The sequence below is a fragment of the Malania oleifera genome, chromosome 3 (assembly GCF_029873635.1).
Source record: "Malania oleifera isolate guangnan ecotype guangnan chromosome 3, ASM2987363v1, whole genome shotgun sequence".
NCBI classification, from domain to species: domain Eukaryota; kingdom Viridiplantae; phylum Streptophyta; class Magnoliopsida; order Santalales; family Ximeniaceae; genus Malania; species Malania oleifera.
The window spans coordinates 28571276-28700810 of NC_080419.1; the positions used below are offsets into that span (position 1 = coordinate 28571276).

At 36.4% G+C, this 129535-nt stretch overlaps 4 protein-coding genes across 4 annotated transcripts; 1 reads left to right on the top strand and 3 right to left on the bottom strand.

Annotated features, from left to right (window-relative positions):
- Window positions 1-2840: 2840 nt before the first annotated feature.
- On the top strand, window positions 2841-4932 carry LOC131150326 (uncharacterized). The gene is made up of 3 exons (XM_058100965.1): window positions 2841-2984; window positions 3078-3266; window positions 3816-4932. The coding sequence occupies exon 3, from the start codon at window positions 3880-3882 to the stop codon at window positions 4657-4659; it is 780 nt and encodes a 259-aa protein (XP_057956948.1). The 5' UTR covers window positions 2841-2984; window positions 3078-3266; window positions 3816-3879; the 3' UTR covers window positions 4660-4932.
- Window positions 4933-10156: 5224 nt separating this feature from the next.
- LOC131150327 (uncharacterized) lies at window positions 10157-61044 on the bottom strand. Its single transcript, XM_058100966.1, has 25 exons — window positions 60777-61044; window positions 60475-60582; window positions 54568-54930; window positions 53068-53222; window positions 52331-52570; window positions 50390-50499; window positions 50216-50293; window positions 50018-50124; window positions 48953-49047; window positions 48757-48872; window positions 48482-48585; window positions 48326-48403; window positions 48048-48126; window positions 47626-47794; window positions 36004-36074; window positions 16201-16281; window positions 16049-16119; window positions 15584-15680; window positions 15431-15490; window positions 14874-14928; window positions 14357-14763; window positions 12307-14238; window positions 11201-11773; window positions 11035-11093; window positions 10157-10630 (listed from the first exon to the last, which is right to left on the bottom strand). The coding sequence occupies exons 3-25, from the start codon at window positions 54915-54917 to the stop codon at window positions 10435-10437; spliced, it is 5283 nt and encodes a 1760-aa protein (XP_057956949.1). The 5' UTR covers window positions 54918-54930; window positions 60475-60582; window positions 60777-61044; the 3' UTR covers window positions 10157-10434.
- Window positions 61045-110049: 49005 nt separating this feature from the next.
- Window positions 110050-110592, bottom strand: LOC131151232 (uncharacterized). Its single transcript, XM_058102484.1, has 2 exons — window positions 110248-110592; window positions 110050-110193 (listed from the first exon to the last, which is right to left on the bottom strand). The coding sequence occupies exons 1-2, from the start codon at window positions 110590-110592 to the stop codon at window positions 110050-110052; spliced, it is 489 nt and encodes a 162-aa protein (XP_057958467.1).
- Window positions 110593-110619: 27 nt separating this feature from the next.
- On the bottom strand, window positions 110620-116224 carry LOC131151233 (zinc finger BED domain-containing protein RICESLEEPER 2-like). Its single transcript, XM_058102485.1, has 2 exons — window positions 115767-116224; window positions 110620-110704 (listed from the first exon to the last, which is right to left on the bottom strand). The coding sequence occupies exons 1-2, from the start codon at window positions 116222-116224 to the stop codon at window positions 110620-110622; spliced, it is 543 nt and encodes a 180-aa protein (XP_057958468.1).
- Window positions 116225-129535: the final 13311 nt, after the last annotated feature.

Sequence of the window (129535 nt, forward strand, 5' to 3'; positions counted from 1 at the left end):
TTTATGACTATCTCGTTAACTTAAGTTGTAACGACCCAAAGAATAATGGTATTTAAATAATAAAGAAGAAGAGAAATGGAAACAGTAACAAAAGGAGGCAGTCGACTTCGTCAACGAGGGTACAACATGACCTCGTCGACGAGGGCGAGCTTCGTCGACGAGAAAATACCGAGAGAGGAATTTGGGCTACTCTGAATTTCGTCGACAAAGGGTAAGGTTTGTTGACAAAATTCCTTAAGGACTCGTCGACGAGATGACGTGGCTCGTCGACAAATCCTGCAGTATAAATAGCCCTAAACTGATTTTAATCGCAGAAATTCGCCGCAGTCTCTCTCTCTCTCTCTACCCCTACGACTTCTCTCTTCGATTTCGGCCCTGTCAGTCACCGGATCGACGATCTGAGGCCACCACGACGTTCCTGGTGGAGTTCTCTTCAAGTCTGTCAGAACAAATCGTTGGTGAAACGAAGTTGGAATTCATCCCAAATCCAAGTAAGATTTTTTATTCAGTTTTTGGCCTTCTGGCAGTTGTAGGAAATGATGTAGGCTAAGAAATATTGATATTCTGTTCTGGAAAATATGGTTTTCAGGGTGTTGAGTGGAGAACCCTGCGGGTGTAGGACCTATTATAGTAGGGGGAGATTTTAGCGAAAATCAGGTAAGAGAAATATGCTATGCTAGGCAATTTTACCATGTTTCAGTATAAATTATACGTTTTTATCAGATGATTATTCACGATAGAAATTTATACAGTTTATTATTTATGTATAATATGTTTAAAATTTTTGTGTGGCTTGAGAATATGGGTATAGTAAAGAAACATGTTTTACAGTATTTTCAGGATATGATGTACAGAATATATAGCCAGTGGTTATGTTTTATAGTAATTAAATAATACCATGATTATACAGTTTTCAGTACTATGATTATACAGTACTAAAGTGTTGTTCTTCGAGTATTAGGTTTCGGGGTTTCCGTGCCATTATTTTGAACCGTTTAAGTTCGGGGTTCGGAAAGCTAGGGCTTGAGTTCCGAGTTGTTTCAGACTCCGATTCACACGCAAGTAAGGGGGTTATGTTAATACAGTGATTTATATAATATGAATTGATTAAAATGTTGAAATAACTTTTAGATATCGAGTTACGACGGTTTTAGGGTTTCTGGGCCTCGGTTCGGTAAACTGGCTTTATTTTCAAAACCAACCGGTCAAATTCAAATGTTATATTTTTAGAATATTGTACTTGCCATTCTGGACTTTTCACTGGTTGAAAATGTTGTTTTCGTTGTTTAAAACCCATATTGTGATATTAATTGTTTATATTTACTTTCGGGTTGTTTTTGAATGTGGAAAACTATGTGACAAGTATTGATGTTGTGAAATACTGGAACTGTTATCAAAATGTAGCAAGTTTATTTGACGGATACGGATCGGATATCACGTAATGATATGTTTTGTGAAATGATTTTAGAAGAGTGGTTAAATTGCTTAATTTCATGATATGCTTTAGGAACCCTGGAGATTGATAGTGTAGGCACGAATCCATTCCTAGTGAGGGCACCATACTTTTGATCTATATGAACTCAAGCTGCATTGAGACAGTAGGGGCGGTCTTAGTGTGAGTTTGCCTGTTGATTGTGTACCCAAGCTATATTGAGACAGTAGGGGTGGTTAACCCCAATTGTGGGGATTTATACATGGTATAGAGTTTCAGGGCGTGTCCTATCTTGCATATCTGTACATTTATGTAATTGTTGTTATATACTATAGGGTTGTTCATATAATGAAAATGGGCTACGTATTTTACAATTATGGAAACGATGATTATATATGTTTATGTTTTTGTTAAACACTTAAAGCATGCTGGCCACACACTTTTATTAGGTTAATCATCCCTTTTTGAGAGGTGTCTCACCTTATCATACAAATTGTCTTTTCAGTTCCTTATCGAGATTGAGATTAGCAAGGACTGGGGAAGGGTAGCGATCTGTTTTTGAGTGAGCGTCTCCACGAGCTCGATTTTGTAGGTTATGTTATAGGTTTTCAGAACTTGTCAAATGTTGTAAGACTTGAGGATGCGTCGAGTATCATACAGTATTGTATATGGATGTTGGAATAACTGTATGTATCTATCAAGCAGTTAGAACTCTGGTAATAGTTTGATGGATGTTTATGTTTTTTGTTGGGTATATATCTATTGAGAAGTATATCAGGTACACAGACATCACTATAGTAACACCCAGGCCGTAAGTTAGGATTGGGGCATTACATATTTATTTTAGTTAATAAAAAACTATTAGATTTAATTTAGGGATAATTCATAATTAATTATGTATCGTTCATAGAACGAATGTGTAGGAGGTGCTGATATCTCCTCCTCACATAACTAAACTCCCGATCCCAACTCTCGTAAAAGTAGACTAAGACTACTGGTTACTTGGTCTACGATTAACCTAGAGACCAATTAACGGGTAACAATTAGATGAACTAATCACACATAGATAAATAATAGGTTAGTGGCGACTCTATTAAAATTAGAATATTATTATTTTTCGTCATTCCATACCCGAAACGGGAGGTTGCGACACCTCCTATTCAGTAAAATATATCAAATAGTAAATTTTATTAAATTATAGTGAGTAGTCTTTTCGTTCAATGAAAATGCTTATCGAAGGATGTAATTTTTTTAAAAATACTCTTTTATGTAAGCTCGTGATCTTAGTAATTTTCAAACTTTAAAGAGATAAGAGAGTTGATCACGTAAATTTTGTTCTTCTTTGAAGTTTTTTCGATCTCTACGTCAATGGGCTAGTTGACCACGTGGGATCCTTTTATTGTGGGTTTCGTTGCCTACGCGGAGGAACGGTTCCCTCGCGTTTAAGTGCTCGTCAATTTAAGAAAATCACCTCCGTTGCCCTTACTTCTCTCTCTCTCTCTCTCTCTCTCTCTCTCTATCCCTTGAGGCGGTAGCCCTAGATCCAGCCCAGGTACGTCGACGCTATCATTCTTCTTCTTCTGCTTCTTCAGATCTTTCTTTGTCTCTCTCCCGTCCTCTCTCTTCTCACAGTCTGAGTGTTCAGCTTGCTTGCAGGAAGTGTTGCTTGGGCGCGAAGTCACGAAACTCGTATTCTTTCATCATCATCATTACTTCTCCTCCTCCTCCTCCTCCTCCTCCTCCTCCTCCTTATTTTATTCTGATTGTCCTCCTCGTTCTCTCGCTCTCTCGCTCTAATTCGATTTGCAGGAGCCGTAGATCCACAATATTAAAGGTACGCTTTTTTCCTCATCTCCGTCCTTTTTCTTCTCTTTCTTTTGATTCGTTTGAAATTTTGGTGTGGTTAATTTTGTGCTGTTTTAAGAAATACTGGAACTTCTTCATGAACAATTGGATGCTTTTTAAAAAAGTATATATATATTTGCTGTTAATATGTGGATTATTTTCTGTTGACCTGTGTTTCTTTTTCTGTTTTTCCAAATGTGTCTCCTGGTTTTGTTTTTAGAAAAATTTCAAAAGATGAATGAAATTACCAGTTAATTTCAATTCTAGGTTTCAGAAACAAAACGAATGATAATGGAAACATTAGAAAAACGAAAGCTAAAAAAACATGAAGTTGGCAACGCTGTTAAAAGAACCCCTATGGACGTTTATTGTAGTTTCAGTTTGAATTATATTATTGCTGGTTAGAAGATGAGTAAAGTTGAAACCTCGCTGTCTCTTCTGTTTGCTAGAAATTGAAATAATTGTTTCAATCAGATGTTTTGTGATTATTTGGCTGAGAAAGTGAATCATGACTGGCAATATGTGTTCTTGAATGCAGGATTGTGGCAGTCTGTTCTAGCCAAGCTTGCATACATTGATTTAATTACTTTGCACTTATAAAAATGTCAAGTAAGAAAGAAGAGAAAGCTCAGGCTGCAGCTGATAGGATCAAGGCTGCAGCCTTGACAGCTGCAAAAGGTCTTAGTCGTGCTCAGGCTGAAAGAGCAGCAGCAGCTGCTGCCAGAAATGTCAATGCATATGGGCAGAAGGAAGAAGGGCCTAGCAGATGGCAGGAGAGGAAGGAAGCAAAGCGACAAATGTATTTGATGAGTACTGAAAAGCAAGTAAAATTGGGTGAAAGAAAAGATCTTAAGCCCTCTATGTCAACCATTGGTGGCACATCTGCACAATGTCAAAAGTGTTTCCAAACTGGGCACTGGACATATGAGTGCAAGAATGAACGGGTTTACATCTCACGCCCCTCTCGAACTCAGCAGCTCAAAAATCCCAAATTGAGGATGAAACTCTCAATTTCATATGATTTGGACAATCCTGATGCAGTGGAGGCTGGGAAGGCTGAAAAACATGCTAAAAAAAGTAAAAGAAAGCATCGATCGGATTCTGGTTCTGGTAGTGACAGTGAGGCATCAGTATTTGAGACTAGTGTATCTTCATCGGGAACAGATTCTTCCTCAGTGGAGACTAGTTTGAGTTACAGTTCATCATCTGATTCAGAGGGAGAGAGGAGGAGGAGAAGGAAGAAGAAGAAGAAGCAAAAGAAGAGCAGGCGCCGTAGATACAGTTCAACTTCTGAGTCCTCTGATTCAGACTCTGCATCTGAATCTGATTCTGATGATAGGAGCAGCCGGAGGAAGAGCAGAAGGCACAGCAGAAGGCGTTAAAGAAAAAAGTTGATGAGCAAAGTGTTTCTAGTGGTATAGTATTTCTTTTTTCGTGTTTTGAGCGAGGTACCTCCGCAAGCTCCGTACAAGTCTTCATTGAGTTTACTCAGTGTCCAGTTGTGGAGATTACTATGAGAAGGTCTTGGACATGTTGCCAATTGGCCTTTCACAATAAAGAGATGTTATATTTTCATTCCCTTTTTCTACCAGTTATGTTTTGAATGTAATAATCAATATATACTTTAGCTTTTTATATTAATCTTATTTCTGACATATTATCTGATTTTCTTTATGTTGTATGGAACTTAATTTGTGTTTCCACATTTGATTGCTTAGATGCTTACAGATCTGGTTCACCTTTCAATTGCGACGTTTAATAACTTTTTCTGGAAATATTGCTTTTGTCTAACATGTCTTAGTTCTATATTAAAAGTGTGAACTCCCAAGGAACATTGATTGTGTTTTGCAGATGTGAATGTTTTTTTCATCCTTCTTATTTTGTGAATGAAAGAACAGATGAACTGGGTTTTTGGGTTTTCCGTTTTTTATTTCTGTCTTCAGTTTGAGAAGCTTCCGCTACCTTCTGCTCTCTTCCACTATGTAGCATGCAAAGGACATAGCTGTGAATATCTTCCCTTTGATTTGGCAGAAGAAGTGACTATGTTTGAGGTTTATTGGGGTGGTATTGCTGGTTTGAGATATGAGCATGTGTTAGGACTTTTTATAGGTAACAACAGGGAATTGGACTTCGATTGACATGGACAATAAAGGTTCACTGAAGGCAGGTTTGGTCATCGATTACAGTGGACAAGGTGCATACCTGAAAAGAGCAGTTTGCCACAATCCCTGATAAGTCCACAATCCCTGAAAGGTGGCACGATGTATGACCTGTTGGGACTTGGGAAATGAGTGCCGTAGTGAGGTATGAGTACTTGTGTGAATGCTGCAAATTTGATAACTCCATCTCTCTATACCTATGCTTGTTCATATTTCTCTAATTCTTCTTCCTCCCCCACACCCCCCCCCCCCCCGCGGCCCTTTTTTTATTTTTTGTTGCTCCATATCTTTCTTATCTTGTTGCAATTAATTAATGCATTTTGTGCAATATTATGCAGAGCATATTGCAGTCAAAATTGAAATTTGTGGCTAGAATTTTTGTGGCCAATAATGAGGTGGCACAGGCACTGTGAGTTTCTATTTTCTTCTCATCAATGTTGGACTTTTGCAGTGTTTATGACACTGGCTGCTCTGCTTGATTTTATTTGACTGATCCTTTTGCATCTTTAGCTGGCCTTTCTATCTATGGTGATTGTATAGTTGTGGATAATCTTGTTGCTTGATTGAGCATTTTGCTTGTTTTTTTCATCACATTAAGATACATAGTTGTTTACAAGAACAATAAATTAATCTAATGCTATTTCCCCCTTCTTTTTCCTAAGATGGATTTGAGTTAAAATTTCTAAAAGTTGCTTGTGTTCATGGAGTAAAATGCTATATATAGTTACTTTAGCTAATGTAATTTCTTACCTCAATGGGTCAGCTAAAGTAATATGAAAATCCAGAAATTTGTTTATTGAGTGGAAATTATTATGGCCAATGCGTGCATTGATTTTTTTTTTGCGTGGCTAATATATTTAGTTTTGTTTTTGATAGAGCATAGGATTAAATTGTTGGGAATTTGTTCTAAACAAGTAAAAAAATTTATGCTGACTGCACGTCTGGAGTGATGATTGGCGTGTAGATAGTGTTGACATCTATTCTTCGTAGAACCATGGTTCATTGAATAAAGAAACAAAACTGTGAGTACCAAAGAAAAAATAAATAAAAAAAATGAGCAAAAGATGCTCCTGATTATTGCGCTCCTCGTCTATATTTTAAGCAGAGACCTGGACTGATTCAAAATAAATAAACAATAGATGAGTTTAATCCATAAGCTGATGTGACCACAAAGGTCCGTACTAGTCTCCTATCATTTTGAATACCAAAGGTTTATCCCTAAACAACTCCAAAGAATTCCCAAATACAGCTAAATACCTGATACATATGGATACAAAGATTTATAGAAAGCCCATAGGCTATGTCTTAGAAATGAAGAGTAAAAGAACTTCAATGTATCAGTTATTTTGTAGAACCTGCATTCCTGCTATAAATTAATCAGTCTGTTGATGTAGAAAATGAAGAGACGTCAAATGTAACAAGGACCTTATTTATTTATTATGTCACATCCACATTGCCCACTTGAATGCTTCCTCAGCCATGTACATGCACATTTTATGCACGCAAGGGTTGACTTTTCTTACATGCTGTGGGAATGGTTATGGTTCAGCAAGTTGCACCACTGAGCTATAAAACTAAAATGCTATCAAGTTTAAGGGGATTATTTAGGCATGTCATAAGTCCAACCAACCATGTCCAAGAAGACTACTTGTGAATTTCAATTGTCTTAAGCTCTTAATATGTTCAATTGTGAATTGGAAGTGTCCTGAGCTATTAACATAAGTTGGTATTAGTGGCTTTCCTGTAGCTTGGTTGTATTGAAGATGGTGCAAAAGTCTCACCTCTATTTCATGGAAAGATACAATCTTTTCCATCTTCAGTTCCTTCCAACGTGAGGTCCAGTCATGTTGGTCTTCACCTGAGTCTTAGCTGATCACTGCACTTCTACTTCTGTGGACACGATGATTATGCAATATCCAGGAACCTGCTGGCTTGGGTTCAATCTTGCAGTTTTGCTTGTTACCAGTATTAGCTATTTGTGCCTTCTCTGAACTGCCAAAGGCTTTCGCTTCTATTGTGAACGGAAGTTTTCTCTCTTTTAGGGCATCAATTAATTAAGTGCTGATGAGGTAGCTAGCCCAGTGTCCTATGCTTGGGGGTGACCTTTCTGGCAGGTATATAGCCACTGGCTCATACAAAATGTTTTAAATGATCTTTTTGTCTGTTTTTCTTAAATTTTATTTTAATATTAACCTTTTATTTTCGGCCAACGATTCTAATATCTAGATTGGTTTATATTTGCATTTGAAATGCTTCCTCTATTAGAAAGAAAGCTATCCCTGTAAGTGCCTGTTTTGTGGTATGTCAATCAGATGCCTGGACCATTTAAGCAGTAATGTTTATGGGAACAGATGTTTGAAGAAGCATTCAGCACACATAATCTCTTTAATACTTCTCTAAAAGGAGGAAATAGCACTTGAATTTTTCTTAATGCAGTATGTTCCCAAATAGTCTGACTGCACTTGCTGGTGAAGTTATGTTGAAGGATTCAAGAAAGGAAATTCTGCAACTAATTAAACGTTTTCAATAAACTTCTAAACAAAGCATCAGTTGCTGTACCCCTTTACCAACTTATCATTTGTTGTTATGAAGATGTTTTGTCATTTGAGTCTTATTTTCAGTCTTTCCATGATATAGCTTTTTTTCCTGCACTGGATGGTCAATTTGTTTCCATACGTGAAGCTTTGATATTGTAGTAAAACAAAATTTAAAAAAATGATTCTGGTTGTTATTTGTGTCTTTGTTCACTCGTCACTAAATATGCAGGGTCAAATCCCTAAGGGTGACGAAGTTTGGAGCTGCACCTGAATAATAAAATAACTTGAGCTCGAGACGTGGGGTTGGGTTTGATAAAAGTTTTGGGATTTAGTTGATATTGCATTCGGAGCATGGATTTTGGGTTTTGGATTTTGATTTTGGTGATTTTAGATAAATTTTATTGTAATTTTATATTACATCTTATTCGAATTCAATACAAATTTAAATCCAAGATGATTCCAAATATAGAGCGCGAGTGTTTTTGGCTTTAGCTTGGTAGACAGAATCTCTGTTTTGACTATTTAATTATTTTTTGGTGGGCTTCCCTTTCATGTTTCCTTCCTAATTAAAAGTGAACAAATTTGTTTGCAGTCTTATGTAAAGGCAACAGCTTTGCTTTCCCTAGTAAGCGGCTCTACAAAGGCCTCTTCAGTGCATGCCATTTCATTAATATGAATGTATGCTTTAGTTGGTTTATTCTTCAAGTAGTTACATATTAATTCACTCCGTCTAGGAATTTTTTCTTCCGTAGTTTTGTCGTGTCATCTTCTTCTTGATGGGTTTTTCCTGGCAATTCGAGTCGTAAAATTAAGAAACTTACCTCATGTTTGGGAGTTTGGATTTCACACCTTACAATTGAATTTATGTGGATTTCAAAATTACAACTTATCCAGGTTGGTGGGCAGAAAATCATCATCGTTGAGGATGTTGTTTGGGTTGGTTTGATTAAGAGATGGAATGAGTAGAGTTGATGGTTTAGCTTGTTTAGAGGTATAGCGAAAAGGAAAAAGTACAAAAGAACATGTGAGGTTTTTGCTAAGCATAATAACATATTATGTTAACATTGAAAGCACTAATAATAGTGTCGTTCAAGTTAAGTACATAAAGATTAGTAGATTTGTCATTAAAAAATCAATAGTATGAATGTAACAATATGATGCAACATATATAATAAGTATTTTAAAATTTTTAATTTTGTATTGATTACACAATTTAAACAAGATTCTAAAAGTTATAAAAAATATATATTTTTTTTGTTGTTAAATATGAATACTTTCAACCATATTAAATCATAAATGCAAAATATGTCCATTGACTTCCTAAAGGACCAAAATATCATATTCATAAACATCACTTCAGTAGAAGTAAAATAAAAATATATAAAAATTAGAACACCAAAATTTACCAATCTCATAACAATTCATCTTATGCATTTTTACATATATGCATTAATGGTGTTATGGATTGGATCCGATGGACTAGAAGCTAAATAGACAAATTGACCCACGGTCAAGTTATGCAAAATGGAAATATCAACTCATCCCTAAACCATTAGAAATTTATGGGTTGAGTTTGATTGATGGGGTTGAGTGAGTTAAAGCAGGTTGCTGAACAACCCAATCCCTTTTTCTTTTTTCTTTTTTTCCAATTTCCTCGTCCATTTTTCTTTTTATTGTTACAAATTTACAAAACGTTTCGTCTTGGTGTTCATTTTTCAATTAAAAAAAACAGCAGACCTGCTTTTTTTGTTTTTTTCAAAGTGTCATAGGAACTGATATGAGGATTTCTAAGTATCATTTTACGATGTCCGCAGGTCTTCAAAGAGGGAGAGGCAGGAAAGAAGGTATGATGCTGTTTTGTGGTTGCCGCAACCGAAGTTGAAAGGAGTGTGAAGAGCTACAGTCTCTCAATGGCAATTTGAAAAATGATAAATAGCATTACTTCAACAAAGACACAAACTAATATGGCAAGCAAGATACCACACCAGAGACATCCCAGAGCGACGGCTATGCTTTCCTTCTCTTCTGTTTAACATTTGTTAACAAATGTACAAACATTAAGGTTTTACATTAAGTTTGACATGTCATTAAAAAAATAATAGAATCAAAAGACCATTTATAGTAATAAGCCTTGCGTAGTCTGTGCCCTGCAAGAAACTGCTTGATTGAACAAAATCACAACATCAAAATGTCAACCTTTTCTTTTATCAATTATTAAATGATAATGTTTTCAAGTGTTCTGTCTATACACAAATGAATTTTCTGGCGGAAGATTTCTCCCTAGCCCTCTAAAAAGAATCCCCAAAAGATTAACCAATTACCAAAATTGGATAAATGGGAGGTAAATGAAAAAAAAAAAAAACTCTTCAATAACTGAAAAAAAAATATCTACAGGAAAACCGATGGACTTGCTTCAACCTCATAACTAAATGATTTTTCTACAAAACTGTATCTAAAAGACCTATAAAGATGACAGTGTTCGTGTGAACCATTCTGATAGGCGTCTCATTTTCGCTGAAAGCTCTGCATTTTTCCCAAAGTATAATTCAGCATTTGCCAGCATCACTTCCACATCATGCTTCACCGCCTCCAAACTTCGGTAGTAGTAGTTCTCTAACCTTAACTGGATCACTTCTAGAGACAAGGGAACTGGAAACCTGCAAAGTCACATGCATACAAATGCAACCAAATTCATGCTACACTCATCTACCATATTCATTTTTTTATTCTTTTTTCTAAAAAGTTGGAAGTAAATCCCTAATCCTGCATTTGGTTCACAGAATGTCTATTCCTAGGAGTTAATTATAGAAAAAATTATGTTGATACCATAAAACAAATAAAAAATGTGAGTTTTTTTTTTTTTTAATGAGTGTATAATAAGGAATAAACAAAAAATAACTATTTCTACTACAATGAGAATGTCTATTCCTTTCTTATTACATGACGAGCCATTAAATGACTTTAAAAACTGTAAATGTTCCTAAATATCGACATACCCATTCATATGTACCAGAAACAAACAAAAACTAAATAGAAGTACCCAGCAAAGCAAAGGATATACCTGTTCAGGAAATTTGACTTCTGTGAAACTTGTTTCAATTTTTGAACCCCATAGTAATCCTGAAAAGTTTGTTCAGGATAACACAAGTAAGAATTCTTGGTCATATTCCATATCCATCACCCACTGCTTCCTTTAAATATATGTTAAAATTTTAACAAATAATTACCTGAACTTTATACCCTGATCGTTCTATTTTGGAAAAAGAAACCAGCAGCTTATTTCTGCTATCGTCATCAATACGTGGTGGCTCCCACAGAGTATCAGAGTCAAAAAGTTCCCAAGGACTATGTCGATGTGTTTCTGTTGGATCACTCTTGTACTGAATAACATATCTTTCCCACGGGCTGTCAGGAAACTCCGGAGACTTGTGATTCACAGCCAGGATTCGGCCATCCCACCAACTGCCATCTTCCTCACCCTCATTCTTCCACCACACTTGGCATCTATCCCTGAATCTCCAATTCCTCTGGATAGCAGCATCGTATCGAGTTCTTTCCACAAGAAAGTCTGGGAAACTAGTCACCTCTGGCAGAGTAAGCTTGAAAGTTCTATGGAACACACTAGAAGTAGGATCTATGAATTGAAGTGTCATTTTACAGCAGCTCTCCCCAGACCCTGGAAGTGTGGAATACTCAAGGCCTTCAACTTTACAAAATTCCACAGCCTGTACGTTTTCCTTCATTGACCTCCAAGGGCCTACCTCTGATGAGCGACTAAAACTTAGATACTCTTGATGACCCTGAAATATAGCAAAAGCTCATGTAAACAATTGAATAAGATATCATACACAAACCAAAAGAAAAGGTCATTTTGATTGAGGATCTAAAAACGAGTTTCAGTGTTATGTTTGGAAAGGAAAACAAGTGACTGTATCATATGTTTTTTATGCTCAAAAATGCATTGGTTAATAGTTCTTGAAATGTTCCAGAAATGAAAATGATGAAACTGCGTTGATCCAAGTGGGAATTTGTTACAATAACCAATAATGATATCAATTATTATTAGTATTAATAATAATATTAAAAACTGGGTTATACCCTATTCGTGGTCTTTTTCTCAAAACACCTTAAAATCATTTCCTCAATACCTGTATTTTTTCAGATAAACTTCTGAAATTAGTATTCTGAAAACACTGAACTAAACACAAATTTTGTGTTTTCATCGTATCCCTTGTTTACGGATACAGAGAACTGTATACCTTAACCGAACAGACCCTAAAGAATCCATAAAAGATAAGAAAAAATAATTTGTCAAATAATTATTTGTGCTGACCTGTCTCAAATATACAACTTCGTCCCCCTTCTGGGGAATATATCGAGAGCCTTCCTCGTGCATCGATAACATCAACCATGACAACTTTCTTGCGGACTGATGTGACTTCTTTCTATCTGGTGGACTAGGGTCACGAATACAATAACTGCCTCTCCTATTTCTCGTGGACCTTAATCCAGATGTGATGACTGAATTTGATCTCCACTCTTCACCGGGGAGTTGATCACACCTATTGATTGAAAATTTCTCGACACTTCTTGACATATCTGCTGACCCATGGCCCTCCAGCTTCAGATTACTGCTCAGAACACTTGGGTCACGTATAGTGGTTTTAAGCGCTGAACGGGTCCTGCGAGCCCCATCAGTTGCCGTATTACAGAAGTTTATTCCTCCATTGAGATTATGGTTGCTTGCATTTAAACTACTTTCTTCGAAGCCACCACTGTCCTCTTCTAGATTAGTTCTGGTCCTATGGGTCTTTGACCTTCTATATACAGCATTGTACATCTTACCATTTAAATGTGAATCTAGATCTTTGGGATCATGCATTACACACTCTGGACTATTAACCATCTGAGCCTCCGGATTTTGCAATCCATTCTGAATTCCAAGACCAGAATTGGGTCTGCTGATGCCAGCATATCCATCAGGCACTTCAGAAATTAGGTTCTGCTCCATTTCAGCAGGACTTCCAGATAATGTATCGCATCCACCATTCCTCCAATCTTCCACTGAAGAATTAATTTTCATCCTGGAAGGACTCCCAGCTTCCTTTGAAATCTTTCTTGATTTTATCCTCAACTTTGTTGGGATGGACATGGGGTTCTCTTTTACTTCAGGAGGGTGCTCAGAAACACTATTATAGTTGACAGAAGCCAGATTTGTCTCATTGGCACCTGTCTGCAACTGTATAGGAGATTTGTCATGATCCTGGCATTCTTTTGAAGCAAAGTTCTCTTCACCATTTATTGCAGCATCAAATCCCTCAGAGGTATTTTCTTCATAATGCCGCACTTCTACATGATCCTTTTTGTACATGTTATCTTCATTATATTGGATTTCGGAATGCATGGAAACTGTACCAAGCTCAGTTTTAAGACATACATTACCATTATTCTCGACCTCAACAAGACCATCAAGGCGTGTGCTAGATCCAACACAGGCACCTGATGACATAGCTTCCCCCAATCTCAAACGTTTGGACGTGCGGGCCCTGGCCCCTCCCCACCTGATTTTCCCATCCTTGTATCCTTCAGATAGGTTTAAAGGATCTTCAACCCTATCATATTGCCCTTTCTCACTTCTTTCAATTCTACCACCATTTGCATCAGCAGCAAGGAATTCTGGATCCTCCAAGCTTAAAGAGTTCCTTTGCACTTCAGCGACTTCCTCTGGAGCTTTAGATGATGAGCCTGCCACGTCGACCTGATTGTTACAATTGAGCATTGTGCTCTCTAGCGGCACATGCTTTTTCAAATCACGAATTGGAAATTTGAGGACCAATCTCCTCCTGCTTCCAGCATTCACATGAGATGCAGGGCATTCATTAGGTTTGAACACATCCTCAGACTCATCCAATGATACTTCCTTGCCTTTGGTATGCTTGAATTGCTCGTTTCGTAGAAATCTATCAGACTCATCACTCCCAATGTTTGACTCTTGCAGCGAAGATTCACTGTCTGATAAATCACCTTCTGAGCCATCTTCATCTTCTCCATCTGTAGATGTTCCTGTGATTCTAGAAAACAGGGTGAGAGCATTGCGTGCAGCTGCTCTTTGAGGTCTCAATGACTTAGATGCAGAAGACTTCCGCCGTGAAACTTTCCGCCCATTTCTTGATTTCTTAGTTCTTGTACTTCTAACTGAATTGCCATCACACTCGTCCAAATTCCTCCTCTTAATACGCCTCCCAGAAGAAGTCATGATCTCATTCTGTTTTTTTTTTTTTTCCGGTCAGATGGGTGAGAGAGAGACACAGAATCTCAAATCTTGCAGACAAGAAAATGAACCCCCAAAAATTAAAAATAAAAATAAAAATAAAATAACTTACTTCAGCTTTCAGTTTTTTCCTTTTTGATCTACGGAGGCCATCTTTATGACTCTTCTCAATCTCGCTGTCTTCTTCACTGCACTCTGGGTCACCCGAGGAATTGCAGCTTAAGCTTCCTTGATCTCCACCAGTAGAATACTCCTCAGTCACATTGTACTCAGAATCTGTATCGTCAGTTTGCACTTCAATTTCTGGTTCCCAATCCATAGCATCTATAAACTCTGGTATTGGATCCAACAATATATCCAAGTCCGCCAAAGGCGGCATGTGATAATCTTGGTCAAGAGTGATGTCTGTCCCAACAGCAAAGCGTACAGAAGGAGGGCGCCACTCGATTCCATTACCCAGGGCCCCTAATCTCCGTTGCTGGTACATGGTCTGATAAGGTTCTGGGTACGGGATCATGCCTAGCATTTTTAAAAGATAACCAGAATGTAAATAAAAAAAACATCAAATAGTTGGTGCTTTTAAGAGTGCGGATTCTATTTTACAGTCGGTTCAAGGTGTAAATATAAACCTGAATCACAGAGGAGATCTTGCATGTTCCTTCGATATGGTGCAAGCTGGGTTTCCTGGATCAAAATTTCCCTTCCTTTCAAATTTAGAAAGTCACAAATATAATCTAATACATCTTTTCCTAAATGTTCAAATCAAATGGTCAACAAACGTCATCTATAATAGATCTAAGCACAATTTTGAAGTTAGATTTCAGTCACAAGCTCACAATAAATCACAGGTATGTATATTTTGGCCATTTAAGTAAAAACGTTGACCAGTAACAGCAGATGTCTTTTCCTTTCTGCGTTCCTGTCTGTGGGAGATATTTAACACTTGGGAGTAAATCCAAGGTTTCAATTTCCAACATATTGCAAAGCATTATCAGTCCGGTGGTGCAGGGGCTAGGGACACAAAAATAAGATATTATTTTGAATGTGAAGGAACTTGAATTCGCATTTAATTTCAATCATTCCACCATTGGTGAAACCTATTTTCTCTCGCATGCAGAATCAAAGGGTTCACTTAGTGCCCCACTTCATGCGTCTAACTACATCACTTGAAAATTAGTCAACCAACCTGGTCAAGAGCATTTCCATTTGTATCTTGAATAAGGGGGCGATAATCACCAAGGAAGAACTGTTTAAAGAAACATATGCAAAATAAGAAACATAAATAGTGAAATCAGATTAATTGGGGGGGAAAAAACCATCATTTACTATTTTCTAATACCTGATCATATTTAGCATCATTTTGGGACTCGCCTTGGCCAGTGCTTAATATATAAAGCTGACCAACATCATCCGAAAGTATAATTGATGTCCCATCCCTAATTACATAGAGTCAACTCTTTAAAAAGTATTTTAAAAAATAAAAATTGGCCAAAGCAGAAAAGAATCAAAGCTTGTCAGTACAAAAATACTCTCACAATTGTAATAAGCATGTCCAAGCACTGGTAAGAAGTAGATGTATCAAGATATGGGAATATCAATTGTAACAGAAAATACTAAAAACCCAAGAGAATTTTAAAACAAGAAAGAATCCCAAGAATCAAAATATTATAAAACTAAGAACAAATGCTAAGAGAAATGAACAATCATTACATTTTGAAAGTAAAAAAGAAATAAATCAATTAGCTGATGCAAACAATGCAATAATAACAGATACAACAAAAAGCATTCCCTTGAATCAACTTACGATGAAAACTTTCCATCAACTAGCTTGAAACGTCCAATTTCATATATCCGGATTGGTGTGCCTTCCCAGATCTAAAAGCACAAAATATGAGTGCATCAATAAAAAAGGAAAAGTTGCAGGGAGTTCAAAGAGATTGGCAGAATGAAACTCACATCCCAAACTATAGTTTTCCCATCATATCCAGCACTCATTGCTATCCGAGGGTTGAAAGGATGAACATCCAGAACATATGTCTAACGAGAATACAAGTAGCATAATCAGAAACAAAAATTCTCCACTGCATAAATAACTTATCTAAATAAAAGACAGCTCAAACAAATATACCTTAAAAATAGAAAAAACAATGACACCAAATATGCAACGAAAAAATGTACCAGGGGTATGAGAATATATGGGATCTCTGAAACTTACCGAAATCTACCACTGACACACCCTTACGGCCTTACTCCTTCATTTGACCATGTTAGCCTGATACATATTCTTAACTAAATTCTAAAAAAAAAAAAACATGCAACGATTTGTTCTGTGTCATCTATGTTATGTATTTGCTTTACTCTTCACATGCAGTTGGCTACTCATGAGTCATGACCTGAATGGCACAAGCAGTCTAGGATAGTAAGATGGAAGCGGTTGTCAGATGGATCACATTGACCCAATTTGGAGACCAATCTCAAAGAATAGGATGAAGGGATTGTTGGGCTCTAACCAAGGAATACTAAGAAGGAACAGTTCGTCCATGCAGGATTTGGAGCACACCAATTGCACGATGTTATATTAAAATGATGTAGGACCCACGTCATTGGGACTGACATCCAACTACAATTCTCACTTGTGTGGTTCCAATGCTAACATAGCATTTTTCAATTGATGTGTTCCAAATCCTAGATGGAGGAATTACCCCTTGAAAGCAACCCAAATATATTTAGTTTGTTTTCTAGTAGATACACAATTTGGGGTTTTGTTTGTAATAGAAATGTTTTTTTGGGGGTCCATTCGTAATGTCGTGTGTCTTTAAGGGTTTACGTGTAATTTCTCATAATTTATGCTTTATTATAGATAAGCGGTAAAATCCATGTAAGAGTTGGTTTTGGGGAATTTGAATTCAGAAGTGAACGCGTATCTTCCCCCATTATCTCCTAGTCCCTCCTCTCTTCTTCTTTCTTCTTTCTTCCTTCTTCGCCTCACCTCTCCTATATTTCTCTTCCACTCTCTCTCTTTGCCGTAACTCCACAATGCTGTTCTGCATCATTTGGTATCAGAGCTCAACCACGATCTCCAATCTTCCATTTCAACCCCTTATTTCCCCTCTCAATCCCATTCTTCTCTTATGTCCAATTCCAGCCCTTTATTTTCCCTCTGCAGCAACCATATTCCTGCATAATTCCTCTTGATTTTCTTCCCTTTCTCCTCTTTCCTCATCATCCTTCCTCGATTCTACATTGACTCTGTTTGTTAAAGCAGAATATACCCAGAAAATTAGAGTCGCTGCCTTTCCTTTGCGTAGATCACTTTTCAAAGGAATATGTAAGCTAGCAAGAATTTTCAGATGATGGCAGGAAAATAAATAACTTAAAGCCATCTTCTGGTGCCAGAAAGGATGAAAATATTTGGCAATTCAAGTTCAAATGATCTCATGAAATTTTTGGTAAGACAAAATGGATGATAAAAACAGTGACATTACAATTGATGCACAATGAAGAAAACAAGGTGAAAAAAGGGCATCCCGGGGCCACAAGGCTCCCTGTTTTGCGAGGGTAGGGGAAGGGCTGTCATAGTGTATGTAGCCTTATCCCTGCTTTTATGCAGGGAGTCTGTTTCCTCGGACTCGAACTCGTGACCAGCTGATCACAAAGAAGCAACCTTACCATTGATTCAAGACTCACCCTCTGAAGAAAATAAGATAGTTACAGAATTAAGAAGCATAACCAGGGCAGCCAATAAATGTGCCAAGTGACCAATTAACAAATGTCTGCAGTCTGCAAAGACTATAGGTCAAGAAAATGTCGACATGGCAATTGAAGTTAGTTAATATATTATATATACAGTCATCCCCATGACGAAGCTAGAATTTTATGTTTGAAGAACAAAAAACATAATAAAAAGAAAGAAAAACTAAAATATAATGCATGATATTAGTGATAGATGTATGTGAAAGAATATTGAAATAAAACATCTAGAGAACAATTATTTGGCATAAATTGAATTTGTTCTTTGTAGTTTACAACTAGATAAAATGAGCAAATTACGTCAGAAGGCAAAAAGAGAAAAACATAGCAAAAGAAACACACACACACACGCACACACAGATATTAAAATAAGATGAAGACACTAAACAAGAAAGTTCTTTGTTGCCAACAGTTTGCCAATATCTCCATATATAAAACATAGCCATCTGAGCCAGATATTTATTTACCATTAACCCTCAATTTTTCAGTAAGACAGAATAGAGGTGGGGTCTATTTGGACTTTTCACATGTGGTTGATCTTCCATCTGCTTCTCACACGCTTCTTTCTCTCAGTTGTGTCATCCTAATTCCTAACAACCGAACAAAAAAGCACCCCCCCACCCCCCACCTCCCCCAACATTCCCTCTCTCAAGTTCCTCCACTGTACCTTCTTCCTTCCACCTTGTAGCACCTCTCTCCTCTTCAATGTCCATATGCATCTGAAAAACACCTTTTCCTCTCAATCTGTACTTTCTCGCAAGAACACTCTCCATACCTCTATAATTTTTTTCACACAAACCTCCCCTTCTCAAAAGTTTCCCCCATTACATGCACAGATCCAAGACAAAAGCACATCAGGGAATTAATGGCAGAAAACACAAGTGACAATGATAGGAAAGGGTAAGGCTGCATCTGAATACATCCAATAGAGTCAAATAAGTTCATCTCGAGCCCCTGTATTTTCTTAGTTAGCACAAGGTTAATCCAACCTGGACCATGATCCATTCTTAGGGCTTTATTTACCCAACTAAACAGTTGAATAACATTTGGCACCATGTAATTCATATAATCAAGGTTAATAGAATTTTTTTTTAAAAAGATAAAAGGCAGATCACAGATCATTTGAATCTTTTTAAAACATATGTTGACTGCCTCTTTTCAATGTCCCATCTTCATACATTTATGCCGATTGTTTTTTCTTGGCCTATTTTGTATCATATAGCCTTTTTCTTTGATTGATACAGTGAAAATAAAAGGTTTAGTTTTTGAAAACTGCCAAAGATGATGCATTTTCTGTTACTGTAAAACATTGTATTTCTTTCATATAGCTCTTGTACTTAATTTTTTATATTTTTCTTCCCATTCTCATGTTTGCATTACAAAGGATTTCCTTAATTTAGCTTTGGGATGTGTTCTTAAATCTATTTCCATTACACTTTGTTACTTTATGCGAAGGACAGATGCTAGACATATTCTTTCAGAAATTCCTGATGACAAAGGTGTAATTTCCCCTTTTGGGCATTGTGGACTGCAGCTTGTAATCACACTTGACATACGTCATTAGATATACCCACAAAAAAAAAATTATCCTTCTCCTTCCTAATAAAAAAATTATGAGTTTATGTAACATTGAAGAATTATGCAGCTGTCTTGATCATGCTTTTAAATAGCAATAGCGGTAGGGCGCGTTGCAGCGTAACCATTATGGGTGTATCAAGAAGCAAAAGCAACATATGTTACTATTGAATAATTGGGTAAAATGGAAGACCTAAACTCCATGATAGGACTCTCCCTATATTTATAGCACATGTCAAGTACAATCGAAATGACCATAATACCCTTGCTAACTCACACTTATTACTACCGAAACTCTTTAACATATACTAATAATGCTAAATGACTAAATAACCATTAGCACTCCCCCTCAATTTGAAGCATATATATCATATGCACCTAGCTTGTTACAAATGAATTTCACATGAGCACCTCCCAAGGCTTTAGTGAACAAATCAGCAAGCTGAAACTCAAAACTTCACATAAGTAATGAGCTTCTGTACAAGTTTCTCTGAATAAAGTGGCAATCAACTTCAATGTGCTTTATCCGCTCATGGAAGACTGGGTTGGAGGCAATATGAATAGCAGCTCGAATGTCACACATCAACTCCATAGGCTGAGAATGTGGAAAACCTAATTCTTTTAACATGCTCTACAACCAAACAAGTTCACAGGTAGTGTGCGCCATAGCCCTATAATGAGTATACTCTGACTCACCACTCCACCACAGTTCGTTTCTTACTTTTCCAAGACACTAAATTACCAACAATAAAGATAAAATACCTAATTGTGGGTCTTTAGTTGGAAGGTGACCCAGCCAAATCTGCATCTGTATATCCCCGAATATGAGTGTGATCCCAATCCTAATATAAGATACCTCTCCTTGGTGCACCTTTGAGATATCTCAAAATGTGAATTACTGCATCCCAGTGACTTGTTCTCAAGGAATCGAGAAACTAACTCACAACACTTGTTGTGAAGGATATATTTGGTCGAGTGACTGTGAGATAATTCAACTTTCCAACAAGTCTCCGATATCGACCTGAGTCAGGCAACAATTCACCCATATCAAGCACTAACTTACTACTGGGAATCTGGGATCCATGGGTGTATCAAAAAGTTTGGATCCCAACAGCCCCGTCTCATCTTAAAGATCAAAAACATAATTTCTCTATGACAAGGCAATTCCCGTACAAGATCTCAATACTTCTATACCCAAGAAGTACTTCAATGGTCTCAGGCCCTTGGTCTAAAACTTACTCTGTAGGAAAGGCTTTAGGTCTTGGATGCCTCGATCATCATCACCAGTGATCACAATGTCATCCACATACACAATAAGCAAAATCTTTCCAGATGGAGTATGACATAAAATATAGAGTGATCTACTGCACACCGATGGAGGCCAAACTCAAGTACTACGGTAGTAAAACAGCCAAACCATGCTTTTAGAGATTGTTTTAATCCATACAATGATTTCTTAAGTCAACATATTGAGCTTGACTCCCCTAAGCAACAAACCTAGGTGGTTGCTCCATATATACCTCCTCAAGAAGATCACCATGTAGGAAAGCATTCTTCACATCTAACTGATGTAGAGGCCAATGACGACTGGTAGCAAAAGATATGAACAAATGCACTGAGGCAAGTTTAGCAACCGGAGAGAATGTGTCTGAATAAAACCATACACTTAAGTATTGCAAGGTCTTGAATTTCGGTTTCAGCTCAAATTTCAAAGCTCCAAAAGTACTGAAATTTCGACGTAAATTTCAATTTCATTGTCAATTTCGATTTCGATTTGAAAAAATAACTGAAATTAGTAGTAAAGCATAGAATTCTTTGTGAAACTTTGGAAATAGTTAACAAACATAATAATATAAGTTTTCGGACTAATATATAACAAATTAAATACATCTATGTTTTGTGTGAGGTGGAAAAGTTGTAAAATAGTATGTGTATCAAACATATTTGTGGGATAATGTACATTAAGCATATTCAGTTAATATTATTTATAAATCATTTAAATATTATTTATTATACAAATAATGATAATTTAGACATAAATAGTTAAATAAAATGTTATTGTAAGTTTATTTTTTCATATAATTTCAAAAGCACTTGTAATAATCTTTTGTTTCAATAAAATAAATAATATAAATTAAGAGAGAAATTTCACTTCACTCCTAAATCTCTCATTCGAATTCCGACAAAAATTCATTGTATAGTTAAAATTTCGACAAGTTTCGCTAAAATTTCGAGATTTTGATAAATTTTAGATGATTTGTTGAGATTTCGACAGAAATTATGCAAGACAGAAATTGACTGCAATTTTGATTTCAAGGGTGACGGAAATCGAAAATTTCGACAATTTCGTGGAAATTTAAGACCATGAGTATACCTCTTAGAAACAAGGCGGGCCTTCAAATGAGCCATAGAAACATCAGGATTGACTTTCACATGGTACACCCAGTGACAACCAACCACAAACTTATCAGAAGGAAGAGGTACCAAATCCCAAGTATCATTATCATGTAGTTTACGCATCTCTTCAACCATTGCTGTCCTCCACCCAGAATGGGATAGGGCTTCATAAATAGATTTTGGAAGAGCAACAAAAGGTAGAGTACTAACAAAACAGTAATGATAAGGTGACAAGAAATCATAACAAATAAAATTAGCGATCGGATGTTGGGTACAAGTGTGTTTATCTTTTCGAACAGCTATAGGAAGATCAACATCATAGGAAATAAGATCATCCAACAAGGAAACCCGGGGCATAGTAGTAGAAGTTGGGGGAGGCACTCCCCCCCCCCCCCCACCCTAGGTCATCATGTGTATACCTACAAATTGTGATGATCCAAGCGACGAGAAGGACTCAAACTAGATGAAGATGTATGAGGATTGGGCATAGATAATAGGACTAGATCAAGAAGGCAAGGCAAAGGAAGGGACTCATCAAGGTCAATAGAACTCAAAGAATCAAAGTAGTATGGTGTAGATTTTAAAAGGGTGACATCAGCAAAGACAAAGAATTGATGTTAAGTAGGACTATAACATCGATATCTCGTTTGAGTATAGGAATAGCCAAAAAAAATACATTTGATTTCCTGGAGTAAACTAATGGACAAAGGACATACAGCCGAATATACGAGGAAGAAGGGAGAACAAAGGAGCCTTAAGGAAGATAACTGAATATGGGATTTTACCACCAAGGACAAAGGATGGCATTTTATTGATGAGTGAGCAAGCTATGAGCACAACATCACTCCAAAAAACATTGGGGACATTCATTTGATACAATAGGGTATAAGTGACTTCAAGAATATGTTTATTTTTTTGCCCTACAACTCCACTTTGTTGTGGATTGTGGGCACAAAAGGACTAATGGATCATTCCAGAGTTAGTCACATAGGTACTAAATTGGGTACTGAAGTACTCCTTAGCATTATCACTACAAAGTACCTTGACTGGCATATCAAATTGAGTATTTATTTGGGAATAGAAGGCACAAAAGATATCAAACAACTTGGAACGATCTTTCATAACATATAACACCAAGTCATCCTAGAGTAGTCATCAACGAATGTAAAAAAGTACCGAAACCCCAACTTTGATGTGACACGATTAGGACCCCAAATATCTGAATGGACTAGCATGAAAGGACTAAACACCTATTTGTCGACTCGTGAAGCAAAGGGAACATGATGATGTTTGCCCAATTGACAAGACTCACACTCAAGACTAGACACAAAACTCAATGTAGGAACTAGCTATTTCAACTCGTCCAAGGCCAAATGACCAAGGCAACAATGGATTTGAAGTGGTGTAGCTGTGACTGTACAAGCAATGGGTAAAGATGGCGACTTAAAGTAGTAAAGTCCACGAGCCTCGTGTCCTATGCCAATTGTCTTTCTCATCTTCAAATCCTAAATAATCACAGAATCAAGAAAGAATGTGACAAAACAATTTAGTTATTTTTTTAAGCTTACTAATTGACTTACGATTGAAAGGAGATTTAGGAATGTATAAAATAGAAGAAAGAGAGATGGAAGCGTAGGATTTATTGTTCCTATTCCCTCAACAGTAATAATGGATCCATCAGCAAGGGTAACTTGACGTAGATTTCTAGTATACTGGAGTTCAGAAATAAAGTTGTTTGCACCTGTTATATGGTCAGTGGCAGCAAAATCGATAACCCAAGGACTAGTAGGAAGGATACTAGATGACATACAGACTGTAGGATTACCTTTATGGGCAAAAGACGCAATGTGATAACATGCTTGTTGAGATGATTGATGCTGTAGAAACCTTGAATACTCCTCTGATGTAATCACACGGTTCACTCAAACAAGTGACTAACAATGAAAACATACTTTTGCGATTTGCAAACTCCATCCCAACATTCACAAACTCAAACCAATGATCACAAGATTAATTGCTGGAACAATTGGAACAACCACGAACAAGGTGACCCACCATGAACAAGTCACAAATAAATCAGTACTAGGCAGCCACGGCACCAAGAAACTCAGACGCAAACCCAAGAAAGCAACACAGAGCACTAGAACAATTGGAGAGGACAACCACCGAAACTATCACGGACAAATCACCAACAAACTTATATAACACTGCCACAGCCTCACAAAAAACAGCTTATGAGCACTGACACTGCTCCAAGAGAGTCACCAATGACTTACTAACACCGAACAGCAATTAACAAATTACCACAAGTGCATGGTCACAACAAAGATTGGATCTTTGAGCAAAACACATGCCCAACAGCTTGATATTTTGGTATATGGAAGGAATTAGAATATTGAATCAAAAAACAAAGCAAATCCCACTGTTTCAGCCCCAATAAACTCAATAACCATTGATAAACAGCTTCACGATCATTAAATCAAAAAATACAGCAAATCCAACTGTTTCAGACCCAATAAACTCAATAACCATTGATAAACAGCTTCACAAAGCATCGAACAACCTTTCCTTGGGTGCCGCACATGAGCAATTAAAAAATGTGAGATCTTTGGACAAGAAACATCACGAAAAATTCCAATAACATGTTAATAGAGAAATTAGACCATTGCTGGACAAGTTCAGGTCAAAAACATGCCTGAAAGTAGCTTCACGTGCCGGCACATGGGATCGGACCTGGCAGCCTTCAACTGGCACATGAGGGCGCATGGAACACATCCTGGAGATGGGATTTCAGTGGGGGGCAGATCGGCAGTGTCTGTGGGCGACTATGGTGTTGTTTTTGCAAAATATATAGTAGATTTCGTGTTCTTGAACTGCCAGTGTCCCCCAGAAAATTTCCAGCGACTGGTCTGACTTTCGGCTGCTGCTGGCTGTTTCTAGGGCTATAGTGTTGCTGGAAATTCTTCTATGATGGTAGACATGCAGCAGATTTTGGCCTTTAGGCTTCGATTTTTATAGTGATGGGCACAATTAGGGTTTAGGTTTCAGAATCATGCTCTGATACCATGTTGAATAATTGGGTAAAATGGAAAACCTAAACTCAATGATAAGTCTCTCCCTCTATTTATAATATATGTCAAGTACAATAAGAATGACCATAATACCCTTACTAACTCACACTTATTACTAACAATACTCATAACACATAATAATAATAATGCTAAATGACTAAAAAACCATACACAGTTACATACTCTTTACATACTTTGAGCACTTAACCCACCCTAAAAGGATTTTTAAGGTGTTTTGGATCTTAGTTCAACCAACTAAAATTGCTTAGTGAGGATAATAAATACCATATCAGTTTTAAACCGCTAACGACAAAAACACAAACTTCATTATATAGCAGTTGGACCACCATCTACAACCATGATCCTGATAGTTCTTAGGATTAGAAAAATATATTTTAAGCACAAAAATCTGAGGGTTCACCCAGCATCACTATCAAAAGTTATGGAAACCAAAACCAGAAACACACAAACTAAAATCTAAAAGCTAGCAACCTATTTGGTAAATATTTTCAAACTAAAAAATAATACAATTAAAAAAAATAATTGTAATTATTTTACTTAATTATTATATTCAAAACTCATTGTTAGTGCTTCATGAACAATCCTATGATGGTGAAGGTGTCTAAGCGAGATGGGAGGAAGAGTGTTTTTTTTTTCTCATAATTTCAGTACAAACTACAAAGGAGGATGTTTGTAGAACGATGATTGAGGCATTAGAGTGGGATCCATTATCTAGAGATCAGATAGCTTGGTCGGAGAGACCTTTTGAGGAAGAGGAAGTGAGGGCTATTGTCTTTGGGATGGAGGAGGAAAAAGCTCCAGGGCTAGATGGATTCAACTTGGCCTTCTTTGAGATTGTTGGGAGGTGATTAAGGGAGGCTTGCTTAAGGTTTTTAATGAATTTTATTGGAAAGGATTTTGAGCAAGAGTATTAATTCCAAAAAAATTAATTCCACTTTAATAATTTTCATATTGAAGAAAAGCAGATCTATCAAGATCACAAATTATAGACCTATTAGTCTAGCATGTAGAATACTACCTAATAGGTTGAGTGTGGTGCTTGATGAATTCATGAGAGGTAGACAAATTGTGAATGCCATTTTGATTACCAATGAGGTTGTAGAGGGTATTCAGAAGAAAAAGGGGTTCATCTTTAAACTGGATCATGAGAAAGCATTCAATAGTGTTAGTTGGAATTTCTTGGATAAAATTTTTGAGAGGAAGCGGTTTGGAGAAAGATGGCGTCGGTGGATAAGGGGTTATATGTCTATTGTGGGCTATTCGGTTTTAGTGAATGGTGCGCCTCAATTCATGCTTTAAGGCATCAAAGGGCATCAAACAATGTGACCCTCTCTCCCTGTTTTTGTTCATTTTAACAATTGATGTTTTGAGTAGGTTGGTTGATAGGGCAATGAATAGAGGATTGGTGACAGGTCTAGATGTGGGGAGGGAAAGGGTTTTGGTTTCTCACCTTCAATTTGCTGACAACAATATCTTATTTTTAGATGACCATAGGCCTTCTCTTTTGAATATTTTGGGTCTCCATATTTTTGACAGGGTTTATGGACTTAAGATTAACATGGGAAAGAGTTGAATTATTTCTATTAACATGTCTAATGAGCGTGTTAGGAAGCTGTCTTTGGAGATGGGGTGTGGGGTGTTGGATTAGCGGCATTTGCCCTTGTCCTATTTAGGGGTCCCTTTGGGGGGTAACCCTAGATTTGTTAGCTTTTGGGATCCAATTGTGGAGAAGTGGCCAAGCATCTAAAAGGTAAGAAGGGATCTCTTTTTCCTCTTGGGGTAGAATTATTCTTATTTAGGTTTATCTTTCTAGCATCCCCTTGTATTATCTTTCTACATGGGCTTGAGCACTAAGTGGGTCTCCTGGTCTAGTAGAGAACCACATGGCATTGAGGTCTCTTTTTGGCATGATGTGTTGAGTTATCTAGAGGCTCTCAATGTCTCATTTCCAGCCATTTACAACATGGCTTCTGATAAAGGTGCCTGCATAAGTTAGCACCTTCAAACATCAACTTAGGGTTTTTTTGGAATATTCCCTTTCATAGAAATGTTGATTGGGAACTCCACCAGCTCATTATTTCTACAATCATCTTTACAAGATCCAGTTTTAAAACACTCATGACCTTCCTGTTTGGTCCTCGGACAAGAAAGGGGTCTTCACTATTAGATCCTTCTAGAAGAAACTTTTTTTCTCCTAGAGCCAAACAATATTCACTCCCCTTGGTCTCAATTATGGAAGATAGCTGCCCTTACTAAGGTTTTTTACCTGGGAAGAAGCTCATGGTAAAATTGTGACCCCAGACAACTTGCAGAGGAAGGGGTTCTCCATTACCAACCATGGTTATTAAAATCACGATCTGGATCGTAGGGTCGTACAATTCTACAATCCAAATTCACCCAAACGATCCAAGTCACAACAAAAATCAGAATCAAGTAGAATCATGGTAGAATCGTAAAAGAATCGGTAGAATGGTAGAATCGTAAGTAGAATCGTACAGATCCTACTCTATTACCTGGATTGGTTTTTTTTTCCCTTGTTGGGCTTTCAATAATGTGGCCCAATACATGTGTTTATTCACTCAAAGGCCCCAAAAGGTTTATGTCTGGTCCAAAGTCTTCTAAAACTGGGCCAAAATGGCTCCCAGCCTCCCAGCAGTGAACAGAATCAGCAGAATCTGCACCTGACTTTCCTGGAGTTCGACACCTCAGTCCTCTACTCATTGAGATTCAGCAACCAACACCTGAATTTATCTCCCGTTCGACAACCAGAGAGCCCTCCATCTCGTGACTGGTGTTTCATGCGACAAAGGAAAAGAGGAAAGCTTTGTCTCTCATTCCTCTCGCAATTTTCTGCTGTGTTTGGAAAGATAGGAATAGAAGAGCTTTCAAAAATTTAATCTCAATGCTTCAGTTCAGCTAGTGGACTTGTAGTAATTGAATCCAACGTAATTTTTTATTTTTGTGACACCCTTCAGGGTGGCTGATTTCATGCACTTCGGGTTACCATCCCCTTGATGCCCTTTAATATTTACTATCTTTACTTATCACAATATATATATATATATATATATATATATATATATATATATAAGATTTGAGTGGGGATTGCCTGTAAGATTGAGAAAATCATAAGAGATTTCCTGTTGGGAGGGGGGGGGTTAGGGATCATTTTTTGAGCTGGGAAGTTGCGTGTAGGTCTAAAACAAGAGGTGGTTTGGGTCTTGGAAATTTGGTGTCCAAAAAACACTGCTCTCCCAGCTAAATGGACTCTGCACTTTCCCCTATGGGACTCTCCCCTTTTGCATAGAGTTATGCAAAGCAAGTTTGGGTTGTACGAGAATGGGTGGTATACCAATTTGGGATCTAGATGTTCTTCAAAAAGTCCATGAAATGATTTATCCCCTTTCCCCATATTAAGTTCATGTTGGGAACGGGTTATAACATTCATTTTTGGAAAGATCTTTGGTTGGGGAATGTTGTTTTGTCCACCTCTTTTCCTCATCTCTTTTGTTTGAGCTTAGGGTAGAATAGTACCATTTCTTTTTTTGTTGTTGACATGGGAGGGGCCCCTTGACTTCATGGGATTGTCACTTTTAGAGGCCTCTTAATGATTTGGAGTTGAAAGACTTATCCTCTTTATTAGTTTTTTGTTCAATAATCGTCACATTTCTTTGGAAGCAAATGGTCATTCCTGGTCCTAGTATCCTTCAAGGGTGCATTCTTACATATCCTTTCATGAATTTTTGACTGGTTCAGACTCTTCTTTTCCTCTCTACAATTTTATTTGGAAGGCCAAAGTCACCGAAAAATCAAGGCTTTTATCTAGTTGGTTGCACTTAATAGAATCACCACCAATAACTTGTTTCAAGGTAGGAAATTGATGTAGAGAGGCAACCTCCAGATGTTCATCCTTTGTTTTAACTATTCAAAATCTCCATTTTATGCAGTGTGATTTTGCCTAGAGGGTGCAGAATAAGTTATTTGACATTTTTAGGAGAGTGTTGAGTGTGTCCAGAGATGGTGGAGGATTTTTGGTAGTTTCATTTGTCTGTTTTGGAAGTAGAATGGACAGGGGCAGCGCAGGAAATGTGCTTTCTTTTCAGTGATGTGGGGGCTATGGTTGGAACATAATGAGTATTTTTTCAGGGAAGAAGTTGACTTTTTTACTAATTCGGGAGAAGATACATTACGTGGCACCTCTTTGGAGTGTTGATTAAGGCAATTTTAAGAAAATGAGCTTTTTTTGGATATTCATCGTGATTGGAGATATTTTTTGGCTTGATATTGTGACTTTGTGAGCTGGAATTTTTTGTTTGTTTCCCTTTTCTTTCTTGTCATTTTTTTGTCCCAGATTTTGTTAAGGAGATGTCTTATTCACCTAGTTGTATATTCTTAATCTATTAATGAATTTCTTCTTTTGCTAACCCGGGGAAATAAATAAATAAAAACTGCCAGTCTACCAGTTATTCTTATAGTTTCTGTTTTTATTTCTATATATTTTTTAATAATTTGTTATACGCTGTTGCTGATGAACTGCCTTAGTTTGGTTATTGTGTTTTCATATTTTTTAAATTGAAAAATTCAAATAAACAACAATTACAAAAGGTGGCAGCTCATTGTGCCCATTGTGTTTTTTGTGTTAATTAGGGTTCATAAGTTCTTATTATTCTTCTTCTGCTGGAACTCTTTTTACATAAGAGGCACCTGTTTCCCCAAGAGTCAAAACTACGATTATTATGACTAATATTTGTAGATATAGATGATTAGTCAGCATGCTCATCTATAGCATGTATAATTTCCTAAACCCTTCATGTGTGTGATTTCTGATCAAATATTGAAATATTTTTTTAATTTGCAAATGAAACATAGTAAGAAAGAGGAGAGAAAATACAATGTAGGGAAGGACACTGAAATGTGCAGGTGTAGTGTAGATTTTCAGCAACCTTATTATATGTTGTTTTGCATTTTTATTTTAACTTTATGCATGCATCTATCCAACTTTATTGTATTTTCTAGAATTTTTTACCTATAATTTTTGCATTTATTATAATATTTTTCACATATATTTTCTATCAATTGTTAACCCTGATCTTAGTTGGACAATAAATCCTGGACCAATAATTAAACTTTAAGGTAATTTCAATTCTTTCCATTTCTTAATTTGTTGACGTATTACAGGGACAGCCCAAGCAAAGGAACACAGTGTGCACCCAATGCCAAAAGAATTCCTTAAGATTACCTTCATGCACCTCTCCTGAGTCACCTCAAAAGTTGGAAGATAAAAAATTTTGTAAACACCACAAGGGAAAGCAACCTAAGAATAAGGGTTCAGGCATTTGCAAAGAAGATCAATTGATACATTAGTCTGCAGGATTAATTAATTTAAGTTGAAGGTGCTCGAAGGATGAGGAAATCCTGAAACTGCGTGCCAAGGTGGTGAGATTACATATGTCCTCAACATAAAGCTGATTGATCAAAAACCATGTACTTGATATTATTTATTGCTTACCTTTTCTACATTGAAAAGAGAGAGAGAGAGAGAGAGAGAGAGAGAAGCACTGTTATCTAAGAACAAATAAAATGATTATCTTCTGATTAACTGACAATTTTGCTTCTTCAGATTAACTATCCAAGACCTTTAACTTTGTTGAGATTTTCCCCATAAAAACACTAAATTTAGTTTCATTATTAGTTCTGAAAAATTTCGCTGCTTTTATTTTCATGGTATCAGAAAAACATTTTTCCCTTCTAGAAAATTCATTTTTCCTTTTAAATTGATAATAACTCAAAAAATTAAGTCAGGAATGCCAAACTATATTAGAATTCAAGCTACATAAATACTACTTGATTTGTTTATCGAGTTTTCTGCTCATTTTTTGCTTGATTTCTTTAACACATTATTTACCTAGATTATTGTTGAATAATTGGGTAAAATGGAAGACCCAATCACAATGATAGGTCTCTCCCTCTATTTATAATATATATGTCAAAGTACATACCAATGACAATAATACCCTTACTAACTCTCACTTGTTAACATAACACTCACACACTGACAATGCTAAATGATTAAAATAACCACCAACACTCCCCTTCAAGCTGGAGCACATATATCATAAGGTCCTAGCTTGTCATAAATGAATTTAACACAAGCATCCCACAAGGCTTCAGTAAATAAATCAGCAAGCTGCAAATCAGACTTTACATGAATGGTGGTAATAGGCTTCTGCACAGGTTTCTTCCAAAAAAAGTGGTAATTAACTTCAATGTGTTTTGCCCGCTCATGGGAGAATAGGTTGGAGGCAATATGAATGGCAACTTGATTGTCACAGATCAGCTCCATAGACTGAGAATGTGGAAAACCCAGTCCTTCCGACATTTTATTTAGCCAACCAAGTTCAAATGTAGTGTAAGCCATGGCCTATACTCTGACCCAACACTTGACCTGGCCACCACAATTCGTTTCTTACTCCTCCAAGAAACCAAATTTCCACCAACAAAGATACAACACCCAGTCATGGATCTTCTATAAGAAAGCTGACCTGGCCCAATCTACATTAGTATATCCTTGAATGCAAGTGCGACCTCAATCCTGATATAAGAGACCTCTCCTAAGTGCACCATTGAGATACATCAAGATGCGAATTACTGCATCCAATGACTTGTTCTCGGAGAATCAAAAAACTGACTCACAACACTTGTTGCAAAAGATATATCCGGTCGAGTGACCATGAGATAATTCAGGTTTCCAACAACTCTCCAATATCATCCTAGGTTGAGCAACAAATCACTCATATTTGGCACTAGCTTACTGTTAGGATCCATAGGTGTATCAACGGGTTTGGATCCCAACAGTCCAATCCCATCTAAAAGATCAAGAACATACCTCCTTCGTGACAAGATGGTTCCGGTATGAGATAACTCTCTGAAGAATACAAAATGCACTATTTCCCATCTCAAAACTTCTACACCCAAAAAGTACTTCAATGGTCCCAAATCCTTTGTTTGAAACTTATCAGAATTCGAACATGCTGCGTTTTACTGGGAGTCTGCAAGAAATGCTTTAGGCTCTAAATATGATCATCATCACCAATAATCACAATAACATCCACATACACAATAAGTAGAATCCTTCCGGATAGAGTATGACGATAAAATACAAAATGATCAACTTCACATCGTTGAAGGCTAAACTCAAGGACTGCAAGACTAAAGTGACCAAACCATGCCCTCGAAGACTATTTTGAACCATATAGTGACTTCTTGAGTCGACACACTAAGCTCGACTCCCCCTAAGTAACAAACCCAGGTGGTTGCTCCATATAGACCTCCTTCTCAAGATCAACATGTAGGAATGCATTCTTCACGTCTAACTGGTGTAGAGGCCAATGATAGGTGGTGGCTAGGAAGACAAACAAAAATACTAAGCCAAGTTTGAATATAGGGGAGAATATGTCTGAATGGTCCAAGCCATACACCTAAGTATATCCCTTATCAACAAGGGTGGCCTTCAATCGAGCCAAGGAACCATCTAGATTAATCTTCATAGTGTACACCCAACAACAACCAACCACAATCTTATCAAGAGGAAGACATACCAATTCCCAAGTATCATTATCCTATAGAGCATGCATCTCTTCTACCATTGTATTCCTCCACCCAAAATGGGACAGGGCTTCAGAAAGACTTGGGAAGAGCAACAAAAGATAGGGTACTGACAAAATAGTAGTATAAGGGTGACAAGAAATTATAAGAAACAAAATTAGAGATTGGAAGTTGGAAACAAATGCGTTTACCTTTTCAAATAGAAATAGGAGGATCAACCACTCGGGTAAGAGGATCATCTAATGAGTTTCTAATGAGGGAACTAGAGGCATAGAAATGGAAGATGGAGGAGGCTCTCCTACCTTGATTCGCCATGTGAAAACTTGCAAATTATAACTATCCAAGCGATGAGAAGGACTCAAACTAGATGAAGATGTAGCCATGTAGGAAGACTGAATGAAGGAAGTAAGTTAGAATCAAGAATAGGCAAAGGAAGGGATTCATCGAGGTCAACAGAAAACAAGGAATCGGAATAGTACGGTGTAGACTCAAAAAAGGTGACATCAACAGAGACAAAATGGATGTAAAATGGGGCTATAACATCGTTATCCTTTTTTGAGTATAGGAATAACCCAGAAAAATACATTTGATAGCACGAGGATCCAACTTATCCCTTCTTGGATTTAAATAATGAACAAAGGACATACATCCAAATATACGAGAAAGGGAGAACAAAGGAGCCTTAGGGAAGATAATTGAATATGGTATTTTACCACCAAAGACATAAGATGGCATTTTATTGATGAGAGAGCAAGCGAAGCACAGCATCACTTGGATATTCATTTGATACAAAAGGGTTCAAGCTGCTTCAAGAATATGTCTGTTTTTTCGCCCCACAACTCCATTTTGTTGAGAAGTGTGGGCACAAGATGACTGATGGAACATGCTAGCGTTTGTCATATAGGTAGCGAATTGAGTACTGAAGTACTCCTTGGCATTATCACTACAATGCATTCGGACTAGCATATCAAATTGAGTCCTTATTTGAGAATAAAAGGCACCAAAAATATTAAACAACTCAGACCGATCTTTCATTAAATACAATCAAGTCTTTTTGGAATAGTCATCGACAAAAGTAACAGAGTATCGAAACCCCACCTTTTACGTGATGCAACTAGGATACCAAACATCGAAATGGACTAACACAGAAGAACTAATTACTCTTTTATTGACTCGAGGCAAAGGGAAGACAATGATGCTTTCCTAATTGACAAGGCTTACAATTGAGGTTAGACACGGAACTCAGAGTAGGAACTAGCTAGTTTAACTTGTCCAATGATGGATAACCAAGGCAACCATGGATTTGATGTGGTGTGGCAGCAGTACTACAGGCAATAGGAGAAGAGAGCAACTCAAAGTAGTAAAGTCCACCAATCTCACGTCTTGAGCCAATCGTCTTCCTCGTCTTCAAATCCTAAATAAGAACAAACTCGGGAAAGAAGGTTATAGAGCAGTTTAATGACTGATTTTACTAACAGACATAATATTAAAGGGAGATTTAGGAATGCAGAGAACAGAAGAAAAAGAGATAGAGGGAGTAGGATTTACTGTTCCTATTCCCTTAGCAGCAATAGTGGACCCATCAGCACGGGTAACTTGAGGCAGATTTGTAGAATACTGGAAAGTAGAAATGAATTTGGTGACACCAGTCATATGGTCAGTAGCAGCAGAGTCGATAATCCAAGAGCTAGTGGGAGAGATATCAGATGACATACAAGCAGCATGGTTACTTTTCTGAGCAAAAAATGCAATGTGATAAGATGCTTGCTGGGGTGCTTGGTACTGCAGGAACCTTGAATACTTCCTCCTCTGAGACAACTAAAGTATGTCGTTCACTCAAACAAGTAACTGACAAGGGAGACACACTTTTGGGATTTAAGAACTCCGTCCCAACACACATACAACCTCGATAGAGCAGCAGATCAAAAATACACAGCAGACATCTTTTTCGAATTCACCAATTTGATCCCAACATACACAACCTTCGACCACCTATGCAAACCACAAGCTGACAACATACAAATCAAAAAACACAGCGAATACCACTCTTTAAGGCCCAATAAACTCAATAAACATTGACAAACAGGTTCAAGAAGCATCAAACAACTATTCCTTGGATGTCATAAATGAGCAACTAAAAAAGGTGAAATCTTTGGACAAAAAACATCACAAAAAACATTAATAATATGTTTATAGAGGGATTCGAGCACTGCTGGAAGAATTCAAGCCAGAAACATGCCTGAAACTGGCTTCTTGCGCTGGAGCGTCGGGTCGGCCCCGGTAGTCTTCGACCGGCGCATGAGGGCGCATGGGCAAGCTTCTGGAGATGGGATAGTGGGAGAGAGATCGGCAATGTCTGTGAGTGATTAGGATGTTGTTTTCGCAAAATCTATAGTGGATTTTGTGTCCTGAAGTGGCAGTGTTGCCCAGGAATTTTCCGGCAACAGCTCTGGCTTCCAGCAGCTGCAGGCTGCTTTTTAGGAATATACTGTTGCTAGAAATACTTCTACGATGGCAGACATGCAGCGGAGTTTGGGTTTTAGGGCTTCAATTTTGATGGTGGCTGTGACAATTAGGGTTTAGGTCTCAGAATCATGCTCTGACACCATGTTGAACAATTGGGTAAAATGGAAGACATAATCACAACGATAGGTCTCTCCCTCTATTTATAATATATGTCAAAGTACATGCCAATGATCATAATACCCTTAGTAACTCCCACTTGTTAACATAACACTCACACACTAACAATGCTAAATGACTAAGATAACCATCAACAATTATTATTGGTTACAGTTCTACCACATTAAGCCTTCGCATGTCAAACCATGTGTAATTAACTTTTTTTTTTTTTTGGCTTAAAGTTGCTCGTACAACCTTAAGAATCAAAAGGAAAGTAATCCCACATGGGCAGAGTAAGCATTCCTTTTTTGCCAATAGAAATAAAGATATATATATCATCTAAGTACCATTGTATCAACCTGACCATGTGCCCTCCTACTAGCATACAGATAATACTAAAAGCTTTGAAACCACCATAAAATTATTTTACACAAGCTACCCACCTTGGTGTCTTCATAGAGTAAATTTAAGATTTTCAGGACCATCATATAATTTATTTACAGATTCATTAACTATATATATACACACATATATATTATTATTAATAATAAAACTTTATAAGTGGACCCAATGGCTTGCTTGCCAACCACAACCCCACCCCCCACCCCTAATTCGCAATTTGGGACCATACAATGCAAGTCATTTCTACTCTACCATGCAAACTTGAGAAATTTTTTAAAATATAACAGTAGTCAATCAGATATTTTTTTTGACTTACAGATTCACTATGACCAGTCAACGAATGTACCAGGTTACCATCAACGGCATTCCAAACACATATTCTGCAATCTGCAAGTAGAAAACAATGTTGGAATAGAAGTACAAAACTTAGGCCGAATTGCTAGCAAGAATGCAGACAGAGAGCAAATTGCCTCTCAGCCGAGAAAAGTATAGAGAACCTCTGCCATGGCCCAACTTCCAATCTCAAACATGAATATCAGGAATAGCGTCAGATTCACGGACAGTCAAAAATGCATAAAGAATAATATATTATATAAAGTTGTAAAATAAACTAAAATTTTCATCCCAAATCAAAAACAAATAGAGGGAGAAGCAAGCCCCACACCGTACAGCAAAAACAACAACAACCATGGCTTAATCCCCACTTAGGCAAGATGGCTAATTCATTTTCCGCCAATCTTAACCTTGGGTCATTGTCTCTGAAAAAAGTAGGGTTGTTAAATCCTCACTCACAATCTCATTCCAAATTATTGGTTTATCCCTCCCTCTCCTACTGCAACTAACATTAACTAAGCTTACTCCTCTCACTGGTGCATTATTTGGGCCTACTTTGCAAATGTCCAAACCATCTCACATGCCCCTACCTTATCTTCTACTCATGCTGTGCCTAACTTACCATGAATGTGATCATTCCTTAATTTATCTTCAAAGTTATACCACTCATCCATCCTAGCAGTCTCATTTCGGCAACTTATACTTTTTGGATATGTTGTTTCTTAATTTCCCAACATTTTCATCCATATAGCATTGTCGATCTTATCCTATAGAACTTTTTTTATTAATTATGAAGGTATTCTACAATTGAACCAACTTGATCTAACTTTATATATTACCTTATTCAATTTCTCCTTTAACTTGCACAATAGACCTGATCGAAATCTACTAATGCTATTAATTTATAGATCTTCAAGTTTGATATTTTCTTCAATATTCCTCCTACCATGACTAAAATTGCATTTCTTATATTTTGTTTTATTTCTACTTATCTTAAAATCTATAGATTCTAAAGCTTCTCTCCATAATTCTAATTTAGATTATAATGCATGTCCAGTTTCATCAATCAAGAAAATATTATCTACAAATAATATACATCATGAACCTCTTTTTGGATACTACTAATAAATTCATCCATCAATAGTGCAAAAAAAATAGTGCTCAAAGCAAACCTTTTCCTTGATATTTTCACCTATTTTGACTGGAAATTCCCAAAACTCTCCACCTATAGACCTAAGTCCTAACACTAACCATTCCCCTATTGTAAGTATCCCTAATGACATCCATACACCTACTACATACTTCCCTTTTTTTTTTTTGGGAACCATCATAGAACTTCGATACTTGAAATTAACCTTTATAAGCTTTCTCTAGGTCAATAAAAAAACCATGTGCAAGTCCCTCTTTTTTTCCCTAAATTTTTCCATTAATCTTCTTAACTGATACAGCTCCATTAACCATGTTAATTCCAAGCTGACCTTTATTCATTTTTCTTTTGGCTCCATCGAACCAAACATCCTTCCCTCAAGGAACAGCCGCAGAAAATCCCACCACACCATCCAAAAGATTTTGAGAAGCAACATCTTGCTCACTGATCTTCTCCACAGGAGTAGGTAACATCCCATCCCCACACTGAATATTAACACAGAAGTCTCTCACCCAATCCCCCCTCCTCAAATTTGATACATCCCCCAAACCTTCAAGTAGAGGAAAAAGGCATATAAGAAATATTCCCCAGTGCATCAGAGTGGTCAAATGCAACTCACTATCCGTTTCCAAGGTATTCTTGACACCGTTTTCATTTTCTCCATTGTATTTGGGTGGCATCTGCTTGATACCTTTTTCCCTCATTAATAAATTCTCCCTTTGCTGATCAAAAAAAGATATCTACCATTTTTTTCTCCTTTGTAAAAATTATTTCCTCCATTATCTTTGTCACACTTAGTGCAGTTCTGATATTTCTCAACACAATATTTCCAGCATCATCTACTTTCAAAATTTGCCTCCCTGCAAGTTTGAAGCCTTACAATTGCTAACAAACTAATTTTTCTTACCTTTCACCTACTTCCTTGCAGCGCTTGTACACGTTTGAAGCCACAGCAGTCTCGCATCCATCATCTTGTAATTTCCCAAAAATATTCACTGTTTGATGCAAAAAATAGCTTAGACTCTCCCTATTCTTACCTCCAAATGAGTCTGGCCCTAACAACCCCCCCCCCCCCCCCCCCCCCCAAAAAAAAAAAAACCCATCCAGGGGGGCACAAATCTTCAACAAAAGGCTCCCTTCTAAGCCCATTACCATCAGCTAAACAGCCCTGCTCGCTCTTATCCCTTAAGCCTTGATTCTTGCCATAAGCATCTTCTTGGACCTCTCCCCTGCATAAACCCCCAGCTAAAAGAATCCCCCCTGACCCTTATTAGAACAAGGGCCATAGCCTTAGGCTATAAAACCTGCCTCCTGGGCTTTATCAATAACATTTGGACAATTGACCTGTTCAAGAGAGTGTCTCAACTTGGAAGAGAAAGAGCCCTCCATTCTTTCTAGCATGTGTTTCAAGTCCAACTCATTCACACTATTGGCCTGTTAAGAATCTGGCCCAGCTTAGATAATAAAGGGACTCCTTTATCAAATAAGCAGCCCACGTCCAAAACAATCAGCAAGCTCCTCAGCCCAATCATCATTATTTCCCCTCCCAAGAGAAACCTTGGCCTCCTCTTCCACCTTCTCGGCCCCAGATGCAGCCCTAACTGTCTTGACTGTAGGAATCATTGTTTCTCAATGGCTTACAGTTCTGAATGCCCAGGATCCTTTAAATTCAACTCGCTACGACACTGTGCAAACAAATTCCCTTTCCCTGCAACCACACCGTGAATCCACAGCATATTGCTATGTTTACATCAATCACCACCAACATTCTTTACTACCGCCACCATCTGCCTGCAAGAACAACAAGCTCGCTCAACAACTACATCTTTGCCACCAACCTCATGATGAAGACCCCTAGTCGACTAACAAAACTCATTTTCAAAGCTTGGCAACCCATCACCTTCAAAGAAATGAACAGAAACCAAATATCTCCTCTTTCCACCCAAATCAACAACAACAAAGACAAACAACAAAACCAAGCCTTAAGTCCCACTAGGTGGGGTCGGCTATATGAATCATTTTCCGCCAATTTATGCAATCATGGACCATTTCTTTTGACAAATTCAGGGCTATTAAATACTTACTATCTCATTTCAAGTTATTTTAGGTCTACCCTACCCTTTCTACTCCCTCCCCCCCCCCCCCAAAACAGTAACTAACTCACTCTTCTTCACTAGTGCACTATGTGGCCTACGTTGTAGTGTCCAAACCATCTGAGTTGTCCCTCCCTTATCTTATCTTCTATAGGAGCTACACCTAACTTACCACGAATATGTTCATTCCTTAATTTATCTTTCAGTGTTATGCCACTCATCATCAAAGCAATCTCATCTATGCAACCTTTACTATTTAGATATATTGTTTCTTCATCACCCAACATTCTGATCCATATAGCATATCTAGTCTTATAGCCGTCCTATAAAACTTCCCTTTCAATTTTAAGGGTATTCTACAATCACAAAGCACACTTGAAGCACTTCTCAATTTTACCCAACCTTCTTTAACTCTATGCACTACATCATCTTCAATTTCTCCTTCAGCTTGCATAATAAATCCAAGGTATCGAAATCTATAAGTGCTATTTATTTATTTCTTCGTCATCAAGTTTAACTTTATCTCCAATATTCCTCCTACCATTACTAAAATTACATTTCATATATTCTGTCTTATCTTTACTTATCCTAAAGCCTCTAGATTCCAAAGCTTCTCTCCATAATTCTAATTTAGCCTCTACTCTACCCCTAGTTTCATTAATCAATACAATATCATCTGCAAATAACAAACACGATGGAACCTCATTTTGAATGCTCTTAGTCAGTTGGTCCATCACTAAAGCAAAAAGATAAGGGCACAAAGCAGATCCTTGATGTATACCTATGGAGATTGGAAATTCTCTAGTTTCTCCATCTATAATCCTTACACTAGTCATTACTCCATCGTACATATCCTCAATGACATCAGCATACCTACTACATACACCCTTTTTTTCTAAAACCCACCATAGAACTTCCCTGGGTACCCTATCATATGCTTTCTATAAGTCAATAAATACCAGATGCCAGTACCTCTTCTTTTCCCTAAACTTTTCCATTAATCTTCTTAAAATATGTATAGCTTATGCAGTAGATCTCCCAGGCATAAAACCAATTGATTTTCTGAGACCTTTGTTTCTAACCTTAATCTTTGTTCAACTACCCTTTCCCACAGTTTCATCGTATGACTCATAAGTTTAATTCCATGATAGTTATTACAATTTTGAATATCTCCTTTATTTTTGTATATAGGTATTAAAGTGTTTTTCCTCCATTCATCTAGCATTTTCTTAGGTTTTATAATTGTGTTAAATAAATTAGTTAACCACATAATTGTGATACCACCTAAGCATTTCCAAACTTCAATTGGGATATTATCCAGTCCTATAGCTTTTCCATTTTTCATTTTTTTAGCACAAACTTAACTTCATTAACTCTAATTTTGTGAATAAATCTCATATTTTTAGTCTTCTCCTCATTTGTCAAATCTAAGTTTAAGTCTTCTATTTGATTTTCATTAAACAACGTACTAAAGTAACTTCATTATCTTTCTTTTATGTCTTCGTCCTTAACCAAGACAATATCATCCTCACTTTTTATGCATTTTACATTTCCTAAGTCCTTACTCTTCCTTTCTTTAGCTTTAGCAAGTTTAAATATCTTTTTCCCCTTTTGTATCTAATCTATCATACAAACTATTAAATGATCTGTATTTAGCTTCACTAACGGTCTTTTTTGCATATTTTCTCGTCTCTTTACACTTTTCAAAGTTATCCACGTTTTATACCAAATTCTTTTTATCTTTACGGCTTTTTGGACATCTTTATCCCACCACCAACTCTCTTTACTATTCGAGAATCTTCCCCTTGATTCACCTAAAATCACTTTTGCTATCTTTTTAATAGAACTACACAATCTACTCCAAAGAGTATTAGTATCAACCACATCCTCTATAGTCCAATCCCCATCTTCGACCACTTTATCTTTAAATTTTCTTATATTTTCTCCCTTTAGGTTCCACCACCTAGTTCTTTCACATTGGCTTATTTTATCCTTTTTCTTCCATTTTTTAATACATATATCTAACACTAAGACTCTATGTTGTGTGGTTAGGCTTTTCACCTGGAATAACTTTACAATCCTTGCATGATAAACAATCCACCCTCCTAGTTAAAAAAAACAAGCTATTTGACTTCTTTTTTGTCCACTTTTAAAGGTTATTAAGCGTTCTTCCCTCTTCTTAAGAAAGTATTCATTATAATAAAATCATATGACATAGCAAAGTCTAAGATTATCTCCTCAGGCTCATTTTTGTCTCCATATCCATATCCTCTATGTATCCTCTCATAACCTTTATTATCCCTTCCAACGTGTCCATTCAGATCTCCTCCTAAGAATATTTTCTCAACCCCTGGTATGCCTTGTATAATACCATCCATATCTTCCCAAAATTGTCTCTTAAGATTTTCTGCTAACCCTACTTAAGAAGAACAAGCACTAATGATATTTATTATCTCTTGGCCTAATACCATCTTGATTTTTATAATTTTATCCCCTACTCTGTTTACATCAACAACGCTATCTTTTAAATTTTTGTCTACAATAATTCTTATTCCCATTCTCATGTTTTTCTTTTCCAGTGTACAAAAGTTTAAATCCTAATTTATCAATTTCTCTAGCTTTCTCCCCCACCCACTTAGTTTCTTGAAGGCAAATTATATTAATTTTTCTTACCATTGTGTCCACAATTTCCATGCTTATACCCGTAGTGTCCCTAAATTCCAAGTTGCTAATCTAATCCTAGTTTGATGAACTAGCTTCTTTACTTGCCCACGTCCAGAATGATGCGGGAATCCTTGCATATTTGACACTGTACCCGGGCACCAACACAGTGTGTCACTTTGGGGCGACGACCTAGCTCACCCTCGCTCACTTTTCGCTACACCCAGGTGGTACAAGTGCAATGCGTCGCTCGTAGGAGACGCCCCAGCAAATATTCGGTAAGGATTCATATCATATTGATCTGACAAATTTTATGCTGGCTGTCAGCTACCTAATGCAACCCTCCTCCTTTACCTAGGCTTGGGATCGGCCGTGTGTGAAAAAAATTAGGACATTAAAGCATCACAGACGGAGTTCTTTCCACCCAAATCCTAACTCCAAAAACTTTCCACACCTTTGTTGTATGAATCAATCATCCATATATTGCAATTTTGATTTTATTCAAGAATGAACAAATATAGATTCTTCCCTACTTTGCCCAACTTTAGATCTAGGATAAATCGAACATTTGCGCAACTGCACTGACATCATCTATTCAATCCAAAGTGCAACCAATGCAAATGAGCAGGGTATATTTCATGAGAGCAACATCATGAATGATATAAAGACTTCTATTTTACTTGGCCCACATTTCTTTGTTCAATTACCCTTTCCCAAAGTTTCATTGTATAAGTCTAATTCCTCAATAGTTATAGCAATTCTGAATATCCCCTTTATTTTTCTATATATTAAAGTGGTTTACCTCCATTCCTCTTGAATTTTCTTAGCTGTTATACGTGTTAAATAAATCATAATTAACCATATAATTCTGTTATCACCTAGGCAATTCCAAAATTCAATCGGATGTTGTATAAATCCTATAAATTTTCCATTTTTCATACTTGGTTTTATTAACTCTAGGTTCAAGCCATCTACTTGGTTTTCATTCTAAAATAGGCCACTATTCTAGCTCGTACCAGTAGCAACCCACTGATCTTTACAAATCTACCAGGACGTAGCTGATCCTTCCATAGTAATCAAAGGCACAACATGCATGAGGAGCAGAGGGTACATGGAGCCTAAGCGGGAGGCAACATTGTCTGTAAAATGCCCTATATAATAGATCCTTGATTGTAAACACATTAGCATTAGTGTTTGAAATTAAAATATCAAAATATTCAATACTAGAACATAAATGAATACAATAACAAAAATTTTCAATAATATGCATTCGTTCATGCCATAAGTCCCACAAAACAGAAGCAGAAATAGCAGCAGGGAAAAAAAAAATGTAAAAGCAGCAGTAGTGCAGGTCTGACTGAGATTCCAGAAATTCCAGATAACAGAAGCAGAAATTCCAATAAAAAAAATGCTTCTGGAAAAAAAAAAAAAAAAAAACAGCTCAGTTTCCAAATAACATTAAAAAAAAGGAAAAGATATTTTTAGGGGCGGGGGTGGCGGGAGAACATAAGAGGGCTTAGAGCAGCAGAGCAGTTCAGTAGAAGAATGAAGACCAGCAAAGCAGAAATTTCAAAAAAAAAAAAAACAAAAAAACAACCCGCAGCTCTAACTTAGAGCAGCACAGCAAGCCAAAGTAGAAAATGAAAAAGAGGTCAGAGAGCAGCTGAGCATACATGCCAGGAAAAAGTAGCATAAATTCCATTAAAAAAGAAAAAAGGTCATTCCTGAGCCACAAGGCTCCCGGCTTTGCAAGGGTAGGGGGAGGACCGTCACAGTGTACGCAACCTTACCCTCGCATTATGTAAGGCGGCTGTTTCCTTGGATTCAAACCAGTGACCAACCGGTCACAAAGAAGCAACCTTACCATTGATCCAAAGAGGGAAAAAAAAATGAGGAGACCTGGTCAATCAAGATGAAGAAGTGGAAAAGACTTGAGTGGACCTTCAATTAAAGCTTGAGAGTTGGCTTTGGGAATCTAGGGTTGGCTTTAGATAAACAGCATATTATATTCTCTTTTCACTTTTTTTAATAATCACACACAAATCAGATGGCTGAGATTAAAAAAAGAAGGGAAAAAAAATACCAAAAACAAAGTATAATGTATGCATATGTGAGGTGCACCTCAGTGTGTATCTTTAAAGGTTGCCTCACCTTAACCCCCATGAGGCGCAAGACTCATCGCCTCACTGCACCTTGCATGCCTTTGACTACCATGATCCTAAGAAAGCTCTCATATTTCTTTCCAAACACATCAAAAATGGCAAGGGAAATAAGGGTCAAAAACTTTCCTCTTCTATTTAAAGTGGCTCGGATACCGTTTCAAGTGCAAAACTCCTCTCCCACAGAACTGGTAATGGCCCACTACTGCCTGATCAAGGAAAAGGCCATTCACGCATAAAAAACACCTGTTGACAAGGGCAGACCCCTTTCTTCAAGTTATCCCATGCGTTGCCTCCCAAGCAAGAAAAGCAGCCTTTGGAGGCTGCTGGTTTACAGATGTGCATTTTGTTGCTGGTGGGGAGAGTTTTCTGTAAAAGGATCTGACCATGAATCTGCCATTAGGCCCATTAATATCCAGGATCAATTTTGGTTCACTGGTAATGTTCCAGTAATGGAACTTGTACAAACTGCTGTAGAAGTCACTAAGGTGATCAATTTCCCAATCAGCAACATTTCTAATCAAGACAATGTTCCAAAAAGTTTTTTGATCTGAAATCTGAAGATGTTGACTGATGAAGGCCTCCTCTATGCTATCCGCTGCTATTGTCCTACTATTATTTTTATCACTGACCTTTAAATTTTATTATAATTTCTCCCTTTCTATTCCACCACCTAGTTCTCTTGCATTGATCCATGTTATATCTCTTCCATATTTTATGCGTATATCTATCACTAACCTCTATGTTGTGTAGTTAAACCTTCACAATAGGCAACTTTACAATCCTACCTAATAAATAATCTACTCTCCTAGCCACGAAAAATATATTTGACTTTTGTTTTTCCCATTCTTGAAGGTTATTAAGAGTTCATTGCTACAAGAAATATGACATGACAAAGCCAAAGTCTAAAGATAGAACCATTGTCTTCAGTAAGTTCTTAAAAACTGAGCTAATAGATTCACCAAAACAAACTTCTAAATGTTGCCCAAATGGACACCACAAAATACCAAAATGTGGAACATACTAGGAGTATAGACTAACAGATTCATCCTCATCATTGCTAGCTTCAGTCTCTTCCCCTCTCTGACTCCAGAATCTGCTTCCCCATATTCTACAGGTCAGGACCCCAGGAGCCCAGGTTTGATCTGATTTTCCCTGTACACTTCTGAGAGCCTCTGCAGTTTTCTCTGGAAACTGCCCCTTCTTTCTGCATATCTGCAGAATCCCCTGTTTCAGGCCTACTTGTGTGTATCTTAGCTTCTTCAAGGGTTCTAAGTCCTTAAGAGCTCTAAGAGTTTGGGCTTGGGCTGCCCCTTCACCAGCATGAACCTTTGTAGCTCCAATGGGCTTTATCTTGGATCTCTTTTTTCTGCCCACTGAGATGGACTTTCCCTTGTTTAAATAATTTCACGTTGGGCTTCCAAGAATAGACGTTCAAACTTTCTTCACCTCACAATGCACCTACCAGCTCTTTTTTTTTTGGGGGGGGGGGGGGGGGGGGGGGGGGAGGTGTTATTTCAAGTACCTCAACGAAAGAGAGGATGAAGAGCACACCACATTGCTTTCCATATTGGACCATTTCATTCCATTCACTAGGGAGGATGAGAGAGTTGGGAGGTTGACTCCTCGGGATTGATTTCCTCCAAGTCTTTTTCCTGACATCTCCTAAAAGCACCCTCCCCCTCCCCCAATCCTTTTCCTTTGCAGCCAAATCACTTTGAATGCTAAGGTTACCTTGTAGATCCGGACCTTCATCTGGACTGTGACATTTGACAGGCACACGACATGTTACAAATAAGTAGGCCTTACATGTATATCAGCCCGATGTGCTTGATGTGGTGAGCCCAATGAAATGCCCACCTGTTTCTTCACTGCAAGGTGGCAGCGCATCCTCTGGAATGCTCTCTTTTCGTATCTCGTCTTGTTAGTGAATCACAGGGGTTTGGGCTCAAGGAAAAAAAAAAAGATGTGCTCTATGGACTCTTTGGCTCAAGAGGAACGCGAGAACCTTTAAGGGAAGCTCATCTAGCCACATTCATTATGGGATAGAGTCGTTTTCTTGGAATTTTTTGGGTCCATTCTCTTGATTTCTTTTGGGATCCCCATCCAATCTTCAAAGGGATTGGAGAGAAGACCTTCTTTAATCTTTTTGGTATTTGATCACTGTTCACCAATCTATGTGGACACCCTACTCTTAAAAAAAAAAAATCTATGTGGACACCCTGTCCTCAAGACTTATTGTACTCTATTATAATTATTAATATAATTTTTCTCTTATCCAAAAATAATGGAGGTATAGACAATAGTCCCACCAAGCAAGGTCCTACAAGAGACAATTTGAACAGAGACTGAACCTTTGGCATTGATAGCAAGCCCTGACTCAACAATAAGAGGGTGTTACAGGACCCAAACTCAGTTACTCAAGGTCAAATGTTCAAGTAATGAAAACACTCTCCAAGAATGGAAGTAAGATTGTGTACATCTAACCCTTCCCAAACTCTGGAATGCATGAGGGTGTTTTGTACTCAGTATTACATTTGGCATCATTTGCATGAAGTAACCACCTTAAAAACTCGAACCTATCAACCTAGGACTTTGACCATTGTACTAGAAAGTTCACCAGCATGGCATGCCAACCTCCATCTCCAATACAGTAATTTTAAATTTCATACGTCATGTTCCTCTTAAGCACAAATCAGCCGAGATGCATTTTGTGCTGTCACGAACCTTCCTTATTCACAACTAAGGACTAAAAGAAGAAATTTCAAAATATCCTATATTCTACTGCATACAAAGCTTCTTGCAGGGGACAAGATGATCATGCCCTTTGCATTTGAGAGAAATGTATTCCTTATCCAGTATCCACTACTTTCAAGACCTCTACAATCAAAAAGTGACCAGAGAAGGCTCACCATGACAAAAGTCCATACCTATGTCAAACATCAATCCATTAACTTTCAGCTCATATCTTGAACCACCATAGCTAACTACTCACTAGTCAAACAGTCAATAAGAGAACCATGACACTAAAGAATAATAAAGCTGGAAAAACAAAACAAATAGCTACAGGAAAAATCATTCTTATCTGAAAGATACAAAGATCTTCATTAGTGCGAAAAACCTATTGCGTCCTTATTAATGATATATTAATACATATACAACATGAATACATGTTGGTAAAATAAGCTTGTTCTTTTGTTAATAAAACAAACACTATCAAAAAATTTCATAGAGAAGTGTTAGAAAGAAGGAAGATAAGTCATCATCCTAAAATAAAAACCAAACAAAGAGTTGAACTTCATATTTTGGAACTGCCCAATGAAGTTGGAGGACATAGTCAAATTATCTTTTCCTTCCCAGCAGAGTCGGATAAAATTAGTCAATGACTCAATAAAGTTTCAAATATAACAAACTGAAATCAGAGTTTACACATCACATAATTTGTAGAGGACAAAGTTCTCTGAAAAAATAAAAAACAATATTCCATATCCTATAAAAAGCCTATTTATGACAGCCTGTGTTAGTACGTGTGAACAAGCACTTACCCATGAGAGCAGCAAGGACAAAGCGATTGTCAAGGCTCCACACAATCATATTAACACCACGCGGAGTTGGAAGAATTCGCTGGCGCGGACCTCCACGTCGAGGTTGAGTAGGCATTGGTGGAGGTGGGACTTTCAGGTGATATGCTCGCGTCCAACGTCCAACTTTTCCCTAAACCAAAATATATACATACATACTAATTGGCAAGAGAGATACAGACAGAGATAGAGAGGGAAAGAATTGGGATATGGCTCAAATGCAATGAATTGAAAACATTGAACTTCATATGAAAAGGAGAATGCAGATGCTACTCTCACCAGAAAAAGCTAACAGGTAAAAATAATAATAATAATAATAATAGTAATTTTCTATAAAAGCAATAGAAGAAGTAGAAGGTGAAAAGTAACAGCAAAGGAATTCTTACGTGTGATCTACGTGATTTCGGAATCCAAATAATAGCACTACCATCACGAGAACAGGTAACTATGTTGTCATGAGTAAACCTAAAAGCAGACAGATAACATGAATGTCACTTTTATGCAAGAAGCAGGAATGCATGAAACAAGATAAGCTTTGATGTTTTTGCATTGTTGCAAAATGTGCTGGCAGCTATTAAAACATTAAAGAAGAAGAAGAACAACAACAACAACAACAAAACATGACAGGATCATATCTGACTTCAATAAAGAAATCCAGACAAACCAGGAATTCTTAAATTTTGGAAGATTATCTTCCTTTGAGGCATCAGTTATGGAAAACCTAGATGTCACAGCACAACCACTGCATGATGAAGTAGAATCATATATCAGCATGGAAATTTCGTTAAAGAAATCAGACAACAGGCCAAAACAAACTAACCTGAATTGCACATAATTGACATCATTCTCATGGCCAGATAACACATCCATCTCATGATTTGGTTGCTCTGACTCTTCTGTGCTTGATTTGCAAGCACTCCACACCTGTATGCATGTGTATACAAACTTAAACCTAAATTTACAGCTCAACTTCACCCCTGAAAACTCATTACTGACTGCTCAAAGAACACCCACTCAAGGAATATAGAAACAGGATAGATATAAACACATGCATGAAAGATCACTCCAAGTCTAAATGCACATATTCGAGTGTACCCTCGCAAGAGTGTCTGAGCTGCCAGTGACAAATACAGTCCCATTGGCATTAAATGCACAACAGAATATTTGGCAGTTCTGCGGACCAGCACTTGTAGATGGACCAGTGCTCTTTCCTGCAGCCATTCCATACTTCTATATAAGTTCTTGCATAGATCAATGAACAACTAGGAATTAAATAAAAAAAGTAACAAACCAGCGACAGAATCTGAAGGCTTTGGAACATATATCCGTGGAGCAAACTGGGAGTATCGGGCATCCCAGATCCTACACGTTCCATCATCAGATGATCTGCAAAGTTGAAGGAAATGTAATGAGAAATTAAAAACAAAAGAACATGGCAGTAATAATATAGATTTTGTCCAGAGTGTCCATGTCAAAAGCCATCAAAATTCATGTTCTTAACTGGGAAAAAAAAACACATGAAACGAATATATTCTACAAAACTCAGATGTGGAAACTACAATATTCCAAAAAAATAGAACAAAACATTGGAAGAGCCAAGAAATTGTAACATAAGCAAGCAAAACACAAATATTTTAAACAGAAAGAATGGAATACAGAAAATTTTTGAGCTGGATTACTCCAACTAATACGAATTGCTTGCCTCACAGTTTGACATTTTAAAGCAGATGAGACCACATCATAGATACCACACCCTAGAATTACACATGGCAGGCCCCAGTTCCCACTTCAATTTCTCCACTACAGTTGCAAAAGTTCTGTTGCCACTTCGGTGGCCAACAATGGAATTTATTTACCGGGATTGCAAGTACTTAACCAACTTATTTTCATTTGTTAGATTTAAGATTTTTTAAAACATCTTTTACTCTACAAAATCTATGCATTCAGGTAACAAAACCTAGGGATTCTTGATAATTCTTCTGGGGACGTGTTGAGAAGCTAAACTGGTAGAAAAGGATTAAAACCATTTTGACATAATTTCAAAGTCTATCTGACGAATAAATATGAACTACAAATTCCATAATGTCAGCACTTTACAAGGGCTTAACCACATTTTATAAGGGTTTAAATCACCCCTAACAGCAGTAGAGTGAGCGAGTGACTCCTAAGTGTGCATTCCCCAAGCTCACAAACAATAATTCAGAGCAGTAAAGCAAGAGCATAAAAATAACGCAATTAACCACTATGTGGTATACTAAACAATTCATCAAAAAATCAACACCACCAGGCAGATCATCAAATTCTTGACACTAAATTAGGAACCAGAAGGAAAGATAATCCAAGGAATGAGCCTTACGATAGAAGCTGGTATACTGCACTTGGCCTGGGACTAAATGCTATAGCAGTAACAGCACCACCATGTCCACGCAAAACTGAAATAGGAAGGCCGTCTGGCAAACGCCACTATCATAATTCAGAAAGAACTGTCAGATGATCAATACAAGTATCAAACAAAAACACCAGCCAAGGTAATTTGACGAGAACAGAATCTTACAACACGAATAATACAGTCATTTGAAGAGGATGCCACCAAAGTATTATTGGAGCTTACAGCCAAGTCCGTAATGTCACCCTTTCAAGCATGAGATTACAAACATAATTAACTGAATAAAAAAGAAAAACAAATGAAAAATACGCCTTTTATGGATTGTGTAAATTGTAAACTCACTTCATGCCCACGACAGCTGGCCAAGCAATATGCAGTTTCCATTGACCAGATTTTCACAAGGCGGTCATCTGAACCAGTAATAACATATCTCCCTGAGCGATCAAATATGGCTGCATGATATCAATAAAAAAGTATTTATTAGATATTTGTCCATGGCCATTATTGTGCGTACTGTGAAGAGAAAGGGAGAATTGATGCCAAATCTAAGCCGAGATTTGGGTAGATAAGCATCAAGCATGGTATGCAAAACCTACCTTAGGATTTTTCTCACTTGCAAAGCATTTTATGCTCCGACTGGTGAGCATACAATTTTCAAATATGAGTGGTGAGTTTAGTTTAGTCACATGATATGAAAGAAAGAAGCATGGATGCAAACTGGAGTGTTTATGACTTGGTGGTCACTTCCTACATGTTAGCCGAGTATCAAACAAGCCAGATTAAATTCTTGAATTCAAGTTCATTGGATTAACAAGCCAAATATAAATTGTCCTAAGTTCAATATGGTAAATATCATGAACAAATAAACGAGGATTTAGTTTGCTTCACCTATTCAAATTCCAAACTCTCTATGAAAGGGAGAAAGCTAGGTTTTCTGGCATCTCAAACAATCAAGAAGCTAAGAACTAGCATTTTAATATTTCAAACGACTGCATCGCACATCCCTTTCCTCTTTTACTTTTAATCAGTCCCACCCTTTTTAAGAGGCAGGATAGGGTTTCAATACCTTACATGATAGCCTGGCTCTTGCAGTGGTATTCTATTTTTGCTGTTATTTGGGTTATTTGGTTGAAGAGGAATGCCCCAAGTCTTTTGAGATCATGGGCCTTCTGTGAATTTGATTTGGGAAAAATCATGCTTTAGTGTCCATGTGGGTGTTCAGTAGCAGGTGTTCCTGCTATATGGCTTTTGCAGATATTCATCACAATTAGCTGTCTCTTGACTCTCTTTTGACCTAGTCTTGGATTTCTTCTTGTATTAGCTTTTGTTTCTGTATCTTTTCTGTTTTTCTGAGGATCATCCTCTTTTGTACATTTTTCTTTCTCAATAAATTTCTTCATTCTATGATAGCCCTACAGGCTACACAGCAATTTGAATCCTCCTCCTCATCCTCTTTTTGGGAATTACAGAGCAGAGAATTTATCCAACAGATTCAAGAAGATCCAGCCAAATCTGCTCAAACCAATGACTCACAGGCTTTGTAAACAAGCTTAGATTCACAGAGTTTTTGCCACTTTGCCTTTTTTTCATATTGAGAACAGTAGCAGATAGTTTTGTATCAATGTGTTTAATTTATGATTAAAAGCAAAAAGACTAATCTTGCCTAAGAGGGGCAAATGGGGACGATTAGTTTTAGGGCTCCCAATTGATTATGCACTAAATGGCAACTTTTTCTTTTGTTCCTTCAGATGGCAAAAGTCCAAACCCAAAAAATAAAAAATAAAAATAAAAACAAACAAACAAAACAAAACAAAAAAACAAACAATAAACAAGCAGCAACAAGTAACCTAGCCTGAATATTATCAGCGCAGACAACTAACCCATATAATGACAAAGATTATAAAGATAACCAAATTAAAAAAATGAAAAAATAATTAGGATCCCCAGACTTTACGCTCGCACAACCCAAAAATATAGCTAAATTTAACAAGATATGGTGACTCTATTGACACAAGCATCACCATCCAAATAATAAGTGAAAACAAATTCAAAAAATAAAAAGCTACATTTATATGAAGAAACCTGATGGCCTAAGGTACCCTGAGAATTAAGGCATTTTCTATTGTAGGTTTGACTACTCAAAGCTACACCCAAAGGTTATGAATTAATGTATCATTTATCTAAGATTCCACTATGCCATAATAAGCATCACCTCTGAACATAGACCAAGATGAGATGTGACTTCAAACATTAAAGAAGGAAACAGAAAACAAAAAGCCCTACCACAATAGACAGCATTCCTGTGTCCTCGTAGCTTCTTAATATTTTGCATCTTTTGCACCATAGTAGATGGTTTTGCAATAGCATAGCATGCCGCCCGTATTGATGGTGCACGGTGGTGTCTGGTGAAACCACCCCCAATTTCCCTCAAGCTCAACCCATGCACCTGATCAGCTTTCATATGAGGCCAACGCATGTAAACTGGGGGCGGTTTGACTTCATTTTTCCCCTTATTCTTCTCACCTACAGAGGTAACGAAACTCAAAAATAATTATTTTGTAGGGGTGAGAAAATAAAAAAAGAGAAAAAGAATGAACTGCATCAGAAGGAACAATAAATATTACATTTACAAAATAAAAATTATAAGAAATAATACACAAATGACAGGAAAAAGAATTCTGAATAAAGGAAAGAAAGAAAAAATAATAGGAATGCCACTTTATCATTACAATGGACCATAGAAGTTTGAACTGTACTAAGAAATTTTTTGTAGATCAAACATCAATAACTGAAAAGGAACATAGCTTGCAAGCTGGCGCATAGTGGCTCATCTCCTCGCCCCCACAGGGTGGTCAGCCAGTGTTTGACTCCTTTCAGGAGTAGATTTGTTTGTGAGTGTGTGCATGTGTTTACATATTAAAAAGTGAACAGATGATTCACTGGTAAATGAACTGACAGATTAGGATAACTAATATCAATAATATAATGCTCAAAGATGAAACAGATGAGATGTTACGTACGATCCAGGAGAGAAAATGAACCAGCTCCCAAAAGTGTAGGAACATCGGATGCATTTGGAGGATGCGCACGAACCCTGCCTTGTGATGGAGGGGCTGTTCTCAATATCAATTGCTTTAGAAGCTTTATCAAGTGATCCTTTCCAATATGAGGATGCCTAGCAAAATAAATGATTATAAAAACATGTCATATCATTGTCGGTCAAGTATCATTGTCGTTTTCTGTTTTCTATTTCTACTTCTGCAGAGTCGAGAAACAGATTATAAAAATGTGTTTATTTACGTTGTCAGTTTTCTATTTCTATTGTCGGTTTTCAGTTGTTTGTGAAAAAAATGAAAACCAGATTTTAGGGTTTTTAGTTGTTTTGGCAACCTCTTGCCAAAATATTTCAGTACCCAGAATTAACTTTTTTTAATTAAAAATTCATATTATACATACTTTTCAATCAAAAAGTAAAATAAAATGCTCATATCAATTTTTAAAAATATAAATAAAATAAAATGTCCATAAAATTACAAGAAAATTAAGAACAAATAATAAAAACCATTTACAAAATATTTTTATTATTTTTCAATTGTCATGTACAATAAGATTATTCTTGTAAACTGAATATTGAAATATAATAATTAAGTCAAATTATTATAATACTTTTTTTTTTAATCATATTTTTTAAATTGTTATTTGATTCAAGGACAAAAATGAGCATTTGTTTAATCAAGTTTTAAATTTGATTTAGTTTTATAAATATTAATTGAACAAGTCGCCGGTTTTCGATTTTCAGTTTCTATTTCTAGTTTTTAGTTTTAGTTTCTCGTTTTCATTTTCATAATTTTTGACAGTGATACCAAACAACCCCTAAGCTAACAAAATCACCTTGATAGGGATAGAATTGGAACAAGCTGAGCGCCAAACTCTTAGGCATTCAAGCTCGAGTACAATTCAAATTTGCTTCTTCAGGTTCAAGTTCAAGTTCAAGTTCAAGCTTGAGAAACTTGTTCAAATTTATCTAGATGGAAAGCATGAGAAATTCGAGCTTGATTCTAATCTAGAAGTTTCAACATTTATAACACAATTTTTCAGTCTAACAATGTGTGTGTGATATAATTAAGCCCTGCTCATAGACTTCTGAGCCAAATATTTCCTTGATCTGTTCCTGTTCCGAAAACCTTGTCTAAATACAAACTTGAACTCAAATTGATAAATATTGACCTTGAATTAAGCTTAATTGAATTGGAACTCAAACTACTCAATTAAAGGGCATTTCAATTGCAGCCCTGCTTTCCACATCATTCAACCACATAGGCCAATGACAGCTGTCAGAATAGGATACATGTGAAAATTCATAAATAGTAAATTACAAAAATATACACACATTTGCATGCAGGCACACATCCATATAAATGCAGATGCACACAGCAAAACAATTATTTTATATCAAATATAATCACAACTTTGAGAAAACAATTTGGATATCTACGCACCACAAGAAGCATGTTGCATACCTTTCCACCAACTTATTGTAACTTAACGGGAAAGACAGACCATCATCATTTTCATCCCCACTACGCACCCCATTCCTTGAATACCAAGCATGATATCTTCTAGGTAAAAGTTGATGTTCAAGAAGTTCATTCCAGAACTGTCCATAAGTTCTGTGACATGGTCCAGCTGATAAGAAATGCATAATCAAAAAATAAACTTCTCTAAGATCAATATCCACATCAGCCTCTGCAATGGGGCTTGTATCTGGATCCACAAGTTGAGCTTTCTCCTGAACCTTGCTGGAGAAACTCAGAGGTTTCATACTGACAGAAGGTGTGTCACAGGAAGGAGCATATTTCCGGAGAGCCATATTCCGAGTAAAGCTAAGCAAGGACGAATTTTGCAAATTTGTAAACCACAATGCATTCAATGGAATTGCATATATAATAAAAAGTGAAGCGCACATAAATAGGAGAACATAAGCTTTAGAAATTCTGGATTTGAAAGGCCAAAAGAAAGGTGAGAACAACTCTTATTATTTTTACAACAAAAAATCAATCATGCTAAAGAAAATTTGCAATATTTCAACGAAAATTGAAGACATTCTGTGTATTCTTTTCACCATTAACATGTTGAACCATCTACAACCTCACACTATTACAAGAAGGTGTAAAGCAGCAAGAGCAACAAAACATCCAATCTGAAAACACTGCTAGTGCAACAAAGCTGCAAATCTGCAATCCCTGCTTTACCTCATAAACAGCTTCCCTGACTTAAAAGACATAAATTCATCAATCAGACATAGCATCACCAGTCTTTCACTTAAAAATATTTTTTACAGCTTTATCCATAGGCTTACAAAGTTCATCTTGGTCCTCATAAGTCGGTCATTCCTCCAAAAACTAATGAGAAACAAAAAATCGAGGTGGGGGTTACAAGTTTGTCATGCCTTCACTGTGCTAGGCTACAATTCTAATGGATGGCCCTGATGAAACAAATTAGCTCCAAGTTACACTAGAATAGGACGAATTTCATCCCTCCAAGTGTCATCCAGTCCAAGTGCTTCTTGAATTTAATCCACCAAAACTGTTTACAAGGAAGAACAAATGATACATACCATAGTTTTAAAAATCCGTATATAACAGCCATTACATAATGGTTACGGTGGTTTCTGAGATATATACGGGCTGATACCTTGGAGATCCTCTGATTCACAACCATAACGACTTATGGCCATTAAAGGTTGTCACAATGTGGCTGTGAATGATAAAAATAGGTTTTTCGAGTCTTTTTTTTTCTTTTTTTGCATATTTCCTCTCTTTCCTCGTTATTGAAGCTTCGAAACTAAATTTTAAGTGGGTTTATTTAGTTAGTAATTTTGTTATAAAAGATGAAATCATTTTTAGGTTCATTTTCTTTAAAATTTAATATGCATTTTTTTAATAACTAGCATTCAAATAAACTTAACGTTTTTCTCTCACTATATTACATACGTTCATATTTAAGTTCTTATTTTATTTTATTTTATTTTAATTTTTTGTGTTTCTCTTACACTTAATTTGGTGACAAAGTTATGTTTCAATGCTATGCATTTTTGTCTTTATTTAAGATATGAACATTCTATAATCTATATTTTATTTTTTGGATAACAAAAACTCCATTAAAGACTAAAAAGTACAAAAATGGCTTTCTATATCTTACATTTATTTGTATGCATGATTTCTTATTTAAACTTCACTTATAATCTATAAAGTAGTGTGAAATAGCAAATGCAAGTTTCTTCTCGCCAATAGCAACTAAAGCACCCAAGATGACATCCAATACTTGTTATATGTTATATTTAGATTGACTAAAAATTTACTATAAAAATCATTTAAAGCATTAGTCTATAGGATTCCGGGATCAAAACATGTGAATCTATGTGTTTTTAGCTAGTTTGCTAATGCAAAAATGAATTCACTGACACAGTGTGCATTACCTGTTATGCAACAGTTGTGATGGTGCAACCAGTAACCTGACCATACCGTTGCGTAGACTGTTTCCCTTATTTAAAACAATGATAAATACTGCAAACAACTCCTAGGTAAGCATTATCGTTATAAATCATCAAATGCACTATTTTTTGAATAGCTGTGTTTAGGTACAAGATATTTAATTTATATGACCAACAATTAAATACTTCTATTCGAAGTAATATTCATTTTTCATACACCATGCCAAACACCATCTTACATACAACCTAAAATCTCCATCTTCTCTTTCACCACTTTCTCACACAAATGAAAAAATGAATCAAAATGCCCCCAACCAAAATATGTCATTCAAGTCCTAGAAAACAATGAGATGGCCAAGCAGCAAAAGTTTCGAATGTGGCACACCAGTGATTTGGTAATTCCTTGATTTCTAGAAGGATGAGCCAAGTCCTAAACCACTGCCCAGTGGCACTATCACAAAAAATAATACCTAAAAGCAGACATGATGCTGAGCAGTGCTTCCTTAAACTAGGAAAACACATCATGAACATAGTATTGAAGTTCTTTGGTAACATAGAGCAGCGAGCGAAAATCTTGAAGTTGTGCAATTAGGGTTTAAGAATTTTTGAATTGCAAAATTAAGGGTAAAATTAAATTGAATTGGATCTTTATTTATCTATTGTTCTATACAAAGTGCAATTAAAATTTAGTAGTAGTATTAATAGTAGTCACAGCAGCAGTAATCAGAAAGAGAAACAAAATCAAATCAAATCTGAACTCCAATTAAATATCAAAAAATACAGTTAGTGCAAAAGCAAATTGAAAGAGAAAATTGCCCATCTCACATGGATAAGTTAAAATTCAAGTTTTGAAATTTTCAAACAAGCATTTGCTTTATCTAAAATTCTATTCAACTCCCAACTCAAACCTCCCTCAACATCATCCCACCAAATCAATACTTGTGATTGATAAATTTGCTTTATCCTCTCTTCTATTAAATTTAAAAAGTTAAGAGAATGACTTCTATCAGTTGGCTCTAAATGTCAGCATCTTGTATAGTTTCAAAAATTGCCACTGGATGCAAAGTGCAAACTAACTGCTCAAATATTTCAAAATGGAAATTACTCAAGCGAAGGGAGACAAGGGTTCATCTTCTCAACTAATTATACAAAAGCAAACTCAGAACATCTATAAGCTTAAAGTACAGGCAAATAACGAACCCTACATGCTAAGAAATCAAAATAATGAAACAGCCCAAAATAACTAAAATAGTCTAAATAACCTTTAAATAACTATAATTTCTAAAATATCCAATTTTTTTAAATTAAAATAAATTTGATGATGAAGCACCATTGTTTAGGCTGCAAATATAGAACTACTTTGACTTCTAATAATTTTTGTTCTTTAGAAGTTCTTTTGTAAATGTCGGTTTTGCCTTTAAATGCATTATATAAGTGCTTTGAATGCCTATGAAACTGTAAGTGTTCAGTTTCACTTCCTTCTCTTTCATCTTTCTCCATTTTTCTCCCCAGTTTTCTGACATCATTCTAATATCCAGAATGTGAGCACTTAAAATTATCCATAGGCAGTCCCCCATCACAAAAGTCATGATCATGAAAATAAATTTTTTTCATGAGAGGCATTAAATAAAAATTTTGGAATTAGATATCCCAAATATGAATACCAATGCAAAGGGCGACTACTCTCCCTTTAGAGCAAATAATTGGAGGGGTACATCAATGGGCGGGCGGTTTTCACCCCTCCGGGTTTGGTGCCGCACCATAGCATCCAAAGTGACACGATGATGGCTGGAGTCCCCAGGTTATCAAAAAATAATAATAATAATAATTGGAAACCAAGAAAACAGAACAACTCCCTCTATACACAATGAGATCTTCCACTGAGTTATCCCGCCCCCCACCCCACCCCACCCCACCCCCCCCAGGAAGAAATGTGACTAAAGGTGATTCGACAAGATGAGACCCAAAATATGCATGGGCAATCACTAACTGTGCATTTTAACACTAAATAGTGCTGCTGAGTTGGAGTGAACATGACTTCAATCTCAACCTTCCTGCCCATTGCTGCTGGCACATTCAATCATTTCAGCAATACCCAATAAGTATCTACTTCTCACCTTTTCTTCTTCAATCGTTCCTTTTTCTTCCAAAGTATCATCAAGCCCTATAGCCTAAATGTCTTAGACTCTTAGCGCCTCACTGAAAATCTCAAAGATGGATTAAAACTCTACGACCCTAGTTTCCCTTAGCCTCCTGTTATTCCAAAAAAAAAACTGCAATTTGTTCCTACAAACTGACACCTGGCAGACCACTAGAAAAAATCATGGGACCATAAAAGCAACAGCAACCATAGATCTTGCAATCTTACGGTTTGCGATTATAATCATATGATTCACATCAATCCCACATCAAATCAATTCAAATCTTACTCAAGAAGAGAAAAACAACTGAATCCTTTCAGATCCCCATAGACCCAACTGAACTACTGGGGAAAAAAAATTTTGCTACTTTTTTGACGCAATATCCTTCCCCTCCCTCTCTTGTCAATTCTGTCCAGAGAAAAGAGAAGAAAACAGAACAGTAGGCCTTCTGTTGACCTCACAGAAGCATTCTTCGCTCTTGGGGGAGGATAGTGTTCCATAAAGGAGAAGGGGTAGAACATTGGTCAACTAAGGTTATATTGACACTTGGCTGTGTTCTTGAGTTTCAAATGTAGGTTTTTAATGGTTTTTTAAAGTATTGAGAAAGCATACACATGGAATATGATCAATTTTGTTGTCAGCTACCAAAAGTTCAGCGGCCCATTATATTTTTCTTGATTCCTCCCATAAAGACCATAAAGTTTAGATTTTATTACTTTCTCGAATCCTTCCCTTATTTTTTATGCACAAAAGAAAAAATATACATATACACATGAAATACTATTTTGTTGTTAAAATTTCAACGTTTTTCTCTATTTTCTTTGTGGTACATATATGCATGCAAAGAATTGACTTCAGAAATTTGCAGTCCAATTTGATTCTCAATTCTTAATTCCCAAATTGTGATTTCAGTTCACGGTTCAAATCTCGATTTGACAACTATGTCAGCAATACCAATAAAACCTACATCCCAACTATTCAGCTACATAAATTTTCTGCTCCATTCAGCATGATTTAGGGTGGCTGCCATTGTTGTTGATGTGTGTGTGCTTTACACAAACGCATGCACATACATATACACACACGTGCATGCGTATGCACTGAGCCTAATTATTTCCCACCAACATGCATTCATATTAGAATAGTCTATGCAAGCCTCTCACTTATTTCCTCACCCAAGAAACAAACACTCCTAACAAATTTCATTAACTGTTAAGCAACATTATTAAAACAGTCTATCTCTTCCATGAATGAAAATATTAGGTACACCTGGTATACCAATTAGCATGCTAATTCCATCTCCGCCCTCCAGGACCAATTTGTTGTTTCCAAGTGTCTGGGACGTCAGTCCTAATCCAACATTAACAGTCAATCCAGTCAAAATAAATGGGTCCCCCTTCTGACAAACAGATGCATGGCAGAATATGGTCGGTCCCACTGACTGGTACACCACGTGTGCCTAATACTTTCTCCATCCATGCAAAGCAATAGTCAAAAAATTTAGCATGCAGCACGAGTGCAAAAAGAAGTAAGATCTGATGAGCCCAGCAAAATAAAACATCAAACAAACCAAAAGATTCTATCTAGAAAGGCCCTCGTGTTGGCATTATCTTTGTTAGCAATCAAATTGCATATCCTTCTCCTCTTTATAAATAACCACTAATCAAAAAATTATGCCGAGGGATAAAAATGCATCAAAATTCACTAAGCTATCATTAACCCAAATCAGATTGAAGCAATAGATTCGCAAACTAAATTTTTTTTAATAAAATAAACAAGGGAATTCTAAAAACCTCTTAAACTGTTCCGAAGAATTTAACCAGTTGGGAAAGAACCAGAAACCCGAAATTCCCTTCTACGCTGCCCAAACCCTCGTCCGCCAAATTCCATAATGCATTCCTCTGCCACGACCAAAATCCCCCGATTTCAAGTTATTTACACTTCCATCAGCAATCAGACAAACAAATACAAAATCCAGAAAAGAGACCAAGCCAATTTGAGATCTAATCAGCGAATGAAAACAATAACTATGCAAATTATACAAAATAAAAAACACAAGATTGTCTCTCTTTCAAATAGAAACGCGAATAAATACCTCGAAATCGACGGAGTTGGTTTGGAGACGAAACTTCGCCGATTGAGAGAAAATAACTAATGGGGATCGAGAGAAGGTTGATGACAGTTAGAAGCCTTGAAATGAGAAAACACACGAGAAAATAACGATTTCAGAGCGCGAAAGAGATGAAAATTTAGATTGTTGGAGGGAGCTCCCTGTTCCTCTTCGCCTTTCTACTGCGATTTTTCAGAGAGAGAGAGAGAGAGGTCGAAGAAGCGTTTTAAATCTTTATGCCCACTCCTCCCTCGGCGATGCTTGAGAAAAAATATATATATAATTAAAAATAATAATAAATAGATAATCTTGAAAGGGCATTCCCACGCGCGCCAACCTCGCGTATGGCCTCGACACTGTGTTTTTATCTAGGGCTGCATGCTTTTGGGATGTAAAGCCCGGGCCCACCATGCAGATTTGAGTCTCTGCAACACTACATTTTACGATTTTATTTGGTAGAATAAAACCAATAGGAATTAAATTTAAGTAATAACAGGGTGAAAAATAATTTTTTGTCCACATATATTATTCATATTTGATTGATTATGCATGCAAAATTATTATTCAAATTACAATTTTGATTATTTTGTAGTGTTTGGTTTTTTATTAAAATATAATATAAAAATAATCATTTTTAAAATGTCTCTAAAGAAAAAATTTATAGTTGGGGAGCTTTTTTTAAGTATTGTCAATAAATTGAAATATAAGTTAAAGTCAATAATAAATTATTGTAAGGATCAAAAATAAAATTTAATATTTTTGCAATTTTTTGTAAACATTTTTTTCCATAAATAAAGATGAAAGACATACAATTTCTTGTTGTGAAATATATGTACCCAAAAAAAAAAAAAAATGTAAAGAGTTTTGTACTAATGGTTCATTGAAGGCCCAAGGAGCAAAGGTTTGTCAACAAGACATAAAAATTTGTGATTCCAAGTTTATGGGACACTATAAACATCTTATGATTGAAGGGAGCATCATACCATACAACTAAGAGGCCAATTGTGACATAGCTCACAACCTATCTACTCTTAGATAACTTCAATTGCCTCTTTTCGTGATTATATAAATAACTTGAATTGTCTCTTTTCGTAGTTAGATAGACTTACTAGTTGAGAATGGGAGCTTAGGAGTAACAGTAAAGTTGTCATTGTCTCGAGGTCATGGGTTCAAGGCATAGAAATAGCCTCTTACAAAAATGTAAGGTAAAACTACGTACTATAGATCCTTCATGGTTCGCCCCTTCCTTGGACCTCGCATATGTGAGAGTTTTGTGCACTGGGTTACCTTTGTAAACTTACTAATTGAATGTGACTTGTCAAATACAATTGCAGTAATTGCACAGTATGGTTTGCTAGGGTTAGGATTAAGGTATTATTATGTGTGCAATCAAGTAAGGGAATGATAAAGATGGCTATTTAATTGTTTAATGGTATATTCAAAATTATATTAATTTCTTGAAGTCATATTAACCTTTTTACCACAAAAAAAAAAAGGGACAAGTGAAATTGGGATTTCCATGAACAATAGACATGGTTACCATTTTATGGAATGGGATAATCAATATTCCCTACAAAATATTATTCCACCCTCAACTACGAAAATGTACAATATAAAAAACAAAAGTTGGACTATAAATTTTAATTTGTTTTAACCTTAATTTCTAGAACAAAGAAGTTGTTTATACCTACAAAGCAAATGCCGAGCGAACTTATATAATTAAAATGGATTAGCTCACCAATTATTCATTTTTTTTCCTATTGAATTATTAGCTGGTACACCGACATTGCATGTGAAAATATTTAGAAAATTATAATTTTTTTTGTCTAAAGTAGGATAAATTGTATAATTATCATTAAGTACCACGGTAAATGTGGGTGTGTATATATTCGAGTGCGTGCGTGTATATATCTTTAGCATAATGTGTTACAAATGTTATAACTAACTATAATTGTTAGTCAATGTGGTGTTTATTTTAACTAAATAATTTTTTAATAGAGTACCAATTCACCGTATAAGTGAGTTTGTGAGATGTTAAAATGTTTGATAGAAACTTTTAATATTTTTAAAATTAGTCAAATAGATTCAAACATACTCCTATGCTTGACTCGGTAAATGACAAAATTTGAAGGTGTTTTTTTTAGTTCATCATTTTATGAAAATAAAAAATGGCAAACAAAAAGAAACACAACACTCAAATGAGTCATTGACTCACGGGTTGAAATTGGAAAACAACATGTATTTAAATATTAGACAAAAAATTTAAAATAAATAAGCATTTGGATTCAATAAAATGAATCAAGTTAAAATTTCAAATTAATTTGCACAACCGAATTTAAATTAAAATTTTAATACTTAACACTCAATTTTATCAAACACCCCTAAGATATTATTTTCAAAAATCAAATGTATACTACAATTTAATATTATTGTATCTACAATATAATAAAATTTTATTTTATTTTTATGAAATTGTTTATTCTTTAATAATTACGAACACTTGTTTGTTATACAATATTGTAGTCAAAATCATATGACAAATTACATATGTTGTATTCATGACACAATACAAAAACTTTTTTCAATCACACCCTTCTTTAAATATCTTACCATACAACATAAATAGTAGTAATTAGCTTGATAGGGCACTTATGGATAAAAAATCTTAAAATGCTCTCTTCTAGGCTCAAAGGTATTAATGGATTTTGCGATGCATTTCAAAAGCTAAATTAATTATGAAACTCTTAATTTGCACTAATTTTTTTTTTATGACCCAGGTACTCCAGCCACCACCGCACCACTTTGTGACTCAATGGCATGGTACCAAACCTGGGTGAGGTTTAACACACCTTAATGCCAACCTCTTGATAAATCTCGTGTCTCCAAAGACAGTAGCAGGCTCAAACCCTCGACCATCTGGTAGAGAAGCCCTCACCTTACCATCTGAGCAACCCTGAGGGGTAATTTGCACTAATATTTAGAAAGAAAAAAAAAACAATAATAATAACTTGAGGTTATAAATTTTAAGCAAAAATTGGACAACGACATAGTCCTATTACCTCATACGACGCTTATACAATATTGCTACCATTCTATATACTTTTATTAGAGAGCCTACACTATTAATAATAAGAAAATTGTTTGACACATTGTGTTATCCTTTAATTGTGGTGCCCCAATTTTTCATACCATTTTTTTTCCATGTAAATATCACATATAACCATAAACTGGTCACGTCAACCACTGATACCATAATACATAACACGACCCAAAAATGAGTATCGGGTATCCAATCATACTCATATACATAATCCTAACAGCGGAAGTCATTTCATATATATATATACACACCAAAACGAATACACATACTAGGGTACTACCATCCATATATACAACTCAACCACAAAAACTCTAAGGGAATCAAACCTCCCTAGCTCAAAACACTCACCCTATCTATCCAGGGTATCTGCTCTCCTCTATCTCGAAGCTCTATCACTAGGTCTGTATCAGTTTCCTGAAATATTTAAATGATTAGGCGAGACACATTTCAGTAATACGGAATAAATTATCTACAATGTGTGGCAGTATGAGATTCATTATATCATAACAAATATTCAATTTAGTAATAATATCTTCTGAGAAAATATACCATTTCCACAATCATAATCATATAAATATATAACACAAGCTTTTATTGACTTTTACTTTCATTTCCAAAACCATTCGTACACAACCCATGTTCACCAGCGAAGTTCCTGAGAATAGGGAAGCTTACCCACCCATTCAAGTGGCTTCCCTCTGCCCTGATATTGTTTGCATCCTAACCCGATTAACTAGGATCCGGCTACAACTAATACTTATCAGAGCACTCACCTTACTCAGTAAACCCTCAGGCGGTGTGTTTCGTTTAAGTTATTTATTAACTCATGCTATATCATTTCTCATTTTTTTTCTCGTTTTTGTTCTCATTTCATCTCCCTTTTCATTTCATTTCCATTTCCCATTTTCATTTCCCCTACATTTTCCATTTCCATTTCCTTTTTATTTTCCATTTCCATTTCCACATCTAACTCATGAGTGTCTCCAGTAACCAATATACCTGTGTCCGTACTCATGGCTGCCCTGAAGATATTTCTCCACGTCATGCTTCCTCCTATGAATAGGGTTGTGCGGCCCGAAGGCTGGACCTAACCGCGATTGGCCAACCCGATTAAGTCAAATATCATCATATATCCCGTGTCTGTAGTACAACTGGCCGGCCAAAAAGCCCTGATCCGGACTCAAGGGGCACAACAACTCTACTATACAACTCAATCGACTATCACGCCACATGCTCCATGAGTTCGTGTGGTTGCACTAACACCACTAGCAACAGTACCACACTCTCAATATCACAACCCATCCTTAGGGTTTCCATATCCATTCATCAGGGTTATCACTGCCACATACCAGCAATTATTATGTGGTATTGGTATTTCATCAATCACATGTCTGTATTTCCCTTTCGGAATTTCACATTTCATTTCTCACAATTTAATATTCATATTGCAGAATTAACAGTGCAGTATTCACATTTCACATATTCACATTTCTCGTAATCATATCTCATATTCACATTTCTCATTTTTGTATTGCAAAATTAACATTGCAATATTTTCATTTCACATACTCACATTTCCCATAATCATATTTCTCATATTCACATTTCTCATTCTCATATTACAAAATTAACATTGCTATATTTTCATTTCACATATTCACATTTCAATATCAGTATTCTCAACACATTTCATCATTTCAATGATATTTTATCAGTTCATAATTCATCTCATCTCATACTATCATATACACATCTTATTTCACAATTACTCAATATTTCTCAAAATACATTTCTATATTTCACCTTTCTTCATTTTCTCCAAGGATACATTCCCTGCACATTTCACTTTCATCATTTTCCCACATTTTATTTTTTATATTAAAACACATTTAAGTATCACATATTTCATAGGGTAAATCATTCAACCTAGTTTAAACATTTCTCAATATAAATCATATGCCACACAAATTTCATCTAATATTTATATCATAATAACTTTTAGGTAAAATAACATACACCATTTTCATACATTTTTCAACCCATAATTTTCATAAAAACTATTATAATTTATTTCCCTTACTTAGCTTACTAAGAGGTCCATTGACACCCTAGATCTGTCGCTCCTCGACGTTCGCAACTCAAAAGCCTAAAAATCACATTTTTACCAAATTAAACAACCCAACTCCCAGAACAAATATCATTTAGAAATCTTTAAACTTCATATACTTCAAATCAATTTAAAAACCTTTAAAGTATCTAACTTACCTTGGTTTTGGGATGGTGCCTCAAAACTCTAATATGAAAATCTACTCTGCCTATGTTGCAGAGAATCTTCTCAAGAATCTCGTGGCGGTTTCCGATCGTCAATATGGGCTTTAACGAAATCAAAAACGAAGAGAGAAGGAGAGGGGACATTGGTTCTAGAGAGAGAAAGTGAGAGAGAGAGAAATCATGTGCTAAAATGAGGGTTTCCAACCTTTATAACCCGGCAATCATCAACGAATTCAAGTGATTCGTTGACCAACCCATGAAGACACTTGGTCGACGAGGGGTCTATTTCGTTGATGAACCTGAAAGTCCTAAAATTCCCCAAACTCTCGGTAATCTCTCGTCAATGAGACATGTGTACCTTGTCGCCGAAATCTATGGGGCTTTCGTCGACGAAGACTCTGAGTTCGTCAACAAATCCTTATTTTTCTCCCTTTTTAAAATTCCATTTTTCCTTTTCTTTCCTTTCTTTTATTATTTTATTTTTTGGGTCTCTACATTAATTATTTATGATATATTTTTAAGCAAATAATAATGAGTAGGAAAACCTAAAAAAAATATGTATACATGCAACTGAAAAAAAAAATTATGCTAAATGACATGGGCTCGGGGCCACATGTCAGGCAATGACTAGTTAAAATTACTTTAACTAGTCATGTCTTGACACATGGTTTGTGATGTAACGAGCTCATATTAATCAATATTTTTTCTAAAAAAAAATATTCCTAATAAATGTGAGAGGAATGGAAGAGAGGCTTTGCACAAAGGCATTGTAGAGGGGAAAGCATTTTTACAATTCACCGTACAAGTACAAAAATAATGGACAAATAAGTTACTATGCCTTTTGCTTTCAAGAACAGCCAAAAAGGATATGACTTTTGGGAGTAATAAATTGTATTTATTTTATTTATTTATTTATTATTTTTCTTTATTTCATTCACAAGTGTTACTTGGTTATTTGACTATGGAAATGGTCGAAGTGTGAAAAATAAGTGGAGGTAAGTAAAGAGAACAGCCATGAGAAAAATGCTCATTTTTTTCCATTGGAGATATTTGCAGAAGAAAAAAAAGGGGGGAGGGGGGGGACACTGGCTCCTTGATTATAAAATGACCCTTAAGAATATAAAAAAGTTCACAAAATCTCAAACCTTGTTATTTTATTTTGTTTTTATATGATATGGATATCTCCAAAAAATACGGCTAGTAAATGGGTTGTTTGGTATCATTTATTTATGTCTTATATTTTTGTTTTCGTTTAAATACATAAATAAACATGTTATGACATGCATTTATTTGTTACTTGATTTCTATTTTTGTTATTAGTTTATACAAAAACTGAAAATAAAATTTTATAATTTTCAGTTGATATAACAATGTTGTTAGTAATAATTTTAGAGTAGGTAGAAAAGGGTATGGAATTGAAAGTGAAAATTGTTGGTAGTTAATTTATTTTATTGTAATCTAACAATGAAAACTTCAAGGGCTTAACAATGTTACAACGTTTTTTAAAACAATAATAATCAAATAAAAAAATTAACCAATTGTATGTTAATATTCGTTTGTCGTATTAAAATTGAATTAGTCGCCTCCAATGGTGCAGTAGGTACTCGATGTCGACCTTCAGGATTCAATAACCTATGCTATTAGGAAATTGCGTAGTAAACCACTTACTCATGAACTAAACCCAATTTTAACATAAATAGCTTCTTCTTTTTTTTTTTGAATGAAAAAATAGTAAAGAGAAAAGGGAAGCAAAATATAGAGAGGATTGTAGAAAAGAGAAATTTCGAAGGATGTGAACAACCTATTTTATATAGGCACTATAGAAAGATGTTAGGTGCAATTTTAAACCCTCATTTAAATATCACAACTGAAAATTAAAACATTTCATTTACTTGATCAAGTGAACAAGCAGTGGTGTTCAATTATGTAAAAAGTTGGGTTATCGGAATATTTGTATTGAAAGCGATTCAGAATTGGTGGTGGGTTAGATCACTTCTGGAATTTGCTCTTTCTGGTACTTATGGAACTTTTGGGAAATGTTAGAACAGGAGCTACAAGGCATTCAGTTCTCTATAAAACATCAATTTAGAGAAAGTAATCAGGTGGCAGATTACTTGGCTCGTCAAGACGAGGGAGGCAACACGAGGAGGTATTTTGTAGGTGATAAGATGCCGAGTAAAATGAGAGGTCTAATTTTTATGGATAAGATGAGTATTCCAAGCCTTATTCTTTAATTGTCATCTTTTAACTCTCCTATGTTTTCCTCGAGGTTTTGTTTTGCAAGTATTTGTCTTCAGTTTGCTGGTAATTTGTTTTTGTTTGTGTTTGTTTGTTTTGAATCCATTTGGGCATGTTTTGTTAGGCTTGCATTGGTTTTGGTGCTTGAGTTGGTTTTGTTAGTTATTTGTAAATCTCTTATAACATATTTGTAACCATGATTCTCCTCTGCCATAAGCGAGGGCTATCAATAAAGTTGGGTTTTTTGTTAAAAAAAAAAAAGACGTTGTTATAAATTAAAACCCAATAACAACTGACATTTGATTCAAACTAAATAAATAAAAAATAACTATCAACAATTGTTGCAAATTCAAAACTAAAAGTTAGTTTGTCATTGCTCCAAATTTGAAAGCCAAAACATTTGAATTTTTTTTAAAAAAAACAAGTAAGGTTGAATTTAAAACTAGAAAACTAATTAATCATTTGCTGAAAACCAAAATTAATATGCTCCAATAGTACACTCCCAATTTTATTTTCCAAGATAGAAAGCAAACATTATTGTTGTATAAAATCTCACTTGGTGTTAATTCAAAAAGATATAACATTAAAGAATAATAAGTTTAATAATTGAAATCAACATGCAAGGTGCAGCGATGGGGCTGCACACATGTTAGAGCATAGCATGAAGGTCCACCCATTATGGTCCTTTTATTTTTTAATAAAAAATAAGTAGGAAAAAACTTCCTTGGGGAATTGGTAAGTGCTCTAAAAACTTAGCTAAGGTCTCATAAAAGACAACCCACCTTCATGCTCATATAGGTAGATTCCATTAGGTGTATTTTATAACTAAGTACACCACCCAATTTATTAAGAGTTTTGTTCAACCTTACGCATTACAATGGATATGTTTACTCTATATAAACGGACAAATTTAACACTTTCATTAACCACTTTAAGCCCATTTGCTAGTAGCTCCAGTGTAAGTGACTCATTTTTTCCCCTTTTGAAACCAAGTTTATTTAAAGTTCACTACTACTATGACTTCAACGGTCTTTGTTAAGTTACTTTTTGGCTTGATCAAGTTATGGGTCTTTTGGAAGTTCACTCCCTAGCAATTTTCATTTGAAAGTCTCTTCATTGGTATTCTCAATTCGGTCTCGCAAGTCTCAAACCAATTGGTTTCCTTAATATTAATGTGCACAACAATTAAGTATTGCAAACTCACATTTTTGCATTTGTGCTTTAGGGTCATCTCGTAGTCCTTCCAAGGTTGTGAAACTTTTTTATTAGTGTCCCAACTTTTCATCTACGTATTGGGAAACCTAAATAAAATAGAGATAAAAACACACACAAAAGAACACCGAGACATACGTGGTTTGGCTAATTTCAGTCTACGTCCACGAAAGAGATAGTTAAGTATGTATTTTCTGAAAAATACAGAGGAGGAGGAGGAGGAGATAAAAATTCTCACTCAAAATTCTCTCAACTCTCACAGCTCTCTCTACATTCCCACTCACTTCCCACAACTCTATTATTTTCTTATGATCTTTACATTCACAACATACCTATTTAAACTAAGAAGAAGATTAAACACTCAAGAAAAACTACCACAACCACATTTGAATTTTTCACCTAATTTTGTGGAGAACCACCCGTAGGTGAGTAATGGAAAAGACACCGCAACCAGAAATTTTGCTCCATAACTCCTGCTTTATTAGGCTATGGACCTATCAATTCTCCCCCTCCATACCCATCAGAGGAGAAGGCATGCAACCACTCTTCAGTTGTTATCAATCTTAGCTATGTCTTTGCATAGCTCAAACTTCTCACGAGTCACTACTTTTGTCAACATGTCTGTAGTGTTCTTGTCTGTGTAAATCTTTACTAACTTTAACAGTTATTGTTCCATCACTTTGCTTATTCAAATGATAACGAATGTTGATATGCGTCATTCAGAAATGATACATTGAATTTTTGCTCAAGTCCAGAGTACTTTAACTATCACAATGTACTTTGTATTCTTTCAGTGTGATACCCAATTTTTGGATAAACCGCTTCAGCCACAACATTTCTCTACCAACTTTCGTTGCGGTAATGTATTCTGCCTCTGTTGTAGATAAAGCAACTTACTTCTACAACTTGGATTGCCATAAGAATACTCATCCTGCAAAAGTGAGAATTAAAGAAACCCTTATGTAGATTTCCTACTATCAAGATCACTTGGTATATCGAAATCAATATATCCTTCCAAGATTGGTTCAGCTCCCCTAAAACACAAGCACATCTTTGATGTATACTTCAGGTATCTAAAAATCAACTTAACTGCTTCTCAATGGTCTTTTCCTGGATTTGAAAGAAACCTGTTCACAACACGTACCGCATGGGCAATATCTGGCCTTGTACAAACCATTGCATACATCAAACTACCAACTACTGACGAGTATGGAAGTGCTTCCATTTATTCTACTTCTTTCCTCATAGAAGGACACGATATTTTACTCAACCTGAAGTGATTTGCCAATGGAGTAGTGACTGACTTTGCATTATTCATGTTGAAGTTTTCAAGCACCCGTTCAACATAATTTTCCCGTGACAATGACAATTTCTTGGCTTTCTTGTCACGAACAATTTTCATGCCCAAGATACACTGAGCTAGGCCTAGATCCTTCATGTCAAAGAACTTGGACAGTTCTTACTTTGGTTTGGTAATCAGGTCTGCATCCTGTCCAACAATCAACATGTCATCAACATAAAGCGTCAATATAATGAAATTACCATCAAGGAATTTTCGAATGTAGACATTGTCGCGATGTCCCCAAATGGAGCAAAAAAGGTTGCCCCGCGATAGTGCAAACTGAAAAAGGTGGTTTTGATATTTTTGGGAAAACATGGAAGGTGGAATCGTCACCAACCTTTTGGAGTGTGGTTAGAACACTTGATTACTACCCAATTGAGGGTAGAATCGGTCTGCGTATACCAAAGTATGGATCGGGAGTTCTGTTAGGCGAGGGGAAAGTATTAGCATCCCCTACATGCCCGTTCTATGAATGGTTCCTAATTAATTGAAAATTATCCCAAATTTAACTTAATAGTCTTTATTTTACGCCCCTTTGTGAAATTTATGAAAAAAACATTAACACACATGCAAAGTGAAGAGTAACACAAATACTACATAAATATTCCCTCAAAATTTAGGATACACAAAGCTCGAAAAAGCTCATGCCCTTTTGTTTGAAATCATTGGGAAGAAAAAATTGAGAAAATACTTTACAAAATACACTCCCAAAATTTTAAAAATTTTATAGGATTTTTCTAAGTGTGGAAATACTATTTTGGGAGGTTTGCGAACTCATTTGGAAATGAAAAATTTTGCAAAGACAAATTTCCAACCTCAAAAATATTTTTTATATTTTTTTGTGATTTTTCTAAAATTTTTATAATTTTTCATATTTTTTACAAATTTTGAAATAACAAAAAGACAATTAAAGAAAATTAGTGAAAATCAAGTTGAAAATATTTTTTATAATTTTGCCCTGAGTTTTTTGAATTTTCTGTATTTTTATGATTTTTTTTTTTATTTTTGAACTTTTAAACCTTTAAAATAATAAAATACAAAAGAAAAAAAGCAACAACCGGTCCAGGATCGGTTCAATGGACCAAACCAGCTTGAGGAAGAACCGGTCAATGGGGGAGGTCAACTGGTTTAAGGTCGGGTCAGAGCCATGTGTCAGTGGCTAATTGGGAGGTCAGACGCAAGCCAGATCTATCACACTCGGAACCCAGCAATGGGACCCAGGGTGTGATGTAGTAACCTAACCTGTCCTTATATGATACAAAACACCAATGATATAATAATGAATGAGGGTCCGACCCTGTGGGATTCCTGCACACCTTATACACATTCACATATATGACATATACGCAGCGGAAAGTTTGTTCTATACATACATAGTACTATACCAGAGTCTATACAAATAGAGTCTAAACTCCACAATACCAAAATATAACCTAGGGTGCCAGCAAATACCCAAAATGACAACCTTGTTATAGTCTTAGTACTTACACAAGCACTTCACGCTATACACCGACCACTACGCTCCCAACACAAGGACGTTAGTTTTGGTTACTCGAAGGACTTGAAAACATATACGTACGATAGGGGTGAGACACCTCTCGGTAAGGAAGAATCAAGTTATATCGATGTGTGGCATATGAGTGTTATCATGATATAAAACATACACAGTTCAATACAATTCCAGTATTTTCACAAAACAATTCCAGTATAGTTCTCATCACACACACACACACATGATCAAGCAACCCGGTGTCGTCACACCCTTTGGCAAGAAGCCAACCCGCATTACACTGCGTCCCCGGCACATGGCTTAGCCTCAGGCTCCCATGGCGTCGTACCTGTACAACTGGTGGATCCACACCCTTCAGTGATCAGCTGGTAAGAGGCGATATTTCACACCCTTGGATATAGAGTCGGACACTCTTGCCACTGGCAGGTGGTATTTCACACCCTCGAATATAGAGCTAGACACTCTTCCACAACCTGGAACAATTCGTAACCCCGTTCTTATATCTCATTTAAGCAAATTACAACTCATGCATATTCATATAACAATTCATTCCACACTCATTTGGTAATCTTAAAATCATGATTTTCAAAATACAGTTTAAACAAGTCAAGGCACGACCATCTCCATAACACAATATATAACACAATACATCCATGATTTTACAACGAAACCAAAGATGCAACCCAATGCCTCATTTTTCCCAAAACTGTAACATGAAAATTGCATAATTTTACCCGTTAGATTTCCTAAAATAAGTAGTCAAAACACACACAAGATCGTGAACCACAGTTCTATCGAATATGATTTCTAAAATAACCGATATAAACAGAATCCCTTTACCTTTCCCCAAAAATCCAAACCCGAACTCTACCGCTCCTAAATAGCGAACCGAGTTCCCAAAACCTATAAATCACAGTATAAAACATACTTACAATTCCATTCTCTATAGAACTACCAAAAATGGAAATGAAAACCAAGCCTTACCTTGATTTTGGGTCAAAACCCAAAAATCCTTGAAACAAAGATCCGTTCCACAAATCACAAAGAGAATCCTTCCCTAATCCTCATAGTAACGTCAGATCATTGATTCTAGCAACGAACCGTGAAGAAATCTAGAGAGAGAGAGTGGAGTTTCGAGTTCTTAAAGAGAGAGGGAGAGAATTTAGATATCTTAGCTTCTAAGCAACAAGAAAGATATTTATAGCACCTTTGACTCGGCCAACCTCGTCGATGAGGCGGAGTCTACGTCGACGAGTCAACGAAGGGAGTTTTTCGATGTAGCGGTGGCCTCGTCGACAAGCCTGAGATTTTTGAATTTCCCAAAACCACTCGGCTTCACCTCATCGACGAGCTTCTGCATTTCGTCACCGAACAACAAAAGAGCCTTCTTCGATGAAACTCTGGCTTTGTCGACGAAGCCTGCTCAAATTACTATTTTACCTTTTTCTTATTTATTTATTCCATATCTCACAGATCGGGTTCTTACAAGATCCATTACATGGCATTATCATAGTCGCTATCTTGAGGGGGTGATCGAACAGTTCCCAAAGAATCATGTGGGGCTGAGCGCGCGTGGAGGCAAAGCTTCCGCATGTCAATGATTGGGTGAAGAAGCATGCAAGAGGAGGACGGCGCCATCGTGACCGTTGATGTGGAGTGGGGATTCAAAGGTGGAGGGCTACTGGCTTTGGATCACAAACATAGCCAGATCTAGACCGTTTGGAGGATTCTAGATCGGGCGGTGAGGAATAAGCACACACAGATCTCTAATGTGGCTCCATCCGGGGCATAGGCAGAAAGCATAGGAAGCATGGTGGTTAATGGGCCACGCATGCCTTCCGATCGAACGACCAAAAGTATGCCACGTGTTTGAATCCTTTGGTCCTGAGACTTGAAATATTTAAACCCATTTTTCCTCTTTCTGTCTCATTTCACACTCTCCCCAAAATCTCTCTCTCTCTCTCTCTCTCTCTCTCTCTCTCTCTCTCTCTCTCTCTCTCTCTCTCTCTCTCCCTTCCCTTCTCCTTCTCTCTTCTCATTGATTAAGCTCAAAAACCCTAAGGCTTTCGTCTCTTTGCAACTCCCTATACTCTCTCACAATCTGAAACCCTAGGATTTCATATCTCCTTTCTTTTGAACTACCAAAACCCTAACTCTCCCCTTTTACTTCTCAAATTCTCTAATACTTTATCCTCCCTCTAAATCTCTCCTCTGTCCAAGCCCCCAAAACTCACCGGATCCCTAAATCTTGAACCCTCTTATGTTATCTTTGTTCCTAGTAAAATGAGCCCAAAAGCCTTGACTAGCTCTCTTTCTGATCTTGGAAGAACTGAAGACTCTCCAACCACGACGAGGCAAACTAGAATATCTGATGTGACACACTGATTTTTCATACAATATTTTTTAAAAAATATATAAAAAATCATCAATAAATCAATCCTTTGCCACGTCACAAACTTTGATACCATATCGACATAACCCGACCCGAAGTAGGGTACCGGGTAATCAAACTATCACATACAAACAAACCTAACAGCGGAAGTCAATATTTACAAACCATCTAGAATACAAATAACTAGAGTTCTATACATCCATACACATATAAAAAATCCATAACATACTTCAAGGGATTACATAAATACATTCTCATCACAAAATGCTTACCCTGTCTATCAGGGTACCAGCTCCCCTCTATCTCGGAGCTCTATCTCCTGGTCTGTTACGGTTCCCTGAAATATTAAAATATTTATGTGAGACACTTCTTAGTAAGACAGAATAAATTATTCACAGTGTGTGGCAGTATGAGTTCAATTACATCATATCACATTCCATTTTAATAAACATAACAGCCAAGAGAAAATATATAGATATGTACTCATAATCATATATGTGTGTAAAACATATTTTTCAAAAGCTCTCTTATCATTTTCATAATCATATATGTACTTTCTTATTTTCTCAAAATCATATTCACATTTTCTTTCATAAACTTTTCTTTCTCATATTTATATTTCAATAGCTTTCATAAGCTTTTCTTTCTCATTTTTATTTTCACATTCTTGCCCATGGGTATCCTCCAGTATATTTCACAACGTGTCTGTAACCCATGGCTATTCATTATCGTGTCTGTAATGAGTAATCACAATAAATCTCATGAGTTTCTCTAGTATAGAATCCACTACGTATCTGTAACTCATGGTTGCCTTGAGGAGATTCCCATCTCATCATCATGCTCCCCCAATGACTGGGCTGTATGGCCCGAAGGTTGAACCTAACTGTGGTTGGCCTACCTGATTAGATCAATGGGGAACATGTCTGTAGTATGAATGCGCTATCCAATCCTGGTCCGGACCCCAGGAGGGCATCACAACCCTTCACAGGCCTATTCAACTGTCTCACCACTCTCCACGAGACCGTGTGGTTGCACTATCACCTCATTAGCAACGGTACCGTACTATCTATCAACAACAATCTATCAGGGTACTCATTTACACATTTCCATATTCACATTTCAATATTCCCAATTCAGTATTCACAATTCAGTATTCACATTCATCTCATCACATCAGTAGTATTCTCATCATTTTCTATACACATTCCATTCTCATAATAATGTATATCTCATCTCACGTATTTCTACATTTTTCAATAAAAGATATCAATATACCACATATCACATTTCTTCGTTTTTCTATACAACCATTCTATATGGCACTTTTCATCATTTCCATATAAAAATCTCATACCATTACAATTATGTATATAACACATAATTAGATTTCTCATAACTTCATTTATGTATAAAACATTTCAGTATATATATATATATATATATATATTTCATAATCTCATTTTTCTCAGTGCAAATATATCCCAATTTCAACTACATTCCCAGTATAAATCTATTATATCATATTTCTCATGCCACACAATTTTCATCTAATATTTATAACATAATAACCACTAGCAAAATATTATATTTTATTTTCACATACTTTAAATCAACAATTCATTTTCCAAAATAGTTGTTACAATTTATTCACCTTACCCGACTTACTAAAAGGTCTGCTAATAACCCTAAATCCACGCTCCATGACGTTCAAAGCTTAAACCCTAAAATTCAAATTTTCCCCAAACTAATCAATTCAACTCCCAGAATATTTCTCATTTACCATTTCGTAGGCCCTATATACTCCAAATTAACAATAAAACTAATATTTAACACACTTACCTCGGTTTTGGAGTGGTGCACTAGAAGCCTAAATCAACGATTTGATTCGATTAAGTTGTACAAAATCTTCCCTAGATCCATGTGGTGGTTTCTGATCATCAAAACGGGCTTAAACGGAGTGAGAATCGAAGAGAGAGAGAGAGAGAGAGAGAGAGAGAGAGAGAGAGAAGGAGGACTGAAACCCTAGTGAGAGAGAGGGAGTAAGGGAGAGAAATTCGCTAGAAAAATGACAAAATGCCTATTTATAGGCCAGCGTTCGTCAACGAGTTTAAGTGCTTTGTCGACGAGCCAATGAAGAAGACTTGTCGACGAGAGAAGTTGGTCCATCAACGGATATTAAATTCCCCGAAATTCCTTAACTCCCGGTACTTTCTCGTTGACAAATATAAATGATTCATCGACGAACCAATGAAGGACACTTATCGACAAGAGACATAGGTTCGTCAACGATTCCCTATTGTTTCCCCCTTATCTTTACTCTTCCTTCTTCTTCTCCTTTCCTTCCTCTTTTCCTTTATTATTTTCATAGATTAATTTTTTTTGCGGTCTCGACATTCTGCCCTCCTTATAAAATTTTGTCCTCGAAATTTTCTATTCATCACCTTTTCTTCCTTAAAGAAAAACACCCCAATTTTATTAATTACTCTCACTTATGGAAGAGGAATATCGTGGTTACATTTATAAGCCTGAGAGATTACAATAACCAAACAAAAATCTCCCAAAACCATTCTTATCCTAAAACCAAAAACACTATTTGTCCTATCCTACACTATACAAATCAAAATACATACATTGTCATTCACTTTTATTCTGACTGGCTCGGCTTTAATGTAACGTCCTGCTTAACTTATTACATAATAAACATAAATAATAATAACATCAACCCAAACCTGTGGGTATCGAGGATAGCCTGACATAAAACAGCAGAAACCTAAGCAGCGGTAAAAATAATTTACATCCATCAAACCATTAATTACATAATATCAGAGTCTACTACATTCCCAAAATATAGTATTTGAATACAATCTCCAAAACATCAAAATAACCCTAGGATCATACAACAAAATCCCCTGATCCTAGATCAACGCTTACCTTTCTAGTAAGGAAGCTCAACAAGCTCAACGGCAGCCACGACCCGCCGGTCTCTCAAGGTCTCCTGAAAAATTAATTAGGTTCAAGGGTGAGATACTTCTTAGTAAGAGAAAATAAACTAAATTCAACTGTGTGGCAACATGAATATATAATACAGTTATACATATTCAATACATTTCATATATCTGTAAACATTCGTCATAACATACTGAATAAATTATTCACAGTGTGTGGCAGTATGAGCTCAATTACATCATATCACATTCCATTTTAATAAATATAACAGCTAGGAGAAAATATATAGATATGTACTCATAATCATATATGTGTGTAAAACATATTTTTGAAAAGCTTTCTTATCATTTTCATAATCATATACGTACTTTCTTATTTTCTCAAAATCATATTCACATTTTCTTTCATAAACTTTTCTTTCTAATATTCATATTTCAATAGCTTTCATAAGCTTTTCTTTCTCATTTTCATTTTCACATTTTAGCCCATAGGTATCCTCCAGTATATTTCACAATGTGTCTGTAACCCATGGCTATTCATTATCGTGTCTGTAATGAGTAATCACAATCCAGCTCACGAGTTTTGCCAGTATAGAATCCACTACATGTCTGTAACTCATGGTTGCCTTGAGGAGATTTCCATCTCATCGTCATGCTCCCCCAATGACTGGGTTGTGCGGCCCGAAGGCTGGACCTAACTGTGGTTGGCCTACCTGATTAGATCAAGGGGGAACGTGTCTGTAGTATGAATGGCCTACCTAATCCTGGTCCAGACACTGGGAGGGCCTCACAACCCTTCACAAGCCCATTCGACTGTCTTGCCACACTCTCCACAAGACCGTGTGGTTGCACTATCATCTCACTAACAACGGTACCATACTCTCTATCAACAATAGTCCATCAGGGTACTCATTTCCACATTTCCATATTCACATATCAATATTCTCAATTCAATATTCACATTTCAATATTCACATTCATTTCATCACATCAGTAGTATTCTCGTCATTTTCTGTACACATTCCATTCTCATAATAGTGTATATCTCATCTCACGTATTTTAATATTTCTCAATAAAACATATCAATATACCACATTTCATTATTTCCTAGTAAATTGCACATCTCTCTCTCTCTCTCTCTCTCTCTCTCTCTCTCTCTCTCTCTCTCTCTACATATATATATATATATATCACATGTCTTCATTTTTCTATAAAACCTTGTGTATGCACTTTTCATCATTTCCATATAAAAATCTTATACCATCACAATTATGTATATAACACATAATTAGATTTCCCATAACTTCATTTCTGTATAAAATATTTTAGTATATATATATTTCATAATCTCATTTTCCTCATTGCATATCATATATCCCGATTTCAACTACATTCCCAGTATAAACATGTTATATCATATTTCTCATGCCACCAAATTTTCATCTAATATTTATAACATAATAACCAATGGAAAAATATTATATTTTATTTTCACATACTTTAAATCAACAATTCATTTTCCAAAATAGCTGTTATAATTTATTCCTCTTACCTGACTTACTAAGAGGCCTGCTAACAACCCTAAATCCACGCCCCACGACGTTCAAAGCTCAAAACCCTAAAATTCACATTTTCCCCAAACTAATCAATTCAACTCCCAAAATATTCCTCATTTACCATTTCCTAGGCCTTATATACTCTAAATTAACAATAAAACTAAAATTTAACACCCTTACCTCGGTTTTGGAGCGGTGCACCGGAACCCCAAATGAACTATTCGCTCTGATTAGGCTGTACAGAAACTTTTCTAGATCCTTGTGGTTGTTTCTGATCATCAAAACGAGCTTAAATGGAGCGAGAATTGAAGAGAGAGAGAGAAGGAGGACCGAAGCCCTAATAAGAGAGAGCGAGTAAGGGAAAAAGCGGATAAATTGCTCGATCATGCAGCCACGCTCTCCCGCGCTTTTAGCCATCTTAGCCATCACCTGCTGGATAACGCTGCGCAACACTGCATCTATATCTCCATCTCCCATACTGGAGGGTCCTAATCCATCACCTCCAGCATTCGTACCACTGCTCTCTAGATCCATCCTGAAAATACAAAGAACACTATTTAAGGATCCTATCTCCCGTACAAATCTAATTTATTCCATTCAACTAAAATGTCAAATTTACTATTAACTATTCCCCCTAATCTTAACTCAAAATCAAATCTTGCATCCCAGACACACGACTCATCAATAGTTTACTACGGTTTTCCTAAAATAGTCACCCTAGGAAAGACACAGAAACCACCACGAAAATTCTGTACCCAGACCACGGAACAAAACCTCAAATCCTTTTCCTATATTTTGGTATTGTTTCAGCTGCACTCTAGGGCCTATAGAACCTAGCAACCTAAGCCCTGATACCAAACTGTAACAACCTGCTTTTTCATACCATTTTTATTTTCTTTTCCTTAATATGAATATCTAAAACGTATAGCAAATCTCTCTATAATACTACTGAAAACATCTCAGGCCCCAAAGGAGCACTGAGGGAACTCTGTCCACATCACATTCCTAAGCAGCGGTAAACATAAAACTTTAAACAATATTTACAATACTAGAAACTCCAAAAGTCTCAAAATATACATCACGAAATACCCAGTGTCAAAATCCTAGGATCTACCCCCAAATCACTAACACCACATAAACACTTACCCTTCCAGAAAAGGCAGCGCAAGAACTTCTCTATTCGCGAACCTGATCTGCTCACCTAGCTAGATTACCTGAGAAATGGTAAGTCATTGGGATGAGACAACACTCAGTAAGAGGAAATATGCTATTACTAGTGTGTGACAGCTGAGTTACACATTTAATATACTGATATAATACTAAAACTGTAAAACAGATAGGCTAGTATACCGTACAAACCACATTTATTATAGTTTAAAATACAACTGTATATCTGAGTTTTCCAGTTGCACATAATTCTAATATTATAATAAAACTGATGCTGCATGGTATATCTATATATATATAAGAACAATTGTGATAATACCCTGGGAACTAAATATCATGATTTAACCCCTCATGACAGGGTTGTACAGCCCATAGGCGGGCCTTACTTTGGTTGGCCTACCAGGCAAGTCAATCCATATCTCTATCAATCAACAATCTGGCCCACTATAGTCTCTCCGGGCATACTACTACTCTATCTCGTCTAACCGGACACCTCAACCCAATCTTCTAGGGAGATTGCAATCTCTCCTAGCACGGTTAGACGGAATCCATACACTATCTGAGATATGTGGTTGCACTCTAATATAAAATAGCAATGGTACTGAACTCTGTTGTCTGAATCTGACTGAATATTTCCACAGGGTCTGATATATATATATATATATATATATATATATAATTATCTTACTATTTTTACCATAATATTGAAATAACCATAGCATCTTTACACTGATCTGCATAATTTGAGTTTCTGACTGAATAACTGAATAAACTGAATAACTGAGTGTTATGGATTTGAAGTCATGGCATACTAAATGATACTTTAAATCATATTTTCTAAAAATTGATATCAATATTTTCCTGCTAGTAAGCTGTAAAACATGATATTTGTAAAACTGTATAAATACTATACTAAATTGTAATAAACTCATGCCACACCAAAAGAGTAATCAAATCTCATGCTTAAAAATTTGCATCCCCTGATATAATAATAAAATTCTTGGGAAATTGAATAATAATACTAATACATAAAAAATTCTCTAATAAACTTTCTAAAATTCCTAACATAGTATATTTCCCTTACCTGACTACTGAAAAGCCCCTACAGTGTCTAATCCTACACCCGCAGGGTTCCCCGTTCAACACCCTGAAAACAATATCTCCCTGAACAAAATTTCAGTATTTCTTCGAGTACTACATTTCCTATAACTGTGGAAAAGCCAAATACTAATTAAAAAATCTTACCTTAAATTTGGAATGGAGTTCAAGTTAACCCCACCAACGATCCACTCCAGTAAACTTGAAGAGAACTTTCCTAGGAGTGTCATGCTGGCTTCGAATCATTGAACCAGAAAGAATCTGGCCCAGAATCTTAGAGACAAGGGGGAAGGGACGAATAGGAGAGAGAGAGAGAAAGAGAGAGAGAGGGAGGTTTCTTCGTGTGATTTTGCAGAAAAATTAGAGTTTAGGCTATTTATACGCCTACACTCATCGACGAGCCATGTCACTTCGTCGACGAGGCCATGAAGGGAGTTCGTCGACGAACGCTTATTCCTCTTCAATGAAATTTAGAACTGAAAATAGCCACTTGATATCTTCTTATTGACGAGACATGCATCCACGTCAACGAGCCCAAGCAGACAATTCATCGACGAACTCTCCGCGTTCGTCGACGAGGCCCTGCTAAATTCCTTTTAAAATCCATTTTTCTTCTCTTTTCTTTATTATTTAATTCCAATAATTATTTGGGGTATTACACAAAGTATATTAAATCTCAATATCATATTAGTGTTTCCAAGATACTAGCAATGATATTCAAATGAACTCTAAGAAAATATTTTCTCAAATGTATCTAGCACAAGAGTTGTTTGAAATCTAGTTTTGTTTGCACACAAAAAATAAAGCTATAGGAATCTTGCAATGACAATGCAAAGATCCTTAAGCTTATGAGTTTGTCCCAATACAAGATTTTATCAATAAAAATTTGTGGGATAAACTATGCGAAACTCCCCAAAATCAATATCAAATATTCAAGCAAGACAATTGGAGTATTAGCAATACCTAATAAGTACTAGCACAATTTGTAAACTCTCACAAAGCTAAGATGTATTAATGGAATGAATATATGAGAGTATTTGGAGTGGAATAGGCAAAAATAGGCTTTTTGAGATTGAGAGGATTTTTCACTAATAATATTACTAATCTCTCTTTAATTTTGCAAATGAACCCCTATATATAGAGAATGGAAAAATTATAACCGTTGGGGAACACATAGGGCAATCTTAAATTTGTTAAAAAAGTTTATTAAAATTAACCCTGTTTAATCAATTTATCCTCGGTAAAAATTTAATTAACCTGACAAGGTTTGAGTGGCTAAACCAAGGTTCGGTTGCTTGAATAGATTGAGCTCTAAAAATATATTTTAAAAGGTTTGGTCACCCGAGTCTAGGTTCAATAGCCCCAACAATAAACAGAAACATTTGCTCTGAGGTTCGGGTGCCCGGGTCTGGGGTCGGTAGCCCGAACACAAAAGTTTGGTTGCCTGGGGCACGATTTGAACTAAAATGCTTGAAAGCCCAAGTTGGTGAACTGTCTTTTTCAAAGCATTCGGGCGCCTGAGGGAGATATGATCAAAATAGGTTCGGTCACCCGAGGTGATTTGTTCACCTGGGGTTCAGTCGCCCGACCTCGCTCAAAATTTTCAATTAATGTCTAATTTTGCCTTATTTAATTCCTATGATATAATGAGTGATTTTGGGGACTTTCTTGCGTATAAGTGCTGGGACCTAGGGTCTTTCTAAGGCCTTTTTTTGTATGCCAAAAAACCTGGCGTCGGTCGACCGAAGGGTACTCCCTAAGGTCATTTTAAGGTCTTCAGCTTATAGTCCTACATGCATGAAACCTGCACACAAACTAGATAGCCATCAAATACAAAGAGTATTTGTCATTATCAAAACTGGGAATGACCTATAAGGTCAACACATCCCCCGTGTGGGTGACTAAAGATTCACCCGCTTCCTTCTTTGGCTAGCTGCTGCTTCGACCTTGATCGTTTTGAGATTTGCGTTAAGTCATTTTATCGTGTCCTGCAATGCCACAATAAAAACAAACATATTTACCTTGTTGATTTTTTGCTATCACGTGTCTGAGACCGTCCTCTACTTCTGCCTCTGCTTCTACCTCTATTCCTACCTCTTGCATTTGCTTGAGGTTTTCCTCTGTTTTCGGTGACAAAGGCATGTGTTTGATCCATGTATGCTTCCTTTCATCTGGCTTCTTCACTGAGTAAAGCATCCTTAACCAATGACATGGTAAGTTTACCCCAAAGAGCTGAATTTCCTAGGGATACTACTAATGTCTCCCAATTGTCTGGCAGAGAACTAAGCAATAATAAGGCTTCAAATTTATCATCTAGCTTCAACTCTACGTTGACGAGCTGGTTCACTAGGTTTTCAAACTCACTGGTGTGCTCGACTATGGAGGTTCCACTTTTCAATTTCTATGCTTGTTAATCATCTCATAAGGTGGACTTTATTTCTAGTCGTCTTAGCCTGATACATATCCTCCAACCTTTTCTAGAGTGTATAGGCTTCGGTCTCCTGGGAAACATAATGGAATACACTATGGTTTATCCATTGTCTGATAAAATCAATAGTTTTCCTATTCATTTTATTCCAATTTTGAATAAGAATTTATTCGGGTCACTTACCTTCATTTTCCAATGGATCTGCCAGATCTTTGTAATTAAAGAAATCCTCCATCCTCGGTCTCCATAGAGTATAATTTGATGCTGTTAATTTGACCATGGCTCCAGATCCTAAATCCTCCATATGATGGACTTGAGTTTTTGGTTCCTACTTGCTCAAACAATATAATCAGAGCAAAATCACACAAAATTGACTACACGGTTGTGTCCGGAATGGCCCAAAACCTTAGAATCAAGTCTGACATTGTCAAAATCATACTTGAAATTGGCTGACTAGGCCTAAAAACTCGTTCTGGAGTGGGTTGACTCAATGATGATTGTGCTAAATTACATTAGGTAAATTTTTAGGGAAGTGGGGGATCACAATGAACTGCTTATGTCCCACTTTCCTAGACAAAATTTTCCTTAGACACATAATTAGCACAATATATCACTACAAAAGTGATGACGTGGCAGTGGGGCCTAGTAATGATGTGGCAGTGGGGCCCAGTGATGACATAGCAGTGGCCTCTATGGTGATGTGGTTGATGATGTGGTAGGGGTGATGTAGCACCTTGGTGGTGACATTGCAGTGGAACACATTGCTCCTTCTTCAACCTTTAGCCCTTGTGATTGCAGCAATGATGATTTTTAGAAACATAGTACTTGAGTTTTTGGTTCTTACTTGAGTACTTGAATTTTTGGTTCTTATTTACTCAAACGATATAATCAGAACAAAATCACACAAAACTGACTGCACAGTTGTGTCCGGAATGGCCCAAAACCTTGGAATCAAGTCTGACCTTGTCAAAAATAGATCTGAAATGGGTCGACTAGGCCTAAAAACTCATTCTTGAGTGAGTTGACTCAATGATGATTGTGCAAAATTACACCAAGTAAATTTCTAGGGAAGTGGGGGATCACAATGGATCACTTAAGTCCCACTTTCCTAGACATAATTTTCCTTAGACACGTAATTAGCACAATATATCACTACAAAAGTGATGACGTGGTAGTGGCGCCTAGCGATGACATGGCAGTGGGGCCCATGATAAGTAGTAGTGGCCTCTGTGGTGATGTGGCTGATGGTGTAGCAGGGGGTGATGTGGTACCCTGGTGGTGACGTGGTAGAGGAACACGCTGCTCCTTCTTCAACCTTCAGCCCTTGTGATTGCAGCAATGATGATTCTAAGAAACAGAGGATGATTTTAGATTTTGCGATGGACCGTGTGACTTCGTTCAAAGTCTGTTTTTTATGTCGTTTTCACCATTGTGACCGTCTTATCTCAAACTACACAATGATATGATCGAATTTAGGTTATAGAAAAACTTGTCAGACACCTTCCAAGATGGCTCTGATACCACTTGTTGGGAAACCTGCACAAAACAAAGATAAAAACACACAAAAGAACATCGAGATATACGTGGTTCGGCTTATTTCACCCTACGTCCATGGGAGAGATAGCTAAGTATGTATTTTTGGAAAAATACAAAGGAGGAGGAGGAGGATATAAAAATTATCACTCAAAACTCTCTCAACTCTCATAGCTCTCTCTACCTTCCCACTCACTTCCCACAACTCTGTTATTTTCTGATGATCTTTACATTCACAACACACCTATTTATACTGTGAATAAGATTAAACACTGAAGAAAAATTGTCATAATCACATTTGAATTTTTCTCCTAATTTTGTGGTGAACCACTTGCAAGTGAGTAATGGAGGAGAAACCGAAACATGAAATTCTACCCCATAACTCCTGCTTTATTAGGGCATGGACCTATCACTATGATGGTCCCTTCTTTTAGGACATTGTTCACAATTTTTTAGTATTCCATGATCTATTGTGAAACAATCTCATATCATGTTATTGTCTAAAAATTATATATTACAAACTTTTTAAACTCGACATCTTTAATTTCATATTTTTCAACAAAGCATCCCAAATGTCTTTGATTGTGTTGAGCTTGTGACAAATGTCATAAAACTCATTTGCCATGCCATTTGAATGTAACTCTTGCATAAATGACTAGCTTTGTCTCTCTGTTTGACTAAAGCTATGTTGGTTGAACTAATGAGAGTTGTAGGCCTATACTTTCTAAGTAGAAAATTCATAGTTATTAAAATAAATAAGGAATTTAGAACTATAACTTTTACAGTTGGTACCATCAAAGGACTCCAATTTAGTAATATGGGGGATTGAGTAACAATGTCTCGTAAATTCATTGAACTTGAGACCATCACAAGAGAATTTGGTTTTACAAAGTTGGGAATTTATTTATTTTATTTTGGTCTAGCACAATGAAAATTTTAGGGATCTAAAATAATATTATAATGATTTTATAAAAAATAAAAAATAAAATAATGAACTAATTGTAGGCAACTCTGGTTGTCTTAAAACTAATTTGCCACCTCCAATGGTGCAGTAGGTACTTGGTGTTTGATATCAAGGATTTTACACCTACACTGCTAGGAAGCTACACATTAAATCGATAACTTGGAACTAAACCCAAGCTTGGTGTAAGTAAATTGTTTTTTTAGGGAAGAAAAAGAGAGGACATAAATGAGTTCCAAAAGCTATGAACAACTTCCTTATGTAGGCATTGCAAGAAGTTTAAGGTGCAATTTTAAATCATCATTTCAAATGCCAGAGTTGAAAATTAAAACATGTAATTTACATTAGCCAATTGAACAACCATGATTATAAATTAAAAATCCACTAACAACCAATACTTGACATTTGGTTTAATGGATTTAACAAGCTATGCTGCTGGAAATTTGCACACTTAACTAGTAACTCACGAACTAAGTTCAATCTTGGCGTGAGCATATGGTGTTTTCAATAAAGTGAACAAATAGAGCAGTGAAGAGTGAAACAACATAATATAGAGGGAATTGTAGAGAAGAGAAGTGAGTTCTAAAGGCTATGAATAACTTATTTATAGACAACCCAAGAAGATGTTAATTATAATTTCAAATCATCATTTTTTTAAATACCAAAAAACTTAGAATTAAAACATGTATTTTACTTAGTCAAATGAATAACCATTGTTACAAGTGAAAACCTAGTAATAGCTAGCATTTGATTCAAATTAAAATTAGAAACTACCAACATTGATTCAAATTTTAAAATCGAAAACAAGCTTCAAAGTTCAAGTTAAAAAAAGTCGGATAAAAATGGAATTTAAAACCAAAATAGTTATGAATTACTGTTAGAAAACTTAAGCAATAAGCCCACAAATGACACTCCCAATTTATTTTCCAAAATATAAAATAGACAATCTTATAGCATAAATATCCATTTGATGTTAGTTCAACAACTTTTTTAAGAAATTGTTGGAAAAAGTTTTATAGTAAAATAGGAATCAAGATTTGCACTACGAGATGAGGTAGGACAGGGTGAGGCAGTATGACACGACCTATCTGTGTTACATGTTGTAACATAAAAATTCATTTGATGTTGATTCAAAACTAGATCTTGATTGGATTTGAACGAAACTCCATGTAATTTTATATTACATTTTATTCAAATGCATATAAATCCAAATTCAAAATCCAGGGATGAGACGACACACATATACAATCCGAAGTCAACATTATAACTGACCTCTAAAATACTTATTATATTTTAATATAAAATATAATTTTTACAAAAATCCTTCGACACCCAACACCAGACTAGGACTTTAACTCATTTTGGAAAAAAAAAAAAAGACCAATGTGTAACTGATTAGAAAAAAAAAAAGAGAGAGAGAGATTTTAGCATGCACCCCTTAGACAAATCTCCAAAATGGGCCAACATCTTCACACCTTTTACAATGTACAAGAGATCTGATGATGGTGATTAACGACATAATATTGGGTCAAGGTCAAGGTCGAGAGAAATTGGTATTAGAGCCTGAATGGTAGACAAGAAAGGGTTATATTATCAAAGGGCTAAGATAAAAGCTCATATACAATGGCAAGATAACTTGATCAGTGCGATCTGGTTGGAAAATTATCATCAATTATCTTTCTTAAAGACCAACTTTGAATCAAATCTAAGGGTAGTAGACCTAAGGAGGCTTAAAGCCGGTCAAGAAAAGCTCATTGTAGAAATTGAATAGTAGATTAAGCTTTATCAGTCAAGGATTAGGTAGTGCAAGTGGCAGTTAGAAGCCTTCCACAGAACTTTAGGAAACGAATTGGATGTTCAAGATCTTATCTGTCTACAAAAATGAGTGATATTAAATCTATCTCTAATATAATAAAAAAAGACAATGAGAAGTTATAAAGACAAGAATCAAGCTCTTAGTAGGAGAGAAGATCCTCAAACATCTCAAGTAAGAAGTAGTATATGAGGAAGATATGTTGCTAATGACTATGAGGATGCATAGGAACAAGAAGTTCAAAGTGCCCTCAGAGATATTGATTAAACGAAAGTTTTGTCAGATATAACAAATGATATTCAGAAAGCTCAAGATGAGCTGAATAAATTATTACTAAAAGAAAAGTGGACAAAAGATGAAGTTTTAAAGATCCAGGATAAAGTAAACAATAGGCTAAATGAGGTAGAAAACCTCAAAGCCATAAAACTGGCTAATGCAGAAGCAATTCTTGCAAGAACTAGTAGAGGGTATGTAAGAGGAGGAACTGCAGGAGCAGGACCATCAAATCATAAGGAAGGAATAAGTTTTCCTCAGGTTTCGTCTTGGGATGCAAAACCAGTATGGCAGCTCTCAATATTAGAACCAAAACCATGGGAGCGAAAGAAGTTATCTTTTAAGTAGATGCTCCAAACAACAAAACAACAAGAAACAGTTCCTGATTATCCGGGAAGAATTCGGGATGAATTTAGACCAAAGAAAAGTATTCTAGAAGGAGTACCTTAGAATGGGACAATATTAAGGCTAGACTGCAAAAGGAATCCAGCAGCAGCCATTGATGATTGGGCAATGGATATTAGATTTAATATCTTGAGCCATGGTATAGAAACTTGGACAGTAGAATGAGCCTATAAGTTTTCAGTCTCTACCTTGAGGGGTAATGCAGGAAATTTTTGGGAAATATTGTAGAGAAACTCATATGTGAGTACAATAATCCTAAATACGATCCACACCCCAGATGAGGTGATAGCAATTGTGGTAGATTTCCTCAAACAGGAGTTTGTGGGATAATTTTCTTAGTAGATAAAGGAGAAGAGTTGATAAAAAAAGCAAGAATGGCAATCACAAAAGTTCAAATTTGTTATATGTGCTATTTTGAAGAATACCTTTGTGAGTTTCAACACAGGTATAATCAACTAGGACCTCTAGACCAAGCCTATGCTAAAGAAGTTTTTGAGCAGAAACTACTAGGTAGTTGGCCAGGATTGGTAGCTCAAGCTATAAAACAAAGACTCGAGAGAGATAGAGAAGTATCAGACACTCTTGAAGTAAGAGCAGAAATAGTAAGGCAGATGATAAGGCTATACTGTATGCAAAGACATTTCTTACAAGACGTAAGAAGTATGCCATACATGAATTTAGCATGCTGCCCCAAAACAAGTGGGGTTGCAAGAAGATATGGATGTTGCCAGAAAACAGTAAAAACTTTAGAAGTTAGAGAGTCTAGTTGTGCAGGAGGTCAATGCCATAGAAATAAACTACGAAAGAAATCTTGGAAGAGATTTGGCAAGAGAAGCAGTTCAAAAAGGGAACCTAAAGCTTTAGGAAAGAGATACCTTAGACCCAATAGGGCCAGAAAGGATGTAAGGGAATCTTTCAAGAATAAATATGGAAGATATCCTAAGTGTCCACAAGGAAAATCTCTTTCAAAATACAACTGTTGTTGGTTTTGTGGCAAGAAGGGTCACAAAGCTAAGGATTGCCTAGAGGCAAATAAGAGAAAAGGTACCCTCAAGAGTATCTTGATGGAAAACTCTTCAAAACTTTTATACGAGCCTATTTGGGGAGAAGAAATAGATTCAGACGACGATAGTGTCTATTCTATTTTTTCATAATACTTAAACTCTAAAGAAGAAGAATCAAAATAAGAAATCTCATAACAATCTCCATTTCATTTAAAGCTGAGTCAGCTAAGATTTGCAACGATGAGGCTAGGAGAAAATGTACCCGATTTAGTTCCATTAGAAGAATTAGGAGAAGATTTAGTACATTTAGCAGAAACAGAAATCCCTTCAGGAGGGAGAGATTCTCAAGAATGGAGAATGCCTCGAGCCAGTTGGGCTGAAGCGTATCACACCTTTTGGATACCGTTGTAAACCCCCGACCCACCACATGGGCCCGGGATGCTACTTTAGTGACGTCTATGTACTTGATACCTTATTTCTCATATATGAAACTCATATACGCAGTGAAAATAAAATACAAAATCCTCAAATTATATTACCAGAGTTTTAACTATCTGTATACACAAATATCTCCATTTTCACATAATTACATCCCATAAAACTATACAAAAATAAAATCCTTGTCCATACATACCACCTACATAAATTTAAACCTCTAGCCCAGCTCCTCTAGCCTGCTAGACCCAATCCCTAAGATTTCCTGAAAAGATAGTTTGTAAAGTAGAGGTGATGCACAGCCTAGTAAGGGAAAGACTAAGTTAATGTCAGTGTGTGGCTAGCATGCATTTAGTGTACAGAAAATAACCAGTTCACTAAGTAGATAAACACATTTATGAAATCATTATTATTTTACACTCACACACACAATTAGTCAAGGATAGGGAGGATTACCTGCCCATACAAGTAGCTTCCCTCTGCTCTAATACCATTACTGCTACTAGAGCACTCACCGTTCTTAACAAGCCCTCGAAGTTATCTTATTAATTATCCATATTCACATAAATTAACAGATATGCATATAAGACACTCCTTGTGACAAACACGCCATTTACTTCCCCCATGGCACGGGTTGTGCGGCCCGAAGGTTGGACTATTGTCCTGGGAGATCCACCTAGACAATAGTCATATGTACTCTCTACTAACATAGTACGCGGGTATATGCAGTTCCAGTTGCTGGTCCGATTGCCCTCACCCAGGGGGGTACATTCACCTCACATAGGCAAATCGGACAAGGCTACTCTACACCTCTTAGAACAGGTGTGGGCGCACACAGCCACATAAAAAATCCCTAGCAACGATACCATGCTCACAATATACTGGTCCCTAGGATTCCTAAAGCATATCATGCAATTTAGATAATAGAAATCACCATTTAAAACATCGATTCACATATATTTCCCATTATTCCAAAAACCCAGCCCCTAGCCACAAATACAATCCGGCTCATAACCATTTAAATAAAACCCCGGTCCTCGGTCGTGATATCAAATCCATGCATTATTCACAAGCATTTCCAGTATTTCGCAAACAATTTCAGTATTTCATAAATAGTTCAGTATTTCAAAATCCCAAATCTAGATATACAATAATTCATACCAATTAAATCATCAACCACACGATTTCCACATTTTTAACATAACCATATAAACAAACCAGCTTTCCACCGTTAATTTTATTCAAAAATACCATACCATATATCTTAGGTTTGTAAAATCCATTTCGAACTAAATAACCTTTAAATTCTTAAATAAACAAATAAATAAACAAACATTTAAACATGACAATTAAATTGATTCAATTTTCATAAAATTACTGACTTAACTTAATCCCCTTACCTGATTGCCCAAAACTACGCCAACAGGAACCGCAAAATGATGTTGGTGGCGCTCGCTCGAACCCTAATTCAATAACCCTAATTTAATCAAATCAATCCTAAATAAAATATTATTTTAACATTTCCTATGCCCATAAATTTCAAATAACAATTAAACCCCTGAAAACAACCAATTTTATTAATTCCATAAATCCCACTCTTGCTTTGGAGTGGTGCCTAGGATCCTTAAATTAAAAATTCGCTTCGGCCAAAATGACGACGATCGAGACTAGGACCACGTGGTGGTACCCGATCGTCGATTTAGCCAAAGATTCAAGGAAAAATTGAGGGAAGAGAGGGAGTATACCTTTCCCCATTAGTGGTGCCTACGTTGCTCCCACAACAAATCCACTTTGGTAGGAATGTCGGTGGCGAAGATAAAAACCCAGCGGTATCTTCGATTTTCCAATCGGCCGAATATTGGTCAAGAACTTGAGGAGAGAGAGGAGGACAATGGAGGAGAGCGTGAGAGCTAGAGAGGCATGAGAGCACGCAGGATATTAAGGGGGGCGTAAATCTCTGTTCTGCAGGAAATTTAATTTCCTAAAGGATCAAAAGATTCTTCAGGATCCTTCATTTCCTTGTATTATATTATATATATTATTATATTATATTATATTATTAAATTAATATTATTATTTATTTTAATTAATAATTTAATTTACTTTAATTTAATTTTTTAAATTTTAATTTTTTTTATTTTTTACATTTCCCTACATACAATTTACTGCAACGTTACAAGGAAACTGTAAAAGTTATTGAGAAAAAGGTAACTGTAGAGGTATCCAATACAAATGCAAGAACGTTTATAGTTCCTTTGCTTTCTACACAAGAAGTCTAGAAGGCTATGGACAAGAAAGCAAGATATGTCCATTATGGAATTATCTAGGTAGGGATAGATCCATTAGTCAGAAAGGGACAAGATCTTCCCATCCTTGTAGTGGTCATGGATGGAAGTATTGGTAATTTTGGTAGGTCCTTACTAGGAGGAGCAAGGGAAAATTTGCATTCAGGAGCAGCCTAGATCAAAGTGATACCAGATTTACATAATTATCTTTGGGATAAGAGTGCAGGAAAAACCCTGCAGATCAAAGTAAACATGTGGCAGAATATGTTAAGATGCAGTCCGCATAAGAGATGCATTAGACTTATTGCCAGATTATATTTAAAGTTCTATAATACGTGGAAACCAGTTTGCTGACTTTTTGAGTCTGATCCCTGTTTTTATGCTGATGAAGTATAAGTTACTTATGTGTCTATTTAGTGATTGAATAGGTTATTATTCAACACACACATAAAGGGACTGGAAATGGAAGCCTGAAGGACTTAAATACTATTCTCCTGACGCATTCCATGAAGAACTAGAAGAGCAAAGAAGAAGAAGAAGAAGAAGAAGACATTTTGATTTACTTTGTATTACATTTACTTTTTATTATTTGGTTTGTAATAATGCATGCATCTGCATGATATGGTTTAATGCTCAAAATGACCATAGATTGATCTTAGGGGACCAAACCTTTCAAAGACGAACCTTTTTCATAAAAGCCAAAATCAATCAAAAAGTTTTAAAATGTTTTAAGGACAAAAATTGGACTTAAACTTAGTTTTTAACTAGGCTCGATCAACTAACCTATCCATATTATAAAAAGCTCAGCCAACCGATCACACTGTAGGGCAAAAGTTAAATGTTTGACTAAGCTTTGGCCAATCAACCCTAAAATGAACACAATGTCCACGGTTGACTGACCAAAGAAATGGACTTTTCCACCTTCCTTGGCCAACCATCCTTTTAGTTCAAAATCAGCCTCAGCCGACCAGTCATTTGGCCAGCTGATCGAATCCACGAAGAAAGGGAAATCACCCTTTGCTCGGCCAATCGAACCCTTTAGAAATTCAAATATCCTGTGTGAGGTCAGCCGACCAACTCCTTGGTCCAGTCGACTGAACCTCTTGGGTTTCAGTAATTACAAGTGATAAAACGTAATTAATTTTTCATTAAACAAATTCCAAAATACCGAGCATGTCCCTAACAGTCATAATTTTCTAAAATTCTATAAACCCCTCCATAATCTTTTATTAGCAACTTTAATTAGCTTTAAAATTCTCTCAAATATTTTTTTTAATCAAAGTTCCCCCAAACTCTCTTTGGGGCAAAATTTTTCACTCTCTCCAACTCTCTTTCACTTATCTAGTGCTTTTGCAAAATCATTTTTGCAAGAGAGCATTTGTTAAGGGCATTCATATTATCAAAAGCATTTTACTCTCATAAATTCTTTCATTGTTTTAAAATCATTATTGAGAGTAAATCTTGGTTTCTCCCGAATTATTTTCTTGATAATTTTTTTTGGATAAACTTTTTGTAGGCTTTGAGATCTTTGAAAATACATATTCCATATTACTATTAAAGTCAAAGATCAAATATTTTTGTTGTGCAAAAACTTCGTAAGAGCAAACACCCTGAGTTCTCCTACATTTTTATTGAAAAATCTTTTAGGAGAAAAATCTTTATTTGGGTTTGAATCTTTGAAGCATTTTATCATATATATCATTCTTCAAAGATCTGAATATTTATTTTGAAAAACACTCTTACTCTACTGAACATAAATCATATCATATTTTATAGTGCATTAAGTTTTTATTGTGTACATCTCTACTTGTATTAAAAGCATTTATATGTACAAAAATGTTTTTATTGTACCAATTGGGTTTAGCCCATAAATTCAACTAGAGAGTCTCTACTCCGTAAAGGAGATCGGTTCGATTCAACCCACAACATGAATTAGGGAGTCTTCGCCCCATAAGGGAGACTAGTTGGGCTTTGTCTTGTAATTGAGCTAGGTCTTGGCACTGCCTGTAAAGTGTTGTTGGATTATAGCTCTGCCCGATAAGTGTAGTTGGGGTTTACCTTACCCCATAAGGAAAGGTTGTAAACGGCTTATGCTCCTCTCGTTTAAGTGAGCAGGGATAATGGAATCCTTGGGAAGTATGCCCAAGGTGGGGACGTAGGCTGATTTGGCCAAACCTCGATAACAAATCGTGTGTGTCTCTCTCTATCTCATTTATATTTTTGAACTTTAATTTTCACATGTATATGCATTTGTGTTTATGGTTATAATTATTTGCATGCACACATTAAATTAAATGAGATATGCTGCACTCGTGTATGCTTGCATTAATTGGTAAATCATTTTACATACACACCTTGATATTTAAATGGGATATGATGCGGTATCTGTATGCTAATATTTAATTTATCATGAATGCCTTATTGGTTTTAAATATTAGCATGTCTAATTAATTGGGGGAATTGAGACTGTTTAGAAAGATCCTAGGTTTTGAAATACTGTTGTTAACTAATTTAACCTAGGAAGAAATTTTAAATTCTCCAACTTACCCCCTTATTGGGATCACACCAATTACATTAATTGGTATCAGAGCTTGGTTGCAATAAGCTTTACCGCTATTTGCATAAAGATTGCAACAACTCATTTTTTGTGTATCCCTGTTTTGAGGGTCAAACCTTTGCAAATCTTCCACTATTTTCATTGCATAGATTTTACCATTTAAATTTTGAAAATGATTTTTTTAAAATCAATTGATTAGAGGTTTTGGAAAGTGTTCGGCAAAGGAAATCATATCTTATAGAAAAATATTTTTAAAAATGCATAGCTTCCCAAAGTTGAAAATGATTTGAGCATGACATGTTTCTTAATGCACATCAATTTGTGCCATGCATCTTATATTATACCTTTGCTACTAATATTCTTCCAAAGCTTATGTAGTGTAGTAGTAAGGAATATCTAGGAACATTAAGAAATTTGGATAAACTGAGAGAGAGGAGAACGCCACTCAGAGCTTAAACAACTACGAAGGATTAAAATGAAAAGGTTTATCTCTATCATTCTGCTTTATTATATATTTCATGCCATGATTCATAATGTTAATATTGTGTAAAATTTTATTTAAATCATATAAATTTATTTGTGATTGCATATAATCTTATGAGGTGCACTTAAAAAGAAAATTTTGTTAATACTCATAAGATTTTTATTAGAATATATTATATAAGGGGTATTGATGTTTAAGAGCTTAGACAATGTTCTATGCTTAAATGCAAATCATAGTATACAATGCTGTTATACTAAGGCATTAAAGAAGGAAGTCAATATGAAAATTTTAATGATAATATCCAATCTATTGACTTAATATATTGATATCATTTTTATTGGGTGTTATACAATAATATTGGCTGTAGCACAATCAATTTTGAAAATCCCCTTCATATGGACAAAATGTTTTTTTGAATTGTTAACTATTTTTTAATGTTATATATGCTCTAATATGAACATCTTGAATATAGCGCATCTTTGTTCATCACATAGAATTGATCTTTAGGGATTCAATTTTATACTATAAATCATGTAACCCTAAACTCATAATGGCGCTTAAATGGTTAAACATACTCAAATACATTTGAAGCTCATTCCCTTGTTAATAATTATTAAATTCAATTTAATCATAAAATAGCCAAAGTAAAGTCCTTTGAAAATTTAAAACATTTGGCTAAGAATCTAATGCATAAGCTGCATAATTGAGGGGGAGCAGCAAAAATTAAAATTCATATGATAAACTTCTTATGGCCATGTGCTTATTTTCAAAATACCATGTTATTATGGTTATATTTTATGCCTCTATGCTATTTGTACTAAATGCCACCATCCGTTCTTTGTTTAAATTTTGATCATATTAGATGGATGGACTATATCTTTGAAATGAATCGCCTTTAGCTGAATGCCACTATCCTTTGCTTGTAAAATGAATATACTATTTAATGGATAGTCTATTTTGATTGTCTACTAAAATGCATGCTTGTATTGAATGTCACTTGCATGGTTGATGCAGTGATGTGAATTGCATACTGGTAGACATTATAGGTTTTCACATGCTTAAACTAAATGGTATCTACATGATGCAGATTATTGTGAATTGCTTGTTTGAATCTATCAGGTTTTAGTGTATGAATTTTTGGGAAATGTCTTATTTACAGACGACATGTTGTCGAAATTTCGTTAGACTTTCCCAACGTAATCAAAGATCATAAAACATGCACTAAGATAATTATGTTTTTGATAAAATGCATGCTTTAAATGTTTTTGAAAGGATGAGTGAATCATAAAAGAATATTATTTTTCATCCTTACTTAAAAATGCAGGCAAAACAATTTAATAAGTTTGTACATGTTAAATCCTATAGGCTTTGCACTAAACTAAATAAACATTTACATTTTCTTATTCCTTGAATTTTCCTAGGATGCCCTTCATCGTATACACATCCTCTAAATCTAGGAAAATCTAGTTCATGGACAATATTTGGTCCAAATCTTTGGATTATGTACTTTCGTTTCGGACTCAAATGGTAAAGTATCATCCATTTAATCACACGTCAAACGTTTTGATGATGGTCCATAGACTAGGACAATTGCATGATTCAGGAAGAGTTTTCGTATCGCGCATACTTATTGTATTTTGAATTGTGTCATCTATTTATTGATCCCTTATTGCATAATTCTTGAAGTATAGCCTTGATTGGCTATCGTGTATTAAATTGAAATGTAGTATGTCATGCTTGTGCGTCGAATGACTAGTATTTGTTGTATGCTGAAATCCTTTGAAATGATGAATATATGATGAGTACGTGTAAATCATTCTTGAACTAAATTGCCAGTATGCGTGCATGCAAATATACCGGGAGTTTAAGCCCCATCCTTGAGAATAGGATTAAAAGCACCCCCATGGACTCACATTATTATTGTTTCCACCTTTTGAGTTCGAAGCCTTTCTAGGTACCATGAACATCATATCTCGTCTCTATTGAATTAATATTTGATATGGATTATTCTTGAGGCATATGAACACCTTGCACATGACTTAATATTAGATTTCTGGTGCATGTATGTTCTATGAATGATTTTACTGGTGAAATACAAACTTCTTAACACATATCCAGTAAATTCTATTAAGAATGAAAAATAGTACTTATACTATTTTAACTCAAAATGAATTTTCACAATTTATATCAGTATAAGTAGTTAACAAAATCTAAGCACGTATTCAATTTGATAAGGGGTGCATCTAAAATTAAATTTCTATCTTGTGTGCCCACCCACATTTTTGCTTAGATCATAATTTTTGTGGCATGTGCTTAAGCGTAATGTTTTTACTGAAAATCTCAATTTGAAAATATTTTGCTTTGCCACTGTGTCTTAGGTTCAGCTATATGATCCTTGTTTTAAAATTCTTGATATCTTTAGGATCTGTGTGGTTAATTCTCTATATTATGGACTATTCTTAAATGCTAAACCAGAAAAAATTCTACTTGCATGAGCTTTGTATTAAAATTTCTTTTTCTGCAAGCATCGTCCCTTGTACTTCTTGACAATATCGAAAGGGGATATATATATATATATATATATATATATATATTCGTAAAAGTTGATTTTATAGAGAATATATTTTATTTCTTGCTTGTATGCTTAAATGCCTATATGACATGTGCTCTACTGTGTTAAAATTTTATGTCATGAAATTTAATATTTTTAAAGGGTGTTGCATAACTGGTTCATTGATCTTACATGAATTGCATGTGAACTAGTTAGATCATTTTTATGCTCAAACCTATTTTTTCATTTGCTGTATGTTTTTTTTTAAATTCCAATCTTTTTCGGGTCTTATGTTGTGCTTAAATTGCAATAGTTTGAGAATATTTCTAGTCTAATCATGTTAAAATGTCATTTTAATTTTTAAATGACCAGTTGTACTATTTAATTTGTATGCCTAATGGCTATATCTTTCAAACAGTTCAATTTTTTCTATGCCCATATCCTATACTAAAATGAGGGAGAGTTTCTCTAAGAAGGATAAGAAAAAAATTAAAAAAAAAAAAAAGAAGAAGAGTTCTCTTAAGTTAAGTTTGTTTTTAAATAATCGAAATGTGTTCTACTTAACTTAACCTTTTTTGCTAATACCAAAATTAGGAGAATTTTATGAGCAAAATGTTAATAACCAAAAGGGGGAAATTTTTTAGATTTTTTTTTAGGGGCAAATATTTGAGCATTTGCGCTTTAAAGCTAAAACTAAATGCATGATTAAATTGTAATGTCTTCTTTATTGAATATGCTTGTGTCATATTGTCTATATTTCAGTTATGCATATTGTTAAAGGGAGTCTTTTTAGGCTGAACCCATTTTACCTTGGTGCATTTGTCATCATAAAAAATGAGGATATTATTGACTTTTTGAGTCTGGTCATTGTTTTGGTGCTGACAAAGCACAAGTTATTTATGTGTGTATTTAGTGATTGAATATGTTACTATTTAACAAACACATAAGGGAACTGAAAATGGAAGCTTGAAGGACTTAAAGACTACTTTTGGTGCATTCCATGAAAAATCAGAAGAGCAAGGAAGAAGAAGACATTTTGATTTACTTTGTATTACATTTAATTTTTATTACTTGGTCTGTAATAATGCATTCATCTACATGATATGGTTTAATGCTTATAATGACCATAAATTGATCTTAGGGGACCAAACCTTTCAAAGACGAACCTTTTCCATAAAAGCTAAATCAGACAAAAGGTCTTAAAATGTTTTAAGGACAAAAATAGGGCTTAAACTTAAGTTTTTAACTAGGCCCGATCGACCGACCTATTCATATTATAAATAGCTCAGTTGACTGACCACACCGTAGGGCAAAAGCCAAATGTTTGACTAAGCTTCAGCCGACTGACCCTAAAATGAACACAGCGTCCATGATCGATCGACCAAAGAAATTGACTTTTCTACCTTCCCCGCCCGATCGTCCTTTTAGTTTAAAATCAACTTCAGTCGACCAAACCCATGAAAAAAGGGAAATTGCCCTTTACTCGGTCCCTTGCTCGGCCAATCGAATCCTTTAGAAATTCAAATATCCTGTGTGAAGTTCGCTAACCGACGCCTTGGTCCGGTCAACCGAACCTCTCAGGTTTTGATAATTACCAGTGGTAAAACGTAATTAATTTTTCATTAAACAAATTTCAAAATTCCAAACATGTCCCTATGGTCATAATTTTTTGAAATTCTATAAGTACCCCTCCATAAGCTTTAATTGACAACTTTGACTAGCTTTAAAATTCTCTCAAATATTTTTTTAATCAAAGTTTCCCCAAACAACTTTTTATTGTAGAATATTTTATTTGGGGAAAAAATTTTCACTCTCTTCAACTCTTTTTCACTTATCCAGTACTTTTGCAAAATCATTTTTGAAAGAGAGCATTTGTTTAGGGCATTCATATTTGATTTTTGTTGTGCAAAAACTTCTTAAAAGCAAACACCCTGGTTTCTCCTACATTTTTATTGAAAAATCTTTTAGGAGAAAATCTTTGAAGCATTTTATTATATATATCTTTTTATAAATATTGGAATATTTATTTTGAAAAACACCCTTACTCTACTGAGCATAAGTCATATCATATTTAAGAGTGCATTGGGTTTTTATTATGTACATCTCTGCTTGTATTAGAAGCATTCATATGTACAAAAATGCTTTTATTGTGCCGGTTGGGTTTAGCTCGTAAATTGAACTGGGGAGTCTTTGCCCCGTAAGGGAGACCGGTCGGTTCAGCTTGAAAATTGAACTGGGAAGTCTCCACCCCATAGGGAAGACCAGTTGGGCTCAGTCTAGTAATTGAGCTGAGTCTTGGCACCGCCCGTAACGTGTTGCTAGGTTATAGCTCAGCCTGATAAGTGTATTTGGGGTTTACCTTGCCCCGTAAGGAAAGGTTATAAATGACTTCTGCTCCGCACGTTTAAGTGAGCAGGGATAGTGGAATCCATGGGGGGTATGCCCAAGGCAGGACCTAGGCTAGTTTGGCCTAACCTCGATAACAAATTGTGTGTGTGTGTCTCCCTATCTCATTTATATTTTTGCACTTTAAGTTTCATATATGTATGCTTATGTGTTTATGGTTATAATTATTTGTATGCCCACATTAAATTAGATGAGATATGTTACACTAGTGTATGTTCGCATTAATTGGTAAATCATTTTACGTACACACCTTAATATTTAAATGGTGCCTCCAAATTTTCAACACATAAACCACTGCTGCCAATTCCAAATCATGTGTCGAATAATTCTTCTCATACTCCTTAAGCTACCGAGAAGTGTATAGCATGCATCCGAGCCCTTTTTTTGAGATGCATCACTGTAGATTACAAAACTCCCCTCTCCTAAAGGGATTGTCAATACCAGCGCAGTGATAAGTCGCTACTTCAATTCCTGAAAGCTCAGTTCACATTCATCTGTTCATTCATATCTTGCATTTTTCCTGGTCAACTCTGTGAGAGGGTCAGATAACTTAGAAAAACCCTCTACGAATCGATGATAATATCCTGCCAATCCCAAGAAACTCCTAACCTCGTGGACATTTTTCGGTCTTACCCAGTCCATTACTGCCTCTATCTTACTTGGACCTACATAAATACCACCCCTAGACATCACGTGCCCTAGAAATGCAACTCGTTCCAACCAGAATTTAAACTTCTTGAATTTGGCATACAACATCCTTTTTCTCAATACTTGAAGAACTATCCTTAAATGATCCTCGTGCTCCTCGAGATTCTTTGAATATACCAGAATGTCATCAATAAATACCACCACAAACTAATCCAAATACTGATGAAATACCATTTTCATCAGGTTCATAAATGCAGCAGGAGCATTAGTAAGTCCGAATGGCATAACCAGAAATTCATAATGACCATACCTAGTTAGGAACACAGTCTTTGAAACATCCTCTATCTTGACCTTCACTTGATGGTACTCGGATCGAAGATGTTGACTTTTTGATTCCTATCTCGTTTTGATTATGAAAAATACAAAGTATATTACGTGTGCATTAAGTATGTGAGCAGAATTACCACTTTACATGTATGGATGGTAAGGATAACATAGATGCCATGAGGAGGTGAAATTCAACATCACCTGGCGCATGACATAGCTATACGAAGTGCAAAAGGAGTGAAGACAACTCTTTCAAACTGTAATTGCATTTAGTTTATTTGGGTTTGTAATATTGATATGGTCTGTAATAATGCATCTGCATGTATGATAGAGTTTTAATGCTCAATGGACCATAGATTGACTCATAGGAACCAATACCCTTAAGATAAAATGTCATAGCTTACTCACACAGGGTTGAAAAAGCTTAAGGGCCAAAATGGATTTAACAAAGACTTTTAGGCTTAAATTAAAAGCCCAATCAACCAAACAGACTGTAGGCCAGAAAGTCAACGGTTGACTAAGTCTCGGCCGACCGACCGATCTGCATTATAAACGCTTCAGTCGACCGAATAGGTAGAAGTCAAATATCTGACTTGACTCGGTTGACTGACTAATTTTTTAACTAAACAATCTCGGTCGACCAAACTTCAAAAGTACTTTTTTCCACCTTCCCCAACTGACCGAACTTATTGTTCAAAATGAGTTTGGTCGACCAAAATTCAAAGTTCAGTAGAACAAACCTTTGTCTTGGTCGACCGAACCCATGAAGGGTTCAAAATCGCCCTGAGATGGTCAATTATTCCTATAGTTCAAAATTGCCACACTCGACTAAACTAACTAAAGTGGTCGACCGAACCTTGTATACAGTCGACCAAACCTCTCGGGTTGGCAAAATTTTACCGCGGATAAACAATGTTAATTTTAATTAATCCCTATTAATCTTTCTCCAAAAAGACCTCCATCTCCCCCAACGACTATTTTTTTATGGATATTTATATATACTCTCTCATTTGTCTCTCATTTAGCAATTTGATTAAGCAAAATTCTCTCTAAAATTTGAATACTCTTATTGCTTGCATACTCTCGAATTTCAAATATATTTTACATACTCTCATTCATTTGTGTTTGCTTGATTATTTTAAAAAGAGAGCATCGTCTTCACTCTCCTTGATTTGAAAATCAATTACAACTTGAAAGGAGTTTTGATATTCATTATTTGGCATATTCATATATCATCTCTTGGCATATACTCTCACATAAACATACACATTTGAAAAATCTTCTTGAGAGTTTGTTATTATGATTGTTCCCATATTATTTGATATAGATAAATATCGATTGGAAAAATCTCATCCTAGTTTGCTATTGTAATTATTCCCATATTATTTGATATAAATAAATATTGAATGGGAAAATCTCATCCTTGGTTCTGATTCTTAACATCTTTATTGCAAGAGTCAAAAATTTGCATATTATTCTTTTGATAAAATCTTTTGTAAGCTTAAACCCTAAGATTTGTTGTGCTTGATACTTGAAAAATATTTTTGAGATATTTGTTTGATTATTCATTTGTTGAATATATTATATTGAATCAAAGGTATCACTCTCACGTATATACAATATATAACATTGATTGAGAGTTGACATATAACTTGACTTTATCTCACTTGAGCATAAATCCTTATCATACATGAGTGTATTGAGCATACTGTTGTACATCATGTGCTTAGTTTAGAAGCACATTTCCTTGTATACAAAAATTATTTGAATATCTGTTGTATTCTCGACAGTTGGTCGGAAGAGGGAGACTAGCCCTGTGAATAGTTCTGAATTGCTCAGACGCAGTTGGGTGTGCACCAAATTGGTTTAGACCCAGTTAGGAGAGTTAGGTGCACCAGCCTGTAAGGTGTTGTAAACGGTGTCGCTCCACCCGTGAAGTGAGCAACTAGTAGAATCCTTTAGTTAAAGCTTAAGGCGGGGATGTAAAAAGTATTAGCCGAATCCCGATATCATATCTGGTGTCAACTTTATCTATTTTTAATTTATTTTCTGCACCTGTATGATATTTTTCATTACTCTGATTATACTGTTTATATATTGAATTAGTATATGTTATAGACAGACCCTAGGTTGCGATATACTGCTTGTGGATTTGAATTGACCTAGAAGAAATTTTTTTTAAATATTCAATCCCACCCCCTTTTAGGAATACATCAAAGTCAACAGAAGATCAATCTTAGAGAAAACTTATGTTCCTTGGAGCTGGTCAAAACGGTTATTAATGCGGGGTAGCGGGTATTTATTCTTAATTGTCACTTTATTTATTTCCCTTTAGTAGATACACATCCTCATTGACTTGTTTTTCTTTTTCACAAAAAGCACTGGTGCTCCCTAGGGTGACCCACAAGGCCTAATAAATCCCTTGTCCGGTAATTCCTAAAATTGTTCTTTTAATTCATTCAACTCCATTGGAGCCATTCTGTATAGAACCTTAGAGATCGGCGTTGTTCCCGGAGATAGGTCGATGGCAAACTCGGCTTCAGGATCAGGAGGCAACCCCGGCAAATCCTCCGGAAACACATCAGAAAAATCCCTCACCATCGGGATATCTTCAAACTTTAATTCCCCCTCTGGTGCTTCCTTTACACAGGCTAGATACCCCGGGCATCTCTCTAAAAGCAACCTCCTCGCTTGAATAACTGACAATATCTATGGTGAGGAGCACACACACATCCGAACAAATTTGTATTCCTGCTCTCCAGGAGGTCTGAATACCACTTCTTTCTTGTAGTAGTTAATATTGGCATAACTGTAGGCTAGCCTGTCCATCCCTACAATCACCTCAAATCCATGCATGTCAAGGACCACCGGATTAACAGACAATGTCCTTCCCTGAATACTGATTGGACAATTTTTAAGTGTTCTCCTACAAGCCATTGCGGTTCCTGCTGGTGTAGCCACTAATAAATCAACATCTAATGGCTGAACTTCTGTTCCATATAACTTGACAAACTCCCAAGCTATGAATGAATGTGTCGCCCTTGAATCAGACAACAAAACATCTTTATATGACAAAATTAAAATGGTACTTGTCACCACGTCACTAGCGTCCTTCGCATCTCCTGACATAAGCGCGCACACTTGCGCTTGGGCAGTTTTCCTTTGATGATCGCCTCAGGGTGCCTGATTGTTTCCCTGGAATTGTCTAGGAGTGGATGCATTAATTGGCAGTGCTCGACAATCTCTCGTAATATGGCTAGGCCGACCACACTGAAAGTAGATAATTAGTCTAACCCATCATTCCCCTATATGTCTCCTATTACACCTAGGACAAGGAGGGCATAATGGATTACCCTATTCAATCCAATTTCCCATTCCCTGTTGCTGGCCCCCACTGTTTCTCCTCTACTGACCCTAACTAGTACTTGCTTGAAAATCAGGAGGCATGGGCCTCTTTTTCTGGCTTTGCAGCCCTGTGCTTCTCTGCTGACTCATCTCTGCCACGGTGGCTTTATCCACCAGTTGTAATGCCCCGAACCTGAAAACCCAGCCTAGTGCATTATATCTAAATAATTTGTGCTTCGTGGCACCCCGAACTCGCCTGGTGGGACCCAGGTGCCACGTAATTCATTCATTTACTTGATACTTGACATTTTATTATTATTTACGCAGCAGAAAACATAAATATAATCCTCCAACAATATAATACTAGAGTTTCTAACTATAACATCCCAAATATTCCATCCATCAACTTGCATCTACATATATATACATATCTCCAACATCTTGCATTCACAAAGATCCATAAATTAGAAAACTTAAAACATAAAACATAAAAACTTAATATAGCTAAAAAACATCATCAAGTTTATACCCTTTCTTTCTAACTCAAAAAAAATACTATAATAGCCTCGAGCTCTCTAAGCTCGATCACGTGGAGGTCTTAAAAAAGATGAATTTGTATTCGGGTGAGACACATCTCAGTAAGAGAAGAAACAATATATTAAATCAACATGTGGCCAGCATGAGGTTTGTAAATAACATATGTATATATATTTATCATTTGAAAATCATTATCATAATTTCTAAAATCCTTTCCTAAGCTTGATCAAACACATGCAAAGTATTTTACCAACGAGATTTCCTAAGGATTGGGGTGATTACCGTCCACACAAGTAGCACCCCTCTACTCTGATACTTTAGGCAACCAATAGTTACAATTGAAGCATATCAGGGCACTTACCTTACTCAGTAAGCCCTCAGGTGAAAAAGTAATCTTGTACTCACACAGTTCATATAAAGGTTTACTAGCAAAGGCTATCGAGAATAAGGAAATTTACCTGCCCATACAAGTAATTTCCCTCTACCCTAATACGTTATGCAGCCTACTATTATATTTGATACCTACTAGGGCACTCACCTTTCTTAGCAAGCCCTCAGGCGAAAAGTTTGCCCCGCCCATACACGTACAATGTTATACTAGCATATATACTGATACTACTGTAATACATTATTTTGTTCGTCATTATTCTGTAGCTCTCATATGTTCATGTTCTTAACTTTGACATTTCATTGCATTTCATTTTCCGTAGCTCTTTCCAATTTTACATTGTTCGCATTTCATTTTTCATTTCCATTTCATTCATTCGTACTATAGTTCCCTTTAGCTGTACTTCAGTTAGTCCACATAGATATGCGCTAAATTTGCTACTACAACTCCTTTTAGTTGTCATCAGTTAGTCTAAAACTCCTTTTAACTGTACATCAGTTAGTCCAAATAGATATGTGCTAAATATGCTACTACAACTCATTTTAGCTGTCATTAGTTAGTCTACAACTCCTTTCAACTGTTCATCATTTACATAGTGTTAGCTTTACCATGATTCCAAGAGGGGGTGAATTGGTATTTTTAAAATTTAACCCCTAGGTATTCCTCCTAACAGCAGTATGTTCACAATCCTATGGTCAATTTAGTGCAAGTAATATAAATATATCAGAAATTAAATAAAGCAGTTTAATTAATTACACAAGCACCAGAAAGTAGTAAAGAGAGGGTGACACACAGATATGTTATCGAGGTTCAGCCAACTGCCTACGTCCCCGCCTTGACTAACTAGCACAAGGATTATCACAATACCTTGCTCAGTTAAACGGGTGGAGCAGCACCTATACAAACCAGGTCAATTAGCACAAGGCTGACCTCAACCTTTACCCCAATCCTTACCGGGTTGGATTACCGCTCCCTCAGGCCACGCCTAGAATCACTCAAATATACAATCAAATGGTACAATATAAAATTGTTTCACGTAAAGCAGATTTGTACCCAAATGCGTTCAATCACATACACCACAGATGATTTAAATGTAAGCTTAGTGTGATCTAGATAGTTCAACTCTCAAAGATATTTTCTATCAATGTAATGCGCACGTGAGAGTATCAACAAGCAATCTTTTTATTTCAATATGTTCTCAATCAAGATGCTCAAACAAAGATATCATACAAGTTTCAAATATTTCAAATAGTAGAATATGTCAATCACTTTAACTAGTGTATATGCTTGGTTTGTAAAAGTTAAGCAATCTTTGTATTTGGAAAACGATATAAACTTAAATAAACATTGCCACAAAGATTAGTATATCAAACACAAATATCTTTCCACAAAAATGTCAATATGAATACCACAAGATATTTGAGTAAGTTTGAAAATATTTTTGCAAGTCAAAAACAAATACAAACTTCCTAAGATATTGCAATGAGAATGCAACACTCGGAAGTTCAACACAAGTCTTCTTAGGGTAGGCTTATTAGAAAAGCCTCCTAAGAATACTTAGGTTATGCTCTCGTAAAAATCAATTCAAACACTCACGAAATGAGAGAGCAAACCTCTAAATAAAAACACTCAATACACTTACAAATGATACAAAGAAGTGAAGAGGGTAAGTTTGAGTGGATTTGAAAAGAGTATGAGCAGTAGGAAATATTTTGCTTGAAAGAGAAATTTGGATTTTTGTTTTGCTAATCAACTACTAATTTTCCCAAATGAAGGGGTATATATAGACACCCCATGATTTTTGACCGTTGGGGACCTATTAGGAATTGTTAGAAAAGTTTAATGACATTTTAAACATTTTAACCCTGTTTAAAAAATATTTAACCACGGTAAAAATCAGGGAACCCAAGAGGTCTGGTCAACCAGAACAGTTTCGGTTGACTAGAGTTCATATGGTTCGGTCGACCAGGAGGTTTTTGAACTGAGGGCTTGGTCGACCGTAAGTGGGCGATTTCTCATTTTTCCGAGGTTCGGTCAATCGGGCTATTTTGAACTGGCTGGTTTGGTCGACCAGACCGCTGGGATTTTTCCCCGTGGACCCTCGATCGACTAGGTGATTGGAGTACATTTTTACCTCGATCGACCAGATACATTTGACCCCAGGAGGTATCGGTCGACCAGGAGTTTTAAACTGCATTGGTTCAGTCGACCAGGACCTTGGTCAACAGTTGACCCAGGTCTGGTTCAGTCGACCAGGCCAAAATGAACTGTCTTGGCTGGTCGACCGAAAGTGCACAATGTGTGCATTTCGGTCCTGTTTCAACACACATTCACCCTATTCAAGTTCCTAATACATACAAGTGCAAAGGTGAGTGTCCTAGGGTCATTTATGTCCAATATCAAGACACCGAAAAAATTCGGTGTCGGTTGAGCAACCCTAAGGTCATTCTAAGATCATTTTTAGTTCGTATTTGGTTTGAACTTACAAAATAAACCATGCATGTGTTGTGTGTGTTTATTACAAACCAAATATCCTAATTACTATTACAAACAAATTTCACTACTAAATATTACAATTGAGAACATAAATTTGTCTTCAAGCTTTGAACTTTCACGTGCCATCAATGTACCTGCTAATATAGACCCGCACATGAACTAGATATTTATTAAATACGTGAGTATTTGTCATTATCAAAACCGGGCGTGACCAATAAGGTCAACACATGGTTACATTAACAATCATATGCAACATAGTTCATATAACGTTTTCATTCTCGTTGCATTCCTTGTATAACCTGTATCTCATACACATAACATTATTCAACACAAAATTTTCATTTCATTCATGCCACACAATCTAGCAATAAAATTCATACATTTCCTGTAAAATAAGTCAACCTACATTTAACATTCATATACTGAAAATATACCTTTAATTTCTTACATAATTATCCTAAAAAATCTTTCACTTTCATTAGTCAATTTTCACAAATACATATCTAATAAAACAATCTTAGGCTCAGAAATCATAATTTAAACGGTTGGCATTTTAAACCCATACGAAAACATATACATATATATACATAACATAATCCATTTATCCGTTTAACTCATAAAACCTAGTTTAATATATATTCTCCCTTACCTGATTTCTTGAATTACGCCAATAGGAAGCCCGAAAATATGTTTGCGGCACTCACCCAAACCCTGAATCACAAATCCTAGTTCTATTAAATCAACCCTAAATAAAATACTATTTTAACATTTCCTTGGCCCATAAATTCCTAATAAACATATAAACTTTCAAATATAATTAGTTTACTTAATTCCCCAAATCTCACTCTCACTTTGGAGTGATTCCTAGGACAGCCAAATTGAAAATTTACTCCAGCCAAAACGGCGACGATCGAGACTAGGACCCCGTGGTGGTGCCCGATTGTCGATATAGATGAAACTCTAAGGAGAAATTGAGTAAAAAGTGAGGGTTTACCTTTTCCCAGGAGTGGTGCCTACGCCGCTCCCACGACAAATCCGCTCTAATAGAAATGTCGATGGCGGAGATAGGAATCCAACGGTACCTTTCGTTTCCCAATCGGCTGAATATCTATCGAGAAAATAGGGAGATGGAGAAGGAAGACGGAGGAGTGAGGCGAGAGCGACTGAGAGACTGAAGAAAGGCATAGGAAGCTCTCCGATTCCAAATTTCGATTTGGAATTGATAATTGAAGATAGCTTCTTTAAGAAGCTTTTGGTTTATATATATCATACTTTAACTTATACATATTACATTAAATTTATTTTCAAATATCATTGATGCAGTTAATGCATTCCACTTATATTTAATTATATTATATTAATATTATTACTTTATTATCTTACTTTAACCATTACAACATTATATTAATATTATATATATATATATATAAATACCCACATTACTTTATCCTATATATATGTATACTTATATATCTATCCTATTATTAATTTAATTTAATAATGATTAATTAACAATAATAATAATAATTTTTTTTGGGTTACTACACTAGTTATGAGAAATCTTGCACCTGTAAAACCGCCACCTGTTCATATATCTCCTGCCTCAAGGCCTTCTCAAATCTCTGCACCTTTTTTAACCCATCTGGAGTCATGTATTGGGTGAAACGAGACACTTCCACGAACTTGGCTGCATACTGTTGCACAGTCAAGTGTCCCTAAATTAAGTGCAGAAACTCCTTTGCTTTAACGTCCCAAATGGAGGCGGGGAAGTACCAATGATAGAAGATCTCCTTAAAACGACCCCAATTCAATGCTATGGGTATTGGCCTCTGCTCCTCCAGTAGCTTCACCGCTAACCACCATCGCTTGGTCTCACCCGTCAACTTGAATGTGGCATAGAGAACTTTTTGCTCGTCAATGCAGCATAGTACTGCCAAAACCTTATCAATCTCTTGTACCAAATTCTTTGCATTAATTGGGTCGGCACTTCCTGAAAAAGCTGGGGGATTCATCCGAGTCAATTGCTCAATGGTGTAGCCCTGTTCAGCTATTAGGCAATCCCGTTCCCTGGAATTCCATGCAATTTTCGCCATAACCTGTTGAGCTACACTCCGCAGTACTTAATCAGAATCACGACCACCCATACTTGAAGCCCCCACATGACTACTACCTCCAGCATTTGCATTGTTATTTCCGTTATCCATCCTGAAAATAGGACATAAAACAATCTTAGAATTCTAATGTCCTAACATAACCTGTACATTTATCTAACTAAGAAGATAGTTTAATATCCATACTCTTAATATAAGCCTTAACACACGACACAGATACAAAATCATCGATGGTTTGTACTTGCCACACAAAACCGTCGACAGTTTAGCCCAAAAACCTTCACCTATCCCTTTTTCTCGTATACACTTAGCCATCTAAGGATCAAGTCTCAAATCACCACAGAAATTACTACCTATCCAACCAACTGACGCCTCAAGTTCCAGTCTCTCTGCACAAAAGCAAAATCATCAATGGTTTGCCGTAAATTTCCTGAAGTCGTCGTCTCAAGAAAACCACAGAAGACCGTCAATGGATTCTTGCCTCCAGGTTGCGAAAGCAAAACCCCAAGATTCCACTTGAACTCCCAACAATGACTTACTAGATTCATAATCTACCCATTTCCTACTCTCATCAAGATTTATTCCTATACTCTAGTATTTTTATCTGCTAAAGTCTACAGAACCTAGCAACCTAGGTTCTGATACCAAACTATGAAGCCCTCTGAGAAACTCGACAATAAATATGCTCTGATACCAAACTGTAAAGCCCTGTGAAATTCTACGATAAATATGCTCTGATACCATAATGTAACAACCTGGTACCCATTGTAAGGTACTAGGTACACCTATCCATAAACTTATTTTACACAACACAGCGGAGCATAAACATATAAACTCCAAATACAATGTTAGAGTTCTACTATCACTCAAAATACATACATACTTCCCATAAGTCCATAAATGCATCCCTCAAAACACTAAGTATACCCATTTACATAACTGTGTCTCACAAAACTTACCCTGAACAAACTCTAATCAGCCCTGCCCTGAAGCACTCTAGGCCTGATTTCTAGGATTTCCTGAAATGTTAGAAATTATAAGAGTAAGACACATCTCAGTAAGATAAAATAAATTATTATCAGTGTGTGGCAACATGAGTTTTAATATTCCAAAAACACATCCATTAAATAATTAACAAAACTGACAAAACATGTAAATCTATACTCATACTTATGTATTTATTTGAAAACACATATTTCCTTTTCAAAACATGTTGCATCATAATACATAATTCTCTGTAATAACTGAAACATCATATACATATATACATGAGGAATTTTTCCTAGATGGACGATCATATATCATCATGTAATAACCCTACATGATCGGGTTGTGTGGCCCAAAGGCAAGACTTAGTCATGGTTGGCCTACCACTAGGTTAAGTCAAATTTAACATGTCTATAGTACGATTTGCCTACCACAGTCTGGTCCGGACCCAGGGGCGGTCAACATCTCTTCGCAGGCCAAATCGACTTTCGTTACCAACACTCTTTCTAAGTAGTGTGGTTTCACTGACTATCATAATAGCTACAGTATCGTGCTCTCAATCTGAGCCAGTCCACCAGGGTTCTACTACTATATAATAAATTTCATATAATTTAACTGTAACATAATCTCATTTTCATCATACTATATAAAATCTATCATGTTCTCAATTTATTTTGTGTGAAATCATATCATATCATATCATATCTTGACACATAGCCATATACAATCGGCACATAACTATCTGTAATCGGCACACAGCCATCTGTACTCAGCACACAACCGTCTATAATCAGCTCACAACCATTTGAAATAAGCACATAGCCATCTGTACTCGGCATAGAGCCTTCTATACTCATATCATAATTCCATAATTTTTACAACATTTTCTAAAATCAGTATATACTCATGCCATGCAATTTGGGTGATAATTCATAATTTAATAACTGCCTGGAATATATATATATATATATATATATATATATTGTTAAAAATTAAAAGAATCATCATCTTTTAGGATTTAATCAACTCAATATACTTGTTTTCCCAAAAATATATACCTATAATAATCATAATTCAAGATCACCATTTCCATATTCTAGAATATCAAGAAAAACATATAGATTTATTTCCTGTAATCTCATATTACAATTTAATCGGCTAAACGTTTAAAAATACCTGACATAATCTATTCCCCTTACCTCAACCCTGGAGTGGTGCCTAAGATCCCCAAACAGCAAAACGGCCCCGATTAAACTATTAAGAATCGTCGCCGAGATCATGAAAGTACGTTTGATCGTCAATTTGACTGAAATTTAAAGAAAAATTGAAGAGAGAGAGTGTGTGGGTACGCAACCTAGAGAGAGAGTGAGAGAGTTTTAATTTTTCCAAAAGAAATGAGCTAAATCCTATTTATAAACTACTGCCCCAGACAAAACCATTGACGGTTTTCTTGAAACCGTCGACGGTTTGGTTTTTAACCAAACCGATTTTTACCGTTTTACCTTTACTAAGCCTCGATAACTCGAAACTGTCGATGGTTTTCCTGAGGTCCCCCAAATCGTTGACGGTTTGGTCCTGCACCAAACCGATTTCCCTTTTTTTCCTTTATTATTATTTTTCTAGGTGTTTACAATTATAATCTCCCAAATTAGGAATCCTCAAGGAATAGGATTCGAAGAGAGCAACCAACGGTTTATTCTAAGTTTGATCTTGAGTTAGGATATTGGCAGATTAAAATCAAAGAAGAAGCCAGTGATCTCACTGCCTTTACAACCACAGTAGGACAGTGTGAATGGATAGTTATGCCATTTAGATTAAAAAATGCTTTGAGGAATTTCCAAAGAAGAATGGACAAAGCATTTTATAGGTTGTCATAGTTTGTGGCAATCTATATCGATGATGCCCTTGTCTTCAACCGAAATCTATAAAAGCATTATAAGCATCTTAAGCAGGTTGTTGGGGTGTTTATAAAGGAAGGAATGGTTCTTTCAGAAAGAAAGAGCATATGGGCTAAATCCCATATTGATTTCCTTATTTTAAGAATTCAAGGAAGTCGAGAAGAGCTCCAATCGCACGTAGCAGAAAAGCTATTGTAGTTTCCAGATGAATTTGTAGATAGAAAGCAGTGCTAGAGCTTTTTGGGAGTTCTAAACTATGCAAGAAGGTTTATCCAAAATCTTGTAGAAAAATCATTTCCCATATAGGAAAAAGTTTCTAGTAAGAAAATATGAAAATGGGAGAAAGAAGATACTGAAGTAGTCAAAATCCTCAAAAGGGAGATCCAAAATCTACCTAAGTATTACCCATATGGGCCTGAATTGGAAATAATTCTAGAAACGGATGCATCCAATATTGTAAGAACCCGAATTGTGTTGTACGCGTTAATTATGTAAAAGAGGGGTAAAAATTGAATTCTGCAGACTTCATCGACGAGGCCATAATTCCTTGACGAAGGTAGAAGGCTTCTCGTCGACGAAATTCAGAGGTTCTTCGACAAGGAAAAGCCGAGAGGTTTGGAAGAATTTAAACATCAGGGTTCGTCGATGAAATCACTGTCTCGTCAACAAAATGCTTGAAGACCTCGTCGACGAGGACACCAATTCGTCAACGAAATCCCCCGGGTCAAAGGTCTTTATAAGGATATTTTCAGTTGCTTCTTGGCTAAGTTTTAGTTTTCCTCTCTCTCTCTCTCTCTCTCTCTCTCTCTCTCTCTCTCTCTCTCTCTCTCTAGGATTTGAAGCTCTCTCTCTCTCTCCCCCCTCGATTGCTTCACTGTTTGTCACCGGAATCGTAAATCCAAAGTTACAGTGAGGATTAGTGAAGGATTCTCTACATTTCTAGCAGATCGAAAGTCTGTTTCGAGCATTTTCGGGTTTCAGGCTAATGATATTTTACCATAAAACAAAGAACCCAAAACAAGAAAAACGACGACAAAATATAATAATAATAATAATAATAATAATAATAATAATAATAATAATAATAATAATAATAATAATAATGACGAGTATAAGCAAACTTAATTAAACTCCTTAATGCACTTATATAAGAAAAATAGGGTTGTTCACGAGAAGCATAACCATTAACCATTGTTCATAAAATTATCAAACCAAATGACGAGTATAAGCACAAGTTTAGTTTCTACTAAAGGCAAATTAAGCAAGACAATCCCAGAATTCAATAGAAAAAAAAAGTGGGGTTGAGTGAATTGGGGGTAGGGTTATCCACCGTCAGCTGAATTAAGAAACTCTTAATTTTGAAGAAAAAAAATATATATAATGACACCATCAGAGGCTCACAACTAGTCAGCTAGGTGTCTTATCCTTGTTTAGATAAAATCTAATCAATGTAAAAATAGAAGTACAGAACCTTGTTTACATAAAATCTAATAAATGTAAAAATAAAATCATTTGCATACTAAAACGATCTAGAAAATCTTCCCATAGACCAAACATGAAATTTAAAAGGTCTACAGTGTCTACTTGGATTTGAGTTCAAGAGTCCAAAGTTCATAATATTATATTACAGACCAATGTAAACAGTTTGTGCAAAATAAAAAATAAAAAACAAACATAAAATATAAATTGTTTCTTAAAAATTAAAATAAAAAACTAGGACTCCAATGCTTCATACATTAGCTGAGAAGTGACAGCTACAATTTCATGGCTTCTTGTATTAGAAACTCCCACTTTTTAGCTTCTTACATTGCAAATTACAAAGCACAATTTCTCTGCTTATTTCACCTGTAAGTCAGCAACAAACCAAAATAATGATAATTGATAGCATGTGATTTATATAACAAAACACTAAAGCATAATCTCAATATGAAAGTATGAAACCAACCCTTTGTCTTTCTTTGTTTGTCTTATTCACCAATTGTGGACTCCAATGCAACCTTTGACAACTCTAAAAAATTATATAGAAGCACTCGTAAGTTGTAATAATTAATCATTTAATGAACAAATGAAAATTTTTGACAATATATAAATATAATATTACCTTTTCTAGATTTTCAAGGTCATCTATGTCTTCTTCAACCTTAATTGGAGTATGTGAATTCCGCATCGAATCTTGTGTATAGATAAGAGCTTGAACAATTTTAGGAGTCAAAGAACTCTTAAAGGCATCGAGAACACGCCCCCCCCCCCCCCCCCGTGCTAAAAGCAGACTCTGAAGCAACTGTAGAGATGGGTACTGCTAAAACATCACGAACCATATGTGAAAGGACGGGAAACCTTTGACTATTTAATCTCCACCACTCCAAAATATCAAAGCCCTCCACGTCCTTTTCACAATCCTCCCCCAAATACCTATCCAACTCTGATTTATTATCTCCACCTCCAATTTGAGTCTTGTACTTTTGATACAAAACTTTGAACTTTCGTTCTACTGCTTCACCTTGACCAGTGGAGCAAGTCGAGCTTGAAGTTTTACTTCTGTTTGATTCTTCATTTTTAGATTGTGACAACTTTTTATACTCAGCAAACAATTCCATTGTTGTATCCTGAACCTTTTTCCCCACCAATAAACCTTTGTCACCTTCATACATAGTAGAAAGAGCGTATTGCACAAATCCCAACTTACGTCTAGGGTCAAGAACAGATGCAACAAAAATCAACATATTCATTTTGTCAATGTTTCCCTAGTGCTTGTTGTATTTATCCTTCATTTTCATGCTCATTAAACTCAACTCCAGGTCATCACTATTTTCCCACTCTTTTAGAAGACAATCAATCTCACTAATTTCATCAAAAAAGGTATTACTTGTAACATACAAAGAATCTGAAACTCGTACAGTGAGTTCATAGAAGTGTTCCAAAAACATCACAAATTTTCTAACTTGTCCCCAATCAAAACTACTTGGTATGCCATCCCTAGTCTCAAGCTCAATTCTAAATGAAGGATCTTCATCCCTAAACCTTTCAAAAGCCATTTCATATCTTTGAGCTATGTCTAGCATCAGATAAGTAGAATTCCATTGAGTGCTAACATCTAGGCATAACATCTTTTTGCATTCTACTTTTTCTACTTCTGCGCAACGCTTGAAATTTTTCAACCTAGCAGGTGAATGCCTAACATATCTAACTGCGTCTCTAACACGAGCAACTGAATCCCCCATTTCTTTCAAACTATCTTGCACAACTAGGTTAATTATATGTGCAATGCACCTCATGTGCAAGAATTTGCCTCCACAAATGTCTTTTCTCCAATTTGAAACTTTTCTTTTTATGTAGGCAATTGCAATGTCATTTGAACTTGCATTATATACAGTCATTGTAAACACATTATCAACTCCCCAGTCAAGCAAACACCTCTTAATGGCCATACCAATCTCTTTACCTTTATGACTATAAATTGGACAAAAATTAAGGATCTTTTTGTTCAATTTCCAATCATTATCTATAAAGTGTGCAGTCAAACACATATAATTGACCTTTTGCAAAGAAGTCCATGTATCAGTTGTGAAACTAACCCTTCGAGAGGAGGTTTTCAAAAACTTTTTCAACTTTAACCTCTCTTCTATGTAAAGGTCATAACAATCCTTAGAAATTGTCCATCTTGATGGAATTCGAAAACGAGGGCATGCAACTTTCATAAGATGTTTGAATCCCATATTCTCTACAAATTTAAAAGGCAATTCATCAACAGTAAGCATGTAAGATAATGCCTTTCGAATTGCCTCCTGGTCAAATTTCCAATTTGTAAGAGTTGCCTCTGAGCCCTCTGCATTTTTTAAGGTTGGTTGATAATTTAATTGTGTCTGTTTTGTTTCTTCAACGTGTGGATTTTGTGCACATCTAACCATATGATATCTGAGTATGCCCGTACCATTCTTTTTAGGATTAGCACAGTAATCAATATGACAATAATGACACTTACCCTTAATTTCACCAGACTCCGTCACAAATTTAGTGAAGTGATCCCACACTTCAGATCTTGGTCCCATTCTCTTCCTAACTTTTTGATTAGATTGAGTAGGAGGATTAGTAGCACTTTCACTTGTCATATTGGGATTTAAAGGCTGATGTTGGGAATTAGCTTGCATCATTATTGCATCCTCCAAGTTTGGTACCCCCACCTCTATAGGCAAGTCATTGCTCATTTTCCCTTTAATATCTGAAAAATAAAAATAAAAAAGAAGGGTAAAGCCCATCATAGAAGAGTACTAATCCAAATTATAAAAAAAAAAAAATACTCTGATCACAACATAAAGCTTTCTTACCTTAAAAACTTTTACATAAAACAATATGCTTACCTATTGCATTCATATTCACAACTTAGCAAGTGGCAATCATATGCAGAAAGCTCAAAAAATGTGGTTCTGGGTTTCAATTATTAAAAATGCATGCAATGAGCACGCGTTGATCATTCCACTGAAATTTAATCGATGCATTTGTTGTGAATAGCATTTTAATGAATAAATTTGCATCACTTATTTCTGGCTAAAAGAAAATAAAATTACAATACAACATTTTTTAACAAAATAAAATGGAAGCAGACACTTGATAATGTTTCAATGGAATATGTTCTCATTGAACTTTCAAGATTTAAAATTTTCAAGCACTAAATAATGCATTCCAATAAAACTAACCAAGAACTAGGATAAATTTTCTCCAGATTTCACCTAATTTTCATGGCTCTAAGGTGGTGTTTGGGATCATCCATTAAATATTTTGAAGCTGAATTCATTAATACACACAAAACAAAATTTGTTGAATAATCTTAACGTCCTAACTATTTACACTGAAACTGAAATACTCATCCTAAATGTAAAATCAACTTCAAAGACAAATCATATTTTCCATTCTTAACCTTCTAATAATTTCTATCGGAAATTAAAAATGAAGCATAAAAAATGTTGATAAATGCAAACCCAAAAACCGCACATAAATATAATAACAAAAGTGGAAGAAGAAGAAGAAGAAGAAGAAGAAGAAGAAGAAGAAGAGGAGGAGGAGGAGAAGAGGAAGAGTTACTGCCACTGGGGTTCGGGTTTGCACGACGAGTTGGTGGCTAAGACTGAGAGTCTGAGACGCTAAGGACCGAGACGAGAGGCTCCATAGGTGGTCCAATGACTCCGATGCAGAGGCCGAAGAGCTGCGGCCTACGGGGGTGCGCCGTGCAGGGCAAATCGGCACTCGGCAGAGCATAGAGAAACTGAGGAACATAGGAAGTGAGAATAAACCCTAACTCTAATCCCCAATGACCCAATCCGGCAATCCCCACTGCGAGTCTGTGTTTGTGAGTGTGGAGTGAAGTGAACGAACTACGAAGGCACCAAGCCTTTTTTTCCCCCCAGGCCCAGGCCCCAAGCCCCAAGCGGCCAATCTTGAGTCGCCCGCCCTATTATTAATATATTATAATTATATTAAAAATATAAACTATTAATAATTTGGTTAATCGGTTAACCGATATTTTTTTAACTGTTAACTGAACCGAAACCGATTAATCGAAAGTTTGTAGAATTTTAACTGACCCGACCGAACCAGATTTTTTACCCGAACCAAACCGGCCAATTTTGGCCGGTTAATCCGGTTAATTCGATTTTCATCGAGTTATGCTCACCCCTAGTTTTGGGGACCGTAGAGTTCGTAGTTGGAATTCGAGTTAAGGTAAGGGGATTCTGTTTATATAAGTCCATTTTCAAAATCAGGATCGGTAAGCTTGTAGGCTACGATCGTATGTATGTTTTGGTAACTTATTTGGAGAAATCTATCGGGTAAATTATGGGATTTTTGGGTTATAGTTTTTCAAGAAAATTGGGGATTTCGGGTATCATCTCTATTTTGTTTAGGAAACTGTTGGTTTTGTTTAAGCTGTATTATTGAGGTGACTGTAATCCATATTTGTATAAATTGTATACTTGATATTGTAAATGATATGATTTGCCATAAACCAAATAAGCGTGGTATGTATGGATGTATGAATTTGTTTCAGGTATTTGTAAAACAGCTATGTGGCGGCTAATTACCATACGCTGAAATATATAGGGACGTGAGTTCCAAAATGATTCCAAGTTTTGTGAAATTAGCTAGTGGCGACTAATTACCGTATGCCGAAATAGCTATATGGCGGCTAATTACCGTACGCTATGCCATGGATCGGTTAACTACCGTAGGCAAGAGTGTCCAACTCTATATCCGAGGGTGTGAAATATCACCAGTCTAATTCCGGTTGGTCACCGAAGTGGTGTGAGCTATATGCTACATCGTATGAAGCAATGGATTCACTATTGGTCCTAGGTCGTCACAGCATAGTTGGGCATGTGGCAATGTAATCGTTGTGAGACTAGGTGACCTTGTGTAGTTGCGTATGTGGCAATGTAATCACGGTGGGCATGAGTCGTCGCTTCGTAGTTGCACGTGTGGTAATTTAATCGCTGTGAGACTAGGTGACCTTTGTGTAGTTGCGTATGAAGCAATGTAATCACTATTGGGCCTCGATCGTCACAGTGTAGTTGCATTTGTAGCAATGTAATCATGGTGAGACGGGGTGACCTTGTGTAGCTGCGTACTAGCGTGACGACACTAACCGTATGCATGTATGTATGTATGTATGTATGTTGGGTATTGTATGAACTAGAATGGTTTTCTAAAAATACTAGAACTGTATGTATTTGTATGAAACTGTACGAATTGTTTCAAACTGTATTGTATGTATAGTGTTATGAAGTATGTAAAATGACACCGGTATGCCACACACTGATATAAACTATTTTCTTCCTTACTGAGAGGTGTCTCACCCTGAATATATGTACAATGTTTTCAGGGCCTTTAGGTAGCGGTAAGTAGTATCATAGCATTTGGGAGCAGGGGTGTCGTAGTTACTGCTAGTACCTTTTAGGTACGAGTTTTGGTATCCAGGTTGTCGAGATAGTTTTGTTGACACTTGGGTATGTTTTGTATTATGGGTATGTTATCCTAGTTTGTATAGACTCTGGTATGATATTGGGGTTGTATAAAAGACTGTATTCTGCTGTGTATTTTAATGAGTATGGACGTATGTATGTATGTATGTAAATCGGGTATCCGTTCACCCCACAAGGTCGAACCCTCTTTTCATGTTGTATCATGTATGTTTTAATTGATATAGAGACAGGTTAGGTTACTAAATTCACCCCAGGGTCCCATTTCCGGGTTTGGGGCGTGACAGTTTGGTATCAGAGCTAACCAGGTTGTTAGGTCTTGTAGACTTGGTTAGTAGTATTGTTGTGTACATACCAGAGTATAGGATGTAGGAAATGGGTAGTGTTGGTCGAGGGTTGTTCTGTTGCTAGATTGGGATTTGTAGGCGGTATTCCATGTTTTTCCTGGGATGACGATTCCAGTAAAGGCAAGGCAGACCATTGACGACTTTCGTGTCGATGTGATGGGACATGCTTATATCTGTGGGAGTAGTAGTTGACATGATTAGGTCTATGATTGTGTTAACTGCGTACGATATAGGAATTCTAATCGATTTCTATTTTGGTTTCAGAATAGAGCCCAAGGATAATAACTTGGAGAGTGGCTCCGAGGAGACGGCGAGCGACGAGTCTCCTTCTGTGTCTCGTGGTTTGGCAAGACAAGTGATCCATGAGATTGGGCGGAGTGTTAGGAGATGCGAGAGTTCTCCTACTGTTGCGGGGTGTACCATCGAGAGGTTCACACGCATGCACCCTCTGACATTTATGAAAGGACCTGATCTGATAGTGGCGGAGGACTGGGTAGAGAAGATCGAGAGGATTTTGGAAGTCCTCCACTACATTGAAAAGTAAAAGGTCTTGTACGCTACCTTCTAGTTGACTGGGGAGGCAGGGTGATGATGGACGATAGTGAGCTTGCTGGAGAGGTAGAGAGCTGGTCCATCTGATATGACGTGGGGCTGTTTCGAGGAGGTATTTTTCGAGAGGTACTTTCCGGTCTCCACACAGGATGCAAAGGCCGATGAGTTTTCGGGCTTGATATAGTGTACTTTGACGGTACAGAAGTATGCTGCCAAATTTATCGGGTTGTCTCGATTCGCACCGTACTTGGTTCCGAATGAGCACGAGAAGGCTTGGAGGTTCGAGAGGGGTTTGAGGAAAGACATCCGCCGTCTTGTGGGGATGCTGCAGATCTGTGAGTTCTCTGTCTTGGTGGATAAAGCCACCATAGTTGAGACCAACCTTCAAGAGATGAGGTAGTGCAGGTTCAGGGGAAGAGGCCAGTACCTTTGGTCCTCAGAGTGGTCCTTGGCAGAGTTAGTGGAAGAAGAAGAAGAATTACAGCTCTAGTTATCAGCAGAACACCGAGCGACTGAGTTTTCAAGGGGATTCATCCTCCGCACCTTGTGTTAAGTGTCGTAAATGGCACGATGGCGAATGTTCGCCATTTTGGTGTGTCTGCTACAACTGTGGCAAGTCAAGCCACATAGTGAAGAGCTGTCAAGAATTGAGGAGGATTATGCCTGCGCAGAGCCAGAATAGTGGAAGTAATCAGGTGCCACGGGTGAATTACCAGGAAACCACGACTCCGGCAAGAGTATATTCACTTACCCCAGCAGATGCGGAACATGCTGGGAACGTGGTGACAGGTACCATGTTATTGTTTTCGAATAGAGCTGTTGTTTTATTTGATTTGAGGGCAACCCATTCGTTCATATCTGCTAGTTTTATGAAGTTGTGTGAGGTGGAAACCTGTGTGATGAATGAGACGTTGTCTGTAACTACATCGACTAGGAGTGTAACGACTTGTAATAAGATGTTAGGAAATTGCCCAGTTGTGATTCAAGAGAGGCTGCTACCGGCAAATCTTGTAGTATACGACATGTTAGGTTTTGATGTCATACTGGGAATGGATTGGTTGTTTTCCAGCTATACGGTGATTGATTGTCGAAAGAAGGTAGTAGTGTTCAGACCTCCTAGGAAGCAGGAGTTTGAGTTCGCAAGATCGTGTGTGCGTTCGACGCCACAGATTCTATCGGCTTTGCAGGCGAGGAGGTTACTTTTGGATCATTGTCAGGGGTACCTAGCTTGTGTGAAAAAACTGCCGCGAGATGAGTTAAGACTCAAGGACATTCGGGTGGTCAACGAATTTTTGGATGTGTTTTCAGACGACTTACCTAGTTTACCACTAGATCGTGAGGTGGAGTTTTCGATTGAGTTGCTACCTAGTAAGGCACCGATCTCTAAAGCTCCGTACTAGATGGTTCCAACAGAACTTTGGGAGTTGAAGGAGCAGTTGTAGGAATTACTGGACAGGGGATTCATTCGACCTAGTGTTTCACCCTAGGGAGCTCCAGTACTGTTCGTGAAGAAGAAGGACGAGTCGATGCGGATATGCATTGATTACCATGAGATTAACAAAGTGACGGTGAAGAACCATTACCCTTTGCCTCGTATAGATGATCTTTTTTACCAGTTGCAGGGAACGCAGGTCTTTTCGAATATCGACTTACGGTCGGGATATCATCAGGTAAGGGTTAGAGCGAAGGATGTAGCGAAGATTGCTTTCCGAACCAGATATGGCCACTACGAGTTTTTGGTCATGCCTTTTGGGTTGACAAATGCTCTGGCGGTGTTCATGGATCTAATGAATAGGGTTTTCCATGAGTACCTAGATCGATTTGTAATGGTATTCATTGACGACATTCTGGTATACTCGAGAAGTACGAAAGAGCATGTGGAACATTTGAGGTTTGTGTTACAAATTCTGCGGAAGAAGAAGTTGTATGCTAAACTGAAGAAGTGTGAGTTCTAGTTGAATCGGGTCGTGTTCTTAGGCCATATGATGTTTGAGGGCGGTATTTCCGTTGATCCCAGTAAGATTGAAGTTGTGGTCGACTGGGCTAGACCGAAGAGTGTGTAGGAGGTTTGGAGTTTTCTGGGACTGGCAGGTTACTCTCGCCGGTTCGTGGAGGGACTCTCTAAATTGTCTAGACCTATGACAAGATTGACTAAGAAATGGGTGAGGTTTGATTGGACTAGTGATTGCGAGCAGTGCTTTCAAGAGTTGAAGCACCGACTGGTTACTGCGCCGGTTTTGACCATTCATTCAGGGGATGGGGATTTTGTGATTTATAGGGACATGTCTTTGAAAGGTTTGGGATGTGTGCTTATGCAACAGGGTAAGGTGGTAGCTTATGCTTCTCGACAACTTAAGGAGTATGAGAAGAATTACCCTACGCATGACTTAGAGTTGGCTGTTGTGGTATATGCACTAAAGATCTGGTGACACTACTTGTACGGTGTTCAGTGTGAGATTTTCACTGACCACAAGAGCCTTAAGTACTTTTTCACACAAAAGGAACTGAATATGAGGCAGAGGCGGTGGTTAGAGTTGATTAAGGACTACGATTGCACGATCAGTTATCACCCGGGAAAGGCTAATGTGGTAGCAGATGCGTTGAGTCGAAAGTCAGAACATGCAGCATTATCTATAGTTGTAGCTCAGCATCATGTCAGATGAGATCTGGAAAGCCTTGGCGTAGAGTTGGTGTTTGGTGATCATCAGACTTTCATTGCTAGCTTGGTAATTCAATCGACGTTGTTTGAGCGTATTAAAGCTGCGCAGGCTAATGATGTAGAGTTAACTGGGATTGTGGAGAAAGTGCAGCAGGGTTTGGCTGTGGACTTTAACATCTCTGATAGAGGTGTGTTGAGATTTGGGACTAGGCTATGTGTTCCAAATGACGATGAGATCAGAAGGACGATTTTGGAGGAAGCGCATCATTCTCTGTATACAGTACATCCGGGTAATACGAAAATGTATCGGGATTTGCGCAAGTCCTTCTAGTGGAGTGGTATGAAGAGGGATACTGCCCGATTTGTGGAGCAGTGCCTGACGTGTCAGCGGGTGAAGGCTGAACATCAGAGACCGGCAGGGCCGTTACAACCTTTGCCTATTCCGGTATGGAAATGGGAACATATTTCCATGGACTTTGTTACTGGATTGCCACTAGCGCTTCACGAGCAGAATGCTATTTGGGTAATTGTGGACAAGTTAACGAAATATGCTCACTTTGTATCGATGAAGGTTAGCTACCCTTTGAGTAGGCTAGCTGATATATACATGCATGAGATTGTGAGAATGCACGGAGTGCCGGTGTCCATCGTTTCCGAACGGGATCTGAGGTTTACTTCCTGATTTTGGAAGAGTTTGTAGGAAGCATTGGGGATGAAGCTTACATTCAGTACAGCGTTCCACCCCCAGACTGATGGACAGTCGAAGAGGACGATACATATCTTGGAAGATATGTTACGGGCTTGTGTATTAGACTTCGGTGGTAGTTGGATTTAGTTTTTCTACTAGTGGAGTTTGCCTATAACAATAGCTTCCAAACTAGTATACGGATGACATCGTTCGAAACTTTGTATGGTCGGAGGTGACGATCTCCTTTGTATTGGGATGAGGTCGATGAACGTCAGATCTTAGGACCTGAACTTGTGCAGCAGGCGTGTGAGAAGGTAGGTTTGATCCGGGAGAGGATTAGATCGGCTCTAAGTCGGTAGAAGAGTTATGCGGATGTTCGTCGCAGTGAGTTGGAGTACAAGGTGGAGGGTAAGGTATTCCTTAGAATCGCTTCGATGAAGGGAGTGATGAGATTCAGAAGGAATGGCAAGTTGAGCCCGAGGTATATCGGACCATTCGAGTTACTTGAGTGAGTGGGTTCGGTAGCCTATAGAGTTGCACTACCCCCCAGCACTCTCGAGGGTCCACAATGTATTTCACGTATCCATGTTGAGGAGGTACGTGTTGGATCCATCGCATGTTATCAGTTACGAGTCTTTGGGACTTGAGGATACTTTGGCATATGAGGAGATACCTGTTCAGGTTCTGGACCATAAAGTTCAGAAGCTTCGTACCAAAAAGACACCATCAGTGAAGGTATTGTGGTGGAACCACAAGGTTGAAGAATCTTCTTGGGAACTGGAAACGGAAATACGTCGGAAGTATCCGCAGTTGTTTGAGTAGTATTTGGATAGCAGGGTGGCATGAGTATGTATGTATGTATGTAAACTGTTATCATATTGTAGTTAGTGGTTAGCCTTAGGGAGGGTCCTGTTGTATTGCAAGCTCCCGAGACTGTTTATGTATGTGACCACGATATTCCTCCGTCATAAGTGAGATAATGTATGTATGTATCGTAACGGGGCTGCGTATAAATGGCCGCCGTATTAGAGTATGTATGTATGTATCGTAACGGGGCCGCGTATAAATGGCCGCCGTATTCTCTAGAGTATGTATGTATGTATCGTAATGGGGCTGCGTATAAATGGCCACCAGATTCTCTAGAGTATGTATGTATGTATCGTAACGGGGCTGCGTATAAATGGTCGTCATATTCTCTAGAGTATATATGTATGTATCGTAACGGGATTGCGTATGGATAGTCACTGTTTCACCTTAGAATATGTATGTATGCAGTAGTATGAAGGTGTTCGTAATGAGAGATTGCAAATTTCGAGGATGAAATTTTTGTAAGTAGGGGAGATTGTAAGAACCCGAATTATGTTGTACAGGTTAATTATGTAAAAGAGGGGTAAAAATAGAATTTTGTAGACTTCGTCAATGAGGCCATAATTCGTCAATGAAGGTAGAAGGCTTCTCGTCGACGAAATTCAAAGGTTCGTCGATGACGAAAAGTCGAGAGGTTTGGAAAAATTTAAATATCAGGGTTCGTCAATGAAATCGTTGTCTCGTCGATGAAATCCCTGAAGACCTTGTCGACGAGGACACCAATTCGTCGACGAAATCCCCGGGTCAAAGGTCTTTATAAGGATATTTTCAGTTGCTTCTTGGCTAAGTTTTAGTTTTCCTCTCTCTCTCTCTTTAGAATTTGAAGCTCTCTCTCTCTCTCTCTCTCTCTCTCTCTCTCTCTCTCTCCTCGATTGCTTCGCTGTTTGTCGCCAGAATCGTAAATCCAAAGTTACTGCGAGGATCAGTGAAGGATTCTCTACGTTTCTAGCGGATCGGAAGTCCATTTCGAGCGTTTTCGGGTTTCAAGCTAAAATCGAGGTAAGGCTCGGTTTTCGTTTCTGATTCAGTATATGGGTAGTAGTTCGGATTGTAAGCTTGTATTGTACTATGGTTTGTAGGTTTTGGAGTCTCGGTTTGTAGTTTTGGGGACCGTAGAGTTCGTAGTTGGAATTCGGGTTAATGTAAGGGGATTCTGTTTATATAAGTCCATTTTCGAAATCAGGATCAGTAAGCTTGTAGGCTACGATCGTATATATGTTTTGGTAGCTTGTAGGCTACGTGAGTTCCAAAATGATTCCAGGTTTTGTGAAATCGGCTAGTGGCGGCTAATTACCATACGCCGAAATAGCTATATGGCGGCTAATTACCGTACGTTATGCCATGGATTGGTTAACTACCATAGGCAAGAGTGTCTAGCTCTATATCCGAGGGTGTGAAATATCACCAGTCTAATTTTGGTTGGTTACCAAAGTGGTGTGAGCTATATGCTACATCGTATGAAGCAATGGATTCACTATTGGGCCTAGGTCGTGGCAGCGTAGTTGGGCATGTGGCAATGTAATCGTTATGAGACTAGGTGACCTTGTGTAGTTGCGTATGTGGCAATGTAATCACGGTGGGCCTAAGTCGTCGCTTCGTAGTTGCACTTGTGGTAATGTAATTGCTGTGAGACTAGGTGACCTTTGTGTAGTTGCGTATGGAGCAATGTAATCACTATTGGGCCTTGATCATCGCAACGTAGTTGCGTTTGTAGCAATGTAATCATTATGAGACGGGGTGACCTTATGTAGTTGCGTACTAGTGTGACATAACTGACCGTATGTATGTATGTATGTATGTATGTATGTATGTATGTATGTATGTATGTATGTATGTATGTTGGGTATCGTATGAACTTGAATGGTTTTCTGAAAATACTGGAACTGTATGTATTTGTACGAAACTGTACGAATTGTTTCAAACTATATCGTATGTATAGTGTTATGAAGTATGTAAAATGACACTGGTATGCCACACACTGATATAAATTGTTTTCTTCCTTATTGAGGGGTGTCTCACCCGGAATGTACGTACAATATTTTCAGGGCCTTCAGGTAGCGGTAAGTAGCATCATAGCGTTCGGGAGTAGGGGTGTCGTAGCTACTGCTAGTACCTTTTAGGTACGAGTTTTAGTATCCAGGTTGTTGGGATAGTTTTGTTGACACCTGGATATGTTTTATATTATGGGTATGTTATCCTAGTTTGTATAGACTCTGGTATGATATTGGTTGTGTATAAAAGACCGTATTTCGCTGCATATTTTAATGAGTATGGACGTATGTATGTATGTATGTATGTAAATCGGGTATCCGTTCACCCCACGAGGTCTAACCCTCTTTTCATGTTGTATCATGTATGTTTTAATTAATACAGAGACAGGTTAGGTTACTAAATTCACCCTCGGGTCCCATTTCCGGGTTCGGGGCGTGACAAATATAGCATGGGGATGTGTTTTAAAAATAAAAAAGAATGATAAAACAGAGGATAAAACAAAGTATCTCAGTAGATATTGGAGCGAATATTTTAGTAATGCAAAACTAAATTATCCTATACACGAGAAAAAACTTCTCACTGTAGTAAAAGACATTCGTAGTAATGAATTTTTTATAAGAAAACATTTTATCGTTAGAATTGACAATTCCTATGTAAAGAATTTCAAGGGAATCAAACTTAGACGATCCACGCAAGCTAGATTAGTTAGATGGAGAAATGAATTGCAATATTATTCTTTTTATGTAGAATACATAAAAGGAGAGAAAAATATTATTGCAGGCTGTTTAACATAATATTTAAATGCTTATAGGACTAATGGCTAGCAATAGCAGTCAGATCAAATGCCCTTTTGTCAATAAGGACACAGGCCGACAAAAAGCTTGATTGTGAAATTCATGGAGGAAAATAGGTATTTAACTTCTAACTTCAAAATAGAAGGAGGAAGAGGCAGTATTTCTCATAAATGAGAAAGGCCAGCCCCAGTTCGAGCCACAGGAAGTAGCCAGATTAACAAAGGCGTTTCATCAAGAAAAGATGAAAAACCCAATGTCAAAAGTCATATTCAATGTTTTTTATGCAACCAGTATGGGCATTACAATACTCAATGCGCTCAGAACTCTAAAACCAGAAAGGTAAAAGCAAAAGGGGAAGGAGTTGTAGCATTAAGAGATAAGCAAGAATGTGATTTAACTACTAAAAAAGGTGACTCATAATCCATAAAGGAATAAGGAGTCGATCTTGAAGATTTTCTGGGAAGGACTTCAGAAATCTCGAAAGAAAAAAGAAATTTGCTAGAAGGGTTACTAGTAAATTCATTAAGTGCACCTTTTTCAAGATGCATGAAAAAAGTAATTGAAATAGTTGAAGAATTTGAGACTATTTCAGATAATTATAAAGAAATTTATAGGGAGAATATGGCTGCTCTCATTCACCAGCAGATTGTTCTAAAGGTTGAAATGGAAATCCAACTTAAAAAGAAAATGATCACAACTAAAGTAATGGGTAGAGTTGAGGAATACCCGAAACTAAAGCAATACTGGATGGGAAGTGGATTATGTATTCCAAAATTGCACATTCCTAGTAGTTTAGACCCTGAAAATTTAATAGTGGTTCAAAAAGCCCTCAGAACGGGAGACGTCTATTTTTTTGGGTTTAGAAAAACATGACAAGTCTTTAATTTCTTACTAGCATTGTTAAAACATGTATTTCAATCCAGGGAAGTTGTGGTGGACATGATACGTTGAACCAATTGAATTAAAGACAGGTGAAGTTCTTTTTTAGAACCTATTTCCAGAGGATTGGAAAGATGGAGCGGTTTCAAATTTCAATGATTTCCAAAACCATAGAAAATTTTATGAATTAGTTCAAATCTATGAGGAATTTATCTTCTTGAAGCAAGATTTGCTTTAGATTGTGTGCTCTTTGTGGATTATGAAACCTTAATTGCGATTGAGGGAAAGCATCTC

Coding starts and splice junctions, on each gene's coding strand:
- LOC131150327 (XM_058100966.1), bottom strand. CDS start 54,917: ATGGCTCTCCGGAAATATGCTCCTTCCTGTGACACACCTTCTGTCAGT. Junction 48,873..48,952: donor GCCTTCAGATTCTGTCGCTG/GTTTGTTACTTT, acceptor GAATGGCTGCAG/GAAAGAGCACTGGTCCATCT. Junction 14,239..14,356: donor GGAAAAAACTGAAAGCTGAA/GTAAGTTATTTT, acceptor AAAAAAAAACAG/AATGAGATCATGACTTCTTC.
- LOC131150326 (XM_058100965.1), top strand. CDS start 3,880: ATGTCAAGTAAGAAAGAAGAGAAAGCTCAGGCTGCAGCTGATAGGATC.
- LOC131151233 (XM_058102485.1), bottom strand. CDS start 116,224: ATGAATATGTTGATTTTTGTTGCATCTGTTCTTGACCCTAGACGTAAG. Junction 110,705..115,766: donor ATCTCTACAGTTGCTTCAGA/GTCTGCTTTTAG, acceptor TCCTATTTTCAG/GATGGATAACGGAAATAACA.
- LOC131151232 (XM_058102484.1), bottom strand. CDS start 110,592: ATGGCGAAAATTGCATGGAATTCCAGGGAACGGGATTGCCTAATAGCT. Junction 110,194..110,247: donor TCCCCGCCTCCATTTGGGAC/GTTAAAGCAAAG, acceptor ACTGTGCAACAG/TATGCAGCCAAGTTCGTGGA.